The sequence below is a fragment of the Acomys russatus genome, chromosome 16, assembly GCF_903995435.1.
Source record: "Acomys russatus chromosome 16, mAcoRus1.1, whole genome shotgun sequence".
NCBI classification, from domain to species: Eukaryota; Metazoa; Chordata; class Mammalia; order Rodentia; family Muridae; genus Acomys; species Acomys russatus.
The window spans coordinates 27,429,130-27,563,460 of record NC_067152.1 but is presented as its reverse complement, the minus strand read 5'-3'; the positions used below and the strand labels follow the sequence as shown (position 1 = coordinate 27,563,460).

General features: G+C 50.8%; 11 protein-coding genes across 23 annotated transcripts in view; 4 read left to right on the top strand and 7 right to left on the bottom strand.

Annotated features, from left to right (window-relative positions):
* Cntnap1 (contactin associated protein 1) overlaps positions 1-11,073 on the bottom strand; it is a 14,555-nt gene extending 3,482 nt beyond the window's left edge. Inside the window, exons 1-20 of one of the 3 annotated variants that reach the window (XM_051158670.1) lie at positions 10,893-11,073; positions 9,881-9,982; positions 9,599-9,792; positions 9,039-9,186; positions 8,747-8,950; positions 8,395-8,579; positions 7,781-7,924; positions 6,860-7,121; positions 5,908-6,057; positions 5,472-5,643; positions 5,064-5,170; positions 4,815-4,934; positions 4,242-4,445; positions 3,894-4,050; positions 3,665-3,792; positions 3,203-3,388; positions 2,570-2,791; positions 1,880-2,119; positions 165-518; positions 1-31 (exon numbers count right to left, since the gene is read on the bottom strand). The exon at positions 1-31 is cut by the window's left edge and continues 97 nt beyond it. In XM_051158670.1, coding sequence (XP_051014627.1) covers positions 1-31; positions 165-518; positions 1,880-2,119; positions 2,570-2,791; positions 3,203-3,388; positions 3,665-3,792; positions 3,894-4,050; positions 4,242-4,445; positions 4,815-4,934; positions 5,064-5,170; positions 5,472-5,643; positions 5,908-6,057; positions 6,860-7,121; positions 7,781-7,924; positions 8,395-8,579; positions 8,747-8,950; positions 9,039-9,186; positions 9,599-9,792; positions 9,881-9,982; positions 10,893-10,962 — 3,380 coding nt within the window. In that variant the 5' untranslated portion in view covers positions 10,963-11,073. Of the gene's footprint in view, positions 32-164; positions 519-1,879; positions 2,120-2,569; positions 2,792-3,202; positions 3,389-3,664; positions 3,793-3,893; positions 4,051-4,241; positions 4,446-4,814; positions 4,935-5,063; positions 5,171-5,471; positions 5,644-5,907; positions 6,058-6,859; positions 7,122-7,780; positions 7,925-8,394; positions 8,580-8,746; positions 8,951-9,038; positions 9,187-9,598; positions 9,793-9,880; positions 9,983-10,835; positions 10,855-10,892 lie in introns of those variants that run through there. The other 2 variants (XM_051158672.1, XM_051158671.1) reach the window with 2 other exon arrangements.
* Positions 11,074-11,272: 199 nt separating this feature from the next.
* Positions 11,273-13,966, top strand: Ccr10 (C-C motif chemokine receptor 10). 2 transcript variants are annotated; one of them, XM_051158669.1, is made up of 2 exons: positions 11,273-11,467; positions 12,500-13,966. In XM_051158669.1, the coding sequence occupies exon 2, from the start codon at positions 12,623-12,625 to the stop codon at positions 13,565-13,567; it is 945 nt and encodes a 314-aa protein (XP_051014626.1). In that variant the 5' UTR covers positions 11,273-11,467; positions 12,500-12,622; the 3' UTR covers positions 13,568-13,966. The 2 variants fall into 2 exon arrangements, with proteins under 2 accessions (XP_051014626.1, XP_051014625.1); XM_051158668.1 differs by lacking the exon at positions 11,273-11,467 and adding an exon at positions 11,653-11,825.
* Positions 13,967-15,634: 1,668 nt separating this feature from the next.
* Plekhh3 (pleckstrin homology, MyTH4 and FERM domain containing H3) lies at positions 15,635-25,344 on the top strand. Of its 6 annotated transcripts, none has more exons than XM_051158666.1 (13): positions 15,635-16,251; positions 18,256-18,311; positions 18,676-18,755; positions 18,855-19,046; positions 19,160-19,317; positions 19,429-19,549; positions 20,479-20,785; positions 21,324-21,531; positions 21,846-21,982; positions 22,224-22,356; positions 22,534-22,983; positions 23,296-23,487; positions 24,602-25,344. In XM_051158666.1, exons 1-13 carry the CDS (start codon positions 16,090-16,092, stop codon positions 24,788-24,790), a joined length of 2,385 nt encoding a protein of 794 aa, XP_051014623.1. In that variant the 5' UTR covers positions 15,635-16,089; the 3' UTR covers positions 24,791-25,344. The 6 variants fall into 6 exon arrangements, with proteins under 6 accessions (XP_051014623.1, XP_051014624.1, XP_051014621.1 ...); XM_051158667.1 differs by having other exon boundaries at positions 21,846-21,973; positions 24,602-25,343; XM_051158664.1 differs by lacking the exon at positions 24,602-25,344 and having other exon boundaries at positions 21,846-21,973; positions 23,296-23,701.
* Positions 25,345-26,195: 851 nt separating this feature from the next.
* LOC127200423 (tubulin gamma-2 chain) lies at positions 26,196-31,908 on the bottom strand. The gene is made up of 11 exons (XM_051158661.1): positions 31,665-31,908; positions 31,259-31,371; positions 30,935-31,104; positions 30,520-30,625; positions 30,014-30,093; positions 28,834-28,960; positions 27,576-27,662; positions 27,337-27,486; positions 26,866-27,018; positions 26,622-26,783; positions 26,196-26,432 (listed from the first exon to the last, which is right to left on the bottom strand). The coding sequence occupies exons 1-11, from the start codon at positions 31,711-31,713 to the stop codon at positions 26,235-26,237; spliced, it is 1,395 nt and encodes a 464-aa protein (XP_051014618.1). The 5' UTR covers positions 31,714-31,908; the 3' UTR covers positions 26,196-26,234.
* A 28,401-nt stretch (positions 31,909-60,309) lies between these two features.
* Tubg1 (tubulin gamma 1) lies at positions 60,310-67,500 on the bottom strand. The gene is made up of 11 exons (XM_051158660.1): positions 67,339-67,500; positions 66,916-67,028; positions 66,570-66,737; positions 64,189-64,257; positions 62,856-62,935; positions 62,302-62,428; positions 62,038-62,124; positions 61,799-61,948; positions 61,327-61,479; positions 61,083-61,244; positions 60,310-60,703 (listed from the first exon to the last, which is right to left on the bottom strand). Exons 1-11 carry the CDS (start codon positions 67,385-67,387, stop codon positions 60,506-60,508), a joined length of 1,356 nt encoding a protein of 451 aa, XP_051014617.1. The 5' UTR covers positions 67,388-67,500; the 3' UTR covers positions 60,310-60,505.
* A 207-nt stretch (positions 67,501-67,707) lies between these two features.
* Retreg3 (reticulophagy regulator family member 3) lies at positions 67,708-89,509 on the top strand. The gene is made up of 9 exons (XM_051158658.1): positions 67,708-68,064; positions 81,365-81,471; positions 83,171-83,201; positions 84,091-84,217; positions 85,109-85,193; positions 86,555-86,692; positions 87,786-87,868; positions 88,312-88,444; positions 88,827-89,509. Exons 1-9 carry the CDS (start codon positions 67,826-67,828, stop codon positions 89,282-89,284), a joined length of 1,401 nt encoding a protein of 466 aa, XP_051014615.1. The 5' UTR covers positions 67,708-67,825; the 3' UTR covers positions 89,285-89,509.
* Positions 89,510-91,903: 2,394 nt separating this feature from the next.
* Psmc3ip (PSMC3 interacting protein) lies at positions 91,904-95,965 on the top strand. The gene is made up of 8 exons (XM_051157855.1): positions 91,904-92,111; positions 92,195-92,295; positions 92,430-92,519; positions 94,405-94,516; positions 95,329-95,474; positions 95,554-95,607; positions 95,749-95,808; positions 95,895-95,965. The coding sequence occupies exons 4-8, from the start codon at positions 94,507-94,509 to the stop codon at positions 95,949-95,951; spliced, it is 327 nt and encodes a 108-aa protein (XP_051013812.1). The 5' UTR covers positions 91,904-92,111; positions 92,195-92,295; positions 92,430-92,519; positions 94,405-94,506; the 3' UTR covers positions 95,952-95,965.
* An 899-nt stretch (positions 95,966-96,864) lies between these two features.
* Positions 96,865-101,082, bottom strand: Mlx (MAX dimerization protein MLX). Of its 2 annotated transcripts, none has more exons than XM_051158657.1 (8): positions 100,978-101,082; positions 100,543-100,579; positions 100,004-100,093; positions 99,633-99,739; positions 99,338-99,437; positions 99,108-99,207; positions 98,592-98,793; positions 96,865-97,394 (listed from the first exon to the last, which is right to left on the bottom strand). In XM_051158657.1, the coding sequence occupies exons 1-8, from the start codon at positions 101,017-101,019 to the stop codon at positions 97,338-97,340; spliced, it is 735 nt and encodes a 244-aa protein (XP_051014614.1). In that variant the 5' UTR covers positions 101,020-101,082; the 3' UTR covers positions 96,865-97,337. The 2 variants fall into 2 exon arrangements, with proteins under 2 accessions (XP_051014614.1, XP_051014613.1); XM_051158656.1 differs by having other exon boundaries at positions 100,816-101,034.
* A 683-nt stretch (positions 101,083-101,765) lies between these two features.
* On the bottom strand, positions 101,766-106,285 carry Coasy (Coenzyme A synthase). Of its 4 annotated transcripts, none has more exons than XM_051158652.1 (10): positions 106,172-106,285; positions 105,154-105,861; positions 104,400-104,614; positions 104,020-104,151; positions 103,715-103,904; positions 103,566-103,630; positions 103,064-103,148; positions 102,488-102,585; positions 102,231-102,377; positions 101,766-102,131 (listed from the first exon to the last, which is right to left on the bottom strand). In XM_051158652.1, exons 2-10 carry the CDS (start codon positions 105,848-105,850, stop codon positions 102,069-102,071), a joined length of 1,692 nt encoding a protein of 563 aa, XP_051014609.1. In that variant the 5' UTR covers positions 105,851-105,861; positions 106,172-106,285; the 3' UTR covers positions 101,766-102,068. The 4 variants fall into 4 exon arrangements, with proteins under 4 accessions (XP_051014609.1, XP_051014610.1, XP_051014611.1 ...); XM_051158653.1 differs by having other exon boundaries at positions 103,715-103,901; XM_051158654.1 differs by having other exon boundaries at positions 104,077-104,151.
* A 3,262-nt stretch (positions 106,286-109,547) lies between these two features.
* Positions 109,548-112,273, bottom strand: Hsd17b1 (hydroxysteroid 17-beta dehydrogenase 1). The gene is made up of 6 exons (XM_051158651.1): positions 111,694-112,273; positions 111,437-111,604; positions 111,120-111,299; positions 110,942-111,035; positions 110,025-110,199; positions 109,548-109,906 (listed from the first exon to the last, which is right to left on the bottom strand). The coding sequence occupies exons 1-6, from the start codon at positions 111,791-111,793 to the stop codon at positions 109,586-109,588; spliced, it is 1,038 nt and encodes a 345-aa protein (XP_051014608.1). The 5' UTR covers positions 111,794-112,273; the 3' UTR covers positions 109,548-109,585.
* A 442-nt stretch (positions 112,274-112,715) lies between these two features.
* On the bottom strand, positions 112,716-121,839 carry Naglu (N-acetyl-alpha-glucosaminidase). The gene is made up of 7 exons (XM_051158650.1): positions 121,420-121,839; positions 120,491-120,638; positions 119,323-119,469; positions 119,049-119,134; positions 115,783-116,039; positions 112,991-114,227; positions 112,716-112,924 (listed from the first exon to the last, which is right to left on the bottom strand). The coding sequence occupies exons 1-6, from the start codon at positions 121,794-121,796 to the stop codon at positions 113,023-113,025; spliced, it is 2,220 nt and encodes a 739-aa protein (XP_051014607.1). The 5' UTR covers positions 121,797-121,839; the 3' UTR covers positions 112,716-112,924; positions 112,991-113,022.
* Positions 121,840-134,331: the final 12,492 nt, after the last annotated feature.

Below are 134,331 nucleotides of genomic sequence, written 5' to 3'. Positions count from 1 at the left end.
GTGCCCAACTGATACCGGAGCTGTAGGGTCCCTGTGGAGCGGGAAGAGGAACATGGGTTCTTCTCTCAGCTCCATGGCCCTATCTTTCAAAGGATTGTATCGTTGCATTAGTCACTATCTGTGGGAGTTCCGGTGGCTGGAGGAAGGAGCCATGGAAGACTTACCGTCTTCCTTGATGAGCACAGCCATGTAGTCACGTACGAAGGAGCTGACATAGAGCAGGACTGCAGGAGCAGAGCTGGTGCTGAAGCTAAAGGACACCTCCTCTCCGGTCACATTGTACACAGGCCCTCGGTATCCGGGCACCGGCCGGCCAGGCCGCGGGTAGTCGGGCAGGCGGTACCCAGGGCCATGGTAGCCAGGCACATAACCAGGGGTGTCGTAGCCTGGAATATAGCCAGGCTCATAGCCCGGCACGGGCCGGCTCAGCATGTGGGAGAACTCCTGGGCTGCAGACCGTAGTGCTGACTGGAGGTTATAGCGCATCCATGTGCCAGTCTCAAAGAATCCGCCAATATCTGAAGCAGAGATACCAAGCGGAGGCCGCAGACTTCTCAGGCGCATGTTCAGAGGGTTTTTATACACACACACTCAGTATCTGCTACTATGTTGGCTTTTTTGTTTTGTTTTGTTTTGTTTCCTTCAATTTTGGAGACATTGTCTCATTTTGTAGCCCAAATTTACAACCCTTCTGCCTCAGCCTTTCAAGTGCTGGGATTACAGGCCTGCACCTCCCCATCTATCACTAAATAGAATAATAATGTGAGAACCCTGGAAGATCATCTGGTCTGTCTTCTGCAATTTACAGACGAGGAAACCTAAGCCTAAAGGATAGGTAATGACTTCCCCAAGAACACACAGTTTATGTGAAAGGCCAAGATTAGAATTAAGACACCCTAACTCCAGCTGGGCGTGGTTGCACACGCCTTTAATCTTAGCACTAGAGAGGCAGAAGCAGGTGGATCGCTGTGAGTTCGAGGCCAGCCTGGTCTACAAAGCGAGTCCAGGACATCCAGGGCTACACAGAAACCCTGTCTTGAAAAAAACCAAAAAACAAACAAAACATCCTAATTCCATCCAATTATGTGTTGTTATTATTTATACTTCCCTGTATTCCCCCAGGCTCCACCCACAATAACCCACCTGCCCCATGATTACCTTGGGCCGACCTTAGGAAAATGTAGTCTGAACATGGTGAATCTCAAGGCTCACCTCAACCAAGAGCCTTGGTTGACATGTTTTGGGAATGTAGAGCTAGGTCAGGAAATGGCAGGAGAAAACATGGATTGTGAAGCTAAGGACACTATCAGAGCTAGGAAGCTTGTTCGGTTGGTGAATGCTTGCCCAAGCATGAGGACGTGAATTCAGTCCCTAGCGCCCACGTGAAAAGCTAGATGCAATGGCACACACTTGTAATCCCATTGCTTAGGAGGCAGAGGCAAAAGTATTCCCGGGACTCTGTCCACTGAGCCCAGCTGGTTGCTGAGTGAGAGACCCTGTCTGAAAACACAATGTAGGTGTAGCTAAGAAACACCCCCATACATGTGCCAGTGCCACCACCACACACATGCACACACATCTGCAGTGGGAGCAACCTGCATGACTTTGACGATAGTGGGAAGATGGGGAAGTTAGTGTGCTTAATGTTGGGACCCCTGCAGTAGCGGCTAGTTGTACCGGCACTCTCTTTTCCTGTATGACTGTGGAGCTTCCCAGCATATTCAAATGCCTAGTTGCCCCATTTAAGAGCTCAGAAGTCTAACAACCCTAGTGTCCCACAATTGCTGACTTGTATTCCCTTCCCTTCCCTCTGACCTCCCCTCATGCACCAAGGCTCTGTGCGCCCCCCCCCCCCAGTCCCTGAACCAGCAGCACTGACCATGATTGCAATAAGGTCCATCAAAGGCCGTGAGGTCACAGTCACACGTGTAGTAGCTGTATCGCTCCACACAACGTCCTCCATGGTTACAGGGGAACCGGGGGTGGGTGCAGTGGCCCGTGCAGTTGGGGAAGGTGCCCTCAGAGGCATTGGCACGACCCTCCAGATTCAAAGTCACTCCATTCAGACGCATGGCCCTCAAGCAGCCCACAAAAGGGCGCCTTTTGAGCTCTGCAGATCCTGGTTGGGAGTTAAGTGGAGAGTCAGGGGCTGTAGATTTCAAGAGCTCCCCTAAAATGACTGTAGAGCCAGAGACAGGAATAAATACTGTGAGTGAGAAAGGGGGCAAGAGGGCTAGGAGGATGGACTAGAATATAAGGGAGTGGCCAGGCATGGTGGCGCACGCCTTTAATCCCAGCACTCGGGAGGCAGAGGCAGGTAGATCACTGTGAGTTCGAGGCCAACCTGGTCTACAAAGCGAGTCCAGAACAGCCAAGGCTAACACAGAGAAAGCCTGTCTCAAAAAATCCAAAAAACAATATAAGGGAGTGGAGGAGACAAATGGCTCCCTGGCTCACTCAAGGGGCAGAGAGGATTGGAACATGGGCTTCCTGGCAACATGGAGCGTGACCCATGAGAGTGTAGGAACATGAATGGAGGCTTTCTCCCTGCTCCTGGGTTGCTGCTTACCAACATAGAGGGGCTGGTCATACTCCAGCCAGATGTAGGTCTGCAGAGGCATAGGCCTTAGCACCCAGGGCCGATGGTCCACTCGCAGCCGGGCCTGCTTCACATTGATTTCAGCCCGGACCAAATGCCACTCATCGTCATTGAACTCGAAGTCATCCGAGTGCACTGTCAGGTTCTCGTCCCCATTGCCAATATCAAAGGCGAAGACCACATCCCGGGACGCTGGACAGCATGGCAATAGAGAAAGGGGGTTCTGACCCCCCCCCAAGACCCCTCATAGTGTTCTTGCCCAATATAATCCCTCTCCTCACCTAATGGGAGCTCCCTATATAGTCCCCCCACTTAGTTCACAGCATAAAACAAAACCTACAAATGGCTTAAAACCACACAATCTGTTGTCCAAATTTGCCGATTCCTGGAATCAGTTTCCCAACTCCTATGCCCGGACTAGCTCCTCTTTTCATAAGTAAAGGGGCCAAGGAGCTGCGGTCACATAGGCAGACACTAAGACAGTAAGCTTAGGACCTTTCCCTGCCACCTCTCAAGAGGGTGACTGCCCTGTTCCCTAATCCAGCCTCCGCAGGGTGATGTCCCACTACGAGCCACATTCTTCCTAGTCTGCCTACTACTCACTGTTGAGTTCCACTCTCACATAAGGTCGGCGCCACTGGCAGAAAGGGCCCCCCATGTTCTCTAGGAAGACTCCGGAGGGAGCCGAGGTCCTGAAGTAGAAAGAGACGTCAAGGCTGTGGTTGGCACGGATTGGGGGGAAGCGCAGTGCGGCTCCAGTGTGGAAGGAGACGGTGTTCCAGGAATTGCCTGCAAAAACAGGGCGAGGAAGGCCTCATCAGGGAAGTTGGAGGGTAGGGCGAGTAGGGGAGCCTCAGTGGGCGGGAGGCAGGGAAGAGCAGAGCAGGCAGAGTTGGGGAGACTCGGAAATGGGGTGAATGAGGCGCAGAACAAGGAAGGTGAGGGTCAGATCACAGCAGGAGCGTCTGGCCATGTGACCTAGAGATCCCCAGTGGGTGGTCAGGCGATGTAGGTTTTGGCAACAGTCAGTGCTGGAAAGGCACACCAAAGGAGTCTGCCACTCACGGTCGCCATAACAACGCAGAGGCCGCAGGAAGAACTGAGCTTCGGAACTGGAGCGGTTTGTATCCCCCACCACTATCTGAGTGACAGGCAGGTGGTCCACGAAGGTCAGCAGTCCCTTGTCCGTTCTCCTGTGGGAGCGGGATGCAATGACTCAACCCTGCCTCTCAGCTGCCCCGGGGGGGATCCCGAAAAAAAAAAAAAAAAAAAAACCTGCCTCCCATCCCCTCACCACTGCGGCTGGTCTGCATCACAGTTGCAGTGCAGGGCAGGGTCCACACAGCTCCGGTCCAGCCCACAGGCACAGCGCTGGATCCCAGGCTGAGAGCCTCCCCAGTAGAAATGTTGCTCCTCATTTCGGCCAATCCAAAAGCTGTAGGGGTAGCCTCCTGGGGGAAGACACCAGGCAGCTTCCAGGCCCCGCCCCTCCACTAGCGTCTGGGTCCCTCATACCCAGGTACAAGCAGCCCCGACCCACCCACCCTTGCCCCCACCCCAGGCTGTCCTCCAGCTGTGCTGCCTTGCCCTCCCTGCTGCCGCCAGCCTCAGCCACCTTGCCCTCCCTGCCGCCAGCCTCAACCTGCAGTGTTGAGCAGCCGGGAATTGTAGCAGGAGAACTCGATCCACTGCTCACAGTGCAGGGAAGCGTTGGCCAGAGCACTGACTTCTTCCCAGGAGGCGTTCCAGTACTGGATGGCCCCCAAAAAGGGCCGCTCCATGCTGGAACCTGTCACTCGAGTGGTCCACAGCCTGTCATGCCGCACAACTGTCCATGCTCGGTTCTCTGGAAGAGACGGGACAGAGCTTTGGCTGGACGTAAACACGTTCTCTGTCTCCCTCCTTGTCAACCCACCAAACCTGCAGCCACCTAGGAGCCAGTAAATGTGGCCAGCCACTTCACTGTAGCCCAGCTTTGGACCCTCCATATTGGAGGATAGAGATGCGGCTGCTGGAATGGCCAGAAGCTGGAATTTATCTGTAAAACTACAAATTTCTAGGTGTCTCCCTTCTACACTGTCCTTTCACCGCCCCCCACACAAACACACACTACAGTTTCATCTTGCCCCCCCCCCCCCGCCTACAGCTTCCCTGGCCCCCACATCTCCTACATTGCCTAGTCAACCCTCCATCCCCACCCATCAAAGCCACTCACCTCGGATATCACAATACACAACAAATGGCTTCAGAGGTCCACTGCCATCAGGATCAATGGTGAAGTTTCCAGAAGTTTTCCCACTGAGGCGATAAGCTTCACAGGACTCCTTATACAAAGCTGGTGGGGGCAACAAGGCAATTGTGGAGCTAGACAGCTAGAAGAATGGTCACCCCTACTATCCCCAACAGCTTCCTGATTCCCAATAACCTTCCTCCGATCTCCGACCCCCTGTACCATCGAGCTTACGTTCATGGCAGGTAATGCCCTTGTAGCCAGTGAGTTCACAGTAGCAGATGAAGTCATCCCAAGACTGGTAGCAGCGTCCGTCATGCTCACACATGTTTGGGCTGCATCTGGGGAAGGGGTCAACACCAAAGGGAAGAGGCTTGAAAGGCGATCATTCCCAGTTTTCCAAAGTACCAGGGCACAGGGACACTAGATAGTCTACAAAGATCAAGTGCTTTCCTCCCTTCTTCCAAAAGAAGGCAAAGTACATAGCCCCTGCCAAATAAAACCTTAGGACTGAATAGAAACTTTCTTTGAATCCTGGGCACCTGTAACTTTGCAGGAAGAACATTAAAAAGAAAAGGCCACTCGGACTATAGGAGCCGGCTTCAGAGGGATCACTTGATAGGGAGAGAACCTTCTGGATACCTGTCGGTGATGCCACATGTGTCAAAGAGGACCTCAGCAAAGTAGCCAAGCCTCCGGAACTCCACCAGAGTCAGGTTGACCAGTTGACCATCCACCTTGAGCAGCTCCATGCAGCCGTGGAATGCTGTCTGGTTGGAGTGGCAGCCCCATCGACTGGCTGGTTTGGGACAACCTGGAGCAACCACACCTTGTAAGGCCCTTTCCGTGGAAAGAACCCAGAGACCCTCCCCTGGTGAAATGCCAAGAAGGAACCCTACATACATGAGTGGAAAAAGGATGCTAGAATCAAAGTGCAAGTGATGGCAATGACCTATATATACCCCATGGTCTCAGAGGTGAGAGGGGGCTTGGTCCTTCCAATAGTCTCCATGTGGCCCCATCAGAACTGAGTTGGACCTTCCCACCAAGAGAAAGGGCAAAGTTGCCCCACACTTACCACCAAAGAAATATGAAGTCCCCGTGCGGATCAGCAGTGGGTATGAGACCCTGACCTCTGCCCCCTCCACATCATCAATACTGATGACTGCATGGTTTTCCTGTGCCACAAAGTTCACCTCGTGCCAGAAGCCATCGTTCAGGCGGTACCCTGGACAGGAAAGGAGGATGGTGTGAGTGGGTGGAAGCACAATAAGAAAAGATTGTGTTTTGGGGGGGCGGGGTGCCTTTTTTTTTCTTTTTTGTTTGTTTGTTTGTTTGTTTTTTTGAGACAGGGTTTCTCTGTAGCCTTGGCTGTCCTAGACTCGCTTTGTAGACCAAGCTAGCCTCGAACTCACAGCAATCCACCTACCTCTGCCTCCTGAGTGCTAGAATTAAAGGCGTGGCAGCAGGGTGTCTTTTTGTTTTGTTTTTAAAGAAAAAGATTGTGGTCTTTGTGTGCATGAGTGGGAAGGCAGAAGGAGGAGTTGGATGCCCTGCAGTGGGAATTACAGGGTGGCTGGAGAGCTGTTCAACACCCAAGCTGGGTTCCCAGCCCCTTTGCTGCGGTTTTGAATCTCTCTGTATCCCAGGCTGGCCAGGAACTTACTATATAGTCGTGATGGCCTCAAACTTACGGTTTTTCCTGCCTTGGCCTCCCAGATGCTGGGATTATGGGCATACACAAGCCACCATGCCCAGTGGGAAGATGGCCTTGAGTGGGGAAGCAGCAGTTCCTCTCTGGATCCCAACAGTAGTCTGAGAGCACCCCATTGTTAGACTTCTCTCCTTGGGCAGTGGCACCTCTGCCGGCTCCCTTCACTGTCCATAACCTTAGTCATTGATTGACACGGTGTGCAAGTTGGAAATAACTGACAGACATCTCCAGGAATCCTCCAGAACCAGAGAGTACCTGTTTTGTTCTAGATCCCACCCTTTTCTAGCCAGCTTGTGCCTCCCAGAGAGCCTCTCACCAGCAGCAAACTGAAGCTTCTTGCGGCCTGTCTGCGCAATGGACACGTTGACTTGCCCTTCGCTAAGCATCAGTTCCACGTGACCCAGCCCATCTCCCAAGCGGGAGAAAAGAAGAAGCCCGGTGAGGTCCCAGGTGCGGAAGCGGAAGGAGACTGCCAAGCGGCCGCGGCGGGGGAAACCAGGCACTTGGACGAAGTTGTGAGGGCCTCCGAAGTTGATGGGGTGTGGGACGGGATCCAAGCAACGGAAAGCCACGTTACCCTAGAAGGGAATGTGTGGATGTATCAGGACAGGGAAGCCTGGTACTCTCCACAATGCTCTTTATAGGTTAAGACCCAGGTGTGAGTTGGTGGTAAGACCTCCAAACTTAACCCTTCCATCCTCCGCAAGTATGTCTACATGTTTGTAGAAGGGGTCCAAACAAGCCTGCCCTCTGCTCCTTTGTTTGCTTTTTATCATGAATCCCACTGTCTCCAAAGCAAAACCTCATTTTCCTCCTCTTCTGACGCCTGGACCGGCTCACTACTAAAGGGTGAATGTCATGTTGATCTGTGAAGTCTTTTTTTGTTTTGTTGTTGGTGGTGGTGGTATTTTGTTGTTGTTGTTTTGTTTTGGAGACAGGGTTTCTCAGTGTAATTTTGGCTGTCCTAGACTCACTTTTTAGACCAGGCTGGCCTCAAACTCACAGAGATCTGCTTGCCTCTGCCTCCCTGAGTGCTGGGATTAAAGGCGTGTACCACACCCGGCCAGATCCGTGAATTCTTGGTACTCCCCCAACACCTGAGAATCTGACTGTTGAGAGTGGATCTGATCCTGAGCAAGATCTCTTTCCTCGCCACCTCTTAGCTTTCCAAGTGGCTTTAGTGTCCCTGTCCTCCCACATGCGCGGCCCCCCCCCCCCCCCCCCGCCGCCCACTGGCCTCGAAGGTGATCCGCGAATGGCGCCGCACTGCCATGTCCGCAATGTCGATCCGGTTGTAAATCACATTTTCTATGCAACCACGGAAGTTATGCCGGTAGGCCAGGTTCTTACGTGCTGCACCTACCAGACCCCCGATGAATATCTGTAGGAAAAGGTGAAAAGAAGTTTCCCTGGGTTTAGCGCCTACCTTTCCTGTGCACGTGCACCGTAAGTACCCTTTCTACAGTACTGGGCCCAGTTTTGAGAAAGAACTTGGACCACATTTCCCCAGTTTGAGTGCCAAAGCTTGTTCAGGTTTGAGCCTTAACGCCGCCATTAGTTGGCTGCAGGCCTTCAGCAGGTCAAATTGTTTGTCTTGGATACTTTGGAGACACCGGGTCTTTATCAATCGCACAGAATTGTAAAAGGAGACTCGGGGACAATTTCTACTTTTCCTGGTACCCTGAATCTGGATTTCTAGACCCATTTTAGTAGATCTGTGGTAAGGACTAGAACAGTAGATATAACACTCTCTGGCATGTGTTTACACACACACACACACACACACACACACACACACACACACAGCAATCCATTGTCACACTCCCAAAATGGTGTCCCACCCATGGTCACCTCATTGTCCAGGTTCAGCCTCTCAAAGTCACCGTTGAGCACAAAGCGATGGACGTAACCATCCAGGGTGAGATTTGCGTCTCGGCCATATCGGTCTACCCTCACATAGTGCCAGCTTAGGTCGTTGAGGACGCCGCCAGCACTCACTGTGGTGTGCCCAGGTCTTGGCTGGATGGGGCTGCTGCCTGAGGGCCAGGCAGAACACAGTGAGGACGCCAGCAGGCCCTAGCCCTCAAACCAGCAGCATTCCTCAACACAGAGCACCAAGCGCTACAGAAGGGCATTTTGGCTCAGCCGGTAACAGGAAGGACCAGGCTGAGGCAGGGCAGCCCTCTGTGGTTCCGAAGCTCACCCAGGCTCATGTGCAGCAGCAGGTGTGCCCCCTGCAGTTCAAGGGTCACATAATCCCCCTGGGAGCCCTCGGTGTGCAGCAGTAGCCCGTCCTTCTCCTCCGTCTTGAAACTAAAAGCGAACACGTCCCAAAGACTTTGGCTGACCCCTCGCGGGAAGCGGTACGAGATGGCATCGTCGCCGTCAAAATACAGTATGTTGGATTCTGTGCAAAGGATTGTGGGTGGGCAGGGGAGCTGGGAGACTGTCCCTTCTCAAGATCCTCGTCCCTCCCCCGGCCTCCACACCCTTACTGTAAGGACAGCCATAGATGCCCAGCCGCAAGCCGATCTTGCCGCGTGGGTTCCAGGCCAGTGGCACGATGCGGATGTAGCGAGCGGTGAAATGGTAGTGTAGGTCATGGCGTACCACTGCCGACTCGTTGACGTTACCGAAGAAGGTCTGTGGGGGTTGGGAACAGTAATAACCGTGTTGTCCCCATCCTCAACTTCCCTGGGCAGCAATGACTTTAAACCTCCCCACTCTTGACGGGAGCGGGATAGGAATTCACCCCCACCTTCCCTGCCTCCAAGATTGTATACAGACTAGTTTCCCGGGTCTAGGGTGCCCCTATTATTTCTTCAAAGCACAAATCTAATATCATTGCCTTCAGGGAGTTCTCCTAGGTTTTACGCTAAAGTGTGTTAAACCTTATGATTGGCAGGAAACAATCAGAACTGAACTAAATGCCAAGAGGAGAGTCCTCACCTGTGCCTCATGCTGTCCCCTCCCCTTCCCTTCAAGCTAGTGCCCAGCCCAGGACCCAGAGCTGGGGAAGGCTCCCCAAGTCTATGCGCCTGGGTGCCAAGAGTACCGCGTTGTGCCCTTGCTGGTAGAATGGTGTCCAGCTGTCCACACGGTCCCCGTAGAGCAGCATGTAACGTGTGACCCAATCCCAAGAATTAAAGGCTCCCTGTGTGGCCACAGCCCGGATCCGATGCTTCTTCATTAAGTCTATCTGGAGCCAGGGATTCGGGTCCCCAATCCGGGGTGACCATCCACTGATGCCTACAGAAGGGGCAAGGGCTTTTACCACCCACTATCTTCTCTCAGCTCTCTGGAGTCCTCCTCCCCTTCCTGGTTTGGGCAAGCTCACCGTGCAGCCGGGCAAAACGGGCTGTGGTAAAGAGCCCATAGTAGGAGGAGGCGCCCAGGGACCGTGCATACAGAGGCCCCACCAGCTCCTCATTGCAGCCATCTGGGGAGGGGGGTTGGGGTGGGGTGGGAGTAAGGAAATGAGCTTGTTAGTATGACCCCTCTTCCAAAGGCTGGGCCCACTTAGCGGTTGAACCGCCTCTTCACTGCCCCCTTGTGGCTGACTCAGCCCTCCTTGGAAGCCGTGCTCTCAACCTGGGTTTCAGCAACAGCTGCTCCCTCAGCCGAGCTTGTCTTCTTCTTGGGGGTCAGCCTTTGCCTCCATCTCTAGACCCAAAGCCCATTTATAGACCTTGCTAGCCCAGAGTCTGCCCTGGCTCAGTACTCCCCTAAATACAACACCAAAACTTCAGCGTACTTAAGAACCTAAGTGGGCTTCAGAACACAAAATTAACCCCAGCCTCACCATCAATTCCGTTCTTCAACCCTCCCCCACCAAAACATGCACCAATCCCCAAACCCAGCCCCCTCCCAATCCCATTCTTAGCATCATCCTTGCCCTTAGTCAGGGTCACCAACTCTTATTTGGATTCTAGCCATAAAACCCAGCCCTAACCACAAATCCCACCTAGTCCCTGAGCCAGCTCCAAATTCTAGTCCTAGTCCCTTGGGGGGTAAAAACCTCAACTCTAGCCTAGGTCACCAATACCGCATTTATAGCCAACCCTAACCTCAAACCCAGGCAGTGGCTCCTGCTTGGATTAACAGCTCTAAATCTCGGAATGACTGGGAGCTCAGAGCCCAGCCCTAGCCCTGTGGCGCGCACGCAGCACCCTCCAAGCTGCATTGCGGAGCGGAGCGCTGGGGAGAGGCAAGAAAAGATGGGAGCGTGCAGGCGTGCATGGATGCAGGGAAGGACCGGCGACCACCTAGCCGCAATGCGGTGCGGGACTCACCCTGCAAACTCTAGACTCCTGCACCCAATCCCACCTGCCTCTGAGACCAGCACTCACAGTAGCCCCATCCCCGAGCTCCAGAGACCACAGCGGTGAGCAGGATGCTGAAGAGCCGGAGGAGACACATCTTGCGGAGCTGGCCAACCCTGAGTGTCTGCCTTCTTGTGCCCTGCTCTCGCTAGGGCTCCCGTTCTGGCTCAGGTGCCCCAGCTTTTCTCCTGGGCTTCCTGGCTGACCGCTGTTTTTCCCCCCGTCCTTACCGACCCTTTCCACTCCCCTAACCCCCTCTCCTCCCCCCCCTCCTCCCTCTCTCTCCCTCCCTCCCTCTCCTCTCTCTCTCCGCCCTCTTCCCAGCCTGTCTCTCCTGGCACGCTCGCGTTTTCCTGGACACCACCACCCCCCCCCCCGCCCCGCGCGCGCAAGCGCGTGCATCAGTCCCATTGCGAAGGGGCGGGATAAACAACCTGCTACTGGGAAATACCCCCAAGTAACCCAAGGCTGGTGCTGCAGAGTGGCAAAAGAGAAGTGGGGAGAGGTGAGATGGAGCCTGACATTTTCAAGGAAAGGGAGGAGCTTCAAAGATGGATGCTTAGAGATGGAATGAAGGGCAAATACGAAAATATTTTCTGAAGGTAAATAGTGTTCCTGGCTCAGTACTGGACACCTTCATAATGTGTGAATTCGGCATTTCCATCTACTCCACTTTACACATGGAAAGCCCGAGGCTCAGAGAGAGAGAGAGAGAGAGAGAGAGAGAGAGAGAGAGAGAGTCTCATTCAAGATCATACAACCATTGGCAGGGACCAGATAGAGTCAGTCAAGGTGGGATGGAAAAGTGAACAGGCAGACCCTAATCTCCACCCTCCCTCTTGGCCCCTTTTCCCCACCCCTTCCTTCCTGCCACAACTAGTTAGTTATTTAACGTTAGCCCCTGTGGCTGTACCTCAGAAACCTTTGTACCCAGAGATGGGGACCCAGCCCACAGAGCAGGTGGGAGTCGGGGCAGGGAGGGGGAGAAGCCTGCAGAGAGGGTGGGCAAGGGTGGAAGAAATGGGATTCTCCATCTGACAGCAGGCCTCTGTCCTCTGTGATCTGTGCGGGAGCCTATAAATCCTGCTTAAGACCCCCTTGGGCATGAGGGCTTTCAGTTGCCTGTGCTCTGCCTGGTGGTAGGCTGGAGAGGGGTGGGGGCGTGGGGGGCGAAAAGTCAGAAAGCCTTCAGCCTAAGCTTGAAGTCTGCATCTGACCTTCCAGGAGAGGGCACTGCAAAGGGAACAGAAACACGACTGTTTATTAATGATACAGATGCTCAGACTAAGGCGAGCTGGATGTTTCCGTTGTCTATTATTTTCCATCTTTTCAATGGTCCTCGCTGCAGACTTTGCAGGCTGGGTCGAATAGGACTTTTAGACTAGGTGTAACGCAGTCAGTAACCGGGGTCCAGGAAGAACATATGGCTGCTCAGGGTCACCCAAGAAGCTGGAAACGGAGCTAGACTGAAAGAGATGCAACTGTTCATTCAGGGTGTTCGGGCTTCGAACGAGGAACTCCTGCGTGAGAGAGAGAGAGAGAGAGAGAGAGAGAGAGAGAGAGAGAGAGAGAGAGAGAGAGATATGTAAGAATGTGTCTTACATGAGCCCTCTCTCTCTTTTTGATGCCACCAGGTCCCCTGGCAACCCTACTCTGACTATGATGAGGAGGCTTACTCGGCTGGGCCGTTGCCGGAGCTCTGTTACAAGGCGGATGTCCAGGCTTTTAGTCGGGCCTTCCAACCCAGTGTCTCCCTGATGGTGGCTGTGCTGGGTCTGGCGGGCAATGGTCTCATTTTGGCCACCCATCTGGCAGCGCGACGAACTACCCGATCTCCCACCTCTGTGCACCTGCTCCAGTTGGCCCTGGCTGACCTCCTATTGGCCCTGACCTTGCCTTTTGCTGCAGCAGGGGCTCTTCAGGGCTGGAATCTAGGAAGCGCCATCTGCCGAACCGTCTCAGGCCTCCACTCGGCCTCCTTCCACGCGGGATTCCTCTTCCTAGCCTGTATCAGCGCCGACCGCTACGTGGCCATCAAGCGAGCTCTCCCAGCCGGCCAGCGGCTATCCACACCTGGCCGCGCGCACTTAGTCTCAGTCTTCGTGTGGCTGCTGTCGCTTCTCCTGGCTCTACCTGCACTCCTTTTCAGCCGAGACGGGCCACGGGAAGGCCAACGGCGCTGTCGGCTCATCTTCCCCGAAGGTCTCACTCAGACCGTGAAGGGGGCGAGCGCTGTAGCGCAGGTGGTCCTCGGCTTCGCGCTGCCTCTCGGCGTCATGGCAGCCTGTTATGCGCTCCTGGGCCGCACGCTTCTGGCCGCCAGGGGGCCAGAGAGGCGGCGCGCGCTGCGGGTTGTGGTGGCCTTGGTGGCTGCCTTCGTTGTGCTGCAGCTGCCCTACAGCCTCGCCCTGCTGCTAGATACAGCCGATCTACTGGCAGCCCGTGAACGGAGCTGCTCCTCCAGCAAACGCAAGGATCTAGCTCTGCTGGTCACCAGCGGCTTGGCACTGGTCCGCTGCAGCCTCAATCCAGTGCTTTATGCCTTTTTGGGCCTGCGTTTCCGCCAGGACCTGCGGAGGCTGCTACAGGGTGGGGGTTGCAGCCCAAAGCCCAGCCCTCAAGGCCGTTGTCCCCGCCGCCGACTCCGCCTTTCTTCCTGCTCAGCTCCCACTGAGACCCATAGTCTCTCTTGGGACAACTAGGGCTATGATAGCTTCTGCGCTTAATTAAATGGATACAATGCAAATAAGATGCCACCCAACTACTGTTACTATTTTTTTTTGAATTACCAACTTTGGAAATGAGTTGCAGCAGGGCCAAGGCAGTAGGTTACACCCCCACGCCCCTGCTTGAGCCTGAGTGGGAGGTAGGGGGGAGGGGATTGCTGAGTCGGCTAAAGCTTTGAGTACTGACACTCCCACTGACTTTAGTCAGTCTCTGCCAACCGAGGTGAGGTGGGAAAGCTGCCAGGTGAGGAGGGGCGGAGCTCCTCCAGAGTCAGTGTAAGAAAGGGCTTTCTAACAACCCAGTAATGGCTGCCTTAGCAAGTACCCAGGTCCCAAGAACGTGGAATGTGCGGGGTGATGCTGTCCCAAACTCTGTGTGCGTGGGTCTGGCTTAGAGGTAGGGGTACGAGGCAAGAGATTCTAGTTTGGGGCGGGATTTTGGATCTCTTCTAAAGTCCTGCAATGCAAAGAAAAACACTGAAAAGTTGAGTCTGATGGTGTGTGACCAGGCTGCCCCAAGCCCCAACCACTCCAGAGGTGGAAGCAGGAGGATCGGGAGACATATCCGACTAAGAAGAAAAGAAATAGAAAAATGTTGAGTTGGAGTTTTTCACCTAGGATTTAAAAAAAGGGGGGGGGGCTGTGCAATTTGCAAATTTCCCAAGAGGAGCTGTTGGGTATGGGTTGAGACTGTGGTGCGTTTGTTCATTTCCCCTGGAGACCAAATCTAAAGGAAATGCACTGAGCTTGCCAAGAATTAGAGAGGTTAGGTATGAGAAAGAACTCTCCTGCAGGCAAGTGTCTAGGATCTTGAAAAGGAAGGAAAGTTATGGTTGTGGCATCACTAGCCCTCCGAAACATCAACACACACCACTTCAGTGTGAAAGTACAGTCAGGTCCCTGGTCTTTGCTTTGCACAGTCACAACTGCCAGGATTGTGCTCAAATGAGACAATTTTCTCAGTTTAGTATCCGGTCAGCAAAACCAGACCCGGAGTCTAGGGGCCAAAAGGGCGTGGCATACAGGTCTCCTGGGAGGCAATAGCCTGAAGTCCCGCCCAGCCCAGCCCAGCTAGGCTTGTCCTGCATCCTATAGCCTCAGGCGGTAGAGACGTAAAACTTTGGCCTCTTGAATCCAGAAGCAGGGAAAGGCCGAAAAACTGCGCAGTCCTCCAAGGGGTGCACAATACCCTCCGGACCCGACCGCCAGGGACCGCGGGAATCGCCGCTGAGTCAGCAAGGGGCCAGGGCGCGTGCCCGCAGTCTTTGGCTTTAGCGCGGGCCCCGCCCTGGACTCCCAGCACCCTTGTTAACACATTCTTGCTCAGAAACTGCATATTCGCCTTGAGAGGCCTCCCACCTCTGTTCTGAAAGCACGCCAAGTCACTTGCCCATTCCGGTTCAATGCGTTGTAAATTCGCTTTTGTTTCAGGTTTTTGTCTGAGGCTTCCCGGAGTTCCTTCCTGATCTTTTCACCTCAAAGGTAGGGTGACTAAGATCTAAAGCTGGACCCTTTTAACTGCAAGTATGGAGGGCTGCCTCTGCAGCCAGCTCTCGTGCGCAGGTGTGGGATGCATCGCAGTTGTTAAGGGTCTCTACTTTGGCTGGGATTCCAAGATGTGACAAGCTATCACAGGGGCAGTAGCCCGGCTTCTTTCCAGCTTCATGCCCTTCCTTCTCCAGACCTTCTAAGAGGGTTTTTAATTTGCTGCTTGGTGAGCCAGGAGTTAAAACAAGAGCTCGAAGGCGGGCCTACGTGACGACACAGGCACCCCGCGTCCGACCTCAGAAGCTGGGGCGTGGTCAACATCGCACCGCCCACTCCCTCCCCAATTTCCCCCGCCCCTCCCCACTGTCACTCAGCCAAAGGCACATGATGCAACCCGCCGCAGTTTCAAGCGTGGGATTGGTGGCCCTGGCCGGCGCCAGACACAGGGATTGGGTAGAGGCAGCAGTGATGAAACGTAGACCCTACCCTGTAAAGAAGGGAGGAGAGACGGAGGGAAGGTGGAGGGAAGGAGGGGGGGGAGAGGGAGGCGGGGTCCAGGAGCTCTGCTCGCGCCCCCAGCGTGCCAGTCCCGGGGCTGCAGGGAGCGCAGCGCGCGCCGCCCGGGCCCCGGCCACCGGACGCCCTACCGGACACCACCCTCCCTGGAGCTTGGACAACCGCCCACCAACGGACACTACACCGGACACTGCCTCTCACAGGGCTGGACACTACAACGGACACTGCTTCCCAGCTTCGGACATTGCTCCGTGCTCCATTCCCCCGGCCCTGGACGCTCCCCCCTCCCCCGGGCCCAGACACCAAGCCCCCAGCAGGCTCTGACGATCCTCCTCTTGCACCTCAGCGCTGGACACTGCCTTCTCCCCGCTCCCTTCTCTCTTCTCCTTGCACCTCATCTCTACCCGGTTCTGTCCGAGCACCTCCAGTTTCTCCAATCCCCTGCTGTTCCGGCAACGCTGCCCGCGCCCCCCTTTCCCAGGCTGCTCGCCCGGATGCCTCTCCCCGGGGGATTGTGGTGGCTTCTCTGCTGCCGTCGAGGCTTCACTCTCCTGCACCGGGACTACGGCGACGGCGAGTTTAGCGGGGACGGGGACGAAGACGATGATGACGAGACCTTTGAGCTACGGACCCCGAGTCCAGCGGGCGGCGGGAGGGTAAGTCTGGAAGAATTTAGAACCCTGTTCAATCCTTCTCACTACTCCCTGTCTTCACGCCTGATCCTGCTCCATACTTGGGCCAAATGCCGTCCTCTTGGCCAACTGGAAATGTAGGGGAAATTCTTGTCTAGAGGCCAGAACCCCGGGAGCTCCAGGAGCAAGCAGCCTTACTTGGGATGTGCCTGTGGCCTCGCACTACACACAGGGCGCTGTCCACCTGCTGGGGGCCCTGAGGCATAGGAGGCGTCACGCGTGGCCCGACCTGGCCCTGCCTCTCCCTTCCCTGCCGGGCCCGCGTCCCATCCCGTCTCCTTCCGCCTCCGCCAGAGCCAAGGAATGTGGCGAGGCCGGCTGGGCGGCTCGAACGCCTGGGTTCGCTCTGCTCACAGTTCATGGGCACTGGGGCTAGATGCGGGAGCTCTCACCGCGGGAACCTGGGCGAGGGGAAAAAGACATCCTAGAATTGGGGTCTGCATCGGGGACCCCACAAAGAAAAAGCTGGGGACGACGCTGGCCCTTTGAGGACTTCTCATTATTCTGCCGTTTAAGACAGAACTCTCTGTCTTCCCTGGTGAGGCTCCTTGGGAAACCCGAGGGAATGGGGAGGGTCACTTGGCTGCTGGATTTTTACAATCAAATTTCCCCTGGGTGACACTGAAGTACAATTGGTGTCTAAGCCCCCTATCCTTCGAGAAGCCCTCCCTCATGCCCGTACTCGCCAGAAGCAACCAGCCTTCTTGTGTGCTGTGGCCTGAGGTCAGGCTCCCATCCCCCCCAATCCCCTACCCCCGCTCAGGGGTCCCCAGCAAGCCCGGTGGCTCCATTCCTGGGTGGGGCGGGCTGCACCGCAGCCAGCGCCGGCGCCAGCACCTGGCGAGGCAGAGGACAGTTAAATATAGAGGGGAGGAGGAGGGAGGCAGGGGACTGCGATTAGGGGAGTTGGTCTTGGGGGGGGGGGTCAGTACCTGCCCTCTGGTGGTGTGATGGATAGCCTCTAACCCCCTCAGAGCCTCCAGAATAGAAATGGGTGAGCTCTCGGGGAAGTAGTGAGACCTAGGAGTTGCAGCCTGGGCAGGATCTCTTGTCAAATAGGCCATGGCCTCCCTCATGCCCCACCTCCACCCCCTCCTCGGGAGCTCGGGGGACAGGTGTCCCTTGTCCTTTCCCCACCCCCACCCCCCCCCACCCCCTTTTGGCTTTAGCAGTCTGGGTGCAATGGAACCATGGCATAGTTCCTGTCTAGCTAGCTTGGCTCTGGGTTGGTTTTGAGGCAGGCCTCCCTCAGACCCCAGGTTACAATTGAAGTTCCTAGGCAGGGTTTGGGAATGGATTGTGTCAGAGAAGGGCAGGATTCCAAACTACCCCTGGCCTGAAGAGGGTGTATGTGCTTAGCTGCCTCCTTCCCTCCTGTGCCCTAGCAAAAATGGCAGTGTGTCACTTTCCTCAGGGTTGCCTGCAAAATAACACACAAAGCTCTTGGGAAAGGCCTTGTAACAAAAAGGGTCCCTCTTCCCCTCAACCAACTCTGCGCCCAGTCTTGGGTCTTGCACCCTCCCGGCAAGCCCATCTTCTTCCCTGGAGGTTCTGAAAAAAGCAAGAAGGAAGTAAAAAGGTGAGGAGGCTTCCACAGGTAGAAGGGATCACATCTCTAGTTCCAAAGATGGAGCAACCGAGCCCCAGAGATGGGAGGGAACTTGCTCAAGGTATGGCAGTTGCTTAGTGGTACACTGGTATCGGAACCCAGGTCTCCTGACTCCCAGCCCTTGTGCCCTTTCTCTCATGATTGTATTTTCAAAAGGCGATGGAGATAAACCTAGAGTTCTGAGCTCCTGGGCATTTTCTAGTGCTCCACAGAGACCTGTACAGAGAAGGGAAGATCCCAGAGTGACGCTGGGTCTTCCTGTCCAGTTAAACCGGGACTTCAGCCATTCCTTCCTCAGTCCCCTAATGAGAGCTGTCCTGGGCTCATATGTGAAACCATTGGTGTGTATATCTCCTCAGGGTTCCCTGGACGTTACACTGACACAGCCAACAAGGATTGGGCCGGTCTCAGACAGGTGAGCTTCTACGCTGAATCCCCTCAGTTCAGAAACCGGCAGCTGGTTCTCAGGACCCCCTTTCCTTTCCATCTTGCCTTCTTGGGTTGTGTAATAAGGCAGAGGCCTTGTGCCGCCGCCGGACGCTGTGGCTTGGCTGGGGTCCCGGGGGGGCGGTCCAGCGGGGGCGCGGGGAGGAATGGGGGGGGGTCCTAGTTATTTCTGGTGCAAGGTCAGAACGGCCCCGCGGTTCCCACAGCCTGGAGGATGGGTGCCCAGCTTGGCAGCATGCACCCCTTGCAGTTTGGGGAACCCCTAATAAGGAGCCCCCTGGAGGCGGAGTAGAGGCCCCTCAGCCTCTCCCAACTTTTCATCTCTGGCTCAGGCTGCAGAGCTGGGAAGAGACCTGGAGCCTCATCCCAGATAAGGGTCTTCCAGAGGACGACCCCGACGTCGTTGTGAAAGGTGAGAACCCCTTGGCTCAAACTAAAGGCCCTCAAACACAGCCCTCCTAGGAATAATGTCTTCTCTGGTCGTAACCTCTTCTTCCCTGTCTCCTCCCAGGTTGGCTGTACCGGGAGCCCCGCGGAGGAGGGGCGCGGCCATGGCTTCTCCCACGCAGAGCCTGGTTTGTGCTCACCCGAGATTCCCTGGACCAGTTCAGCAGCAGCGGGAAGGGGGCAAGGCGCCTTGGAAGCCTGGTCCTCAACAGCCTGTGCTCAGTGACTGGGCCGGAGCGTAGACCCAAAGAGACAGGTGAGACCTCTTGAGACTCTCCCTTCCTTCCGTGCAGCCCCCGCCCACCCCCACCTCACCTCCCCACCCCACCCCAATCCTTGATTGCCCTCTGTGGCCCCTCTTTCCACCAGGTCTGTGGTCAGTCACTGTGTCTGGCCGGAAACACAGCATCCGCCTCTGCTCCCCGCGCCAGGCAGAGGCAGAGCGCTGGGGGGTGGCACTGCGCGAAGTGATTGCCTCTAAGGCCCCACTGGAGACCCCTACGCAACTACTGCTCAGGGACATACAGGTGAGAGAGGTCTCCGGTAAGAACCAGGAGAGTGGTGGGCCTAAATGCTTTCTGGGCTCATAAAGAACTCCCTTCCCGCCCTAGTCAAATGACTTTCTTGCTGACCTCTAGGAAAGTTGTGGGGACCCAGATGCAGTGGCCCTCATCTACCGGAGGAACCCTATTCTGAGGCACACCAGTAGTGCCTTATATGCCCCACTCCTGCCCCTGCCCTATGAAGTCAGCGCTCCAGGTGAGTGAGTGGACCCTAGGTCAAGCCTCCTTCATGGGATGGGGCAAACAGTAGGATAGCTGGCAGGATCTTAAGCGTCTTCAGGGTTCTATGCATCTCCTGACTTCTCCAAGTGTATATGGGCGAGCCTAGAAGCAGTCTAGGTTGGAAGGAAGCAGAACCAGAACAGGGCTTAAAACTCTGCCTCTGGCTGGGCATGGTGGCACATGCCTTTAATCCCAGCACTCGGAAGGCAGAGGCCGGTAGATCACTGTGAGTTCGAAGCCAGCCTGGTCTACAAAGTGAGTCCAGGACAGCCAAGATAACATAAACCATCTCGAAAAACCAACCAACCAACCAACCAAACAACACCTCTGCCTTGAGCATCCACCCCTAAAGGTCTCATTCAGAAGCATTTACATTTTCCTATATTTTTCATGTTGCTTTTAAGCTAGGACATATCACCCTAACAGGTAGTGGGAAAACCATCACTTGGGGAAATTGTGCTGGCTTCATCCAGAAATACTTCTTCCTACAAAGGGAATATTGACTGGCCCAAGTCTTAAAGCTAGAGGCTTATGGAGTACCAGCAGAGGAACCCTGGTTTTTGGTGCGCAGAGCACTCGCCCCTCTGCTCCCTCCCGCGCCACCCCCTCCCCCCATGATGGCTCTGAGTACCCAGTTAAAGAATGTGGGGGATGGGTTAAATCTATATCTTTCTTCCTTACTAGGAAAGGCTAAGCAGGCTAGAGAGAGGCAAAGGTTGAGAGTTTGGCTCTGTGGACCATTGCTTTTTCCTTCACTCTTCCTGTCACTCGTAACCTCCTTTCCATGCCATTCTGTGCCCTTATACTCCCTCTGACCCTCCTCTGGATCGTGCCTTCCTCCCAGGACCAGGCTCTGTGTCCCCTCTCCAAACCATCCCTCCGCCCCCACCCTCCTTCCTGCAGGTCCAGGCTATGCACCCTTGCGAGAGGAGGCTGTGCGGCTGTTCCTAGCGCTGCAGGCGCTGGAGGGGGCACGGCGCCCGGGGCCCTTGATGCAGGGTGTGCTCCAGACCTGCCGGGACCTGCCTGCACTCCAGGACGAACTTTTCCTGCAGCTGGCTAAGCAGACCTCAGGTCCTGCCGGTCCCCCTGGGCTCCCTGCGACGCAAGATCCTGCAACCCTGCGGTACTGGCAGCTTCTCACTTGCATGAGCTGTACCTTCCGGCCTGGGGGCGCTGTCCGAGGGCACCTCCTGGGGCATTTGGAGAGGTGAGAGGAGACGCCCTCAGCCAGAGAGAGCTACAGGGCTAGTAGAGAGTAGGAGACTGGGTTAACAGTTTGAGAGAGATCCAAAGAAGGGAAGAGACGTGCCCAAGAGCTGGCCTGGTGCCAAAAAATATATTTAGTACCTTTGTGGGAATTACAAGAAATAAAAAAGGAGGATTTAAGAAAGAATAGTAGTGTGGTTGGATTTCAGATTTTAATCATGGGCCGATCACGGAGCTGGAGGAAGTGGGCGGGGCAATTGTAGGAGAGCAGGCTCGGAGACTTCAAAAATAATACAGTTCCATGTAAAACACTCGGGACACATTTAGGTTGTACACGAGCTATAGGGGAGGAAACTGACCAGATGTAATGACATTTTTTTTTCATGCTGGGGAATCGTGCCTAGACCCTCAAGTATGCTAAGCAGCCACTGAACTATATATTTCCACCCTTGGCCATGTAAAATAAATTACAATAAAAGAAAGGAAAGAAAGGAAAAGAAGCCCTCGGAACACTAGTCCTTGGATTCCTTCCAATCCAGGACGGAGCAGGCACTCCCGGACTCAGAGCTGGCAGAATATGCACGCTTCATCCGGAAAGCTCTGAGCCGAACTCGGGGCCGCGAGCTGGTGCCTTCGCTAGCCGAGATATCCGCGCTGAGCAGACGACAGGACCTGTTGTGCACCGTGCACTGTCCCGGAGCTGGAGCCTGTCCGGTGGCCATCGACTCCCACACCACAGCGGGAGAGGTGAGGCCAGAGGAAGACTCTCTCCTGCTTCCGCAACCCCGCCTTCCAGCTAACTTTATCCAGTTACTGACGGCTGAACCCAGGGTGTCTGTCCAGCACTCTAAGCACCCTTTCCAGCGTCTCGTGTACGGCTTTGGCATTAAGTTTGTCCCTAGTCTCAGATTTGTTGTTGGAAGGCCAGGGAATGGTGGTGACAAAGTTAAGAGACCCTCTCAAGTAAGATCAGCTCTTAGCAGAAATCTGGACCAAAAAAAAAAAAAAAAAAAAAAAGACTCCCAAGTAATCTGACTTTCCTCTTCCTCCCTTCTTTCCAGGTGGCTCGAGAGTTGGTGGGGAGGCTGGGTTTGGCCCGGAGCCGGAACTCGTTCGCCCTGTATGAGCAGCGAGGGGCCCAGGAGCGAGCCCTGGCTGGGGGAACCCTTGTGGCCGACGTGCTCACCAGGTTTGAGAAGTAAATGTCCAGCCCCAGCCCTACGCTGTATTTGCCAACCCATTTAGTTTTTTGTCTATCACTACACACAGTTTGTCTAGGTGTGCCAGTAGCTCGCTGATCTGCAGACAGGTCCCTACCCGCCAGTGGTGGTGCAGTCTGACTTAAAAAGGCTCACCAGGGCCCCGCCTCTTTCCCCAGTAATCTGCATCCAGGGGGCCCTGCTTCCCAGTCTCAATTTTTTTTTTTTTCCTTTCTGCAGTTTGACCTCAGAGGAAACTGGACTAGAGGACTCCCCCGACTCCGGGTGGAGACTGTGTCTTCGTCTTCATGGACCTCTGCACCCAGAAGGGCTCTCCCCAGATGGTCACGAACTGCCTTTCCTCTTTGAGCAGGTGGGACCAATGGTTTTCACGCCTCTAAACCGAGCAAAGCCTGAACAACTCTTAATCCCGGCCACTTCGTTTAATTATTGTGGCGACCCCACCACGGACAACCAGAGCTCCCCAGATTTCATGCCGGGAGGTGTCTTTACTGCAGCCAGCTACTGACGCCGCATGCCTCCCTTGCAGGCTCACGCTCTGCTCCTGCGCGGCCGGCCGCCCCCACCCGACGACACGCTGCGCGCCCTGGCGGCGTTGCGCCTGCAAAGTTTGCACCGGGACTTCTCCCCTCGGGGTCCCCTGCCACGTCTGGACCGCCTGCTGCCGCCCCCGACTCCGCCGCGGGAACAACCGCCACGCCCCACCCCTAGGCCACCGCCCTCCGCCGCCCTGCTGGCCGGGGCGCTCTGGAGCCCGAGCCTAGCCAAAAGGCGGGCGGAGCGTGCCCGACGCTGCGGGACTGGCGGAAGCACGGCCCAGGTGGGAGGCGGCGGCACCAGCACGACGGCCGCGGTGCTGGGCGGCTGGAAGAGGCTGCGGGGCATGGGCCAAGCTGAAGCCATGGCTGCCTACCTGGCTCTGGCAGCGCAGTGTCCGGGGTTCGGCGCTGCTCGGTATGACGTTCTGGAGCTGAGCACGGTGAGGGGGAGAAGGGAGAAGGGGACTCTGGTGGTCCAAGCCCCAACACCTTTATCCCAAAGCCGCAGGCCACCCCTTACCCCCGCTGAGGGTCATTTCATTCCCAATTATCTACAACAGCTAGTTGCCCACCTCAAACCCCTGGACTCTGCAGCCTTTGGGCTTGCACCTCTAGGTGCTTGTGGCCACTCCACACCTGCGCTGTGAATCAAGGGTCAAAGGAAGCTTCCGGGAACACAGCCATCTCCCCTTACTAGAACTGAAGATGCAGCAGCCCCGCCTTCGACCCTGACCCCGCCCATCTCTTTACAGGAGCCTGGTGGAGGCGCTCCACAGAAGCTATGCCTGGGTCTGGGAGCAAAGGCCATGTCGCTCTCCAGGCCTGGTGAGACCGAACCCATTCATAGTGTCAGCTATGGTCATGTGGCCGCCTGCCAGCTAATAGGCCCTCACACCTTAGCGCTGAGGGTGGGAGACAGCCAGCTCCTCCTACAGAGTCCCCAGGTGAGAGCAGGGCTTGTGGAAGAGAAAACATTGGCATCTATAAACTGGGCACACTTGGGAAGGCTTCTAATCGTAGCCCTCGGGGAGGCAGAGGTGAGGCAGAGGCAGGTGGATCTCTGTGAGTTCGAGGCTTGGCCAGTCTGGTCTACAAAGGGAGTCCAAGCCAGCCAAGACTACACAGAGAAACCTTGTCTCAAAAAAAAATTTTTTTAAAGATGTATTTATTTATTATTATGTATACAGTGCTCTGCTTGCATGTACTCCTGCAAGCAAGAAGAGGGTGCCCTATCACATTACAGATGGTTGTGAGCCACCATGTGGTTGCTGGGAATTGAACTCAGGACCTTTGGAAGAGCAGGCGGTGCTCTTAACCACTGAGCCATCTCTCCAGCCCCTCAAAAAAAATTTTTTTTTAAAAAGATTTCTTTATTTTTTTTATTTCTTTATTTATTATGTATATAATATCCTGCCTGCAAACCAGAAGAGGACGCCAGATCTCATTGTAGATGGTTGTGAGCCACCATGTGGATGCTCGGAATTGAACTCAGGACCTTTGGGAGAGCAGTCAGTGCTCTTAACCTCTGAGCCATCTCTCCAGCCCCCCCCCCCCAATTTTTTTTTTAAATTGGCATATATACAGTTGTAGATACTAGGGCTCCAGCTGTGGTCAAAAATCTAGCTTTAAGGAGCTTACGTTTGATTTGGGGTAAGTGAAGTGATAAAGAAGGACTCAAAAGCTAAGATAAATACTACAGAGTAACCGGGCCGGAGTTGACTGAGAATCCTGAAGCACTAAGTAAGGTGCGGGAGGGATTCTTACAAGGTTAGCCTTAGGAAGATGCAGGCGAAAGGGATGGAGGTGTATGCAAGTGCAAGGGCCGAGAGGAGCACTTAGAGTGTTGGGGGAGGATCAGAAAGGAGGAGGACTGACACACTGAGTGTAAAAGGGGGGGGGGGTGTGCAAAGGAAGAGAAGGTCGCCAGGACTGGAGCTTGCAGGATCCTACCTAGAGGAACCCTGAGCCCTAGCGCTTAGGGAGAGGAAGGGAAGACAACCAGAGAGCCCGCTGGGCCCCCCACCCCCCTGTTGCACACTGACCTCTGCCCTCTCTTAGGTAGACGAGATCATGGAGCTGGTGACTGCCTACTTGGCCAACCCTTCCCCGGAGAGGCCCGGCAGCGGCTCTGGTCCTCCAAGCCAAGACCTGCCAGATACCTCCCCCCGCAGCCAGCACCAAGTTCTGGAAGAGCCCCAGGGACAGTCTGGCTGCTTGGGACAGCAGCAGCAGCCCCAGCAGCACTAAAGCCTGCCAAGAGGTCATGACTTTTCTCTTGCCTCCAGCCTGAGCCGGGAGTGCTCTGAGATTGGAGGAAACCATGGACCCTTTTTGGCCCTGCAGGGACAGGGTACACCCACACCCACACACCCCTCGAGGGCTGTAGTGGGTGTGGACAGTTTTCTAGTTTGTTTCTTAATTTATTTGTAGAAGAAGAAAAAAAAAATCCTTATTTACACAAAGCCTTCCTGTGGGAGTGTTGTCGGTGGGACAAGTTGGGAGTTCCATGGCTCAGAACGCATGCGTACCCGCACGCGCATGCGCACCTTCCAGGACGCCCACACTTTGGGCTTTTACCAGGCACTGAGGGGAGTCTGGGTACCACAGAGCTCCACCCTCCTTGGCCTTCTACATTTAACCTCCTCCTGGCCAGCATGTCATCATAGGATGGTGGGTGGGGCAGGCAGGGAGGCAGGCAGTACTGGAAGCTGGCAATTACTCACCCTCTGCCCTCCACTGAGTGCTGTATGGGTTGTCTCCTGTCATCCCTGGGCTGGAAGGACAATGAGTCATCAAGACCAGCACTACCCAGGTCCTACCTTTGTGTTCCGCTCCCCAGCCCTACTCAGATCCATGGTTGGTTGCCCCAGGCTTTCAGAATGAAATGGAGAGATGCCTGGGGCAGCATGCTAAGGTAAAAACATCTCTGGCAGGCCGGGCATGGGCCCACTCTTGAGTTCTTCTGTCAGGTTGGGTTAAGTAGTATTAAGTTCTGGGAGACAACCAGTAATCCTAGGTCTTCGGACTTGCTCACAAAACACAGTGGCCTTTTGTCCCTAGACCCTGTATCTCTTCCTTGAGTGTAAGAGGTTGAGGCAACACTGTGCAACTGGGAACAGCCCCTCAGGCACCGAGGACACAACAAATCAGGAACTTTCAGTAAGCCTGAGGGAGGCACTGACCTCTAGTCAAACAGGGCTGTTAAGGGGGCCCAGTGGAAACACACACTTAGGACTGGGGTAGGGAATAATTTAGAGGTGAAGACCAGGCTACAGTCATGTTCCTGGATTGAGAAGGTGCGCTCCGCCAGGCTAGGGGTGGGGGCTAGTGGGAGGAAGCCAGGTCGTGCCTTTAATTGGAGTACTTGGGAGCCAGCGGCAGGTGGATCTCTGAGTTCAAGGCCAGACTAGTCTCCAGAGTGAGTTCCAGCAAAGAGAAAAAAAAGTGTGCTTACCCAGGCTCCCCTCCCATAGTCACAGATCACGCTCTGCAATATTCATCAATGCGGTGTAGTTTATTTTATTTTTTTAGAATTAAACAAGCATATCAAGAGCCAGGAAGGAAAAGGAAGCAATAGGAACACAGCTTCTAGACAGGACATGAAACTAGAAATGTGAGATGAAGTTGGGTCAGAGGGTTTAGGCATGGTGGGGGCTGTGCTTCTGGTCCAGGGGGCAGCAGAGCCTAGGACTCACTGCTCCTGGGTGCCCCAGGAGATGTAGTCTGGCCGTGTGGCCGCATGGTACTCGTCAATCAGCTCCTGCACCACCTCCCTGGATCTGTCCATCTCCTCAAAGTTGTCCTTGAAGATGTCCTCCTTGCGGAACTGCTCAAGGAAGGCCCCCCGCTTCCACAGTTTGTCATATTGCTGGCAGGAACTTTCAAAAAGCTGGGGAAAAGAAGCAGTTCAGGATGGTATTCAATGCAGGACACAGAACTGGGGACACTAATGGTGGCACAGAGTGGCCCAAGAGCAGGAGCTAGGGGGGTGTGGCTCAGAGGTGGGAGAGCTACCTACCATTCCTGGAGCCCTGGGTTTGACTCCCAGCAACACAAAGACAAACAGAAGACTGCTCACCGAGGAGATACTGGTGTGGTTGGCCATCATGAGCCCGCTGACCCGGTGGGCAGACGGCAGGTAGGGAGACTTCCTCGACAGGGCCACCTGGATGCTGGCTGGGCCCCAGGGGATGAAGTTGGCCAACTTCCTTTCCCGGATCCTCTGCAGGCTCTTGTGGACCTGGGGTGGGCAGAGAGAGGGGGGGTGGTTGCTTCTCCTCCACCCTGCGGGCCTGGGGACAGGGTGATGGGGCCTCCCTTACCTGGGTGGGGTCCACCTCCCCCTGGATGATGTTGAGGATGGCGATGTAGCAGTGGTTGGTCTGCCGGTCCCGACCTGTGGACACCATCACGTTCTTGGGCTGGAGCAGTCGCCTCATGACATCTAGGACTGTTGTCTTCCTCACACTGGCCACCTGAGGGCAAGCGGGGGTCCACAGGGACCAGGTCAGCAGTCAGGGAGCAACCCAGAGATGCACAGGCAGAGGATCCTGGCTCTCAGCTCAGCAAACCCCTGCCCTTGCGCATGAGCAGAAGCAGATCCCAATCAGCACCGCCCCTGCAGGAGCCAAAGGCACTAGGAAGTGGAGACAGGGCAGCAAGCTAGTGGCACAGTGTCAGCCCCCGAGTACGGCTTCTGAGAGGATGGGGTGGTGAAGGGCTGCAGAGGGGGCTCCTGGAACAGCAGGGAGAAGAGAGAGGCCACAGTGCTGGTTCACTGCGGGAGCGCTTACAGACTGGTCCGTGGTGAGGGGCGTGTAGCCGGTCATAAGGAAGTGGAGCCGAGGGGTGGGGATGAGCGAGGCGATGAGGCCGATGAGGTCATTGTTCATGTATCCAGGGTAGCGCAGGGTGGTGGTGCTGGCTGACATGATGGTGGACACCTGGGAACAGGAGAGCCCATAGATTATGGGGCTCGATGCAGGTGGAACACCCCTCCTCTGACGACCCTCTGGCAGGCGGTGGGACTCACCAGCTGGTTGATCTGGGAGAAGGACGGGTTCTGGATGTGCAGGCGGTCCGTGGCGATGCGGTTCAGGGCCGTGTTGTCCAGAACCACCTGGCAGGATAGAAAGGGTCTGTAACGACTTTGGAGGCAAAGGGAGACCCTGAAATAAGATACAGCTTAGTTTCTGCAAACTTCCAAAGCAGGAAGTGGGTTTTCTACCTTTGAAGAAATATACTATTTCTGGGGCCATCATGATATAATAATGACATGACACAGGACAGTAAACAAATATGTAAACATCCCTCAGGTGCCTTGGCTCTGAAGAGAATACAGAGGACAATGGATATGGGCTTTGCCACCACTGGGCCTTTAGTCCAGTGAAAAAGCAAGTATTAGAACAAGGTTGGAGGCATAGCTTGGATTTTAGTCTCTTTTACCTATAAATACAGCAGGCACAGCAGCACACACTTATAATTCCAGTTACTCAGGAAGCTGAGGACCACAAGGTTGAGGCCAGCTAGAGTTATTTATTAAGATTTGGCTTCGTTTAGTTTCTTTAAGTCTTGAGACTTGGTCTCACTCTGTAGCTCAGACCGGCTTGGAACTTAACTTGTAGCCCAGGCTATCCTTGAACTCATAGTGATTCTCCTGCCTCCGCCTTCTGAGAAATGGAATTATAGGCACAAGCCACCACACCCATCTAAGACCCTGTCTCTAAATAAATAAACACAAGTTTAGTTAACAGGATACACAAAGGACCTGGCCTTGCCTGAATAGTGGGGGGTGGGGGGGCAAGGCTTTGCTCCTAAAACAACTCTTAAGTTCAAGCATAAGCAGACACTGAATAGGTAATGTAGGGTACGTATCAGGATGGGGGAAATGCTCTTTGTTGAGTTTTACTGCTCCAAACCCTGGAAACAACTTGAAAATTGGGTTGGTTTTTTGTTTTTGTTGTTGTTTTTTGTTGTGTGTGTGTGTGTGTGTGTGTGTGTGTGTGTGTGTGTTTGGTTTTTCAAGACAGGGTCTCTCTGTGTAGCCTCAGCTATCCTGGACTCACTTTGTAGACCAGGCTATCCTTGAACTCATAGCAATCCACCTGCCTCTGCCTCCCAAGTGCTGGGATTAAAGGAATGCACCACCACACCAGGCTGGAAGTTGAGCTCTTTCTTCATAATTTGGCTCCCATTTCATGGCATTGTTAGGTGTTTTGTGTAAGCCAGGGCTAGAAAAGGGCAGTCCTTCAGAAGGGAGCTAAATCCTGGCTCGGTCTTCCTCAGCTCACCACACAGTCTGCATTCTGGGTCAGCCTCTTCAGCGTGAGGAGGGAGTTGTAGGGCTGGACCACCACGTCACTCATCTCGTCCTGGTTGGGAAACACCGAGTATGTCTGCACCAACTTCTTGGGGTACCTAAGGGCAGAGAAGAGGGAAAAGAGAGGGTGGCACTGTGAACTGAAAGGAGCTCCCCAATCGCCGATCTCCTTCCCAAGTGCCATATGTCTTGGTCTCAGCACCCAAAGGATAAGCCACAACCCTGTAAGGTTCCGAGGTAACTTCCCATATCCCTGGCCCAGTTACTGCTTCCAAGGCGTTACCCTGGATGGTTCTGTCCCTGTGACTCAAAGGAGTAGGAAAAAAAACAAAACAAAACAAAACTTCCAGCTCAAGGGGGAAAAAGTAACAGCATGGGAAGATATTATCTAGGAATTCTGCTTCAGTTCCTGTTCTGGTGACAAATGCCTCAGCAAAAGGCAACCTGAGAAAGAAAGGATTTACTTGGCATTCAGTTCCAGGTTATAACCCATTATCTCAGGTGAGTCAAGGCAGGACGTCCATAGTCAAGAGCAGAGGAAATAAATGCATGGATCCTTGCTGGCTGGCTGGCAGCTGCCTCTTTAACAGGGGATGGTGCCACCTACAATGGGCTAGGTCTTCCTCTATCAATCCACAACCAAGATAGTTCCTTCCAGACATGCTAACAGGCCAATTGATCTAGATAAATTGTCATCAAAACTCTCTTCCTCGGGGCTGGAGAGATGGCTCAGTGGCTAAGGGTGCCGTCTGCTCTTCCAAAGGTCCTGAGTTCAATTCCCAGCAACGGCATGGTGACTCACAACCATCTGTAGTGTGATCTGATGCCCTCTTCTGACCTACAGGTGTACATGCAGGCAGAGCACTGTATACATAATAAATAAATAAATTTTAAAAATAAAACTCTCTTCTTCTTGGCTGGTAAGGTGACTCAGTGGGTAGGGTAAAGGTGCCTGCCACCCCTCTTAATGACTTGAGTTCAGTTCCTGTGACCCACATTGTGAAAGGAGAGGGCCAACTCCCACACACTGGCCTCTGACCTGCCCATATATATGGCTAGAGGTATGCCTTCCCCCAAATTAAAATAATTAAAATATTAACTAGGACACCAGAGAATCGGGGCTAATGACCTCTCCTTTAACACAGGCTCACCTGTCATTCAGTCGTTCTAAGAGGTAGGAACCCAGACCAGAGCCTGTCCCCCCAGCAATGGAGTGACACAGCACAAATCCCTAAATGGGCAGAGAGAAAGAGGCAGTGTCCAGGACAGCCAGGGAGGGTGGCGCTCTCCTGTAATCCCCAGCCCTTGGGGAGGCAGAGGCAGGTGGATGGCTGTGAGTTTGAGGCCAGCCTGGTCTACAAAGTGAGTCCTGGACAGCCAAGGTTACAGAGAGAAACCCTGTCTCCAAAATCAAACAAGCAAACAAAAAGGCAGTGTCCAGGAATCTCAAAAAGAGAATTCAGTCTTGCCTCTGAGACTCACTGGAAAGGCTCAGAGACCAATAGCATTGAGGTTCTGATTTCCCGGTGAACAAAGTGTTTTAAGCACCTGAGCGCTCTCTATATTGATGTCCCCAAATGGGCATCACCTGTTGATACCATGCCTGCTCTTACCCCACCCCTACCCCCCAGCATGCTTTACTATGGAAGAGCCTCACCTCTAGACTGTCACTTCCGTCTGCTTCTCTGTCTATGATGTCAAAGATGTCCTCATGAATCTTCTCGCCCTGCATACAGACGCGGGAAGGGAACGTCAGGCCAGGCCTAAGGCTCTCTTCTCAGCACCCCAGAACTCCACCCTCTGTCTCTGTTGCTATCCTGAAGCCAGAGCTTCCCAATCAGAATCTTTCTCAAATGCTACTCTGCGGGTCATTTACATAAAATTTGCATACACCCCCCCACTCTGCGGGTCATTTACATAAAATTTGCATGCCCCTCCCAGCAGTCCCTTTTCTCAGCTGATCCATTTGTTTCCTATGTCTTGTCAGTCTAGTCTGGACAAATCCCCCAGATTTGCTAGAGCCTTGCCTTGTCCCGGGCAGGCTAGGATTACCAAGGAACTCTGGGACTGACACCTGTGAGAAGCCCCTGCCCCAGTTGTTGCCAGCTCCTCCTCCGTGCTCAGACAGGTAGATGTTCTCCGGGTTGTAGAGCTTGGCATAGGAGGAGTTGAGGATGGAATGGATCACCCGGGGCTCCAGGTCCAGCAGCACAGCCCGGGGGATGTAATGCTCATCATCTGCCTGTCCAAGGGAAGCCGAGAAGGGTCAAAGCCTGTGAATCCTCCCAACTCGGCCTCCTGCAGGCCCTCCCTCCTCAACACAGCCACTCTGTTCCCATCTGCCCAGTGACTTTCCCAGCCGCGGGTCCCTTCAAGTCACTTAGGGGTGGGAGCACCTGGTAGAAAAAGACGTCCTTGCGGTCAGTGCCCTCGGTAGCGAACTCCTCCACGATGCCCTCGGGGCTGATGCCATGCTCAGCGCACAGCTGTTTCCAGAACTCGAACCCAACTGGAGGAAGGGGAAGAGGCCCAAGTCGGCTAGAGCCTTAAGGCCCAAGGAGCCCAGACTCAGAGGCTATTGCATTCAAGAAGGTGACCCAAGACGCCTGGGCCTGGAAGTTGTCACAGCCCAGAGCTGAGGAGACAGCTCTAGCCTGGATCATCATGCGCAATAGGGTAAGAAAGGTGGATCATGGGAAGCAGAAAAGGGATTGGTGGGGGTACCAGGTACCAGGCACTTGAGTGTGGCCCAAGGGATAGGACTAGAGATTGGAGGGCCCCGGCGGTCGCATGCTTGCTCACTCTGGTTGCCGCACTGGCCCAGCTGCAAGGTGATGATCTCCCGGGGCATCGCCGGTCAGACGTGAGCTCGTCCGCCCCGCCCCGGCTGAGAGGAACGCCTGACCGCGGGGCGCACAGGACATGGGGAACGCGCTGTCTGCCGGTGTTTTGACGCGGGCGCTTGCTCTGCGCGTGTGCAATGCGGGCCCCTCCGCAGCCGCCCGGCGGCAGAGCCCATCCTGGGCATCATTTTCTCTTGTAGCTTTCGCAGCTGGAATTCAGCACAGGCGCAGAGTGAGGCCACGCCCCCTCTGTCACTGAGTGCGCGTGCGCAGGGAGACACTTGTCAGCCAGCCAAGGATCCCCAGTGGGTGTGGGGGAAAGAAGGGAGAAGGGGGCAGGTGGATACACCAAGTGTGGGAATCACCTACCTACACCTGCCCGATCTGCTAGATTGAGGAGCTAGATTTAAGCCAACTTTTTCTTAAGTGTTGGGGAATTGAACCCATATCCCTGAGCATGCAACACCCCCAGCCAAAGGCAAATTTCATTTCTTTTTTTCAATTTCTATTTTACACTCACATTTTTTTTCTTTCCTAGCCCTGGCTGTCCTGAACTCACTCTGTAGACCAGACTGGCCTCCAACTCAGAGATCCTCTTGCCTCTGCCTCCTGAGTGCTGTGGTTAAAGCCCTTTGGCTATTTTCAAATTCTTTTTTTTTTTTTTTTTTTTTTTTTTTGTTTTTTCGAGACAGGGTTTCTCTGTGTAGCCTTGGCCATCCTGGACTCACTTTGTAGACTAGGCTGGCCTCGAACTCACAGCGATCCGCTTGCCTCTGCCTCCCGAGTGCTGGGATTAAAGGCATACGCCACCACGCCCGGCTTATTTTCATATTCTTACACTAGGAAAAATGTATAATTTGCCATCTGGGGCCAAGCATGGTGGCATATGCCTTTAATCCCAGCACATGGGAGGCAAGGGCAGGTGGATCTCTGTGAGTCTGAGGGCAGCCTGTCTACTTAGTTAACTTCAGGCCAGCTGGGGCTACGTAGCACGACCCTGTCTAATAAAATAAATTACCGTATCAGGCTGCCAGGTGTTACATAGGCCTTTGCTGCCATGTCTGATACCATCTGTATTCAATTCCAGGATCCCCATGGTGGAAAAAGAGAATCAAGGCTCTTGGATTGTCCATATGCCTGCTCTAACCTGCACTAAACAAACAAGCACAACAAATAAATAAATGTAATTAGAAAGTAAGTCCAGGGGCCAGGCATAGTGACATACACCTGTAATCCCAGCACTTGGGAGGCAGAGGGAGGTGGATCGCTGTGAGTTCGAGGCCAGCCTGGTCTACAAAGCGAGTCCAAGACAACCAGGATAACACAGAGGAATCCTGTCTCAAAAAAATTAAAAAAAAAAAAGATAGAAAATAAATCCAAGCCCGGCAGGTGGCACATGCCTTTAATCCCAGCTCTTACAAGGCAGAGGCAGGAGGATCTCTGTGAGTTCAGCCTGGTCTACAAAGCAGCCCAGGACAGGCAGGGCTGCAAGAGAAACCCTCTCTTGAAAAACCAAAAAAAATAAAAAAAAATAAAAAAATAAGAAAGAAAGAAAGAAAGAAAGAAAGAAAGAAAAGAAAGTCCAGGTAGTGGCACATGCCTTTCATCCCAGCACTCAGGAGATAGACACAAGCCAGTCTAGTCTACATATTGAATTCTAGAACAGCTTGGGCTACACTAAATGAATAAATAATCTGCTTATTGTGGCACACACATGTAATCCCAGCCCAAACTATTTTTATTTTATTACTACTGTTGTGTGTTTGTGTATATCATGTATGTACAGGTAGGCAGGCAAGCACACCTCGTGGCATCCCTGTGGAGGCCAGGGTACAACTTGAGGAGTTGGCTCTCACCTTCTACTACGTGGCCTCCAGGGATAAAAAAAAAGATTTTCGATACAAGGTTTCTCTGTGTAGCCTTAGCTGTCCTGGACTCACTTTGTAGACCAGGCTAGCCTCGAACTCACAGCGATCAGCCAGCCTCCCCCTCCCCACCCTCCTACCCCCACCCCCGTGCTGGGATTAAAGACGTGCGCACCACACCTAGCTGCTCACCATGCCATCGTAAAGGCCCTGCTTGTTTGTTTTTTGTGGTGCTGGTTGTGTAATCCCGAGCCTCACATATGCTTAGTAAATACTCTACCACTGAACTGCATCTTTGGTCCTGTTTCTTTTCTTTTCTTTTTCTTCAACTGCTTTGTTGTATTCCAATGGAGGAATGAAGCGAGTTTATCCTTCTTCCATAGGCACTCTAGCTCTGAGTGCTTACTCAGGGACAGGCCTAGTTAATCTGGTCAGTTTCAGGGTCTTCCTGAAGTTACTTTAGTTGTTTACTTTCCTACTTAAGGCGCTTCCTGCAGGAAGGAATGTTTTAATCTTGGAGGAAACAGTTACATATGTCTCTGTCTCTCCTGTCTGCCTGCCTCTCTCTCTCTTTCTCTTGATTGTTGTACCATTTTATTTTTGGTTTTTGGGGTTTGTTTGTTTGTTTTTTGAGACAAGATTTCTCTGTGTAGCCCTGCCTGTCCTGGACTCACTTTGTAGACCAGCCTGGCCTCGAACTCACAGCAATTCGCCTGCCTCTGCTTCCCGAGTGCCGGGATTAAAGGTGTGCGCCACCATGCCTGGCTTGTTGTACCATTTTAAACTGTTCTCTTTGTCCTAACCCTGAATCTACACCTGGGTATCAGATGACAATATTTGTCAGTTCCGTGGGTACTGGATGAAATTTTATGTTTCTAGTTATTAAAGTAAACTCTATTGAGCTTTCCTGCCTGCCTTCAATCCCCCTCTTTCTTTTGGAGGTGTTTTTGTTTTTTGTTTTGTTGTTTGGAGTACACTGCAAGGGCAGGAAGCCTGGCAGTAACAAGATGACTACTGCCTGCCAAGTCCACTTTTCTTACTGTTTGGGCATCTTGCTCTCTAGGCTGTCTTTGAGACATGTAAAGATATTCTCCAGCCAGGCGTGGCCCGCACACTTGTAACCACCACAGCACTCGGTTAGCTGAAGCCAGAAGATTGGAGCAGGCTGGCTTGGAATGCAAATCAAGACATTGTCTTTTTAAAAATCTGAAACACGGCTGAGCAGTGGTGGCACACGCCTTTGATCCCAGCAGTCGGGAGGCAGAGGCAGGCACTTCACTGTGAGTTCAAGGCCAGCCTGGTCTACATAGCAAGTCCAAGACAACCAGGGCTACACAAAGAAACCCTGTCTTAAAAAACAAATTAAAAAAAAAAAACTAGAACACACAGACATTTATTCTTGTCTTGGGATATGTCTTAGTTTTTACACCTAGAAAAGATTTCAATGGGTTGGTGAGGTTGCTCAGTAGGAAAAGTGCTTGCTTTACAAGCCCCGTGACCAAGAGTTCAATTTCCAGAACCAACTTCAAAGTAGGTGGGAAACCACTCCACACAGTTGTTCTCTGATCCTCATATGCACACAGTGGCAGAGTCTATATGCACAATAATAGTAGAAGAAGAAGAGGAGGAGGAGGAAGAAGAAGACGCCAGATGATGGTGGTACACGCCTTTAATCCCAGCACTTGGCAGGCAGAGGCAAGGAGATCTCTGATTTCAAAGCCAGCATGGTCTACAGCATGATTCCAGAAAAGCTAAGGCTATAGAGGGGGAGAGAGAGAGAGAGAGGGAGAGAAAGAGAGAAAATCAGTCTTATTCACTCGTCCCAGCACCAGATCCCAGCAGGCCATTTTACTCTTCCTGGAGATAGCTGCCCGTTTATTTTGAACATTAACATTATTATTGTTAATTTTTTGTTTGTTTTTTTATTTTTGGTTTTTCGAGACAGGGTTTCTCTGTGTAGCCTTGGCTGTCCTAGACTCACTTTGTAGACCCGGCTGGCCTCGAACTCACAGCGATCTGCCTGCCTCTGCCTCCCGAGTGCTGGGGTGAAAGGTGTGCCCCACCTCACCCAGCTCTGTCTTCCCTTTATGTGTTGTGGTGTGCTTTGTTTGTCCCAGAGCCCCACATCTACCCTTCGCTTTCTTCCAGCTCCGCCAGGATAGTTCAGCTTGCTCCCTGTAAGTCTTTAGTTCCTGTGGAGGCCTGCTTGTGATAGAGGTCTATTTTATTCTTTCCATATGGATGTCCAGTTGTCTCTGAACCAGTTATTGAGGGGTCGGAGCAGCCTTTTCCTCCTTCTGCCCCTGGAACGTTGTTTCAAACCCAGCTTGCTTGTTTTTGCTTGCTTGCTTGCAGCCCCCTGAAAGCGGGCTGGGCTATTGGCCACCAGACACAGGCTTCTGGCCTCCTTTGGGTCTGACTCCCTTCCTCCAGGAGGGAGACACTGAAAATTGTTTGGCCAAGTACCTCTACCACGTCATGATCAGACAAGGGTTTTTCTTTCCTTTCCTTTCTCTTTTCTAAAAGAGAACTCAGCTGCCTTCCAGCCCCTCTGCCTAGAACCTTCTGACTTCTGTAGAAGGTCTCTAAAGCATTCCACAGCCCTTCCGGGCCTCAGCTGTCTGCCTCCCTTCACCCGCGCCAGTACTCCTTTCTCTTACAGGTTAGTTAGCAAGCGGCCCCACGAGGATGTGCCAGGGAGAGGCCTGGTTGCTGCCTTTGAAGTTTAAGAGTGGGTGGGAGAGCCCAGGTTTGTGCCTGCAGGGCGGGTGGGCGATCTTCAGAGGCCAGGCCTTTCTAGATCCACCCAGAAGCCTGGCCAAGGGGAGTGAACTCACCCCCACACTGTGTGAGCCTGGTGGGCCTCGGATTTCCTGGCTTTCTAAGCTATAAGCAGTTTACAAACGCTTGGAGACTAGGAGAGTTGAAGTTCACCCTCTCTTAGATTAACAACAGTGCCTTCCGTATTCCACCTTCGGCTCTGCCAGAAGTGAGGAGACTGGCTTCAAATCCCCGCTTACAGGCAAGCATGTTAGAATGTGTAGACTGTCCTCTGACATGCCTGACAATGCAGAGGTGCCTCTTTTCCTAGTCGTGTGCAGATGGATGCAGAAACTGAGAAACCTGTGTGTTGGCAGAGCTGAGGGGAAACCCATCTGTTTCTCCTGAGAACTGATTACCAGTAGTGCTTAAGTGAGATGGAGAACGGGCATTTAATACACACCTGATGCCTAGCAAGCCCTCACTGGGCATTAGCTGCTGTAATCCTCCCTGGACGTAATGAGAGATGAAGCCTAGCTTGGGAGTCACTGCAAACGAACAATGTTTTTTTCGAGACAGGGTTTCTCTGTGTAGCCTTGGCTGTCCTGGACCCACTTTGTAGACCAGGCTGGCCTCGCACTCACAGCGATCCACCTGCCTCTGCCTCTTGAGTGCTGGGATTATAGGCGTGCGCCACCACACCCAGCTCAGACGAACAATCTTATTCAGGGAACAAAGAAAAGGAACACTTAAGTAACTAAATTCGGGGTGGAGTGATGGTTCAGAGGTTAAGAGCATTGACTGTTCTTCCAGAGGTCCTGGGTTCAATTCCCAGCAACCACATGGTGGCTCACAACTATCTACAATGAGATCTGATGCCCTCTTCTGGCCTGCAGGTGTACATGCAGACAGAATACTGTATATATGCTTAGGTAGATGGTTGGTTTCACATCCATCCAAGATCTCCAGGCTGCTTCGTTGGTCCTTTGTTGGTGTTGAGTTCCTTGGCTCAAGAGTTTCGGATCCAGGTTATGATAATTAGTGAGATTTAGTGCCTTTGTCTGAGACCTCACCTGCCTTTCAATACCTGCAGCAGTTGTAAAGTAACAAGTGTGTCAAACATCCAGGCCCTTTATTGGGGATGTCTCAGTCCTGAGGAAACATGGATTCAGGTGCACCTTTGTTCCCTTCCTTCCTTCCTTCCTTTCTTTTTTCTTTTCTCTTTTTGAGATCAGGTTCTCACTGTGCAGCCCCAACGGGCCCGGAATTCACTCTGTAGACCAGCCGGGTCTCAAACCCACAGAGGCCCACCAGCCTCCACCTCTGCCTGGTCTCCATCTCTGCCTGAGTTACTGCACTAGTAACTCAGGTGTTTTGTGGACGTAAAGAGCGGTGAGGCTATGAGGTGGAGACAGACTGTTTGGGGCGGGGCCTGGAAGGAAGAGCAGTGTGGACATCCCATCCAGCAGCCCCATGAAGCTGCTCCTAGTCCTGAGACCAGGAATCCATCTGCGATCTCAGGGAACTCAGCTTTCAAACTCAATGTACACAGGTTCTGCAAGTGGGTAAAGGGCTCTTGCCCCCCAACCTGAGGACCCAGGTCCCATCCTCTGGACGCACATGATGGCTGGAGAATCAACTCCTTCCCTCAAGCTGTCCTCTGACCTCCCCAAACATCCCAGTCCCATGTACACACGGACGCGCGCGCGCACACATACACACACACACACACACACACACACACACACACACACGTTAATTAAAGCTGGGCATGGCCACATGGAGGCCTATGCAACCCCAGCATTGAGGAGTTGATCAAGACAGGAAGGTCGAGCCGGGCGTGGTGGCACACGCCTTTAATCCCAGCACTGGGGAGGCGGAGGCAGGCGGATCACTGTGAGTTCAAGGCCAGCCTGGTCTACAAAGAGAGTTCCGTGGTGATTCCACTTATACTAATTTATGCAGTCAAAGAATACGCAGTAGAGCCGGGCGTGGTGGTGCATGCCTTTAATCCCAGCACTTGGGAGGTAGAGGCAGGGGGATTTCTGTGAGTTCTGAGGCCAGCCTGGTCTACAAAACTAGCCCAAGACAGCCAAGGCTACAAAGTGGAACCTTGTCTTGGGGAGAAAAAGTTAAGCAGCTGGGCATGTTGATGCACAGCTTTAAAACAAATACTCTGGAAGCAGAGGCAGGTGACCCTCTGTGAGTTCGAGGCCAGCCCAGTCTACATAGTGGGTTCCAGGACAACCATGATTCTATCAAGAGACACTGTCTCAAAAAACTATAAATAATAAGTGAATAAATATAAATAAATAAGATAAAGTAATAAAAAATACGTACTATCAAACATTTAAAAATAAGCATTCTAAAGGAAAGACAAGAAAGAAGGACATGTCCTGATGAAACCGGAATGTGGTATCTGGGGGAGCTCAGCTTTTTAGAAAGCAGGAGGATGTAAAACACTGAAGGCACAGGGGTTTGGAGCTCCAAGGTCCTTGAGGAGGTGGGAGCTACGGGTTGCAGGCTCAGGTGGGGGGATTAATTGCAGGAAGGAGAAAAAGACGAGGGCAGTTAAAAATAAGTCAGGAGGGTGTTGGTGGGGGAGGGGGGACAGGAAGTTGAGAGGGCTTTGGACGCTTAGTGAAGTTCTCCGTGGGAGAATGAGACTGGAGCTGAGGAGGACAGCCCAGGACGCCCAGCCCAAGGGGTGGAGAAGGATGGCCAGGTTGGAGACTGAGTTGCCATGGCAACTGTGTCCAGTTGGAGGATTGAAAGAGCAGGCAGGCTGGGGGAGCTGAAGATGAAGGGAGTAAAAGAAAATTAGATTGTGTCATCCGGACTCCAGGGAGAAGGATGCAAACCCACAAAGCCACAGATGGCTTAGGAGAGTGAAAGCAACCCTGCAAAGACAGTGAGACAGAGAAAGAGGAAACAGAGGAGCAGGAAATGCAGTAGTCACAGGAATAAACTGGCAAGTTTAAGGTTAAGAGCAGGGGAGTGCCAGGCAGTGGCTGCGGCTGCTTATGGCTTTAATCCCAGCCCTTGGGAGGTAGAGGCAGGCGGATCGCTGTGAGTTCGAGGCCAGCCTGGTCTACAAAATGAATCCAGGACAGCCAAGGCTACACAGAGAAACCCTGCCTCGAAAAACAAACAAACAAACCAAAAGTTGTCTTACGACCTCCATGCATGTGCAGTGGCACCCATGTGCCTGCTGTCGTATGCATGTCAAACGCACACACATACAAGCAACAGTAGAAGAGGAGAAGGAGGAGAGGAGGAAGATGATGATGATGGTGATGACGACGATGACGGTGATGAGGATGGTGATGAGGATGATGGTAAGGGCGGGAGAGATGGCTCAGAGGTTAAGAGGATTTGCTGCTTTTGCAAAGGACCTCAGTTTGGTTCCCAGCACCCATGCTGGGCAGCTCATGGTCCTCTATAACTTTATTCTGGGGGATCTGACACCCTCTTCTGGCCTGCAAGTGGTGCACACTCATACATATAGGCGAAATGGTCATACACATAAAATAAGACTCTAAAAAAAAAATAAATAAATAAAGTAAAATTTAAAGGTTTAAAGTTATAGAGTAGCATAAGGGCCAGTCCAGGGATCTGGCCACAGTGTGGGAGAGATGAAAGGCTTAGGTGGTGAGGTCAAGAAACACTTTTAAGCCGGGGGTGGGGGGGGGGGTGGCTCTCACCTTGTCCCAGTACTCCTGAGGCAGACTGATCTCTTTGAGTTCAAGGCCAGCCTTGTCTACAAAGTGAGTCCAGAACAGCCAAGGCTACACAGAGAAAACCTGTCTGGAAAAACAAAACAAAGCACTCAGGAGACAGAGGCAGTCAGATTTCTGTGAGTTTGAGGCCAGCAGTAAGTTTTACGACAGTCAGGACTGTTAAACAGAAAAACTCTGTTTTGAAAAGACAAAAAAGAAAAAGCCATTTTCCTTTTCTTTCTTCTTTTTTGTTTTGTTTTTCAAGACAGGGTTTCTCTGTGTAGCCTTGGCTATCCTGGACTCACTTTGTAGACCAGGCTGGCCTCAAACTCACAGCGATCCATCTGCCTCTGCCTCTCAAGTACTGGGATTAAAGGCGTGTGCCACCACACCCAGCTTTTTAATTTTTCTTTTTTACACAGGGATTCTCAGTGTAGCCTTGGCTGTCCTGGACTTGCTTTGTAGACGAGGCTCTTCGGTGAACCTGCCTGGGAGCAGCATCTAATAATCCTGCATTTATCTATTTCATCCGCGGAAAATCTATTAGGTGAGAGCAGTTGGGTGCCTCAGCCTCCTTTGCTCTGCTCCTTTCTTTCGCTGGGAACTTGGTTCGTTAGCCATCTTGCTCCTGTGAGCACTTTAGCAGTACTTCAGTGATGGCGGGGCCTTGCTGCCAAGTTCCCTCGTATATTGAAACATTCCATCCTACAGGGAAGCGCCTTAGCCGGAAGATAAACAACTAACGAAACTTCAGGAAGTCTCTGAAATTGACCAGATTTGCTAGGCCACGCTCTACTAGAGTAAGCAGTGAAAAGTCATGGCCGCTCTACCATCCCCCTGCAGAAAAGCAGGCAAGCTGCAAAGAAAACTCACAGACCAGACCAGCCCCCTGAAAGAAGCAAAACCCAGCTGAGCTTCCTAGAAGAGGTTTGGAGCAACCGAGGGACCTGGAATAGGCTACTTTTGTTTTGTTTTTCGAGACAAGGTTTCTCTGTGTAGCCTTGGTTGTCCTGGACTTGCTTTGTAGACCAGGCTGGCCTTGAACTCACAGCAATCTACCTGCCCCTGCCTCCGGAGGGCTGGGATTAAAGGTGTGCGTCACCATGCCCGGCTTGGAATAGACACTTCCTAACTTGTTGCTCTGCCTGCAGGCTGTGCGGTGTATTCTAGGTTTCCGGTTTTGTGAGCTGTCACCTGCTGGGGTGGGTTTTAGTGATACAGTGTCCTTGAGTAACCCCTCATGCACCTTCCTGTAAGTCAGTGGTTCTCAACCTTCCTAATGCTGTGACCCTTTAATACAGTTCCTCATGTTGTGGGGACCCCCTCCAACCATAAAATTATTTTCACTGCCACCAAGAATCACAATGTACATATGTATTTTCTGATAGTCTTAGGCGACTCCTGTGAAAAGGCCAGTCAACTCCTAATGGGGTCGCGACCCACAGATTGAGAACCACTGCACAACCCCCCACCCCCACCCCTGGTAAAATTCATTGTTCACCAGCCTGGACTTTTGGTTTATCCGTGTCCTGTAGTATGTTGTGGGCTCCCTGTCTGGGGTGAGTAGATGTGGGTGTTGCATCTCCCCAGGAAGAGTGTTGTCATGCAACAGGCAGAAAGGCAAGAGGACCATGTGTTGGTCACTTTCTGCCCTGACAAAATGACTGAGAGGTTCAACCTTTACAAAGAAAAGGCTTATTTGGACCTGTGATGAGTCAGGATCTCATGTTGGTGGGACAGACCCATTTACCTCATGGCAAAAGAGGAAGGCCCAGACTCCGTCTACAATTCCATCTAAGGATGCACCGCCATAACATGAGGGGCCCTTGCAGGGTGCACGGCTTTAATCCCAGCACTCAGAAGGCAGGCGGATCGCTGTGAGTTCTGGTCTACAAAGTGAGTCCAGGACAGCCAAGGTTACACAGAGAGACCCTGTCTGGAAAAAACCAAACCAAACAAAAAACCAAAAACAAAAAAACCATGAGGGACGCTCACCAGTCCTTGACGCTTAGTTTTAACATCTGGGTCTCCTGTAGCCTGGTCTGGGCTGGTGCTATGCAGTCAAGGATAACATTACGTTTCTGATCTCTGTTACCTCAGTGCTGGGGTGACAAGCGGTCACCACCACACCCAGTTTTTATTCGGTGCTAGGGATCAAATCCAGGGTTTTGTGCATTCTAGGCCATTCTACTAAAGAAAGAGCTCATCTGTGCCCTTTTATTTTGGGAGGGGGAGGAGTATCAGGGTTTCACATAGTGCAGGCTGTCTTTAAACTTGCTGTGTAGCTGAGGATAGCTTTGAACTATCCCTGTGCCTTCACCTCCTGACTGCAGGCTATACCACCAAGCCTGGCTCAATCCCTACCTCTGTTTATTTTATTTAAATAGTTATTATTATTATTTATTATTATTATTATTAGTGTGTGTGTGTGTGTGAGTGTGTGAGAGTCTGCGTGAGAGAGAGAGAGACAGACAGACAGATTGAAGGTGTGCTTGTGCCCTGAAGGATGTCAGAGGGCAATGTGGCTGAGCCCGTTCTTTCCTTCCCCTGTGAACTCCAGGGATTGGACTCAGATGGTCAAGCTTTTGTAGTAAGTTACTCTAACCACTGAACCATCTCCCAGGCTTGCTGGCCCTAGTCTTAATGGCTTTTCCATTTCCCAACAGAGCCACCCTGGGGACCAAGCTTTTTTTAATATATGGGCCTTTGGGGGGATATTCAAGATCAGAATGTTCTTGCTGTCTTGCTAAGAGAGGCCCCAGCCCTGGTGTGCCTATCTCAGGATTTAACAAGTAAGAAAAACAACCCGCAGTGTGCTGTTTGCTTAAGCTGCTGTTAATTGGGCATTCTGTTGACTGCAGCTGAATGCATTCCTGCCAGATGGAGTCATCCGGCCAGCTAGTAACAGAGGCGAAGCTAAACCCAGGTTTGCACCCTCACGGTCTGGACTCTTGCCTGGGCAGCAGTGGTTCTAAGTGTGGTCCCAGGCAGGCAGCATCAACAACACCTGGGAAGCTGCCAGAGTCTCAGTGTTTTGTGCCCTACCTGAGTCAGGTGGCACCTGGGGGTTGGCACCCAGCGATCTGGTCTAAGGAGGCCTGTGGGTGATTGTAACACCTGTGAATGGAGAGGCACAGACCTCCACTGCAGTCTGCACTGTGGGCTTCCACACCAACTACCACCACAGCATCTAGGAGGGCACCCTAAAACTACCTCATGGCAGGGCCACTGCAGACCTCCTGGATCTGAATCCTTGGGTCATATGCAGACTCACTCTACTAAAGTATGTGATGTTGTTGGTTTGGTTTTTTGAGACAGAATTTCTCTCTGTAGCCTTGGCTATCTTGAAACTCACTCTGGCCAGGCTGTGATGGCGCATGCCTTTCATCCCAGCACTCGGGAGGCAGAGGCAGGCGGATTGCTGTGAGTTCCAGGCCAACCTGGTCTACACAGCGAGTCCAGGACAGCCAGGGCTACATAGAGAGACCCTGTGTCAAAAAACAAACAAACAAACAAAAGACACTCATTCTGTAGATCAGGCTGATCTCAAATTCACAGAGATCTGCCTGCCTCTGCCTCCTAGTGCTGGATTAAAGGCGTATGCCATCACTGCCTGGCTAAAAAAGGTTTTTATTTAAAAAAATATTTTGGCTGGGCGTGGTGGCACACACGTTTAATTCCAGCAATTGGGAGGCAGAGGCAGGCGAATCACTGTGATTTCGAGGCCAGCCTGGTCTACAAAGTGAGTCCAGGACAGTCAAGACTACACAGAGAAACCCTGTCTTGAAAAACTAAAAAAAAGAAAAGAAAAGCTGGGCAGTGGTGGCACACACCTTTAATCCCAGCACTCCGGAGGCAGAGGCAGATGGATAGATCCCTGTGAGTTCCAGACCAGCTTGGTCTACAAAGGGATTCCAGGACAGCAGGGATACACACAGAGAAACACTATCTCTAGGGGGGAAAAAAAAGGAAAGAAAAAAAATTGGGGGGTTCTGGGGAGATGGCTCAGCAGTTAAGAGCACTGGCTGTTCTTCAGAGGTCCTGAGTTCAATTCCCAGCAACTGCATGGTGGCTCAAACCATCCGTAATGAGATCTGGTACCCTCTTCTGCCATGCAGGTGTACATTCAGGCAAAATTCTGTAAACATAATAAATTAAATAAATAAATATTAAAAAGAAAGAAAGAAACAGGGACTGTCCCTGGGAGGTGGTGGGGCATATCTTTAATCCCAGAACTTGGTAGGCAGAGGCAGGTAGATTTCTGTGAGTTTGAAGCCAGCATAGTCTACAAAGCAAGGTGAGTTCCAGGACAGTCAGGGCTACACAGAGAAGACTCAGTCTTAAAAACAACAACAACCAGAGCTTCTCAGTGACACGGCAGCTTGCCTTTTCTGACAGACTGGCTAGCCAGCAAATTCCCAGGATCCATTTGTTTCTGTACCCCAGTGCCGGTGTTATAGGGACACAGCTATGCCCAGCTTTCTACCTGGGTACTGGGGATTTGAACTCAGATCCTCCTGCTTCCAAAGCAAGCTTTCTTACCAACTGAGCCATCTCCTTAATCCACTGTGTCTATTTTGTACTATGTATTGGAATTTCATGATACAATTTTCATGATTCTGTGACAGTTTTTAAAAAAAAATTATTTATTACATATATACCTGCACATCAGAAGAGGGCTCCAGATCTCGTTATACACGGTTGTGAGCCACCATGTGGTTGCTGGGAATTGAATTCAGGATGCTTGGAAGAACAGACAGTGCTCTTAACCTCTGAGCCGTCTCTCCGGTCGGATTCTGTGACAGTTTTTTTTTTTTTTTTTTTTTAAGATTTATTATTTATTTATTATCATGTATACAGTGCTCTGCCTGCATGTACACCTTCAGGCCAGAAGAGGGCATCAGATCACATTATAGATGGTTGTGAGCCACCATGTGGTTGCTGGGAATTGAACTCAGGATGTCTGGAAGAGCAGTCAGTGCCCTTAACCTCTGAGCCATCTCTCCAGCCCCCTCTGTGACAGTTTTTATTCAGATCCATATTGTCCCTTTTTCAACTCTCACCTCCCAAGGGAACCTCCCCTAATAAATAAGACCCCACAGCCTTCATTTAAGTCCACTGTGGAAAACACTTTTTTGCCCATGGATATGGTGGTACACACCTTTTTGTTTATTTGTTTATTTGATTTTATTTTTTGAGACAGGGTTTCTCTGTATAGCCCTTGCGGTCCTGGAACTTGTTCTATAGACCAGGCTGGACTTGAACTCAGAGATCTGAATACCTGTGCTTCTCCAAGTGCTGAGTGCTGACGGGCATGTGCCACCATGCCTGGCTGGTGGTGCACACATTTGGTTTCAGCACTTAGGAGGCAGAGGAAGGTGGATTTCTGAGTCCAAGACTGCCAAGACTACTACATAAAGAAACCCTGTTTTATTATTATTATTATTATTATTATTTTTTTTTTTTTTTTTTTTTTTTTTTTGGTTTTTCGAGACAAGGTTTCTCTGTGTAGCCTCGGCCATCTTGGACTCACTTTGTAGACCAGGCTGGCCTTGAACTCACAGCGATCCACCTACCTCTGCCTCCCGAGTGCTGGGATTAAAGGCGTGCGCCACCACGCCCGGCCTGAAACCCTGTTTTAAAACAAAAGAAAAACAAACAAACAAACAAAACCCAAAATCAAACCAGATCCAAAAAAAAAAAAAAAAAAGATGGAAAGAAAAGGAAACCTTTTTTTTTTTTTTTCCTTCCTCCGGTTGTATTTAATTCTCACCCTCTTGATATTCTTCACTTGTACCTAATGAAAAGTAGCTTTCCAGGGTTGCTGCTGTTTCTGTCCTTCTCTTCCGGGCCTTTGTGTGGAATGAAGAAGGATTCTGCGTGCTCCAGTGCAGCCAGTGTGCATCCTACTATTGATTCCTTGGAGGGTCATGACAGCAAGCTACGGCTGGATTCATTGGACATCACTTATTAATTAGGCCTTCCCAGCCCTACCCCCAGTGTTCACACAGGAAATGATGTCATACAAAACCCCAAGGAAATCAGGGAGGTGGAAGCAGCCCTGGAGAGGCTGCTAGAGGCAACAGCCACACTGGTGGGGGGGTCCCAATGTCCCTCACAAGCCCGAGTCACCTTTTCATTTCATGAATGAGGAAAACCTCCCCTGAACCCCCAGACAGTGTCTCAAGTAGCCTAGGCTGGTTTTTGTTTTGTTTTTTGGTTTTTTTTCTCTTGAGACAGGGTTTCTCTGTTTAACCTTGGCTGTCCTGGACTCCCTTTGTAGACCAGGCTGGCCTTGAACTCACAGGGATCCACCTACCTCTGCCTCCCGAGTGCTGGGATTAAAGGTGTGCGCCACCACTGCCCAGCTGCCCAGGATGGTTTTTAAACTCTGGGTTCTCTTGCCTCCTCCTCCCAAGTGCTGGGATTACAATCTGGTGCCCCACTCCACCCAGCTCCCTTGAAGGGTAGTAGCTGCAGTTAGCTTGCCCAGTGCCTTCCCTACTTCCCTACTCTGAGTAAGACTTTGGCTGTTGACTTTGGAGCTCAGCAGGTCTGCCTTGTAGAGCCTGTGGCTCCTCAGTGACGCTGAAGAGTCCCCAGTGAGAGCTACTACAATCTGCACATTAGTGACAAAGCAAGTGAACCAGGAAGTTCTCGGGATGGACCAATACCAAACAGGATGGGACCGATGGATGGTGGAATCACCTTGTGCTCTAGTAAGGAGCCAAGAAACCCTGGAAACCGAGCCATGTGCAGGATCCTGCCGTCTTCTGATGTACAGCGTCATGGCACAGGGGACACACTAGTGGCTTGAAGTGGTTTTTGCTGTTGAAACCAAGTGTTCTCACATATAGGAACCAAAGTGATTTTATCTTGTGTCCCCTCGTCTGGCGGGCTTCCTCCCCCAGAACCTATCTAGAAGTGACTGGGGAAACAAACAAACAAACAAAAATCTTATAATCCCTGTTGGCTTTTACTTGCTAATGTAGAGATGTCTTGTTTTATTTATTTATTTATTTTGAGTTTTTCAAGACAGAGTTTCTCTGTGTAGCCCTTGCTGTCCTGGAACTTACTCTATAGACCAGGCTGGCCACCATTGCACAATATAAAATAATTTTTAAAAATTTTGAAGAAAGCCGGGAATGGTGGTACACGCCTTTAATCCTAGAACTCCTGGAGGTAGAGGCAGGCAGATCTCTATGAGTTCGAGGCCAGCCAGGCCTACAAAGTTGAGTCCAGGACAGCCAGGACTCTGTAACACAGAGAAACCCTGTCTCGAAAAACCAACAAAAAAGAAACGAAAATATAGAAAAGCCAGGAAGTAAAATGACAATGTGGGAGGATCCCTAGTGGTTTTTAGGAATGTATAACTATTCTCTTCAGTAGGTATGGGTTTACATGGCATTAGCTGGTGTTTACCTTAGTTGTGACTCACAGATAGAAAGCGCTAGTTCAGAGTACACAGGGTGAATACTGAGTTTCTGAGGGGGAAAAAACCGTTTCTTTGTAGCTATGTTTTATGGGTTTTTGTTTGTTTGTTTATTTTTTGAGACAGGGTTTCTCTGTGTAGCCTTGGCTGTCCTGGACTCACTTTGTAGACCAGGCTGGCCTCGAACTCACAGGGATCCACCTACCTCTGCCTCCCGAGTGCTGGGATTAAAGGCATGTGCCACCACACCCAGCTACCTTCCCCTCCCCCCCCCCCCACCTCCCCGAGACAGGGTCCTTGGCTGGGCTGGACTCAACTTTGTAGACCAGGCTGGCCTCGAACTCACAATGATTCTCCTGCCTCTGCCTCCCGAGTGCTGGGATTAGAGGCGTGCGCCACCATGCCCGGCACTACCTATGTTTTAAAGACAAGTTTTGTTGTTGTCATTTTTGTCTTGTTTTGTTGAGACAGAGTCCCTTGTGGTACAGTCTGGCCTTCACCTCCATTTTTAACCGGAGCTGGCCTTCAGCTCTTCATCCTCCCGCCTCTACCTGTCAAGTGCTGGGATTCAAGGCATCGGCCACCACACTTGGCTTGCATTATGATGGGTTCATTCCACGTAAGTCTAGATTTGGTATTCATTTCTTCCGTCCTATAAGTGCACGTATAGCTCAAATGTGTAAATGTGCTTCTGACATTGAATCGGCCTGCACAGTCTTGGGCCAGGAATAGTTCAAAACTCCTGATGTGCACTAGTTTAGAGCTGGTGATGCTCACAGTCCCCTGGATCTGAGCATCTCAACAGCGTCTGTGCTTTTGGGAGGCATCTCAACCTTAGATTAGCAGACCCATTTAGACACACAACTCTTTATTTTACAGACCCCTGCACTCCTGGTCTGTAAGTGTCTGCCTCTGTTTCCTCTGGTGTCTTGTCCAACCTCCTCACTGGGGACCTCATGACACTGAGATGTGATGACTTATTTCCACTGATAGGAGAGAGATGGGCAGAGGGAATCTACAGTTGTGGCATCTTGCCCATCTTTGTTGCCTTCGCTTAACAGGTGTGTACAAATTAGTAGGCTCTCAATGAACATCTGTGGAATGAATGAATGAGGAAACCAAGAGACAGGGACAGGAAGTGGCCTGCCCACGATCACAATTCCAGTTAGTAACAACTTTCTGAGAGCAAGATTACCAAGTTACCAAGACATTTTTTAAATTAATTAATTAATTTATTTATTTTTGGGTTTTTGAGACAGGGTTTCTCTGTGTAGTCTCGACTATCCTGGACTCACTTTGTAGACCAGGTTAGCCTCGAACTCACAGTGATCTCCCTGCCTCTGCCTCCCAAACCCTGGGATTAAAGGCATGCACCACCACTATCTGGCGCACCAAGATATTTTAATGGAACTGCACTGCTCGAAACTGAGTTGTAAGGCTAGTGGGTGTGGTGGGTACTGATTTGTCATCCAGAACCGCAGGGCATAGAGGAGAAGGTTCTAATTTTTAGGCCATCCTGGGGTACACACTGGGACCCTGTTTCAAGGAAGGACTTGTCATAGTAGGAGGCCAGGCTGACCTCACACTCACAGCGATCCACCTGCCTTTGCCTCCCCAGTGCTGGGATTAAAGGCACGCGCCACCATGCCCGGCTCAGATTCCTTTATTCTTACCCCTGAGGTCATCAGAAATGTGGTACGCAGACATGCGTTTAGGCAAAATGCTCATAAAATAAAACAAATATTTATTTAAAAAAAATATACTGTTAGTGGGGCACTCTGAAGATGAGGGTAAGAGAATCAAGCATTCAAGGCTGTGGTTCTAGAAGGAGCTTAAGGCCAGACTGGGTGCAGGAGACTCTCTCTCAAAAAGAAAAAAAAAAGTTAAAAAAAAAAAACCGCTTAAAATATGTTATGTAATAGTTTAGACCATCCAAGATGGCCTCTGGGGCCTGCCTCTACCTGTAGGACTAAGTCTGTATTTGTGGAAGGGAAGAGGCTACCTGGCTTCTCACCATTGACAAAGACTAGACCGGAAGAGTTACTCCCAGGGGATCGTTACTTCTGAAAGTTTCACCTATCCTTTTTTTTTTTTTCCACCTATTTTTTTTGACCACTGGTTTCCTTGGTTTTGGCAACAGGGCCCCACAGTAGCGCATGTTGGTCTTGGAACTCCTGGTCCCTCCTGCCTCCACCTCCTGGAATGCCAGATTACACGTGTACATCGCCACGCTTAGCTCAGAGGTATCTTAGGTAACTGAAGTGGAAAGCAGCCAAATCCTGAATAAAGGGAGCCCGGCCGCTGTCCTTTAGGACACAGGTCAGGGGAGGCTAGAATGACCCTCTCTGTACAGATGAGCACTCAGGCTGGGGCCAGAACGCAGGCAGACAGAGTTGGAATAAGATGTCAGTGCGGGAGTGTGGTGGCGCACACCTTTAATCCCAGCACTGGAGAGGCAGAAGCAGGCGGATCCCTATGAGTTCGAGGCCAGTCTGGTCTACAAAGTGAGTGCAGGACAGCTAAAATAGCAGAGAGAAACCCTGTCTCTAAAAACTGGAAAAAAAAAAAAAAAAAAAAAGAAAAGAAAAAGAAAAGGAAAGATGTCAGCGTGGGAGGATCATGATAGCTGTGGCCTTTGAAGAGGTCAAAGTGACCCAGAAAATGTAATCTGGCCAGTGGCCAAGTGGCAGATCTCACTGGGCTAAGCGGACACTTCTCAGAATATAGATTCCAGAAAATTTGCCTCAAGGATGTCCAGGTGCCGGTGCTTACTGGTTTATCTACAGCAGCTGGAGGGCATGAGAGACAGAGGCGGAGAAGAGGGGACACATGGACCGATGTGACTGGCCAGCTGGAAGTCCTTCTCACTCAGCATTACCAGGTGACAAATTGAGCGCCAGACCATCCTGGCTGGCCAGGCTGTCTGGAGGGGAGAGTGATGGAGCCATCGGTGGGAGGGTACAGGCGACAGCAGGGAGGACCAGCCTGTGTCAGTCTCAGAGAAAAGACGTTGTCTCATTAGGTCACCGTGTACCTACCTGTGTGGCCTGAGCTCAGAGGACAAGGGACAAACAACAGGACCTCATGGATTTCATAACTCTTTTTTTTTCTTTTCTGAAATGGCCCAGGTTGGCTTTAAGCTCACCACTCAGCCTCAGATAACCTTGAACTTTGCATCTTCCTCATAGGTGTTAGGGTTGCGGTCCAGTATCACAGAGTGCAGTCCAATTTTATGAGTCCCAGGGGTGAAACCAGGGCTTTGTGCCTGTCAGGCAAACATGCTGTCTACTGAGCTTCATTCCCAGTCAACACACAAACCGGGCGTGGTGGCGCACGCCTTTAATCCCAGCACTCGGGAGGCAGAGGCAGGCGGATCGCTGTGAGTTCGAGGCCAGCCTGGTCTACAAAGTGAGTCCAGGATGGCCAAGGCTAAACAGAGAAACCCTGTCTTGAAAAACCAAAAAAAAAAACAACACACACACACACACACACACACACCCTCACGACTCCTCACCTCACACCCTCCACATCTCCCACACCCCCATTCCTCCTCCACTCCCCTATACCTTCCCCTCCCCCTCCCCCCTCTATGCCTCCCCAACCCCCACACTCCTATACCCCTACACCACCCTCTCCCCCCTCTGCAGAACCACAGACTTAAACTCCTGTCTCTGCTTGCACTATAGGCATACGCCACACCTGAATTGATTGGTTAACTTTTTATTCTCAAATCTTCTGTAGGGTTTTATGTCTATGGGGAACAGTTAAAGTTTCCAATTAGTCTTTTGTCCCAGGGAGATGGCTCAGCAGGGGTAAAGGTGTTTGCTGACTGACAGCCTGAATTCAATCCCTGGGACCTACGTGGTAGACTCCTCACAGTTATCCTCTGACCTCCCATAAGGTACCCATATCCTCACACACAATAAACAAATAGGTACATGGAATAAAAACTTAAAACAAAACAACCCTGGGCTTTCGTTCTTCTCCTTGTTTGTCTGTTAAGAAGTGCCCTTAGCCGGGCGGTGGTGGCACATGCCTTTAATCCCAGTGCTTGGGAGGCAGAGGCAGGCAGGTCGCTGTGAGTTTGAGGCCAGCCTGGTCTACAAAGTGAGTCCAGGACAGCCAAGGCTACACAGAGAAACCCTGTCTCGAAAAACCAAAAAAAAAGAAAAAAGAAAAAAAGCCGGGCGGTGGTGGCGCACGCCTTTAATCCCAGCACTCGGGAGGCAGAGGCAGGTGGATCACTGTGAGTTCGAGGCCAGCCTGGTCTACAAAGTGAGACCAGGACAGCCAAGGCTATACAGAGAAACCCTGTCTTGAAAAACCAAAACAAACAAGCAAACAAAAAAAAAACAAAAACAAAACAAAAAAAGTGCCTTTAATTTTTTGCCACCAGGAATTGTTAGTATTGATTTGAGAACCCACAAGGAAGAGTCTTTTAAAAATGTTTTTATTAGCCGGGCGTGGTGGCACACGCCTTTAATCCCAGCACTCGGGAGGCAGAGGCAGGCAGATTGCTGTGAGTTCAAGGCCAGCCTGGTCTACAAAGTGAGTCCAGGATGGCCAAGGCTACACAGAGAAACCCTGTCTCAAAAAAACCAAAAAAAAAAAAAAGAAAAAAAAAGTTTTTATTTGTGTGTGTCTGGCCTCCATGGACACCAGACATGCATACGGTTCACAGCCATGCTACACATTGCTACAATCTGAGGACCGCACGTACAAAAGATGAGCCTGTAGGGACCATTCCAGACTCAAATCACAGCTCTCTCCAAGGCAGCTCCAGATGAGTGCAAATTCCCCATCCCTCCTCCCAGCTCAAGAACCTCCAATGTCATTGGAGACTGTAGCATGCTGGTTCAGCGGGACCGGTGGACTGGTGTACTGATTTAGAGCCAGAGGTCCTGGGGTCCAGAGTGTTTTACTTACCAGTGTGTGAACTCAAGGAAGTTCCTTATCTTCCTGTGCCCATTTCCTTCTGATGATAAATGACAAATATCCTTCCTCAAAGGGCCGGATAACTAGTGCGTGTGTGTGAGTGCATCATGCAGGGTAAAGGGCTTCCCAACACATGGCAGCAGTCTTACGCCCCTCTCCCAGGAACACTGGAACCCCTTAGGTGGGGCCCTTATGAAGCTTAACCATACAACAAGGCTTCACTTTTTATTATCTTTATTTTTTAAAATTATTTATTTATTATGATACAGTATTCTTCCAGGGTGTACGCTTGCACAACAGCCGATGGCACAGTACCAGATCTCATTATAGATGGTTGTGAGCCACCATGTGGTTTCTGGAAATTGAACTCAGGACCTTTGGGAGAGTGGCTAGTCCTCTTAACCTCTGAGCCATTTCTCCAGCTCCACTTTTTATCATCTTTAAACTTGCTATTTGCTATTTAGAGATTTTGAGAGATGCCTCAGCCCTTGAGAGCACTGTTGGTTTTTTTGTTGTTGTTTGTTTTTTCAAGACAAGGTTTCTCTTGTAGTCCTGGCTGTCTTTGTAGACTAGGCTGTCCTTGAACTGACAGCAATCTGCCTGCCTCTGCCTCCCGAGTGCTGGGATTAAAAATGTGCCACCACCACGCCCAGCAGCACTTTTTTTTTTTTTTTAAGAGCTGAGGACACTGAACCCAGGGCCTTGCACTTGCTAGGCAAGTGCTCTACTACAGAGCTAAATCCCAAACCCCGGCACTGATGTTCTTACACAGAGCTGAGGTTTGCTTCTCAGCACTGACATGGCAGCTCATAACCAGCGATAACTCCAGTTCCAGGAAGCCAACACCGTCTGACCTCATATGGTACATATACATGCAGGCAGACAAAACACTCTCACACACAAAATAAGCCTTAAATATTCTTATTTGTTTATTTTTTCAAGACAGGGTTTCTCTGTGGGTGTCCTGGACTTGCTTTGTAGGCCAGGCTGGCCTCAAACTCACTGAGATCCGCCAGCCTCTGCCTCTCAAGTGCTGTGATTAAAGGTGTGCACCACCATGACCAGCTAAAGATTTTTTTGCTTTGTTTATTTGGTTTTGGTTTTTCTTTTTCTTTTTTTAATTAAAAAAAATTTTTTTTTTCAAGACAGGATTTCTCTGTGTAACCTTGGCTGTCCTGGAACGCACTCTGTAGACCAGGCAGGCCTGGAACTCACAGTGATCTGCCTGACTCTGCCTCCGAGTGCTGGGATTACAGGTGTGCGCCACTATGTCTGCCTGGCTCTTAAAGGTGTTTTAAATTCTTTCTTATTTATTTATTTGTTTGTTTGTTTGTTTTTTCAAGACAGGGTTTCTCTGTGTAGCCTTGGCCATCCCGGACTCACTTTGTAGACCAGGCTGGCCTCGAACTCACAGCGATCCGCCTGCCTCTGCCTCCCGAGTGCTGGGATTAAAGGCGTGCGCCACCACGCCCTGGTCGTGTCTTTCTTTTTATATTAAGAGAAGGCAGAAAGGGGCTGGGGAGATGGCTCAGCTGTTAAGAGGCTGGAAGGCTTGAGGACCTTGAGTTCAGTTCCCAGCACCTGTCTGCTTCCAAGTACCTTTAACTCCAACTCCAAGGGATCTGGCACCCTCTTCTGGACTCAGTGAGTACCTGCATTCACATAAGTACGCACCATTATGTAGACACACATATATGTATGTAATTTAAAAAATAATAAAGATGGCTGGGCGGTGGTGGCGCACGCCTTTAACCCCAGCACTCGGGAGGCAGAGGCAGGCGGATCGCTGCGAGTTCGAGGCCAGCCTGGTCTACAAAGTGAGTCCAGGACAGCCAAGGCTACACAGGGAAACCCTGTCTCAAAAAACCAAAAACCAAAACCACACATACACAAAAGGAAAACAAAAACAAACCAACAGACAGACCATCAAGAGTCTTAGTTGAGCAGGTGGTGGTGGTGCACGCCTTAATCCCACCACTCAGGAGACAGAGTGAGTTCCAGAACAGCTAGGGCTACAGAAAGAAACCCTATCTGGAAAATCAAAATCAAAACAGAACAAACAAACAAAAAGAGTATTAGGCAAGGCGTGGTGGCGCACGCCTTTAACCCCAGCACTCGGGAGGCAGAGTCAGGCAGATCGCTGTGAGTTCGAGGCCAGCCTGGTCTACAAAGTGAGTCCAGGACAGCCAAGGCTACACAGAGAAACCCTGTCTAGAAAAACCAAAAAGCAAAACAAACAAACAAAAAAGCCTATTAGTTGCACACCTTGCTGGCACACTGTGGACCCTTCAGTGAAAGCAGAGGTTCTCCAGAAGAGCCTCCAGAATTTTATACTGTCTCCTGCTCTTTTTTTTTAGAACTTCTTACTTAGAGGAGGATGAGGCACAGAGGCAAAGGGAGGGCAGGAGGCAAGACTGCAGGGAGACACACAGGAAGGGCCAGAAAGCCATCACTCCGCATAGGAGCCTTTATCTGCCAAGCCATCTGGCCAGCCCTTTAGTTTCCATTTTTAGGAAAGTGCTGGTGTCAGCTGGGTGGGGAGGAATGTGCCTGTAATCCTAGTATTGGGAAGCTGAGGCAGGGGGATTATGAGTTCAAGCCAGGAAGGCTACAAAATGAGACCCTGTCACAAAAAGAAAAGAGGTGACCCAACAAGTGTTAAGTGATAGAATAGAAAAATGGAATGCCAATTTTATTGTATTATTATTTTTCTTCTTTTTATAAGACTTATTTTATGTGTATGTGTCTTTTGTCTGAATGCATGTATAAATGCACCACATTCATGCTTGGTGCCTGAGGTCAGAGGGCATCATCGCCCCTGGGCGTGGAGTTGCTGATGGTTGTGAACCGTTGAGTGGGTGCTGGGAACTGAACCCTGGTTCTCTGTGAGAAACAGCGCTTTTAGCCACTGAGCCATCTCTCCAGCTCCCTGAACATCAAACTCAAATGCTTTTGTTATTTTTCCAGAGTGGGTCCTTCCTTGTTTGGGGGGGTATGTAGGGAGGATATGTAGGGGAGGAGTACTGGAGGTGGCCGATAGCAGAGCATGTATTGTCTTCCAGTTTTTTCTTTTGCGTTTTGAGACAGGGTCTCTCTGTGTTAGCATTGGCTGTCCTGGAGTCGCTTTGTAGACCAGGCTGGCTTCGAACTCACAGCTATCCACCTGCCTCTGCCTCCTGAGTGCTGGGATTAAAGACGTGTGCCACCACGCCCGGCTTGTCTTCCAGGTTTTAACTGACTCTCCACGGAGGGCTGCTGCTTTTGTAAGGAGATCTAGAAAGTTTTTGGCTGGTGGAGACCCTGGATGAGCCCCAATGGACTAACGCATCTGGCGACACCTTGTTTAGTGGCTATGTTCCATCTTACCGCCATTTCTGCTTGGCACCTCCTGACCTACCCTCAATCCATTCTTCAAAGTAACTGTCCCTATGTTTTAGATTCATGTACACAAGTCTATTTTGGGATGCGTGCTTCCTGCTCCAGTGCTCTGTCTCACCCACGTTCCAGGGGCCCTGGAGTGACATCACCTCACATGGAGTAGTCTGAGAACAGCACCTTCAAATGGCTAACTTTCTCTTGTCGTTTGGTTAAAGACATCCCTGCTCCTGGCTTGGGCATCAGGCTTCCTCTCCAGCTTTTTCACAGCAACCCCACCCCCACACGTTCAGTCAGGACACTTATAGCAGTGCCTTGCAATATCTCTGACCACAAGGGCTTTTCACTACCGGCACCACCTGCTGCCCCCGATTCCCAGAGGCCTCTTTCCACCTGGCCTCTGCACTGCCCTCTGCTTGACACAGTTTGGGGTTTGCTGCCGGCCAAGAACTGGGAGGGGCCTGCCCCTGTCTGGGGTGTTGGGTGATCTGGAAATAGCCTTGGGGGAGGGGCCTGGCTGACGCTGGCATTGAAGAGCTGGTCCATGTTCCTAACACCTGGCTCACACCAATCAGTGAAGAGGCAGCTTTGCAGTCACTCCTCCCTGCTAGGGAATTTACTCCCTCCTCCTTTTTTTTATAATTGTTTTTGGTTTTTTGTTTTGTTTTTTGAGACAGGGTTCTCTGTGTTAGCCTTGGTTGTCCTGGACTCATTTTGTAGACCAGGCAGGCCTCGAACTCACATTGATCTGCCTGACTCTGTCTCCTAAGTGCTGGGATTAAAGGCGTGTACCACCATGCCTGGCTTACTCACTCTGTTGGGCTGGTGGACATACTGCTATTCAAAGCTAGCATTCTGCCCACCCTCACTCCCCATTTTTTAATTTTTTTTTTTTTTTTTTTGAGACGGGGTTTCTCTGTGTAGCCCTGGCTATCCTGGAACTCAGTTTTTTTTTTTTTTTTTTGTAGACCAGGATGGCTTTGAACTCAGAGACTCGCCTACCTCTGCCTTCTGAGTGCTAGAATTAAACCCATGTCACCACAAGCCCATTCTTGGCTATCCTGGACTCACTTTATAGACCAGGCTGGCCTCGAACTCACAGTGATCTTCCTGCCCCTGTTTCCTGAGTGCTGGGATTACAGGCGTGCGCCACCACACCTGGCTAACACCAGCCACTTATATAGATGCCCCAAAGGACCAAAGTTTGGCCATCAGGAATAAGGTCATCAAATGGGGAGGAGGGATGCAGCAGAGCATCCAACAGTGTAGAAGTGGGAGATGAGCACAGCAGGCACCGGGTGCACTCTCGCTTTCACAGAAGCCACCTTTCTCCCTGAGAGGGAACAGGCAGCAGGTTAATCATGACCATGCTGTCTGCCAGAGTCAGCCTCCTGCAGGTTTTAGCAAATGACAGGGTGGGACTGGTCGTTTTGACTATGGTGGGAAAAGCTTGTAGACTCTTCATTGCCAAGACAGCCTGAAACTTGGCTCTGCCTGCCTGTTTCCTGCCTTAGTTCAGCACGGGTTTCATCTTAGCATGGGGGCTGGCCTGTATATGCTCCATCTGTGGACTCAGCCTCCTAGCCCAGTGAGAAGTGAAGTATTTGCCTAAAGCAACCTGAGGGCAGGCACGCTACCAGCTACCTTGCACTGAGTGATGGGTATGTGGCAGTTGAACCTGAAGTCAGTTAATGGTGATATTACTGGGGATTGAACGTGCTTTCTTTACATAAGCACTCGAGGTCCCCGTATCTTTGCAAGCCATGGGCTTATCTTGTGGCTCCAAAAGCTCCCAGAAATGAACAGATTCAATACTGGCCTGGAGCCGGGAGTGGTGGCGCACACCTTTAATCCCAGCACTCGGGAGGGAGAGGCAGGCGGGTCGCTGTGAGTTCGAGGCCAGCCTGGTCTACAAAGTGAGTCCAGGACAGCCAAGACTTCACAGAGAAACCCTGTTTCGAAAAACCAAAACCAAAACCAAACAAAAAACCTGGCCTGGAAGTTACGAAAGGAAACACAGTGCCAGTGGTTAGACAGACACCAGTGCTAGGAGTGTAGCTCCATGGAACAGTGCTTGCCTAACTCACACAGCCTTACATTTGTTCCCTGGCACCACACAAAAGTGGTGTGTGTGTGTGTGCCTGCAATGGCGGCACATAATACAGTCCTAGCACTACAGAGGCAGAGGCAGGAGGAGCATGGCAAGTCCAAGGTTAGCCTGGGCTCCATAGTGGGACATAATCTCAGAGGAAAGATAGTGGCTAGATACTTGCTCTTGCAGAGGACCTGGGTTTAGTTCCCAGCCCCCGCACAGTGGCTGGTTACCATCTGGAGCTCAATTCCATGGGAACCAATGCCTTCTTTTGATCTCTGTGGGCAACCAGGCTTACACACATACACACATGTGGAGATAAAATAAATACAGCCGGAAAAATGGTATGTTGAAGCCCGGCTTGGTGGTGCACATCTGTAATCCTAGCACTCAGGGAGGCAGAGGCAGGTGGATCTCTGTGAGTTCGAGGCCAGCCTGGTCTATAAAGTGAGTCTAGGACAGCCAAGGCTACACAGAGAAACCGTGTCTCAACGCCCCCACCGCCAAGAATGGGCTTGTTTGCCTATTACTTAAAAACAGACACAACAGGCTGGGTGGTGGCGGCGGCGGTGCACGCCTTTAATCCCGAGCACTCCGGAAGCAGAAGCAGGCAGATCGATGTGAATTCGAGGCCAGCCTGGTCTACAAAGCCAGTCCAAGACAATCGAAGCTGCTCAGAGAAACCCTGTCTCAAAAACAAAACAAAACCCCAAAACCAAACCCCACTAACTAAAAACAAACAACCCCCCCCCAAAAAAATAACCCTAGGCAAACACAGATGCTGGTCATTGACAGCAGAGCTTGTTTCAATTCTGCTATGTAGTGGAGTGTTTTGGCAATCTACTTTGTTGTTTCCTCATTCATAAAATGAGATCGGTAATGATACCCAGCCCTTCATAGGTTTGTAATTAGGATTACACAAGGCAGTGTACTTGATGCATGGTGTTCAGCAGTCATTATGGTTTTGTTTTTTTTTCCCCAGACAAGGTTTCTCTGTGTAGCCTTACTGTCCTGCTTTGTAGACCTGTCTGCCTCCCAGAGTCCTGGGACTAGAGGTGTGAGCCACCATGCCCAATTTGACATTACAGTGCCTACCTGTGGGGTATATAAGCATTCAGTGGGTCCCTTGACAGTCTTCCACAATCTAGGGAGAACCTGCTTTACCCTGTGGGCCCCAAGGACTTTTCTGAGACAGGCTTTCTCTGTGTAGCTCTGGTTGTCCTGGAACTCACTCTATAGACTAGGCTACCTCGAACTCAGAGATCCACCTGCCTCTGCCTCCTGATTTTCCCACCACTGGCCTTTTGTTTTTCCTTTTGAGACAGGGTTTCTTTGTGTAGTCTTGGCTGTCCTGGACTCACTTTGTAGACCAGGCCTTGAACTGCCTGTGCCTCCCAAGTGCCGGGATTAAAGGTATGCGCCACCCCCTCATCCCACTCCCATCCCCGGCTCAAAAATAACTTTTAAAAAGAAAAAAATTAAAAAGGTGGTGAGATGGCTTAGCAGGCAAAGCTGCTTGCCCCTGAGGCCAACGACCTAAGTTCTGTTCCCTGGGACCCACTTGGTAGGAAAGAGACTAGCCCCCAGCTATTCTGACTTCCACTCTTACCCTAAAGCTCACAACACTCCTAATCACACACCAATGGATAAAATTTAGTAACAGCCTTGCATAAGTGAAGACCAGTCGAGGACAGAATTAGGAAATGTCAGCTACAGAGCCACTTTGCATCCTGCCTGGTCTAAGTGTCAGACACATCTCCTATGGAGCCACTTTGCCCCGTGCCTGGTCTAAGTGTCAGGCACAGTCTCCTGCTGTTCCTCAGGCTCCAGTCTGGGCTCTCTTGCTCTCCAGCACTTCCAGAAGCCGAAATGCACTTAGGCTGACTTCCCTGGTTAGAACCTAGAGGAAGGTAGTGTGGTGGCCCCAGGCATGCTGTCACAGCCAGCATCACACTCCAGTGAGGAAAGGTGTGAGCAACGGAATGTTCGCCTGATACAGTTGGGGAGGAACTGGGGCCAGAGGAGGTTGGACAGAGAAAAAGATGCTATCATTTACTCTGAAAAGGAATGCCGGCAGGGGAAAGAGCCGTCTGTGTCCTCCACAATTAGGCCAAAGGCAGAGCTAGAGGCGAAGATAAGCATCTAAGAGATGAAAGTGCAGGAGGAGGGCTGGAGAGATGGCTCAGCAGTTAAGAGCACTGACTGCTCTTCCAAAGGACCTGGGTTCAGTTCCCAGCACCCACATGGCAGCTCACAACTGTCTGTAACTCTAAGATCTGACATCCTCACACAGACACACATGCAAGCAAAACACCAATCCACATTCAATTAAAAAATATTGCAGGAGGAAACCTCGAGTGAAGAAACAGGCGCCTTGGTCGGTCCCCAGCTCAGAAGCCCGAGTTCAAAGAGACCAGCGCCTTGACTTACATCCAGTGCTTTTATTAAAGATAAATACTCTGGGAGAAGAAGTTACCCACCCCCCAAGCCAACAGACAGTGTGCGGATGTGCGGATGCGAGTGATTTGTGAGGTCCCTGATCTGTGCTCTGAGGGGGACAGTCAGCTAGGCAGGGCCTGGGCCAACCAGTAAGGCAGATGAGGGTCCCTGCCCCCAGGGGACTCACTGCTCCTGGGTGCCCCAGGAGATGTAGTCCGGCCGTGTGGCCGCATGGTACTCGTCGATCAGCTGCTGCACAATCTCCCTCGATGTGTCCATCTCGTCAAAGTTGTCCTTGAAGATGTCCTCCTTGCGGAACTGCTCCATGAAGGCCTCCCGTTTCCGCAGCTTGTCAAACTGGCGACAGGTCCGTTCGAAGAGCTTGGGGCATGGAGACAGGACGGGGGTGGGGGTGGGGGTGTCACAAAGAAATTTGAGAAACAGTACAGAGAGACCGGGAACCCAAGGCCGGGTTATTCTCCACAGTCGGATGCCAGGAGCAGGGGTGGCAGGACTGCAGATGGGCAAAGCAGGTGCAGCTTACACAGCTGGAGAGGAGGAGTGCTTCAGGATGGCACCCAGTGCAGGACACAGAACTACGGATGGACTCTGGGATGCTGATGGTGGCAGGCGGTGGGACAGAGTGGCCCAAGAGCAGGAGCTAGGGGGGGTGTGGCTCAGAGGTGGGAGAGCTACCTACCATTCCTGGAGCCCTGGGTTTGACTCCCAGCAACACAAAGACAAACAGAAGACTGCTCACCGAGGAGATACTGGTGTGGTTGGCCATCATGAGCCCGCTGACCCGGTGGGCGGACGGCAGGTAGGGAGACTTCCTCGACAGGGCCACCTGGATGCTGGCTGGGCCCCAGGGGATGAAGTTGGCCAACTTCCTTTCCCGGATCCTCTGCAGGCTCTTGTGGACCTGGGGTGGGCAGAGAGGGGGGGGGTGGTTGCTTCTCCTCCACCCTGCGGACCTGGGGACAGGGTGATGGGGCCTCCCTTACCTGGGTGGGGTCCACCTCCCCCTGGATGATGTTGAGGATGGCGATGTAGCAGTGGTTGGTCTGCCGGTCCCGACCTGTGGACACCATCACGTTCTTGGGCTGGAGCAGTCGCCTCATGACATCTAGGACTGTTGTCTTCCTCACACTGGCCACCTGAGGGAAAAGCGGGGGTCCACAGGGACCAGGTCAGCAGTCAGGGAGCAACCCAGAGATGCACAGGCAGAGGATCCTGGCTCTCAGCTCAGCAAACCCCTGCCCTTGCGCATGAGCAGAAGCAGATCCCAATCAGCACCGCCCCTGCAGGAGCCAAAGGCACTAGGAAGTGGAGACAGGGCAGCAAGCTAGTGGCACAGTGTCAGTCCCCGAGTACGGCTTCTGAGAGGATGGGGTGGTGAAGGGCTGCAGAGGGGGCTCCTGGAACAGCAGGGAGAAGAGAGAGGCCACAGTGCTGGTTCACTGCGGGAGCGCTTACGGACTGGTCCGTGGTGAGGGGCGTGTAGCCGGTCATAAGGAAGTGGAGCCGAGGGGTGGGGATGAGCGAGGCGATGAGGCCGATGAGGTCATTGTTCATGTATCCGGGGTAGCGCAGGGTGGTGGTGCTGGCTGACATGATGGTGGATACCTGGGAACAGGAGAGCCCATAGGTTATGGGGCTCGATGCAGGTGGAACACCCCTCCTCTGACGACCCTCTGGCAGGTGGTAGGACTCACCAGCTGGTTGATCTGGGAGAAGGACGGGTTCTGGATGTGCAGGCGGTCCGTGGCGATGAGGTTCAGGGCCGTGTTGTCCAGAACCACCTAGACGGAATAGCAGAGGGCTGAGGATTTATGGAGACAAGAACATCAGGAGCTCAGCCTGAGTCTAGCGTTGAACCTCATGGCCTGCAACACTCATTTAAAAAGGACCCTCTCAATCTCGGGGCACAAGAGGGCTCGAGGGGATGAGAGCAGGAACCAGGAGAACCCTGGGCTCACCACACAGTCTGCATTCTGGGTCAGCCTCTTTAGTGTGAGGAGGGAGTTGTAGGGCTGGACCACCACGTCACTCATCTCGTCCTGGTTGGGAAACACCGAGTATGTCTGTACTAGTTTCTTGGGGTACCTGGTGAGGTTGGGAGAAGAGGGCAATAGGTTAAAGATCTGGTGAACCCCAACTTGCTCAATGTGTCTAGGAGCATCTGTCTGTCTGTGAACAGGAAAACTAGGGTCGGGCCAAAAACAGTAGAAAAGGGAGGACTTCATTTTTGAAAGGATAAAAGCCCGAAAGAACAAAGGAAGAAAAGAGACACTGTACGATCCTGGGTCCCAAACCCGGACACATTCCTGGATATTCAAGGCAGGGCCTACATTCTGGGCTCCGAACTCTAGAAGCATTATTGGTTTTCTCCATTGTGCCTTCATTTTCCTCACAGTAGGAGGGAGTGGAAAGGGGTCCAGCGAACAGGGAGACATATCTGCTGGGCCCCTAGTGCCTTAGGAAACAAAGGTAAAGGACCTGTCTTCAACTAGTTCCCCAAACACAGGCTCACCTGTCATTCAGTCGTTCCAAGAGGTAGGAGCCCAAGCCAGAGCCTGTCCCCCCAGCAATGGAGTGACACAGCACAAAGCCCTGTGTAGGAAAAGGGGCTATTATAAGTGTCCAGGTGTCTAACGACAGGATTTAATTTTGTTTGTTTTGTTTTATAAGATAGGGTTTCTCTGTGTAGCCTTGGCTATCCTAGACTCACTTTGTAGACCAGCCTGGCCTTGAACTCACAGAGAGCTGCCTGCCTTTGCCTGCTTCCCCGCATGCTGAGATTAAAGGTGTGTGCCATTGTGCCTCCTTGACATGATTTCCTTTTCCTTTTCCTTTTTTTTTTTTTCCCTTTTCCGAGACAGGGTTTCTCTGTGTAGCTTTGGCTATTCTCGAACTTACAGTGATCAGCCTGCCTCTGCCTCCCAGGTGGCGTGGCGGCTCATGCCTACAGAGTGAGCCTACAAAGTAAGTCCAGGATAGCCAAGGTTACACAGAGAAAAACCAAAAAAAAAAAAAAAAAAAAAAAAAAAAGAGAAAAGATTTACTTATATATACAGTGTTTTGCCTACATGTACACCTGCACGCCAAAGAGGGCACCAGATCTCATTATAGATGGTTGGGAGCCACCATGTGGTTGCTGGGAATTGAACTCAGGACCTTTGGAAGAGCAACCAATGCTTTTAACTTCTGAGCCATCTCTCCAGCCCGAAAAATTAACAAACAAACAAACAAACAAACAAAAAAACATATTTATGTGCCTGCCCCCATGTACATATGTATGTGCACAAATGTGTGTGCCTGGTTCTGTGGAGGTCAGAAGAGGGCATCAGTTCCTCAAGAACTGAAACTACAGATGACTGTGAACCACCACGTGGGTGCTAGGAACCGAACCTGGGTCCTTCTACAAGAGCAGCAAGTGCCCTTAAGCACTGAGCCATTTCTCTAGGCCCAATTTCAAACTAGACACATCCCACAATGTCTTGGGCTCTTGTCTCCCAATGTCCCCTTCCCGCCTAGGAGAGACTCCGCCCTGCCTTCAGTGAGGCCCAGTGGCCTCTGAGCAATGCAAAGGATGAGCGAGTGGCTCTTGTACCTAACAGGCAGCTTAAAAAAAAAAAAAAAAGTATAATTATTGTGTGTGTGCGCGCCACTATATACATGTAGGGGTTAGAGGACTACTTTTTTGAAGTTAGTTCTATCCTATTATGAGTTTTGGGGATCAAATTCAGGTTCTCAAACTTGGACACGGCACCATTACCCTCTCAATGGCTCCTAACAGGTGATTTCTGAAGGGCGTTGGCAAAGCCTCCACATGTCCAGCCCTGGTGACACCCCGGAACACTCACCTCCAGACTGTCACTGCCATCTGCTTCCCGATCTATGATGTCAAAAATGTCCTCATGGATTTTTTCTCCCTGGACAGACAGACAGACAGAAGGGTGAGGTGGAACAGAGCCAGGAACAAAAACGGACCTCAGAGTAGCCACCCTTGACTCTCATACACACCACAGCTGCCTTGCTGTGCACTGAAAGCCCCTACAACAGTGGGAATAAGCAAGCGATTCACACCTTACCCCAGATTTTCTGTTCATATACAGTTCTGAATTACTGGAGCTCAGGACCTTGCTTGTGCTAAGGAAGGACTCTATAATCCAACCCCCCGCCCCGGCCCGAGATAGGGTTTCTCTGTGTAGCCTTGGCTGTCCTGGACTCCCTTTGTAGACCAGGCTGGCTTCCAACTCACAGGGATCTACCAGCCTCTGCCTCCCAAGTGCTGGGATTAAAGATGTGCATCGCCACACCCACTTTTTTTTTTCTTTCCAGTCAGGGTTTCAAGTAGCCTAGGCTGGCATCAAATTCTCCATCGAGCTGATAGCCTTGACATCCTGATCCTCCTGACTCCACCTCCAACATGCACCACTCTGCCCAGCTTTTTTGTTGTTGTTGTTGTTGTTTTTTGAGACAGGGCTTGGCTGTGTTATCTTGGCTGTCCTGCACTCTCTTTGTAGGCCAGGCTGGCCTCAAACTCACAGCGATCCGCCTGCCTCTGCCTCCTGAGTGCTGGGATTATAGGTGTGTGCCACTGTGCTTGGCCCTCTCTGCCCAGTTGTTATGCAATGCTAAAGACTGAAGCCAGGGTGTTGGAGAGGTTAAAAGCAGTGTCTGTTCTTCCAAAGGTCCTGAGTTCAATTCCCAGCAACCACATGGTGGCTCACAACCATCTATAATGAGATCTGGTGCCCTCTTATGGCATTCAGGCACACGTGTGGGCAGAATATGGTGTACATAATAATTCTTTAAAAAAAAAAAAAAAAAAGACCCAGGGCTTTATTCTGCCAACTGAACTACATGCCCAGTCCCCATCTATTATTGTAGCTCATTTCAACCTAGTTTTGTGACTTCAGGAAGATTTAACTATCTCAGTTTTTCCTCAATTATAGAATGAAGGTAAAAGACAGGCCCACAGTTCATTATTTAATATTCACAGAGCCAGATATTTTGAGAAATAAAAATATTTCAGGTTTTGAAAGGTAATTTTGTGTATACATATAAGATGTTTATTAGCTGGGTGGTGGTGCACACCTTTAATCCCAGCGCTTGGGAGACAGAAACAGGCACATCTCTGTGAGTTCGAGGCCAGCCTAGTCTACAGAGCAAGTTTCAGGACAGCCAAGGTTACACAGAGAAACCCTGTCTTGGGAGAAAAAAAAAAAAAAAAAAAAAAAAGAAAGAAACAGCTAAAATCCATACTTAGCAAAAAGACCATGTTCTGGGAGGTGTTGGTGCACGCCTTTAATCCCAGAACTCGGGAGGCAGAGGCAGTCGGATCGCTCACTTTGAGTTCGAGGGCAGCCTGGGGTACAAAGCGAGTCCAGGACAGTCAACGCTACACAGAGAAACCCTGTCTCAATAAACAAATAAAACAAAAAGACCATATCACGGCTGGGGGTGTATGTCCATATAGCTCAGTGGTGTGAGTTTGTCCAGTATTTATGTTTAAGGCATTGGGTTTGTTCCTAGAACCTCCAAATAAACAATAGAAATACAATCATGAAGGTGTCTGAGGTGCATTATCAAACATGCCTATACACTCACACAGACACACACACACACACACACACACACACAGACACACACACACACAGACACACACACACACAGACACACACACACACACGTTTTTTTTCCCGAGACAGGGTTTCTCTGTATAGCCTTGGCTGTCCTGGACTCACTTTGTAGACCAGGCTGGCCTCGAACTCACAGCGATCCACCTGCCTCTGCCTCCCGAGTGCTGGGATTAAAGGCGTGCGCCACCACTGCCCCAGCATGTCAACATTTCTGCTGTGAAAGGTATGAGTAGACTGACTAGAAATATCCACAAAGCCTTTCTCCTTTGAGCGTTGGTTTTGCTAAGCAGAGTTTGAAAGCTCTTTGGTGTCAGAGTTTTTTGAGGCTGAGCAAGTAGATAAAAGACGTACGACCTATATAGCACCTACTTCTGGGGTTATTCGGAGATTTACTAAGCTAACATAGAAAGTGCTTAAATGGCTCGCAACACGGTACTAGCCAGAATGGGTTCCAAGCGTTTGAGTTAGCTCCTGTAGCCACGTCTACCTTGCTCCAGCACTCAGAGTATACATCTCTGACCCAGTTTCACCTGCAGAAAGTCACAGGGCCTGTGCCCACCCAAGGAGTCGAGAGCCCTTGCAGGGGAACAGCAAATGACCTGCGAGAACCCACTGGCCCAGTTGTTGCCAGCTCCTCCTCCGTGCTCAGACAGGTAGATGTTCTCCGGGTTGTAGAGCTTGGCATAGGAGGAGTTGAGGATGGAATGGATCACCCGGGGCTCCAGGTCCAGCAGCACAGCCCGGGGGATGTAATGCTCATCATCTGCCTGTCCAAGGCAAGCCGAGAAGGGTCAAAGCCTGTGAATCCTCCCAACTCGGCCTCCTGCAGGCCCTTCCTCCTCAACACAGCCACTCTGTTCCCATCTGCCCAGTGACTTTCCCAGCCGCGGGTCCCTTCAGGCCCCCAGGGTCCTGGTCAGTCAAGTCACTTAGGGGTGGGAGCACCTGGTAGAAAAAGACGTCCTTGCGGTCAGTGCCCTCGGTGGCGAACTCCTCCACGATGCCCTCGGGGCTGATGCCATGCTCAGCGCATAGCTGTTTCCAGAACTCGAACCCAACTTAGAGGGAGGAGGTTAGGGGGGAAAAAAAAAGGATATGTGGGTGTGGGTAGGTTCCAAGTAGCCACTGCGGGGACTCAACGCCTGTGTCTTAGGGTTAGATATTTAGCCTTAGGACTCCCTAGTGTCTAGGCCAGCGACTGGACAGGGGAGGGTCCTTTGGCTTTGGGCAGCTGGGCACAGGGTGGGGGGTCGCCTTTCGGAGGGCAACTACGGTTCTGGGACGGACACACTGAATCTAGGATCTCATTGCGAGGGCCCCATTGGATCTAAGGAACCTAGCTGGTGGAGGTTCTGGAAGTTCGCTCACTCTGATTGCCGCACTGGCCCAACTGTAAGGTGATGATCTCTCTCGGCATCGCTCCTCAAACATCGGCGTTGCAGCCTCTCCCGCCAGCAACGCCGCCGACCGCTAGCGCGCTCGCCGCAAGACGCAGGCGCCAAACCATCCGCTCCACCTCCTGAACTTTCTCCGCTCCAATGAGAGCTAAGCTCCGGATATGGAATTTCGTCATTCATTGGGCTTCAGCCGTGCAGATTGCGCGTGCGCAACTCTGAATCGCGCTCAGATCCCGGAACATATTTTGACCCAGCGTTCTCTTCCCTAGGGTGAATGCGCAACGAAACCTGTACGCATGCGCGCGTGGATAGAGCCCTCCTTCCCTCCGCCCACCCGCACCCCCGCGCACGGCCCCGGTCCCTCCCCGCCCAGCCGCAGCCAAATCGCGCTCCTGCGCAGTTGGTGTTATTGTGACTGCCGGGCCGTGGCCCCGGATGTTGTGGCTGCTGGAGGGGAGATGGAGGAAGCCGAAGGGGTGGCCGCGGCCCCCGGCCCAGCTTCGGGGGTGGCTTTCAAGGGCCGCCGAGCTATGCCCGGCTCTTGGGAGCGCGACCAGCAGGTTGAGGCTGCGCAGCGGGCCCTGGTGGAGGTGCTGGGGCCCTACGAGCCTCTGCTGAGCCGGGTGCAGGCTGCCCTGGTGTGGGAGCGGCCCGCCAGGAGCGCCCTGTGGTGCCTGGGGCTGAACGCGGCGTTCTGGTGAGAGACCCGGACCCTCGCTAACCCTACAAGGCGCGAATTTGTCAGGTTGCGCTAGGGGTCTACCTCTCGCCGGCCTTGCCCTCTTTTCTTTCGCCGCCTTGGCTGCTTCTCGTAGTCACCTAATGATGACTTTTCCCCTCCATCCCACCCGCTTCCAAGGCTTTGGTATCCCGGGTGCTCGCGGGGCTTCGCGGTCTTCCCTGCTCTCCTCGCGCCGGCACTCATGTCCCCGCACAGTGTCCAAGAGCTTAGTCGTTCGCGGTGAGCCAGGTTGCTTCTTGTTAGCTAGGGAAAGCTATATCTCTTTGAGACTGTTTCCCTCGTTTCTCTTGCCTGTCCCGGTGTGGTTTCTAGAGATTTTAAACTTAGGGTGGGAGGAGAGGCAGAAGTTGAAAATAAGTATCACATGGGTGTGAGGAGAAAAACAAGCTTGAGCCGGTTATCAGGAATTAGCATGTTAGCTACTTACTGTCTCACCCAGTCCAGCTGGTGACGTCGGTTTGGAGCCTTCAGCATCAAAGAGAAGTAGGAAGTCGTAAGGAAGAAAATGATGAAACAATGATGAGATTTCATCCGTTTTTTAGAGCCACCTAGCATGGCACGCTCCTCTCTTCGAAGGAATTAGAAAGGCATCTTTAGTCGTGGTTTAGAGTCAAGGGGTTTGAGGATGTCCGAGAGCCGTTGAGTTCCATCTAGCCGGACAAGTGGCATTTTGTTCAAGGATCTGTTTCATTCTCTGGGAACATGAAGGAGGCCTTGGGGCTTCTTTGAGTCTACCAAGCATAGTTTGGGTTTATTAATAACCAGAGGACTGGTCAAATTCCAAGGGAACTGACACATTACTAAGGCCTCTAAGGCCAAATGAAATGAGACTATCCTGCTTAAGCCTGAGACAACAAAGTTGGGGGTATGTGTCGTGTGTGTGTGTGTGTGTGTGTTCGTTTGTGCTGGAGCTCAACCCCAGGCCCTTGTGCATGCGGGGCAAGTGCTGTAGCAGTGAAGCTTACACTTTAGGCCCCTGCCATCTATTTTTGGTGATGCTTCTTCCTTGACCTCAGATACCAGCTTCCTTTCCATTGTTAGTGTTTGTCCAGGCAGAACCTCCAGGAAAAAGACATTGATGTTCTTTAGACCAGAAATGTGGGGTTGAGGTGTACAGCTGGGGCAGTTCTGACTGGAACTCTTTTTTTTTTTTTTTTTTTTTTTTAATGAGTCAGGGTCTCATATAGCCCTGTCTAGCCTGAAACTAACTATATGTAGACCAGCCTGACCTCAGACCCAAGAGATCTGTCTGCCTCTGCCTCCCAAGTGTTGGTTCGTATTGAAGGAGTACACTACTCATGAAACATGTTGTTTTGAGACAAGGTTTCTCTGTGTAGCCTTGCCTGTCCTGGACTCGCTTTGTAGACCAGGCTGGCCTCGAACTCAAAGAGATTGACCTGCCCCTGCCTCCTGAGTGCTGCGGTTAAAGGTATACACCACCATGCCAGGCATGATATATGTTTTTTTTTTTGTTTGTTTGTTTTTGTTTTGTTTTTCGAGACAGGGTCTCTCTGTGTAGCCTTGGCCATCCTGAACTCACTTTGTAGACCAGGCTGGCCTCGAACTCACAGCGATCCGCCTGCCTCTGCCTCCTGAGTGCTGGGATTAAAGGCGTGCGCCACCACGCCCGGCTATGATATATGTTTTTAAAGGCTTGTTTTTACTGTTTTGTGTGTGTGTGTGTGTGTGTGTGTGTGTGTGTGTGTGTGTGTGTGTGTGTCAGTGACTACAGGTGCCTGTGGAGGCTAGAGACATTAGAATCCCCCTGGAGTTGGAGTTGTAGGTGACTGTGAGCGACTCAGTGTGGGTGCTGGGAACCAAACTCTGGAAGAGAGCAGTATTTCCCACCGAGCCACCTATCTCTCCAGCACTGGAACACATTTTAAAGCTGCAGCAGTATTTGCTGCCTCTTAGCAGTGTATTCTCTGTTGGTCCCACATACCCTAGGCTGTCCTGGAGCACGCCTGGTGGCAAGCTTTGAATCCCTGATCTTCCTGGTCCCACCTCCCGGAGCTGGGACTGTGGACATTGGCGACCACGCTGTGCCAGGAGTGTTTACTTAAGCAAAGTCTATGTTTAAGCATCTTCCTCAGAACCCCTCTTGTGCTTTGGATCTCTTAAAACATTGTGACTGGTCGTTATCTCTGGCACTTCCTGGTAGCTGGCCTGCTGTGCAGCCACAGTACAGTTAAGTCTTGCTGCATTCTCATCTCTTAAGCCAGGGAGGAGACACTAAAATGAGGGTGGTTTAGGACTTACCAGTTGAGGGTGTTATTTATAAGAGGGGACTCAGTGATACCTATTGAAGGGTTACAAACAGTATTAAGGTAGTCGTGGACATTGGCATTTATAGAATTGTTTTGGGAGAAATGAACTTCCTTTGAAGTTTGAGGTTTAAACCGATTTTACTCATCAGTAGTGTCTTTGTGTTGACAGTTCACTTAGGACGGTAAAGATTGACTATTTAGATCTTAGACATTTTGAAGAAGGGTCATTAGCTCAGGTCAGAAAAAACAAATCTAAACTATTTTTCTTTCACTATTTGTTAGGAATAATAATGCATCAAAAGCTGAGGGTTTGTTTTGTTTTGTTTTTTTTTAAATGTGTCAGAAGATTAGATAGTACAAAAGAAGTCACCCGTGGGCAGGAGAGATGGCTCAGGGCCTAATGACCTGACCCAAGTTCTGCAAGTTGTCCTCTGACTTAAACACACAGATACGTACTCTTTGAAAGAATATTTGTTGTTGGTTTTTGAAGGCAGGGCTTTTCTATGTAGCCCTGGCCGTCTTAGAATTCACTCTGTAGACCAGGCTGGCTTCTAACTCAGAGATCCGCCTGTCCCTGCCTCTTGAGTGCTGGGATTACAGGTGTGCGCCACCACTGCATAATTTTTTTTTTCTTGTTGTTGTTGTTTTCCAAGTCATCCAAATTCAAGGAACATAGCCCTTTCAGCGTTTTGTATTCTCAGTAGTGGCTTTTCTGTAGCTAGGAATATGTCACCTCCTAAACATAATAGGTTCATAAAAGAAGTCCATATTGTGTGCCACTGTAGTATTTCCGGGCTACCCACCCCCTTCCCCAGGTTCCAGTGGGATCATGGTGGCCCTATCAAAAAATGGAGTAACCCACGTCACTTTTGGTCCTTGGCTCTGTACTGTCTTTAGGATAATAGTGGCCTTCTCTCTAGAAGCTTGTATTTTCATTACTCTCAGCCTGTCTACAGATGAGTGATTTGCAGGGAGCCCATGGGAGTCAGCAGGAGTGTATCATGACAGGATCAGAAAAGAACAGGTTGTTTCAACTTTGCTCTGACTCATAGGAGGTAAGAGGGAACGTGAGGGTAAAGGAGCCCTGGGGATGCGTGGGCGCTGCGGGCTCCTTCATCCTTTGCGAGGGGCTCACGGCTGTGGAGCTGCTTTCCAGCTTTGTCCCTGTGACTCTGTGGTCCTTTGTGACGTGAACATAACCCACTGCTGACTGACTGCCTGTTGAACTCTCTCTTGGGAACTGTTTTTACAGTCACCAACCTTGCCAATGTTAGCCATTCTTTACTGGGGCTGTGGTGGAGTATGTGATTAGAGACGATATTGTTTGCATGAGTTTAAAAAAGGAAAAGGGGGAAAAAAGTTTTCACCTGGCTGGGTGGCGCACACCTGTGATCCCAGCACTCCTGGAGGCAGAGGCAGGCAGATCTCTGTGAGTTCCAGGCCAGTCAGGTCCACAGAGTAAGTCCAGGACAGCCAGGCAGAGAAACTGTTTCAAAAAACCAACCCCTCCCCACCCCCAAAGTTTTTCCTTCCCTAAAAATCAAAAGTCATCTGAGAAGTGGTTAGGGGTATACAACAGTTCCGATTACAAAATTAGAATCCAACCGAAAAACAATACGAAAAGGAATGGAGGGTGTCATTTACTGCCCCCCCTTCCTTTTTTTTCCCCCAAGACAGGGTTTCTGTGTAGCTCTGGCTGTCCTGGGACTCTATAGACCAGACTGGCCTTGAACTCAGAGAAATGACTGCCTCTGCCTTCCTGGTGCTGAGGTTAAAGCCCTGTTCCTCCACTGCCTGGCTTTTTTTTTTTTTTTTTTTTTTTTTAATGAGTTTTGGAGGTATTTAGAAATGTAAATATTACTGATTTTAAGATCTTAGTTTTTCTTTAAAAGAAAGCCCATTTCAATAGAGACATCTTTCAAGCTGCTAGCCTCAGCACATGCAGGTAGACCTGAGATCAAGACTAGCTTGTTCTGTATAGTGAGTTCCTGGCTGGGACTAAGTAGACTGTCTCAAAACAAAGCCAAACAAACAAACAAACAAACAAAAAACACCAAACTTTAGATGAAACCAAATTGACAAATGTTTCTGGTGATGGGTTCTCTTTCTTTTCTCTTTTTGCTTTTGGGTCCATGCAGCCAAAGCTGGCTTCTGCTCTTGGGAGCCTGTTGCCCTGGTAAGGCTCTTTGGCTACCAATTATGCCGTCCTCAGCTTTGCCTCTCTTTGCCTTAGAGGTGAATTAGTCATTTGTTTGTTTGTTTTAGGGCTGTGATTAAAGCTATGGCTTCATGAGGCTGGAGGGATGGCTCAGCGGTTAAGAGCACTGTCTTGTTCTTCCAAAGGTCCTGAGTTCAATTCCCAGCAACCACATGGTGGCTCTCAGCCATCTACAATGAAATCGGGTGCCCTCTTCTGGTGAGCAGGCACACATGTGAGCAGAATATGCATAATAAATAAATAAATAAACAAGCAAATATTTTTTAAAATCTATGGCTTAATGAATGCTAGGCAAGCTCTCTGTCTCAGCTCTGACACCAGCCTGGCCTTCAGTTTTTGTGTGTAACTGTAAGGTTGATACTTTCTCTGTTTAGGGTCGGGTGGGTCATTAGCAGCTAGCTGGTTTCACTTCGGTTTTCTGTGCAATCAGCAGCTGTCATCATGTGATATAGGTTGGGTTAATTTTTTTCCTTTTCACTTACCAGTGACTGGCTCATTAACCAGGCAGTCACAAGTGCTGCACAGTAATGGGCACTCTGTCCCTATAGAATGAGATGCTTTGTTCTGAAGTGCCACAGAGATGCGTGCTCTGTAACAACAAAGGAACCTAGAAATAGCATTTTTGATTGACAATAGATGTGTTGTCATTGTCTATGATTGTGTGTGTTGCTGTGGATCGAACCCAGGGCCTCTTGTATCCTGGGCAAACTATTATTATTTATAACAAAGTCTAATTTCCATTACTATAGATCCACACTCTAGTTAACTCCCAGAAAGTTGTGTGTTTCTAGAATTTCTCATGGTCTTTTTGGACACCAGATTTCTATACCAAGGAACACATTTTATCTGGGCTGGCAGTTTAGTTGGATTTTAGCCCTCACAAATAAAAGGACAATTTTAAAAAATATGAGGTTTATTAAATGAGCATGGGGAGAGAAGGAAAGGGGGGAGAGGTACCCCAGAGAGAGAAAGAGACAGAGGAAGAGAGGAAGAAAGAGAAGAGAGATAAAAGGGCAATTTACAAAATGAAAATCTATGTGTGGTGGTGCAGGCTCATAATCCAAGTGTGTGCATGCGCGCGTGTGTGAGTGTGTGTTGAGACTAGAGAATCCAGAGTTAAGTGCCCTCCTCAGTTACCTAGTGAGTTCTCTAGGCCAGCCTGGGCTACACGAGACTTGTCTCAACACATTTCCAAAAAAGGAAAAACAGTAGATAGAAAAAACTTTACTGTATTAACTGGCATTTTAAAAATTCAAGGTTAGGAGCTGGAGAGACGGCTCAGCGGTTAAGAGCACTTGTTACTTTTGCAAAGGACCTGGGTTTGATTTGCAGCGTCCACATCATGGCTCGCAGCATGTGTATGCTTGCAGGTGAAACATTCATACTTATAGAATAAATTAATTTTAAAAATAAATAGAAATCGAATTGTGTTATCAATTTCTGCTTATTAAATTTTATTTTCTTTTGGGACAGGGTCTCAGTATTTAGCCCTGGCTGTTCTGAAATTCATTACATAGACCAGGCTGGCCTTGAACTCAGAGGTCTGCCTGCTTCTGCTTCCTCAGTGCCAAGATCAAAGTTGTACACCAATATGACTGGCTGCTCATTAAATTTTAAGAACTGATAATGTTCAATTTTGGGGACTACGTGGGAAAAGAGACATATGACTGATAGAAGCCTTCACTAGATGGCTTTTCTAAGTAGTTTGGCAGCCTTTGCTAAGCTGATTGGTTAGCACCTTTTCTGGGAACAGAGGAGTTAGGGAGTGACTGACACTGCGTGTGTGTTTATTGAGGTTGATGAAGACTTTCTAAAGTTAGATAATGGTGGCAGTTGCAGAACTCTGAATATATTCCAAGCCATTGAAGTAGTTTTCCTGAGACAGGGTTTCTCTGTGTAGCCTTGGCTGTCCTGGACTCACTTTGTAGACCAGGCTGGCCTTGAACTCACAGCAATCTGCCTGCCTCTGCCTCCCGAGTGCTGGGATTAAAGGTGTGCGCTACCACTCCGGGCCTGAAGTAGGTAATTTAAAAGGAAGAATTTTCTTATGTTTTTATAAAAAAACTAATTAATGCTTCTTGACCTAATGTTCTACTTAGCTAATAATAGGTAAGGTCAGAGGTTTGTGTTTAGTGTTGGACAGCTCCTCTTTCTTATTTTCTTTTTATCTTATCGTGTGTGTGTGTGTGTGTGTGTGTGTGTGTGTGTGTGTGTGTGTGTGTGTGTGTGAGAGAGAGAGAGAGAGAGAGAGAGAGAGAGAGAGAGAGAGAGAGAGAATGAGAATATGAGAAGGCAGGCAGTCACCTGCCCTGGTGTGTATGTGCAGGCCAGAGGACCACTTTGAGGAGTTGATTCACTCTTTTTACTGTTGATTCCAGGGGTCAAAGTTACATTGTTGACCTTGCTTGGCATCTGCTTTTATCCTCTGAGCCCACCCCCACCCCTTTTCTGTCCCAGGTGGTTTTGCTTTTACTTTTGTGTTTTTGCCTTGCTGTTGTGAGGCGGGATCTCAGGTTGCACAGGCTGCTCTATGCAGCTAACAAGCACCCTGAACTCCCGGTCCTTCTGTCTGCTTCTCCCCAGTGCTGGAATTACTGCGTGTCCACCACCATACCCCATCTACATAGTGCTTGGCCCAAACCCAGGACCTTTGCCCCTTAAAATAGATGTTTAAGACAGCACTAACTTTATCATATGGAAAAAATTACTTTGCGCTGTGTTGAAATGTCTCCTTTTTTTAATCCCCCTCAAAAATGATACTTTGGCATTAAACAAAACAAAAACTCAGTTTACTTGTAAGGTTAGTAGCTGAAATGAAGTGTGTATGCCGTGAGTGTTTGCTCTGAACAGACAGGCCCTTTGTCCCGAGCGCCGTGAGACCTTGCTGCCTGTGGCCCTGCGGCTCAGTGGATCCTCCAGTCTCCTGTGCCCTGTAATCAGTGGTTGACTTCAGAAGCCTCAGGAGATTCGGAATCACAGTTCTTCCTCTTTTTCTTTCTTTTCCCTTTTTCTCCCCTCTTTCTTTTCTTTCTCTCCCTCTCCTCCACACCCTCCTTCCTCTGTCTCCATCTCGCCCTTAATTTCTGTCTCACTAGGAAGCCCAGGCTTCCTCTTGCCTCTTGCCTCTGCTTTCCAAGTGTTGGACTTACAGGTGTGAGCCACTATGCTTGGCTTGTGTGTGTGTGTGTGTGTGGTGTGGTTCCGGAGGCAAAATAATAAGGTGGAGGTGTAAATCAGGTTATTTCATAGTGATATATTCATTTTTAGTTTACTATTTCTTTTTGTTTGTTTTTCAAAACAGGGTTTTTCTAGTGCAGTCCTTGGCTGGCTGTCCTGGAGCTCACTGTAGACCAGGCTGGCCTCAAACTCATGTAGATCTGCCTGCCTCTGCCTCTCTAGCGCTGGGATTAAAGGATTGTGTCACCATGCCTGGCGTTTTATTATTTCCTATTTTCTAAACCTACAACAAATATGCTTGGCCTTAGAAATAAGGAAAGTCATTCAGAAAAAAAAAACAGGTGAGCCTGCAGTGATCAGAAAGACTAACAGGCAAATGCAGTCCCGAGCTGGGTAATTCACGTGTGCACAGTCAAGTTGGCTCCATTTGCACTTTTTTTTTTTGCTTAGTTGGGAAGTCTTTATGCTGATTGTAGTTGCTGAAAGTGTTTTGTCTGCTATTTTTAATAAACTGGATTTGGGGTTTGTGTGTATTTTCTGGAAAGATTTCCTTCTGTAGTTCAGACTAGCTTCAAACTGTTGGTCCTCCTGCCTCAGTTTCTGATTACTAGGATTGTAAGTGTGTACCCCTGCTCCTAGCTTAGACATCTTTTCTTCTTATTACCTCTTGTCTGGATTCCTTACCATTTGTTTTCTTCTTTCCTTTCTTTTTCTTTGTTTTTTTTAATTTTTAATTTTTAAAAGATTATTTATTATGTATATAGTGCTCTGCCTGCATGTACACCTATAGGCCAAAAGAGGGCACCAGATCTCGTTATAGATGGTCGTGAGCCACCATGTGGTTGCTGGGAATTGAACTCAGGACCTCTGGAAGAGCACTCAGTGCTCTTAACCTCTGAGCCATCTCTCCAGCCCTTTCTGTTTTCTTACCATTTGTCTTTCAAACCCACTTTATATGACCTCCCTTGTTGTTACTTAGTCATATATTGTAAACACATGCAACTAACTATATGTGAGTAAGGCACATGTCTTATTACTCTATTATTTTCACTTATTTTGAGACAGGGTCTCTCAGTGTATGCCCAGCTCCTTACAGAGATCTATGTGGATCCTCTTCTCTTTTTTGCCTCCCAAGTCCTGGGATTAAAGGTGGCCACCACTACACCCTGCCTTCATTACTCTGCGCCTGGGCTGCTGATCTAATGCTAGCAGGCCCTTAGATTTGTTTTTTGAGTTGAAATATAGGTGTTGAGAATGGGGAAGTAGGGGTTGTGACAGGCTACTATAAGATAGTCTAGTTTGTGGAGAAATCATTTTTTTTGTTTTGAGATAAGGTCTCAAAGACTTTGGCATCAAACTCTGTGTAGCTGGGGGTGATCTTGAACTTACTGCTTTCCCTCCCAAGTGCCGGGTTCACAGGCATGTGCTACCATGCCTGGCTGGAAAATATTTTTATTGCCAACATCACTGGAAAGCCACCCTATAAAGGAGAGCTAAGCATCCCCACCCTGCCTGAGTTTCTGCTTGTCGGCAGTCGGTGCTCTTGGAAGGGCTGATTTTGGAGGGCCTTGCCCCTCCGAGCACTTTGGGTACCTGGAGGGGAGTAGCTTTAGCGCACAGGGAGCGGTGACCAGAGCCTTTATGATCAGCACCCTGCTGAATTTGCTTATTTGCTGGACCCGGGGCAGTTCCAGCTTATGTCTGCTAAGCTGCTTTCCTTCTTTAATCTCAGGTGTAATTGTGCCCTGTAAGTGCTGGGTAGGAAAATTGGAATAGACTGTCACTGGTGCCTGGATTTCTGATTCTCATTCCCTTTCATTCTTTAATATATTTTATTTTTAAAAGGTGCTCAAGTAGCATGCACTCATGTTTATTGTACAGAATGTCCTGTGAATGCATTTGTCTTCATGTAGATGTTCAGAAAGGCTTCCTTATTTTTGATGCTGGGATTGATCTGAGTGTCCTGCACAAGTTTTTAATTTCTTAAAATTTATTTTAATTTAAAATTTTGATTTGTTGAGGCATGGTCTGGCTCTCTGTCCTGGAATGCACTATGTATACCACGCTGGACTTGGCCTCTGTCTTCCAGGTGCTGGGATAAAATGCACGCACCACCATATCTACCTTATTTTTTGGAGGCTGTCTCATGGGCCTAGCATGGTATTACACTCTGAAGCCTTTTGGGTCCTTTGCTTCTCCCTCCTGAGTGCTAAGGATCAGAGCCAGGCCTTCGTGCATGCAGAGAACCCTACTGCCTGAGCTCCTACCCTGGCTTTTTTGTCTTTTATGGTATAAGAATTCTATCCTTAGGGTTTGTTCTGTGGTTGTATAATGTCATTGGTCACGTATTGAGCTGAGGGTATTCCAGAGTGACCAGCTTCTGAGGTGCTGTGTTAATTCCTAGTGCCACTGTGATGTGGAGAGGCGGGTGCGGTGCTGGTGCCTTGCATGTTGTTCTTGGTCAGCGTCAAATGTGATGTTTTGTAGGTGATTAAGCCTGTTGTTTTTCTGAGGAGGGGGGAAGGGGGAGACAGAGGAAAAAAAGAAAAGGTCTTGAATCACCCAGCTTATCTTCAGATTCACTCTGTAGCTAAGGATGACCTTGAACTTCTGGTCTTTGTGCCTCTACCTCCACCTCCCAAGTGCTGGGATTGTACATGAGCTACCACACTGGTTTTATTCCATATTGAGGATCAAGCTAGGACTTCAGGCATGGGAGGCAAGCGCTTTACCAACTGAGCCACATCCCAGCTCAGGACTGCCAGCACCCCATTATGCATGAAGAGATGAACTTATTAAAGTTCACATATGCTTCTATTTAGGGATCAACCTCAGAATCATCTGACTTCATTTTTTATTTAAATTAATTTTTTTTCATTTGTTTAATCTTTAATTTTTTTGGTTTTTGGAGACAGGGTTTCTCTGTGTAGCCTTGGCTGTACTGGACTCACTTTGTAGACCAGGCTGGCCTTGAACTCACAGAGATCTGCCCCCCTCTGCCTCCCAAGTGCTGGGATTACAGGCATGCACCCAGCCTTAAATTTAATTTTGTATAGCTGTTATTATTGTTAATATTATTGAGACAGGTTTTTCACTATGCAACCACAACCCCAGTTGGCCAGGGATTTGCTGTATAGACCAGGCTGACCTTAAACTCAGATTCACTGTCTACTTCTGAAGTGCTGGGATTAAAGGTGTGTGTACCATGTCTGGCCTAATTTTTGTTTTCTTTATCATTAGTATATATATATATAAGTTATGATCTTTGTGTCTTTCAGTGTGGGTGTGTGCATGCAGAAGTCAGAAGACAACCTTCCGAAGTCATTTTTTTAGGGATCCAGCGCAGGTTGTGAGGCTTGTGCTACAAGTAATTTTATGCACTAAATCATCTCTCTGTCGCTCATCTGACCTTAAAAGCTCTCTTGCTCAGTGCAGTGGTACCTGATTGTAGTCTCAGAATCTGATGGCGGAAATGAGAGATTGCTGCAGGTTAACAGTATGGAGACCAGGCAGGGTAACCTAACAAGATCTCAGCCCCTAAAGACAGGGGCACGCTTGGAAGATGGCACCAGGCATGCACTACCATGCCTGGTTTATGCAGTTCTGGGCGTTGGACCCAGGGTCTTCATGCATGCTAGAGGAGCACTGTACGGACTGAGCTATATTCCCAGGCCCCTCGTTTATTCATGTGATGATGCACTACATTTATTGATCTCTGTTGAACTGCCACTCCTGCTGTGGTAAGACAAAGCCACTTGGGGACAAGTGGATGGAGAGCTGAATATGTAAATTCCTGGCATGGGTCCATCATTCATGTAAAAGCCTAGTGTGGCCACACATCTGCAGCTATAGTGCTGAGGGTCAGGGCCAGGCAAATCCCTGGCACTTACTGGTCAGAAGTCTTTCCAGGCGATGAGCTCTGGATTCATGAGAAACTCTGTTTCAGACGGTAAAGTGGGGTGCCATGTATGGTGGCACACACCTTTCATCCTGGGACTCAAGAAGCTGAGGTAGGCAGGTCTCTGTGAGTTTAAGGCCATCCTGAACTATGCAGTGAGCTCCAGCATAGCCAGGGCTGTATTGGAAGATCTGTCTGGAGTTACAGAGGCTCCTGGCCTACACACTTCCCTACTTGATGCAGATGGGGATAATCATACTAAACAACCCAGGCTCAGGAAGACAAATACCATATGCTTTCTCTCGTTTGTGCTTCTTAGATAGTGCATAGCTACATTGAATCATGTATGTATGTATGACATGACAGTTGGTGTGCCGTTGTCTGGAGGAACAGAGAGAACTAATGATACGGGGGAAGAGTGAGAAATGCACGGATAGATGGGCATAGAGATGGAATAGGCTCCATGCATAATATCCACTTGTATGAAAATGTCTCTGTGGGGCTGGAGCGGTGGCTCAGCGGTTAAGAGCACTGACTGCTCTTCCAGAGGTCCTGAGTTCAATTCCCAGCAACCACATGGTGGCTCACAACCATCTGTAATGTGATCTAATGCCCTCTTCTGGTGTGCAGATGTACGTGCAATAACTGTACATAATAAATTAAAAAAATAAAGAAAATGTCTCTGTATAACATAATACCATGTACTATGAATATATACAATGAGAATTTTACAAAAAAAAATCTCACTTGGTTAATGCTGTATAATTCTCTTTTTTAAAAAAATTATTTATTTTTATTTTATGTGCATTGTATGGCTGTGGGTGTCAGATTTTGGAGTTATAGAGAGTTGTGAGCTGCCCTCTGGGTGCTGGGAATTGAACCAGGGTCCTCTGGAAGAACAATCAATGCTCCCGACCGCTGAGCCATCTCTCCAGCCCCTAATTCTCTTCATATGCCATTTTGTTGAAGACTTTGCATCTGTAATAATGAGAGAAATGCTCTGTGGTTCTCTTGGACCTAGCTTCAGTAACAGGGTAGTGCTGGCTGCTCCGAGCACTGTTTACTTTAACCCTCAGCCCCAGGTGGAGTGGAGGTGGGGTCTCAAGTAGCCTAGGCTGGCCCCAGACTCACTCTTTACATGAAGATGACCTCAAGCTCTTGATCATGCATGGAGCAGCACACCTGGCTCTCCCTACCTGTCCCTTTGATTAGAAGAGTTTGAGGCGTATTGGAGCTAATCCTGAAGTGCCTTTTAGACATATCTTTAGTGTTCGCTTCCTGTGTGACCTTAGGTCAGTCATTTTGCTTTGAGGGCTTAGTTCCTTCATCTGTAATGGTGCATACTTAATTGAGTTAAATGCTTCATTGTGTGCTGTGTCAGGTACTGGTTTATACTAGGGCTTAACTTTAGTAAATAAATAGTTGCTTTCATCCTAACTTGTCACTGAACAGACTGGAAGGTTGGAGGGGTCCCCAGGAGGTTACTTGATTTAGTCCCTCATCTTTACAGAAGCAAATTACTATCTCCACAGGAAAATAGCTGGGGTCTAGAAAGTTGGGGGGCATAACTGGTTAGTTAACATCTGAACCACCAGAGCCTAGAACTAGAACTATTGACCCAGCCCAGAGTGCACGCCATCTTTTCTAAACTGCCCTCATTGCTTAGTGACCCTCTTCCGTTTTCTTCCTCTGTAGGTTTTTTGCACTGACATCCCTTCGTTTTGTGTTTTTACTTGCGTTCAGCTTGATGATCATTGTCTGTATTGACCAATGGAAGAATAAAATTTGGCCCGAAATAAAAGGTAAGATTTGTAGCATATTTTATTTGAATGGGTGTTTTGCCTGCTCGTATGCACCACTTGTCTGCCTGATGTACACAGTGGCCGAAAAAGGGCATTGGATCCCCTGGCATTGTTAGCTGCCTTATAGGTACTGCGAATTAAACCCAAGCCTTCTAGAAGAGTAGTCAGTGATCCTAACTGCTGTGCCATCTCTCCTGCTCCTATACTTAAAGAAAAATTAATGACAACCCAAGGGGTAATATCAGAGATGTAGTGCAGTGTGTAATTGATATATTTATGCACTTTATCCCCAGTTCAGTCATTGAATGAAGCAAGATATGTGGAAGGTGAAGCGAGACAACCCTTTCTAGGCAGGCCAGCAGCTGAAAGAATCACAGCCGAGTGAGGCGCAGTGCCATTCTTTTGTAATGCCGGCACTTAGGGCCTCAGTGAGCCTCAGGTGAGCAGTGAGTTGGAGGCTAGCTGGACGTGAGATCCTTTCCACAGACAAACAGAAGAGCTACAACTTGCTAAGTGTCTCCTGGGAACACAGAACTGAGCGTTTCGGTAGGAATGAGGAGTCTGTTTTCAGGAGAGAACTTAGATTTATAATTCCATGAAAACTAGTTAGGGTTAGACATTCAGGTAGTGAATGATCATGAAGAGTTTTTGTTTGGTTGGTTGGTTTGTTTTGTTTTTTGAGACAGGGTTTCTCTATGTTATCCTGGACTTGATTTGTAGACCAGGCTGGCCTTGAACTCACAGGGATCCACCTGCCTCTGCCTCCCGAGTGCTTAGATTAAAGGCGTGCGCCACCATTGCCCGATGAAGAGGTTTTTAAATTCGAGCTGCGTACTGAGTTGAGAGTAAAGATGAATTCTGTAGCATTTTAGAGGGTGAGATGGAATGAGTCAAGGGAGAAGACAGCAGCTCTGTCAGGAAACTGCAGTTGCACCCTGTGGGAAGAAGTCATGATGTCACTGAGACTCGTGGGTGTTGTGGAGAGTTGAGGAAGGAGATAGGTCAGTATTGCTGCGCGGCAGATGGGTTCAAATAGTAAAGTAAGAGTGGAGAATGCCGTGCACTTACCAGACATGCAGAGGCCATGGAGAGCGGCGGCTGTGAGTCTGAAAGAAAACTGCTGTGGATTCTGGACCTGTTAGGTTCAAGTGTCGGCAGGATGTTCAGTCTACGGTGTGTAGCTTTTAAGTACATTGCTCTTTATTTTATAGAGTTGAAGAAACCGGCCTGTCTTATGCCTGTGAGTGTTGAAAGGCCCCATTGTTCAGAGTAGATAATAGGCGTCTCTAAAGGAAACAGGCAGATCTCTAGTGTTGGAGTAGTTGGAACACGCCTTGGAAGCTTGGCACACAGGATGTATGTGAGCAGTCCGACACGCTGAGGGGACAGGTGGACCCTGTTCTTGTGCACCTCGGCTGTAGCTGAGATAGTTAGGTATAGCTCTCGTGGGCCATTTGTGCCTTCTCTTTCCCCATGGAAAAGTCTTTATTTTCTTAAGACACATAAACCATTATTCCATTGTCTGCAGCTCCCTAGCTCTGGTAATATAACATGGGATCTTCTTTTTTCTTTTTATTGGCTATTAATGTCTCCTTTTTTCCTAAACATATTAAAACTTGTCAGACCAACAGACAGCCTGCTATTTCCATGTTTAATTTTGTCTACCAACTAATACTAGTGTTTGTTTTTAATATTGTAGTGCCACGACCTGACGCGTTAGACAATGAGAGGTACGGAACACCAATTCTTCCCTTCTTGTTGTTTTAATGGATTCTGTTGTATTATTCTAGTTCCATGTTCTTAATCCCATGTCCTGGACACCACAGTATATGCCTAATCTGTTTCAAATAACAACAAGTTCTAAAACCAGAGTTGAGAATACTTGTTGTCTTCTCATCTCTGTAGGATGAGAACATTCTGGAAAAGGAGCATTAGTGACTGACAGCCTGACATGCCAGGGAAATAGCTGTATTAGTAAGCCACAGTGTGAAAACTTAGAGGCAACTAATTTGTCTCTTGGTTTTTATATTGCATCATTTGGTGTTTCTGTGACCTGTGGCTGTTGTTAAGTTCTGGGTCAGAAAACATTGGTTCCTGGCAGCAGCACGCCAGTGCTAAGGATCCTTTGTGTGTCTAAGAGCCTCTGCTTTCCTTCCTTAGTCCGTCCACCCCATATGTTTGGTAGGAATTTCCTCTGTTGTGATTTACTTTGGGTTTGTTTTCTATCCTCCCATTGCCTCCCTCTTGGCTACAGTGGAGTCAGTCGGGCTGTGCTTTACTTGTGTCCCTGGATTGCAATTGTATGGAACTGCAATGGTCTTAGTCTGGTGAAGATGATGTTTTTGAGCACAAAGGGCCTTGGGGCTGGTGGCAGGTTTATACGTGTAGATTAAGCCACTTGCTCATAGGGTGGAGTTGTCAGAACAAGTTTGTCTTCCTAGTCCCCAAATTCAAGTTTCAACCTGGTAAGCCATAAAGAAAGACATGTTTCACCTCCAAAAAACCTGGGGCTCCCAGCCCCTATTTAAACCTGGAAGCACTGGCTGCCAGCACAGCAAGATCAGGTGGGTGGATGGGGGTACTCAGCTCCTTTCACAGCTCCCCTTCTCTCTCCCGTAGCTGGGGCTTTGTGCACCCTCGGTTGCTCAGCGTGCCCGAGCTCTGTCACCATGTAGCTGAAGTCTGGGTTAGTGGGACCATTTTCATAAGGAACCTTTTGCTTTTCAAAAAGCAAAACCCAGGCAAGGTAAGACCCCCTGTTCACTTTGGGCTCTGGCCTTCAGTTCAGTTCATGTTAATTGAAACACTATTTCACCACGTATCCCCAATCACGAAGGAAAAGACATGAGGTTTGTAGACAAAGGGAAGCTACAGGAAGGGTTTCTGACTGGCCGTTACAGTTAGCAAGAGCATGACCCCATGGTCCGTGTGCTTGTCACTTGGAGTAGCCATTTTCTTTCTTTCTTTTTTTTTTCTTCTTAAATTTCTTTCTGTGCTAGGGATTGAGTCCAGGGCTTCTTGCATGGTGGCCAAGCTCTACAGCTCAGCTGCATCTTCAGCCCCAGAAAGCAGGTCATTTTCTTGTCTCAAAAGGACAAGGAAAGCTTGCTTGTGTGCATTTGTGTCATATTAAACATGTGATAAGTTGTTGGGTTTTCTATTTTTGGGTTGTTTTGTTTTGGCACGGGGCATTGAGACAGGGTTTCTCTGTGTAGCCTTGGCTGTCCAGAACTTGCTTTGTAGACCAGGCTGGCCTTGAACTCACAGAGACCCACCTGCCTCTGTCTCCCCGAGTGCTGGGATTACAGGCGTGTGCCACCACACCCAGCTTTGTTTTCTTACTTTTACTTAAAAACCCACCACTGATACATGTTTTCAGAGAGATGTTTTGCCTAAACCTTACCCAAACTGATTTCCTGGCATGAGAGGTTCAGGTGTCTGGGCTGAGCCATGTAAGATAAGCTAGAGTAGAAGGGAGAGCACCGCTGTACTCAGAAGGGGCTGAGCTGTCTCTGACATGTCCGTGCTGGACTCGGATCACAAACAGTCTCCAGTCACATCTCCATTAATCCCCCATTCTCACCCAGTCCCTTTCGCCATGTGGCAGAAACTTAACACTGCTTCTTGCTTCTCCCAGTTCTGCTTGCTGAGCTGTGGGATCCTGACCTTTTTGGCCATGTTGGGCCGCTACGTCCCTGGGCTCCTGCTGTCCTACGTGATGCGTAAGTGTGCGCATGCTCCCCCTGCAGGCTGCAGGTGGGCTATAGCTTTTCCTGTCAGTCAGCTGTGGGTTTAGGGCGGTGGTTCTCAACCTTCCTAATGCTGAAACTGTGGTAACTCCTAACCATAAATTAATTAATTATTGGTTTTTTGAGACAGGGTTTCTCTGTGTAGCCTTGGCTGTCCTGGACTCGCTTTGTAGACCAGGCTGGCCTCGAACTCACAGCGATCCGCCTGCCTGTGCCTCCTGGAGTGCTGGGGTTAAGGTGTGTGTGCCACCACACCTAGCTCATAAAATTGTTTTTGTTGCTACTTCATAACTGTAATTCTGCTACTGTTACGAATCATACTGTAAACATCTGGTCCGTGACTCCTATGAAAGGGTCATTCAGCCCCCAAAGGGGTCATGACCCACAGGTTGAGAACCACTGTCTTGGAAGAGTCCCTTTGTATTTTAGTTCTCCAAATGACTTTTTCATATATTCAGGACATGAATAGTGTTGTTAGATGTCTTTTCACATGGAACTGGTATGCCACAAAAAACCGGCATAGCTCCATTACTTTGAGGGAGCTTGCAGTACTGGGGAATCCAACCCAGGGTGTCATGCATATTCGGCGAGTGTTTTGCAACTCATGCTTATTTTAGTATATTCCTAGACCCCCCCCCCTTTTTTTCTTTCCTTGAAACAGGGTTTCTCTGTAGACCAGGCTAGCCTTGAACTCAGATATCTGCCTCCCAAGTGCTGGGATTAAAAGTATGCGCCACCACACCTGGCCTATTCCTAGCCCATTTTACTGAGGCCTCGAACTCACAAGAGATCTGAGTCTGCCTCCTGAGTGCTGGGATTAAAGGCGTGCACCATCACGCCTAGCGTAGATTGGAGTTTTTGGTTTTTTGAGACAGGTTTTCTCTGTGTAGCCCTGACTGTCCTGTAACGAACTCACTATGTTGACCAGGTTGGCCTCGAACTCACAAGAGAGCTACCTGACTCTGCCTCCTGAGTGCTGGAATTAAAGGCGTGCACCATCACTCCAGGCATCCAGGAGTAGTATTTTATATACATAATTTTATCTCAGCATCACATGACTGGTTGTCACTATTTTGCTTTATATGTCCACATTGCCTGTTCTGTCCCTGGGCTGCCTATAGCATAGTCTGTTGTGTATAGCCATGACCTTGACCCTTTGGATGGTTATAGAAGTCCCTGCTCTCAAAAACTGTCTGTGACAGGTGTCACTAGTGGAGGTGACCAGCAAAACTAAGTTGAATTGTTCTCACTGAGTTCTAAGGGGACAATAGGAGAGGGGCAGGTAGGACTGCTTTGTGCAGTCTCCATTTTCATACTAGTTCCACTCTTCTCAGTTGTCACTGTTATGATGTGGCCTCTTGCTGTGTATCACCGACTGTGGGATCGAGCCTATGTGTGGCTGAAGCCGGCTCTGCAGCGGCTGGACTTCAGTGTCCGTGGCTACATGATGTCAAAGCAGAGAGAAAGACAATGTAAGTGTCACGGGATGGCTTTCTTCTGTCTCACAGTTTAGGAAAGAGGAGGACCTGGGTCTGACATACCCTTATAATGGAAGGAGAAAACTATCACATGCATGCACACATGCCAGCTGCACTCTGACTTCCACAGGTACACCATTTCATATGTACACAGAAACAATAAATATATAAAAGTAATTTTAAAACTTCAAGTACGGCGGGGGTGGCTGGTAGGAGTGCAGAGGTGGTAAGGAAAGACAGTGCCCTATTTCTGAGAAACCTAGGCAGACTTGGTACTCTCCAACAGGCTTTAAAATCTCCACCATCTCCCCTTTTTGCTGGGGGGTGGTGTGTTTTTTGGTTTTTTTTTTTTTTTTTTTTTTTCAGACAGGGTGTCTCAAAACCTTGTAGCTTTGGCTGTCCTAGACTTGCTTTGTAAACTAGGCCTTGAACTCACAGCGATCCACCTCCCTCTGCCTCTGGAGTGCTAGGATTAAAGGTGCGCTGCCGCCGCCGCCACCACACCTGACCTGGTTTTTTGCAATTCTAAGCTAGCATCTTCCCCTTAGCTGTCTTTCAAAGGGGATTGAAAACAGCCACCTTAGATGCCGGGAGTATGACTAGCCTGAGCTCTACCTGATACCTTCTCTTTGGTCTTCTCAGTTTGGGTGTTTCATTAAGCCTTCAAAGAATCCCGTAAGTGATCAATTACCAGGCCCAGCCTCATCTGGGCCAACTAGTTGAAAAATACCAGTCCTTAAAAGCCTCGCCGAGCAAAGGTGAGCCCCTCCCTCCTCCTTCCCACGCCTCTGCTGGCTTACGACTGTGCTTGTATTTACCCCTTGGAGATCCTCAGAGTTGCTGGGTAGTTTGATAGTTCATCATCTAGCCAGAATCTCTGGAGATACACAGGGCTGGAAGAAGGAGGGAAATGGGAGGAGAGATGTAGTCCCATGAGTTACCTCTTAGGCTCAGCATCCTTACCCTCAGACAGCATCACTATGTCGACTCAGGGCCATATTTAGAGGCCTTTTTGATACATGCTTTTGGACTCCAGAGGGAGATTTTTTCCCCTCAAAGGCATCTGGGCCTTCTGCTCTCTCCATAGTGCGCCGCAGAGCTCTACACCCTGAACGTGCCGTGGACAACCACAGTGACAGTGAGGAGGAGCTTGCTGCCTTCTGTCCTCAGGTATCTTGTGTGTGGAGGCTGCTCCACTGGCTCTTTTAATCCCTCTGGCAGCTCACATTGAGGTGGTAACCAGGTTTCAAGCCCATCATGGACTCTCAGAGACCCCGGATTCCCCTAACTCTCAGTACAGAGTTGGTGGTGTGTGGGGCCCTAGGGCTCAGTTTGAGCCTTGTGAACCGGGAGCTGACAAAAATCTTTTTAGCAGCCAGCCCACCTAGAGGTTTGGTTAGTAAGTATATTTTTCTGTCTACCCAAGACTGCCTGAGCCCACAAGGTTGATGAGAAAGAGTTCCCTTTAGGGGAGCAGCCTAACAGGAGTCGAGGTTGTGAATGCTGTCCCATCTCTCCTTGGTTTCATTGGTGGGCTTGGGTATCTTCTAGGGCTTGTGTTAGTAAAGCTGATTGCAGATGGCATCTTCTCAGACTTGCTTTCTTTTTCTAAGCTGGACGATTCTACTGTCGCCAGGGAATTGGCTATCACAGATTCGGAGCACTCTGATGCTGAGGTCTCCTGTACAGACAATGGCACGTTTAACCTGTCAAGAGGCCAAACACCTCTTACAGAAGGTTCTGAAGGTGAGAACCTTTGACCTGAGCTGGTGGTATAACTCCACCGTTTGCACTGTCGCTTCCTTGGACAGGGGGCTTACTGTTGGCCCCTCCTCTCCAGAGTCAGTCGAGAGTGTGGTGTGGCACAGCTGGTATTGCTGCTTCTCTGGGAGCCCTTATTAGTCTTTGCCTCTGGCCTCATGGACACAGCAGAGGAAGACAGGCATTTCTCTGGCCATTAGCAGTCATGGCCATCTGAGTAATGACAAAAAGCTAACCAGTCCCACAGATTGGGCTTCATCCCAAGAAGTACAGGGTGGGGAAACCTGGTTGTGTTGGGTTGACTGCTTGTGGGTCTGGGGCACAGAGGCCAGGGAGCTACCATGTTTCACAGCCTGTGTTCTCTCAGACCTAGATGGTCACAGCGATCCAGAGGAATCATTTGCCAGAGACCTTCCAGACTTTCCTTCTATTAACGTGGATCCTGCCGGCCTGGATGATGACGATGACACCAGCATTGGGATGCCAAGCTTGATGTACCGCACCCCACCGGGGCCTGGAGAGACCCATGTCCTGCCTGCCAGTCGGGACGAGGCCGCACTGCCTGAGCTCCTGCTTGGTTCCCTTCCTGGAGGTTCTAACCTTACCAGCAACCTTGCCAGCTTGGTCTCCCAGGGTATGATCCAGCTGGCCTTGTCAGGGGCCTCCCAGACAGACCTTTCTGGCCCACCTCCCCGAAGAGCAGCAAGAGGCGTCCTCCGGGCCCCTAGTTCAGACCTGGACACTGATGCTGAGGGAGATGATTTTGAACTTCTGGACCAATCAGAGCTGAATCAGCTAGACCCTGCCAGTTCCAGAAGCCACTGAGAAGAGACTCCTTTAAGGGGGGTCACTGTGATTTTTTTTTTCTCCCCACCCCACTTACTGTGATGGGGCAAGGGAAGAACCCAGTCTTGTCCCCTGAGTTTTATCTGTGTTCTGGGTGGCCTGGCTGATGCAGAGGCCTGCTGAGAGAACATATTCATTACCGTGCTGCCAGCTAGACACCATTTCTGTGCTTAGTCACTGAAGTGGAACGCGCTCCCTGCAGGGAGGGGTCTCTCCATCAGGGTGGCACTACAGGCAACAAGCTAGGGATCTTGGTTCCCTTTTGAGGAGGTAGTGCTGTCTGCTTTTAGGTCTGGGTGCTCAGGGGCCTCACTGATACAAGAGCCCATCTCTTCTCACCTCACTGGAGCCACAGAAGTCAGGCAGCAGCTACAATAGTTGTCATCTTTGTCTTTTACCATGATTTGTGTTCTCAAAACAAGTTCGTCCTTTGGTTCTGCAGAGCAGGCCCACTTCCTGTCCCTGAGCCCATCTTCATTTCTTGATGGCTGACACTGAATGCTCCAAAGTGCTTGCGGAATTTAAGAAATGTGAATCTGATGTGGGGCTGAGCCTCTTCTAGATCACCTCGAGCTATAGAGCAGCTGGCTGGTAGGGTTGGCAACTGCCTATCTTGAGGCCTCATGGAATCTTCTGGAGCTGTGTGGTTGTCTTTGGTGCTGTTAACCCCTGGCTCCATTTGGCTATCAGTCTGTGCAGTGAGCAGAGCAATATCATATCCATCTTTATGTTCCTGTCCCTTCCCCTGCTCCTCCCCTGGAGAAGCAATAGTCCATGTGGGGTGGCAGAGTAGCACTTTAAAATGGCTGTGGCGTTCATCCGGAGCCACCAGCTCTTCTTGCACCAGCTGTTCTTTCATGCTGCTTCCTAACTCCTTTCAGGATGAGCCCAGTTGGTAAGGATGTGTTGGTAATCAGCAGAGGCCCTTCTGAAGGGCACATGTTCTGCAGTCCCTAGTCAAATCATGTGAAACAAAACCCCCTAAGTGATCATTGGTTCTAACCCTGTGCCAGCCTACTGCCTCTCTGTCTCCCAAATCAGAGCTCAAGCCAAATTCTTCTATCCTCTTTCCTTCTTGCATTAACCCTTTGCTGATCCTCAGGGACCACTCCCCCAGCACCCCTATATTTGGGTGAGGGACGTTGGACAGAGCCCATTTTCATGTGCTGCAGGTTGGGGGTTGTGCTAAAACGTTTGCTCTTGGTTGATGGACAAGGTACAGAGGCCAGGGAGTGAAAATACTTCACAGTGAGAGAGGCACGGCTGGGTGCCTGTTTCATAGTCACTGAGTGTGAACATTAGGGGTAATGGCATCTCCCCACATTAGAGTTCAGACACTTTGGGCATCTCTTCCTTAGAGCCAGATGTCTTACAGATGAGCTCTGATGTGGAGAAACAGTTGGAGGGGAGGGAAAGGAGTGGGATTGTGCGTGTTTGCATGAGTGTGTAGCTTCATGCTTTGGGAGTTGGCAAGAGGAAGAGGGAAGGAAGGAGAGCAAAATCCAAAAGGTCTGTCTTATACCCGTGGGATCCTGCTCTGAATCTCCCAAATCCTCCACTGTGAATTGGGGTTGGGGTGGGGGTGAGTGCTGGGGAATAAATCTTGTATGAGAACAATCTTTAAGAGACTGCGGTTGCACGGTGTGTTACTCCCTTGGTAGGCCTTCTCTCCTCAAGCCAGCAGTAGCTAATTCGGGGTGGTGACAACCTCAGAAGAGGAAGCCAGGTAGGTGTCAGGGGCTCACCTGCCCCTTCCTGTTTCCCTGGAGGGGCCACTTCCCCTCCTATAACCAAGACATAAATACAGCTAACACCCTTGCTGGCATTTTATTTATGCATTTATTTATCTATATGGGTACTCTGTCTGCATGTACACTTGCACATCAGTAGATAGCATCAAACAGTTGTGAGCTGCCACGTGGGTGCTGGGAGTTGAACTCAGGGCCTTCAGAAGCGCAGTGAGCCAGCTCACCAGCCCCAATTTAAAATTTCTTAACATTGCCCCTTAAACAAGTGGAGTAATTTTAAGTAGCAGAAGACTTGAAAAATTGATACTGTGCCCTTCCACGAGACTCTGAGCTGCAAGGACAGCTGCTCTTTGGCCGTCAGCAGACCTCAGAAACTAGAAACATTTATTTCAGGCTCCACGGGACTGGCCACTGTGGTCAGGAATGGAAAGCACCTGCCAGGTGTTGCTGTCTGAGCTAACTGCAGACCTTAATTAAGCTTTGTGGCTTGAGTAGCCCCCGCTCCCAACCGTCTTTCGTCTTTCTTGGGCATTTAGGCCACTGCTAGTGTCGCGCGCCCCCTACGTGCGACACACGGAAATGGTAGTGTGTTCGCTTTCACAGCCACCCCTCTGGCAAAAGTACCAACAGGCCCTACTTTCCACGTGGGAAAACAAGTCACACCCCGTGGGTGACTGTCCCTGTGCAATCTTGAGCGGCGCGGGAGTTGAACCCTGTTCCCACACCAACCGGTCCTAGCTCAAGGTCCCGACTGCTCAACACGGCTGAACCGGGTCTCGCGGCTAAGAGGAAGGAGATCGCTACAGCCAGCGCAACGGGCCCAGGCGGCGGCAGCTAACCTTTTAACAAGTTCCGGGACTGCGACTTACAGACCCCCGGCTACTGCAATTACAGGGTCCCGGAAGCTCTTCCGGAAGGTTTCTCCTGTAGCCAATCAACGTTGAGGCCTTCCCCGGAAGGAGGCGTCTCCCGGAGCAACCAACCCGTCCGTCCGCCCGTCTTGAGTTTGGTGGCGGGAAAAGCCATGAGTAAAAACCGGGCCGAGGCTGCGGCTGGAGGTAACGGCGGCGACTGCAGGACCCGGGAGGGGAGCGGGAGAGGAAGTCGGAGGTGACTCTATTTCCCACCTCGTTTCCTGCAGCCCCAGGGATCATCCTGAGGTACCTGCAGGAACAGAACCGGCCCTACAGTGCCCAGGACGTGTTCGGGAACCTGCAGAAGGACCATGGACTGGGCAAGGCGGTGAGAACCCCCCCTGTGAGGGATCCCCCCCGCTGCTCCTTGTTGTCAGGCTTGGGCCCCGCTTTCCCCGTCGCCAGCAGAAATCTCCCGTGCCCGGGGGCTAACTTTAATGGCTCCACCCTCCCCTCTGCCAGGCGGTGGTGTAGGCACTGGATCAGCTGGCCCAGCAAGGCAAGATCAAAGAAAAGACGTACGGCAAGCAGAAGATTTATTTTGCAGACCAGGTGAGAACTCGCACAGATTAACGCCCACCTGAGAGCGTGGCTCAGTGAGTTAACTAGTGTTGAGGAACCTCACGAAATTAACCTACCCAGGTGTACTGCCCGTGATCCCACTCCTTTCGTGTTCAGTTGAGGTGTGAATGACGGAAGACCCAGCCTCATCTCTTCTATCTTTTCATCTATCCCCACCCCTTGCCAAATTATTTTTCTTCTTCGCCCACTACCCCAAACACATCAGATTTGTATTCTCCCACCCAGATTTTTCTCTAGATGCCTCCCGAATAGTAAGTATCAGTATTAATATGGACAAAGTAGAACGCTTACTCTCTGCTCCGCAACCGGCTCTCCGGCATTCCTGTCAGGGAACCACTCTTTCTCAAACCAGAGACTAGACTTGGTTTCTTTTTTAATTTTTTGTTGTTGTTAACCTGTCATTACAGCTCCGTATCGGCCCCTCTTGTCTACTTAGTGTACTAACAGATCTCACCTAGGATGCTGTGGGCAGAATGATGTAGCTAAGTGCAAAGCAGGGGCTGGTGAGATAGCTCGGGGCCTCGCTGTATCTTTAGACTCTTCTGCCCTGCCACGGCAGAACACAACAGCCGCAGACGATGACATGAATGGACATGGCTGCGAATTTTATCTTATTGACAGGATTTAGCTAGTAGCTCCCATTCTTTTTCTTTTTTCTTTTCTTTTTTTTTTTTTTTTTTTGTTTGGTTTTTTGTTTTTGTTTTGTTTTGTTTTGTTTTTCAAGACAGGGTTTCCCTGTGTAGCCTTGGCTGTCCTGGACTCACTTTGTAGACCAGGCTGGCCTCGAACTCACATCGATCCTCCTGCCTCTGCCTCCCGAGTGCTGGGATTAAAGCGTGTACCACCACGCCGGGTATGTAGCTCCCATTCTTTTTTTTTTTTTTTTAAGATTTATTTTTTTAAAAAATTTGCTTATTATGTATACAGTGTTGTGCCTGCAGGCTAGAAGAGGGCACCATATCTCATTATAGATGGTTGTGAGCCACCATGTGGTTGCTGGGAATTGAACTCAGGACCTTTGGAAGAACAGCCGGTGCTCTTAACCTCTGAGCCATCTGGCCAGCCCCCATAGCTCCCATTCTTAAGACTCACCTTGTGTAAGTGTACAGGCCAAACTACTTGGTATGGCATTCCCATCCTTTTTTTTTTTTTTTTATTCCCATCCTTAAGGTATGCCCCACCATCAGCGGACGAGGCTCTTAACCATCCCTCGGCCCTCACTTTCCTAGCAGTACCTCTCAGGGAAGGAGCCCCTCACCTGGAAGGAGTTTCTCCACTTCCTGTTACTTCATTCCTTTAGACAATGAGTGGTTTTATCACTAAATGGCAGTCTATTCCTCATGTCTTTTTTGAGACTTGGTCTTTCTACATAGGTTGTCCCAGAACTTATTCTGTAGTCTAGGCTGGCCTCCAACTCAGGGAGGTCCACATAGCTGTGTCTCCCAAGTGCTGGGATTAAAGACATCTGGCCGGCTGTCTTCACCAAACTGGAAACTCCTGAGGACAGGCCTTGCATTTCAACTTTTATCTATTTTTATGGAGTATCTTGGAGGCAGGGTTAGGGGATTGAACCCTGTGCCTCCCACATATCAGATGTGTGCTCTGCCACTGAGCTTTACCCAAGCTGGTTATTAACGTATAGACGTTTGTTTCCTGAACTTGCCTTTGCAACACTCCTGCCTCAGCCTTTTAAGTTGCTAGGATTACAGGCCTGCACCACTAGTCACAGCATTGTTTCTCACTATAGGGTTTTGGGATGTACTTGGTTCGTCCATATTTGAATGTCACCTCCCAGATGTGTTTCTGTCTTTGTGCCTCACATGAATTCACTTGCATTCTTCCTCTTGGCCGGCAGGACCAGTTTGACACAGTGAGTGATGCTGACCTCCACAGCCTGGATGCTAACATTGTGGCCCTCACTGCTAAGGTGCAGAGCTTACAGCAAAGCTGCCGCCACATGGAAGCTGGTAAGATTGGGCAGCCTTTCCAAGGTGCCGTGGTTAGGAGGTGACAACTGTTAACAGAATGGTTCCTTGACTGCAGTCTGTTACTGCACTAAGACCCCTCTGCCAGGTGCCTACGAAGCTGTATTGAAAGAAGTACAGAATTAGCTGTGGCTTTTGTGTACAAAAGGGCAAGGCAAGCAAGCCACTTGCTCTCCCTGCCATTCTATGTATATGAGCACACTGCTTTTTTTTTTTTTTTTTTTTTTTTTTCAGACAGGGTTTCTCTGTGTAGCCTTGGCTGTCCTGGACTCAGTTTGTAGACCATGCTGGCCTCAAACTCAGCAATCCACCTGCCTCTGCCTCCCGAGTGCTGGGATTAAAGGCATGTGCTACCACCGCCTGACCCCCCCCCCTTTTTTTTTAATGATTTTATTTTATGTACATTGGTGTTCTGCCTACTTGCCTCTGTGTGTGTGTTGTGTGTGTGTGTGTGTGATGCTATCAGATACCCTGGAGTTACATACAGTTGTGAGTTGCCACATGATGCTAGGATTTGAACCTGGGTCCTTTGAAGAACAGCCAGTGCTCTTAACCACTAAGCCAACTCTACAGCCTTATTAACGCTTCTTTAATTACCTATATATCAGTCTTCTCAATGCTATATGCCATTGTTGTTTTAGATGGAGAAGGAAAGAAAAGTAAAAAAAAAAAACAGATTATATCTTGTAAGCCTTTTTTTCTTGAGTTTTCCCAGAATGTGGGGCCCTATTCTGGAGAGATCCCACCTCTGGGAACCACCTCCTGGGCAAGTAACTGGGGGCATGTGGTTCCAGAGCTGAAGGAGTTAACGAGTGCGCTGACCACTCCTGAGATGCAGAAAGAGATCCAGGAGTTGAAAAAGGAGTGTGCTTGCTACACAGAGCGACTGAAGAACATCAAAGCAGCTACCAACCATGTCACTCCAGAAGACAAAGAGGAGGTGAGCGGGGGCTGCAGGCTGCCTGTGCAGGTCTGGGGTGAAGGAACCCAAGGAGCTCAGTCACGTTGTTTCCTTCCAGGTGTACAGAGAGAGGCAGAAGTATTGTAAAGAGTGGAGGAAGCGGAAGAGAATGGTGAGTGGGAATTCCCGGGGCAGCCCCGGAAGTGCTGTGTGAAGTTACAGACATCAGGGAGGTTTCTGTGCGAAGTGATCCAGCAGGCAGCGCCTTTTACTGCTTACCATCTGCCTGAAAGGGGGCTGTGTTTCTTGTCAGACCACAGAGCTGTGCGATGCAATCCTGGAAGGATACCCCAAGAGCAAGAAGCAGTTCTTTGTAAGTGACTCTCTCTCTCACTCTCTCTCTCGTTCCCCTGGGATCTTTGCTCAGAGCACTCTGTCACTCCTTTCCTTGCCCCACAGGAGGAAGTTGGGATAGAGACAGATGAAGATCATAATGTTATGCTCCCAGACCCCTGAAGGGCGGGCCCTAGGTGGATGGAGATTGGGAAGAGAGCAGACGTCCTGGGCTGGCTGCCTGGCTTAGGCGTCCTTCTTATTGTTTTTGCTGTTCTCCACTTTTGAGCAGTGGGGAGAGAAGCACATAAGCATAATATTGGGTAGAGGGATTCGGGGCTGGTAGTCACAAAGGGGTGATCACATCCACTTTGTTATCCACATTGCAGAGGCCTTGGCAAGAATTTATTTGTTTTTTTGGTTTTTCGAGACAGGGTTTCTCTGTGTAGCCTTGGCTGTCCTGAACTCATTCTGTAGACCAGGCTAGCCTCAAACTCACAGGGATCCACCTGCCTCCCGAGTGCTGGGATTAAAGGCGTGCACCACCACGCCTGGCTTCAACAAGGACTTAGAACAATCTTAAAGGAACATATTTGGAATATTTATTGTAATGTAATTTGATATAAAAATACTTAATTTCCTCTGGATGTTCAAACTTCCCAGATATCAAACCTGGGGAAGGCAGTAGGGAATACGGGAGAGAAAAGTACAGAAAGGTTGTCACACGCCAACATTTGAGAGTCCCAAGGCATTGCCATGGCCTACCCCCAGAAGACCTGAGTATTGTCCCTGCCATTTATTCCCAGGTCCTAGAAGTATAGGCAACACTGGTGGTGGCAGATACACAGACACACTACCCAGAAGAGGCTGGGGGTGCTCTGGAGGGCCACTTAGAATTTTGGAAAACTCTATGTAACAAAAATGCACTGTTGATATTTAAAAATAAAATCTAGATATGCCATGCTGGGAGACACCTGCCTTTCTTTGCCTTTGGGAAGAGGCAGAGCACGAGTCAATGGGCCATTGCTTCCTCAAGCTGAGGAAGGAGGTGGTAGAACGTAAGGGCAGCAGGAACCTGGGAGCCCTCCCAAGCTGGCGAGAGCTCCCTGGCCTTATTGACCACATAGTGCTAGCCTAGCCATGGGGTGGCCTTTCACCCTTCATGGCCATAGGACTGTCTCTCCAACTCAAGAACTGCCAAAATACCCAAACTTGAGCCAAGTGTTGCCCAAGAGATCAAGCAGAGGCCAGCAGTTTCCAAAGTATGTATATAGATTGTGAGCAGAAACCTGACAGAGAAGGGGCCAAGGGCCAGGGGCTCCTATGAGGCTCCCTGGACAGGCTTATCCAGGAGTCTTTTCCTGGGGAGGAGAATGCTGGGTAGGTTCAACATTGTGGGGAGAATAATAAATTAATCAGAAGCTTTCACAAAACACTCAACCCCACTGAAGCAGGGTTGGGAAAACCAAACACCAAGTAGAAACCAGCTGACCGGTGTGAGGCTTGCAGTCCAGTCTCCTAGGCCCAGCAGTCCAGTGGCCTATCATACTCAAAGGCCTCCAGGAGCCCTCAGTAGAGCTGGTTTTTCAATTGATGCAGGACACCAATCACGATCTCTCGGAGAGTCTAGGAAAGACAATGTTTGGGTGAATGCACAGGCCTCTAATGTACCTGCCTAGACTGGGCATGCTCCTTTGAAGAGGGCATGTAAAATAGTCATAGACGCACAGCTTGGCGAAGTCCTTACTTTCCTAGCACTCAAAGGGGAAAAAAGGGCTGGTGAGACGGCTCAGCCAGGAAAGCCTCTTGCACGCAAGCCTGGTGGCCGGAGCTTGATCTCCGTGAAATCCACAAAAGGTGGGAGAAAAGAACTAAGCTTTCCTCTGACCTCACACACTAAATAAGGTATTGGGGGGGGGGGGTGTCTCAGTGGTTAAGAGCACTTGGGGCTCTTAAAGAGGACCTAGGTCCTGTTCCCAGCACCCTATATCAGGTGACGCACAACCACCTGCAACTCCAGTTTCAGAGGATCCAATGCCCTCTTGTGGCCTATGACATCAGGCACACACATGTACATAAAATTTTTTTTTTTTTTTTTTTAAGGGGGAGGGAGGGCTGGAGAGATGGCTCAGAGGTTAAGAGCACTGACTGCTCTTTCAGAGGTCCTAAGTTCAATTCCCAGCAACCACATGGTGGCTTATAACTATCTATAGTGTGATCTAATGCCTCTTATGGCGGGCAGGCAGAACACTGTACCTAATAAATAAAAAATAAATAAAAGCCCCTGAGAGCCTACTTTTAATTTTCAAATATCCCTGAAACAAGATGGAGACAAAGAGGAGACTGTCATTGGGATGACTGGAGTGGCGGATATGGGTGTTCACTGTAACGGTCCTTGAGTGTTGTGGTATTTAAAGTGCTTCACAACAGAAATGTAGAGAAACAAAAGAAAGGGGGAAATTTGGCAAAAAATAGCCATGCCTCAAGAGCAGGAGATAGCACAATAAAAAGCCCTGGGATTAAAGGGGGGGAGCGTGTGGGGGTGTCCTATAATCTCCAAGATCGCTGTTTCTAGAAACTGCAAGCTGTTGGTTTCCACACGGGACAGCCAAGGAATAGAGTAGCTTTGAGTCACCAGTGTCGCGGGCCAAAGCTAGACCTGGCACTGAGTGCTCAATCCTGTTTGCCAGGGGAGACCTTCACTGGGCTAGGCAGCAAAGTGAAACCAAACACTAAACTTTGTAGATAACCCTGAAGAAATGCAGAGGCTGCTGGACCACTTTGCTTGGAGGCAGTAAGAGAACCTTAGAGCCCGCAACATACCTGTGGCTCACAGTGCTCCTCAACCCAGGTGAAGACACAAGCTGACAGCTCCTGGAAGCTGGCCACAGAGATAGAGGCATTGAAAGACTGGAACAGGGAGTCCATGATGCCTTGAAAGACATTGAACTTGACCTGGTCAGAGACCTGATCCTCTCCCTCGTGAGGGTTGTCCTGATGAGCCTTCACGATTTGCTCATAGTTCCTGAAAGCATGCAAGCAAAGCGGGGCTGAGGCAGGATAACCTGGCAGGCCGCACCACAAGAGGATTCCTAGGGACCCTTGGGGATGAGTTCAACATCAGCTAGACATTAAGTCGGACACAGTGACTCCCTGCACCCTGCTCTGTCGTCCTCCAGGTGTCTGTCATATGTGCAAGACTGGTGGGGCCAGACAGACCTGCCTTATAGCGGATGGCTTTGGAGTCAGTATTACCTCCGTGCATTCTCCAGGGCAGCCTGTGAACAAGAGTGCACTGTGGCGGAGCGCAGCACCCCCTCAGTTCAGCACCCCTCTTACACTTTCATTATCTTCAGGGCTGTGACATCCTTGCGCAGTGTGGATACCTCTTCCTCCTGCTTTTTCTTCTCTTTGTGTAAAAACTGAATGTAGTCGATGGCTGGAGTAGGGGCCAAGAGGGAGGGGTTGGGTAACCAGGAAGTCAGAACCAGGAAAACTGTCAACTTTCCCACCACACCTGGGTCACTTCCCAGCCACTACCACGTCCCGTGCCCTCGCCCTGGTCATACTCTTCTGTAGAACGATGGCTTTGCTGAGTTTTTGGGAGCCAATGGAGAAATCCTGCTGCTGGCAAGTAGGGACGATGGTCTGAAGATCATCATAGCCTCTCTGTGGAGACAGCAGGGAACATGATGGGCTAGCACACACTTCTAATTCCAGCTCCACGCTCAGAGACAGAGGGCAAAGCACAGAGGGCTGGGAGGAAGAGGTCCAGGCACGGAACTAGCCCAGCTCCCTCCCTCTGCAGACACCTGGGGCTGCAGGGTCAGGGCAGGGTGACTGAGAAGCTCGCGGAGCAGTCACCTTGATCGCGTCCCTCCTCTTCTGTTCAGCCTGAGTGTGTGCGCGCCGCCTCCGGTCTTTGTAGGACTCCTTGTAGGACTCCTGCTGGTAATCACTGTCCTCGTCATCTAAAGTCGGGATGGAGGCAGGAAGAGGTCACTTTAAGGTCCACAGTCGGCCCACCTTTCCCTAGATGGAAGAGCCTGGTGCCCAGAGATGGCAAACTTCTGGGCACCTATTATCTTGGATGAGGTGAGAGAGAGTGTACCTCTGGCTTGGCACAGCTCCAGCCACCCCCACGTGGATAATGGAGCTCCTTAGCTAAGAAAGCTACTAAGATAGCGCCAGAGCTAAATTTCCCCAGGTGTGTGAGGGGGTATGGTGCTGCCTACCTGTGTTGGGGACGGAAGAGGCACTGGTGGAACCGATGCTATTAGCTCTGGACACTACACTCCCCTTGTGGGTGCCTTCTACAAAAAGCCCTGAAAAAGAAGAGGCCTCAATCACTAAGGAGTGGAGGGACATTGCCAGGGTCTCAGTCACCTATGGGCACAGTGGCATTAAATGCCGACCTCTCCCCATCAACGCCAAAGCCAGCCAGCACGGCCATCCGCTTCATGCTGCAATGCTCCTGTCCCTAGAGTCTACACTGCCCACAGGACTGTCATTTCTGGCTCACAAGGGGGCACCTGGCGGCAATGAACATTCGCAGCTGTTGCTGCTTCCACCATTTCCCGTTCTGGAGTAGAGGAACCAGGTGTGACGCATGGTTGCTTCCTGCCTATTCTCCAGCTCCTCCCTCGCTTCTCAAGCTAAGACCTTGGCGCAGTGACAGTGGACTGTGCTCAGGTGTGGCTGGCAAGACCACAAGAATAGAACCGAAACAGGCAGGGTTCATTCCTGAGGCGAAGACGGTGGGGTAGGCACTCACCAGGATCCAGGCTGTTGTCACTGTAGGCGTACTCGACCTGCGGCACCAAGCAAGGAAGAAACCTGTCAGACCTTTGCCTCTAGGAAGGCGCGCGCAATCCGCAAATGCACATACCGCGGGTGCAGGGACCGCTGAATGGTTCTCCCAAAGGCAAGCCTGGCTAGGCCGCAGGGGCGCCGCCCCCTCTCTGTAGGCTCCCTACCGTCGCCTCCCCCCCACCTCCCAGGCACGACCCCCCTCTTTCCCGTGCACACGCCTCGTTTATCTCCCCACCTTGGCACACGCCTGGTGAGAGCTGTCTTCTCTGCAGCCCCGGGGCCCGGACAGCAAGGGAGAATCTGGGGATAGCTGGGGAGCCCCGCGTCTTCCGGACCCCTTACGTGCACGAGCCCGACCCGCCCTCCCCTCGCCGGCGTGCGCGTCCGTGGAGCTTGCCTTGACCCAAGGGTCCTCCGGAGAGGCGCCCGGCTCCGTCATCGTGGACCTACCGAACCGGAAACAAGCCAGCGGACTGGCCCCCTAGCCTCCAGGAAGAGGCGATGCTCAGTCATGTGATCCAACCCACCAATCCGCGATCACGGGCATGGGCGGGGCGAAAGCGCTGCGCTTGCGCGACTTAAGTTAGTAAACGCCTGCTGGCAGTGGCTACACCTGGCCATATCGCATTAACGTACTAAGTGTCAACCCTCGCGGGTCCCTGCTTGCCTCCGAATAAGAATCTAGCATGGCAGCGACTTTCTGTTCAATGGCGCACCCTCCAAAAAAATTGTCAGAAGGGCTAGAAGTGTGGTAGAACCCATGCGAGAGCCCTAGTATCAGAAAAAAAAAAAACCAAAAAACAAAAAAAAAGGAACAGCGTGACACCGAGTACGCACGCGCACAGCTGATGGGGGGGCGGGGCAGCAACCTCATCAGGGTCAAGAACTTCCCCAATGTCACCTGATCTGATCCAATGGGGTACAAAGCTTCCTCCAGCATTGATCTCCCAACACCCGGCTGGTCTCTGACAAGGTGTTTTGTGGAATTAAGCATTGTAAAAAGCCTTTTAAGTTAGGCTTACAGTAAAGTATGTAACATACTCAAAAGCACATAGCTCGTCCCTGATAGGCTGACTTCGGCCTGGCTAGCTTTAAAGGCTACACTTAACCATAGCACTCCCCGGCCCTGAATTAGAAGCCCAAAGATGCAAATAGAGGCACTGGAGCAGCAAGCAGGAACCACACAGGCAGCACTAGGAAAACATCTTTAATTCGGTTCCTGGGTCCGGTCTTTACCACAACCCATCAACACGGGGTAGACATCACATCCACCACCACAAAGCGGACAGCACCCTAGAGGGGACTGGTCCATTAGCTGTGTCCTCGGTGCTGGCTAGATTCCAGCATGTTAGGCAGACTTCCGGGCTTCTGTGTCCTGCACAGCTTTGCTTGAAGCCCTTGAGGCCCGGTGAACATCGAGGGCCTCCGTTCTTCACCACCAGATGAGTTAGCTCCACGGGCCAGTTTGGCGCCACAGAAAATCCATTCTCAGTTCTTGGTCTGCTGAGCCTTTGGGAGACGTTTCTGTAGGAGATTCCAGGCTTTTTCCACCTTTGGCCAGTCCAGAATGGTTAGAAGAAAAGGCAGGGTCAGGAAGAAAACCACGGAACCTTCCCTTCCAACAACCTGGTCTTTTCCCTTTGCACCAACCTGGCGCTGTGTGACTCGTGGTTCCCACAAGGTGCTCAGAACCACGTGGCTCTGCTCTACCAGCTGCTGCCCGCTCATCTGGCTCTGCAGCCGGCTATGAGCAGCTGCCTCACTCAATCCATCCCGCTCAACGATGCGCCGTACAGCCTGGGCACGGATAACACACGGATCAAGAAGTATCCAAGCTCAGCGGACCGGATCAGAGCAGGACACTGTGTGCCATGGGCTCAGACGGGGTGGAGTGGGGGTCCAGATACCTCAGTCTCGGGGATAACAATGGTCCACACCTCGTGCACCATGTTCTGCCAGCCGGCTTCAAGCAGCATAGCAGCATCAATGACACACAGGGTCTTTCCTGTGGGGAAATCCTAGTCATTGCCAGCAGCACCTTGACACCTGCTACCTGTCAGCGCAGACACCCAGTCCTGGGCAGTGAACGGTCTGCCTGGGGCCAAGGAAGGTCCCACAGGGCATTAAAGCTTACCTGTCCCATTCGACTGTTCCCCTCACCCCTCCCACTCCTCACCCCCTCCCACCCACACACCCCTCCCACCCACTCACTCACCCCTCCCACCCACACACCCTCCCACCCACTCACTCACCCCTCCCACCCACACACCCTCCCACCCACTCACTCACCCCTCCCACCCACACACCCTCCCACCCACTCACTCACCCCTCCCACCCACACACCCTCCCACCCACTCACCCCTCGCACCCACAGACCCCTCCCACTCCTCACCCCTCCCACTCACCCACTCACCCCTCCTACTTCTCACCCCTCCCACCCACTCACTCACCCCTCCTACTCCTCACCCCTCCCACCCACTCACCCTTAACCACAGCTGAATCCATCTCCTCTCGGGCCAGCTTTGCAATAACTGGCCACATGACATCTGTGAGGATCTTCAGCTGCTTCTGGGGAGGGGACCAGAGGGAGTAGGCAGAGGTTAGCTTCCCTGAGAATTACAGCCAGCCTAGCAGACAGAGACTGACTTCCTGTGCCACACTAGGGCGTGCACTAGACCCCGCCCATGGATCTGGTGTAGCTGATGACCAATTCTTTTTCTTTTTCTTTCTTTTTTTGAAAATGGTAAACAAACTTATTATAAAACATCTTCTTTTCTTTTCTTTCTTTCTTTCTTTCTTTTTTTAAGTTTTTCAAGACAGGACTTCTCTGTGTAACAGCCCTGACTATCCTAGAGTCGCTTTGTAAGACCAGGCTGGCCTCGAACTCACAGAGATCCGCCTGCCTGTGCCTTCCAAGTGCTGGGATCAAAGTCGTGGGCCACCAGGCGTGGCCGCTGACCAATTCCTAACTAGGTGTGTGCTCACCTTGTTTCCGAACACCCGACTGCCCAGGACCTTCCTATTGATGGTCCCATCTTTATGGAGAATATCTGGGTGACAGAGAAAGAGGGCTAAGCAAAGCGATCAGGCCATCTTCCCACCTTAGGCCACCTCCACCCGTCTCCAGGTAGAACCTGTCCCAAAGGCCTCCACCACAGGCTGGTAGGCGGGGCCCCCGGGAGCATAGGCCCGATGGCCCAGCAGGTCACTGTCGATGATGTACGCTCCCAGGCTCTTCAGGCGCTGAGCTACTGAGCTTTTCCCGGAGCCGCTGATGCCAGTCAGCCCAAGCACGTACAGGCCTGACGGCAGCTCTGGCCTCTGCTGGAGAAAGGTAAGCGGGGAACCCCAGTTACCGGGGAGTTCAAGCTCAGGTGTCCAGGGGAGAGCCTGTCCACCCTTCAGCATGCCCAGTCAGGGAGGAGGAGGGGAGGCTCACGTTGGGAGGCTTCAGCAGGCTTCCCAGGATGCGCTGACGAAAGCTGGAGGAGCTGACCTTGTCCTCTTCGGTCTCGCTGTGGCTTTGGTCCTTCAGCAGCTGTATCTGGTATAAGGCGAGTTCCTCCTTGCCCTGAGGTAAAGGAGGAGGGAGAGAAAGGGAGTCAGGGGAAAGTGACGTCACCAGGAGCCCCAGTCGGCCCTTTCCTTTACCCACCCCTCTCCTCCTCCAACGCCACAGGCCAAGTCCCTTTTGCTTTCTTTCAGCCTGAACCCCTGCCCCCCCCCCCGCCCTCCCTTCCCTACTCAGAGGCCACAGTATTTCTGACAGGCTCCCCCCCCCTCCTTCCATTCCCTCTGCCAGTCTCCTTCAGGGGTTACATTCTCAAGGCGGAAGCGGTTGACGGCCATCCCCCCACGGTAGGTCTCTTCGCTGACCACCAGGAAGTCCAAGGTGGGGTCAGTCCCAGCAGGCCCATAGGGGTCCAGGAGAGGGACGATATCAAAAGTCAGAGAGGGCTTCACGTCCACCAGGAACTCACTCAGATGTTCCACACGCACCGTGTAAGGCTGGAGCAGCTCGGGGAGCAACTTGCCTAAGGAAGGAGCCAAGAGCAACGGTGAGATCTTCCCCTCTGGGGTAGACCTCCCCCAAACATTGGAGTGGCAGCAAGACATTTGGGGGCAGCAGGGGTGGGGGAGTGGGGTGGGGCGCAAAAGGGAGGAATCAAATAAGCAGCCTGGTCACTGCAAGGGCTGACAGGTACCCAGAGAACAGGCCACTAAGGAATGGCTACAGGGAAGCAGGTGTCGGCTAGCCCGGGAATCCCAAGCACCACTCCACCTGCTCCCGTCATCGTGCTCATCACTTGGAGAACCATGAGGTGCAGATCCCTTAGTTCCCCATTTGGGGAGCTCTGACTCCATTAAAGTGACCGGACCACACACACACTGAGGATACCACGCGCATTCATTTGCTAGTCCCTTAGCACTAACAGGGTGACAGGCACTGAGCCCTTCTGGAAAGGTGCCGGGTGGCCCTACCCTTCCTTGATCTTGGCAACTCGGGGAGGCAAGGAAACGTGTGATGAGTGTCCTCCACTGCCCTCCTCCAGGGTCCCCCTCCCTCACTCACTCTTCAACAGATCTTTGTCCGCTACTCCCACCACAAGCTGCTCCTGGGCCAGGACACAGGCAATACTGAGCAACACTTTGTGGGCATTGTGCAAGCGGTCAAAAGTACCACCCACGGCCCCGCGGTGATAGCCGCGCACAGGCTGCTTCGGAGACCTGGCAACCGGGGAAGCTGGCCTTATGGTGGAGGGTAAGGGGGCATTCAGAGGCTCCACAGGCAGCTCTCCAGTCCCATAATCCGGATACAGCAACACAGAAGACAGCTGTGGGCAACAGCTGTAACAGCTGGTGGCATAACGCTCTAGCTGTTGTTTAACGGGGTTATACTGGCTCCCATCCAGGGTCTGGAAGTCCGTCAGTACAACTTCTGGAGGGTGGGCCAGATTCTGGACTGAGGGCAGGACAGGGAGAAAGGTGCTCTTGGTTTGGATGTTGGTCAGTAGGATTCTGACATCCAGGTGCCTGTGCACGTTGGCACCGGTGTAGAGGTGCGTGATGAAATCCAGAACCTCAAATGTGGCCTGCACAGGGCTGGCCTGGGGCTGAGCGGGTCCCCCCAGGTTCATGCCTGGCTGCAGGTGTACATAGAGGGTGTGGTTCACCAGGCGGGCAGCCGAGGTCAGGATGGGAGGCAGGCGTGGGGCCAGGGTGGCCAGCGGCGTCGTCAGCACCAGGAGGCCGGAGCGGAATACTGCCATGCTATCCAGGCCTGCAGACAGTCAGGGAGACGAAGCGAGTGACTAGATGGGCTGAGGCCTGAGGCCTGCAAGGCAACAAGGATGCAGGAGGAGGGACCAGGAGCACGGTAGGGGGGCCCCTCGGTGATGGTAACCAGGGTCCTGGCAGGAGGAACCAGCCAGGAACCCCTGAGTCATGGGGTTGGAGCGTTAGGAATCCTAGCCTCTCCTGTTAAGTTGAGCCGGCATCTGCGAAGACTCGAAGGCTGGGGACCAGAGGGGACGCTGTGGCTCGGGCTGCTTTCCTACTCACTGAACTCTTGAGATTCTGCTTCTACTTACAGCGCCGTGGAGGCGTCCTAGGCTGCGGCCCGGAAGCACTGCCCTCTAGCCTCCCAGCAGCGAGCTACGGGAACTCAGAGCAGTCAAACAGTGCAACTCCCAGTTATGGAAGAATTCGGCTGAGACTTCTGGGGCGGGGCGCGTCGGGGCGGGGCTGAGCACAGAAGCTTGCAGGCTGCGCGAAACCCTGGCACTGGATCCGCTTAGACTGGCCGGAAGCGGCCTGGAGGGCTGCAAAGCCTATTTCGCGATCTCGTGATGGCCTTTGCTTTCTCCAGTTAGCCAGAAGGCGGTTGGCAAAGCCAGACCTATCTGGGCGTTGCTTCCCAGTGCCAGAGATGGGGACAGTGGGACCACACTGCTGTGCTTGTTCCGGGCCAGCGTTCCCAGCAAAGCTACTAGACAGCTCTACCCATATACCCATTCCGCACACAGCTGAGTGTTTTGGAATACCTAGGGGTCGGGTCTCGCAGCGTCTGTAAGACTCTGGGCGCCATGCAGCTCTGCACTCTGGTTTGCAAGCACAGTAGCTCACTGTGCTAGCTCAGTAGCTCCGGGAAAGAGAGACCTAGAGGTACGAATTCCCGGCGAAGTTAAAGAAGACCGGAAAGTCCAGTTGGTAGTCGCTGGTGTCGAGGGAACCCAGATAACCATCAGAAAACATCTCAGGCAAACCATCCACGGAGATCACAGAAAAGAAAACAACCAAGCCTCAGGCTTCCTGTAAAGAACTAGCGGTGATCTACGGCCCCAGCTTTTGTCCCAGAAGGATCGCTGCAAATAGGAAATCAGCCTGAGTTACATAGAAATGCCCTGGATTGGGGGGGGGGGGGCTGGGGTCCAGAAATCTGGCCTTATAAAGTAACTAATTTGTTAAGGAACCCAGCGTTGTCGTCGTCGTCGTCCTCCTCCTCCTCTTCTTCTTGTTTTTTCGGGACAAGGTTTCTTTGTGTATCCTTGGCTGTCCTGGACTAGCGATGTAAACCAGGCTGGCTTGAACTCACCGAGAAGCGCCTGCCTCTGTTTACCTCCAGAGTGCTGGGATTGCAGGCTTGCACCACCACTGCCTGACAGAATCCAGCACCTTGCAGGAGAGAGTTCAAAACTGAATATTAGAGAGTTTAAGGAAGTCAAAGCAAATGTTAGCTTTACCTTTGGCACAGTTATAGTTTTTTGTTTGCTTGTTTGTTTTGAGACAGAATCTCGCCTAGTTTCCACAGCGTTGCTGTTGTTCAGTACTTGTCTGTTTAGTGCACTGTTTTAGGTAGAAAGGCTAGGGCTGGAGAGATGGCTCAGAGATTAAGAGCACTGACTGCTCTTCCAGAGGTCCTGAGTTCAATTCCCAGCAATCACATGGTTCCAGAGGTCCTGAGTTCAATTCCCAGCAATCACATGGTGGCTCATAGCCAACTATAATATGCTCTGATGCCCTCTTCTGGCCTGCAGGTGTACTTGCAGGTACAACACTGTATACATAATAAATCTTTACAAAAAAGAAAAGGCTAGAACAGAGCAAAGTTCACTGGGCACATTTATGAATACGCTGGGATGGGATGAAGAAATAATAAACCCAGAATACATCCAGTGGTGATCAGACAATAAAGAAGATTAAGGGGGCTGGAGAGATGATGGCTCAGAGGTTAAGAGCACTAACTGCTCTTCCAGAGGTCATGAATTCAATTCCCAGCAACCACATGCTGGCTCACAGCCATCTATACTGTGATCTGGTGCCCTCTTCTAGCCTGCATGTGTACTTGCAGACAGAGCACTGTATACATAATAAATATAAAAATATGTGAGGGGCCTTGACTGGGGACCCTTTCCCCCAGTTCCTCCATTAAAAAAAAAAAAAAAAAAAGATTAAAACAGGAGGTGGGGGCAGGGGTGGGCTGGAGAGATGGCTCAGAGGTTAAGAGCACTGGCTGCACTTCCAAAGGTCCTGAGTTCAATTCCCAGCAACCACATGGTGGCTCACAAGCATTTACAATAAAATCTAACGCCCTCTTCTTCGTCAGTGGGCACGGTGGAGCACACCTGTAATCCCAGCACTCGGGAGGCAGAGGTAGGCAGATGGCTGTGATTCCAAGGCCAGCCAGATCTACAAAGTGAATCCAGGACAGCAAAGGCTACACAGAGAAACCCTGTCTCAAAAACCAAAACAAATATATTTATTATGTATACCATGTTCTGCCTTCATGTATGCTTGCCCACCAGAAGAGGGCACCAGATCTTTTTATAGATGGTTCTAAACCACTATGTGGTGGCTGGGAATTGAACTTTGGACCTCTGGCAAGAGCAGATAGTGTTTTTTTTTTTGTTTTGTTTTGTTTGTTATTATACAGGGTTTCTCTGTGTACTAGCCCTGGCTGTCCTGAAACTCTCTTTGTAGGGCAGGCTAGCCTTGAACTCAGTGCTCTTAACCTCTGAGCCACCGTTCCAACCTGAGACTCAGAAATTCCAGCCATCTTCCACTACATAGCAGGTTCACAGCCATCCAGGGCTACATAAGACAGTTTCAACAAAAACCGGGCTGCTCCTAACCAGGGCTGGTTGTTACACTTCAAGCCCGAAGACCTGAGTTCAATCCCCGAGCACCAGGGTGGAGGAGAGAACAAAGTTGTCCTCTGATCTCTATACTCTGTGCAAAGGCGGAACACATCTCCCTCCACACTGCACAACAACAATAATAAATACATTTATTGGAAGAAAAAAATCATAACATGTCACTTAGGATGATACATATTAACCCTCACCTTGACCCATGAGGAAGTTTGCACTATTTAAAATGATTCTGAGAAGGGTGCTGTTGAGTATGTCTTAGAATCCAACGCTCAGGAGCCAGAGGCAGAGGCAGTGGATCTCTAGGAGTTAAGCGTTTAGCCAGGGCTTATGTAGTAAAGACCTGTGCTATGAAATAAAAGGATGTGGGGCGCCATGGTGGGCCCACGCCAAAGCATGCCCCTGAGGGATCACGGCACACAACAGATCTGGTATAAGGAGGTTTATTGGCAGAAGGGAGAGGAGGGCCTGATGAGAGAAAGGGGGGTGGGGGTGGCTGCTGCCCCGTGGGGGGGGGTGTCCTTTCATCTGGCAGCCACTTGGTGCACCTGGCCATCACAGATGATGACAGAAATATTTCCTAGGTCCCCGAGGGCAGGCCAGCAGAATCACCTGCATGCCAATACCCTGCCTCAAAAACAAAACAAATTCCAAAATAAGAAAAAGGAAATGGCAGGCGGGTTGGTGCACGCCTGTAATCCCAGCACTCGGAAGGCAGAGGCAGGTGGATCTCTGTGAGTTCTACAAAGCGAGTCCAGGATAGCCACATCTAAACCCTGTCTCGAAACAAAAGAAAAACCAAAACATTTTTAAAAAAAGAAAGAAAGAAAAGAAAAAGAGAAAGGAGACTCTGGCTTAGTTCTTTTGCTGGTAACATGATTTGTCCTGACCAGATTTATCCGTTGCAGGGCAGCACAATTCAGATGCCACCGTAGGGGTCACACACCCAGGAAGGCCAATAGGGGCGCTGGAGGCCATGTCTGGGTTCCCCTGGACTCCGGCCCCAGGCTTGGTGCCCTCTGGCCCCTGTAGGTCACTGAAGGCCTCCTGGCGCATGACAGCAATGTAGCTGCTGCCACTGGGATCATCTGTGCGCATTTGGACCAGCGGCAGGAAGCGGCGTGTGGAGAAATAGCGCAGCGCTGGCTGTGGGGCTCGCATTGCGGTCAGGAAGAGCTGCAGCAAGATCAGCGTGTGTTTGTGAGGCAGCCCTGTGGGTGCATCACCGCGTCGTCGTCCCCCCCTCCCCCCGCGCCCCAGACTACCCCTCCCTCCCCAGGCCGTCTGCACCTACCTCAACCACCTCTTCTGGGTCCTGCGCCTCTCTCAGGACTTGCTCATAATGACCCTGGTAGTGCGCAAAGAGGTGGCGGGTCTGGGGATCTGCTCGCTCCAGAGCCCCGCCCAGGCCGCCCTCCAGCTTCTTGTGGAAGGCTGTGTGAACTGCCCCGCATTCGATGAGGCTCAAGCTGTAGGGATGACAGCGATGACCTGTTAGTGGTGGTGACCACAAGCCTCGCCCTAGACCCACAGAGGACACTGAAAGGGGCTGAGTCCTCACAGCAGATGCTGACAGAACCACAGCGCTTGCAGAGCTAGGTGCAGCTACATAGAGAAGAGGTCCCATGCTCATTTTGGTCCAGTCACCTACTCTGTTTACTCACTCCAACATGCCTTAAGAGGCAGTCGGGTGTGATGGCGCACGCCTTTAATCCCAGCGCTCGGGAGGCAGAGGCAGGCGGATCACTTTGAGTTCGAGGCCAGCCTGGTCTACAAAGTGAGTCTAGGACAGCCAAAGCTAAACAGAGAAACCCTGTCTTCAAAAAACCGAAAAAAAAAAATTTTTTTTTTTTTTTTTTGCCTTTTTTTTGAGACAGGGTCTCTCTGTGTTAGCCTTGGCTGTCCTGGACTCACTTTGTAGACCAGGCTCGCCTCGAACTCACAGAGATCCGCCTGCCTCTGCCTCTGAGCGCTAGGATTAAAGGCGTGCGCCACCACCGCCTGGCTGAAAAAAAAAACGGGGAAAAACCCCAAAAACAGAGTGGCTTGTGATCTGAGATAACCTGTCCCAAGAGCCTTCCCTGCTTAAGTGTCTAGCACACAAAGCGAGCTGGAGCGGGAGGGCCCGAGAGGCCCTGCTGTAGAGCGCCTCCAAGATCTGAAGCTGGGCTTCCCCACGCTTTAGGGGGCTCTGTAGGGTTGCTGACTCACTGGACTCCAAAGAGCGGCAGCAGGATCGCCAGACTCTCGCACAGACCTTCGATTGCAAACTTGCTGGCGCAGTAAACTTCATGGAACGGCAGCCCTGAGGAGGGAGACAAGGTTGCAGAGGCCCTGCCGCTCGCTCCTTGCCCTAATTCCCACCCCTCACTCCGTCCCTTTCGCTCACCCATCAAGCCCCCCACACTCGCAGTCACCAGCACGCGCCCGGAGTGACGCCTCTTCATGTCTGGCAGAAAGGCCTGCAGCATCCTAATGGTCCCAGCCACGTTCACGTCTAGCACAGTGCCCACTGCGTCCAGCTCATGAGCCTCCAGGGGCCCGAATAGGCCTCGGCCCGCATTACACACTGAAGGGGGAGAAAACAGGCCCCATTCATGCACCACCGCTCTTCCTCCCCGCCCCCACAACACCCCACGTTGTCCTACCCTCCCATGTCCCCTGAACTCAGGACTTCCTGGTTTGGACAGTTTCAGGGAGGCTCACCCAGCACATCCACACGACCCTCGGTCACGCATGCCTGGGCAGCGGCCACTGATTCTGAGTCTCTGACATCCAATTCCAGTGTCTCCAGGGAGCCAGGAGGGCATCCTCGAGCCCGGGCTGCCTCCAACAGTGGTCCTTGGGCCTTCAGGTCCCTCACTGTGGCATACACTAAAATGTGGGAAAGGATAACGCCTCATTAGCATCCTGCTCACCTCTGGGGGCTCTTCCCTGGCCTCCGTGCCTGTCCCCTCCTATACCTTTGAAGCTCTGTGAAGGGTCGGAAGCCAGCCGAACAGCCAAGTGTAGGCCGATTCCGGAGGAGCAGCCGGTGATGAGCACCACAGTGCGGCGGTCCATATGGAAGAGGACTTAAGTTCAGAGCGCCAAGGGGCCTAGTGGCAGGCTGCAGCTGGGTATCTGCTTGGCTCTGCTCCTGCCTGCAGTGCCCCCACCCCGTGTTGTGTCTGCTAGCAATCTCAAGGTTGAGTCAGGTCCCTGGCAGGCTTTCCCCACACTGTGGGTGGGTCAAACCAAGAGAAAAGGACCTTGCTTCTAACACCAAACCACCTTAGCTAGTCAGGGGAAGGAGTGCGCTCCAAGTACCAAGCTCTACGGGTAGCAGCTGGGTTCTCAGGTGCAAACTGAACAGTGTTAGGCAGATCTGGCCACAGGGGAAAAGCTCAAGGGACTTGTGTTTGAGATAGGGTTTCTCTGTGTTATAGTCCTGGCTGGCCTTGAACTCAGGGAGATCCATCTTCCTCTGCCTCAGTGGCTGCCAGGATTAAAGGCGTGTGCAACCCCACCACGCTGGGACTTCTTGTCTATGAGAGGTTAAACTAGACCAGACTGACCTTGAACTGAGAGAAATCCACTTGTCTTTTCCTCAGGAGTGCCTGGATTAAAGGCTTGCACCACCACGCCTGGCTGGGTTTTCAAGACAACCAAATAGACTAGGCTGGCCTTGAACTAAGAGAGCTCCATCTGCCTCTGCCTCAGGAATGCCTGGATTAAAGGCTTGGCCCAGGCTGTTCACCTTCACTTTCAGTTTTTTGAGACAGGGCTGTCTTGTACCCTAGGCTGCCTTCGGTCTCATGTAGCCTTGACCTTCTGATCTTCCTGTCAGAGTTGCTACTCCTCCAGGTGCCCAACACACTCTTAGGGACAATTACAATTAGCGGCTTTCTGCTGAACCCCCTGTCCTAAGGTTGGGGACCAGTATCGAAAGGGGAAAGCTAAAATAAATAAATAAACAAATAAAATAAAAAATAAAAAAAGGGGATGCTGCAGCGAGGGCTGGGAAGAGTGCCTCCACACCAGGGTGCACAAGTACACCCAGGCCCTCCAGGCATACCAGCAGTGTATGGTACTTTACATGTATAGACCCAGGCTGATTCAGTGGTTTATTGTCAACAGAAAACAGTACCTTAACTCCCAAACCTGGGGTGGAAGAAAACACCTCACTTGCCTCTAAGCCACCCACGTCACTCACTGTCAAGACCATGGCTCCTTCTCCCAGGCATGGAGAACATCCTGCGCTTGTGCAGGTTTGAGGACCTGTTCCGGCGGGTCCCTGGATGGCTGGTCTGTCACAGAGAGCCAGCCTGTGGGTGATATCGGAGGAAGATCTTCTTGGCTAGGTCCACAGTGTCACCTTGGGGCTGACTGGGGTATCTCTTCTTGTTGGTAACGAAGGCCTGTTCTAGTGGGAAAACCCGCTTCTCAAACTCTTGCTGTCGGAAGGGGACACCGCTGGCTACGCTGTGAGCCAGAGCCTCCAGGAAGAGGCCCCAGCGTGGCTGGTAGTAATCGGCCACCAGTCCTGCCAGCTGCTTATTGGCATAGTCCAAAATGTTACCCTCCGGCCCCCACAGCGTGATCTGGTTGCGGCTGTTCTGTTCATACAACTGGGCCTCAGCCTCACTCACAGCCGCTGCCCTGGCCTGATCCAACCAGCTGCCCAGCAAGAAGCGGCTGTCACTAGCCAGCAGCTCATCCAGTGCTGGTAGGAGCTGATTAGCCAGGAGGCCTCCAGCCCTAAGCAGGACTTCAAGTTCTTGGTTCAGGTAGGCGGTCCTTGCTTCCTCATACAACAAGCTGACCAGCTCCTGCACTGCCTGGCGGGTAACATCCAGCAGGTCATAGCGGAAGGCTGGGCTAGTGCTCAGGTTTGGAGCAGCTGTTAACAACAGTCGCCAAGCTTCAAAGACGTCTGATCGGTTGTACCAGACAGTGGTAGTGAGATGTAGGGATGGCCTCTTAACCAGAGGGCTTCGATTGTGTCCACTGCAGGCTTCCCTAGAGCAGTTGTAGATGCTCCCGAGGAGCAGCCTCCAGGCTGCCCTTGCATCTGGCTGGGAGATCCCATATCGGCGGCTGGCAAAGCTGCTCACCCACGCTGCCAAATCTGGCACAGGATCCTTACGCCAAGCCAGCTCAGCCATGAGGGCATAGACCACTTCATTCTGGCCAATACCCTCGGGGGCTATGCCAGTGCCAACCATGGTGGAGTTGGGGAAGAGGCGGGCTGCCTGTGGGCCTTGGTTCACTGCCTCGAGGGAGCCAAACAGGCCATGGTTGCCCCCAAAGTTGTGGAGCATGCACCAGATGAAAGGCTGGCCGTGGAAGGAGGCAGTGCGGAGGTAAACAGGCTGGCTCTCTGCAAACAGGTCCAGAACCAGGAGACGACCACGGGGCACAGCCTCCAGCACGGCCTTGACCTGAGCAGGGCCCCAGAACTGCGGCTGGTGCTGGAAGAGCCAGCCTTGGAGAAGCCAGAGAGCATCGGGGTCCACTGCAGTGTGGGGAAGACAAGAAGAGAGGTGATGAGAGGAGAGGGGGTGATATCGATCCTGTTCTGCCCCTGAGGGAATAAGCTGATTATCACAGGTCACACCATCCCTCACGGCAATCCCTTGCCATTCTGCCATCACCAGAGCCCTTCTCCCCACCCTGCTCCCTGAAACCCCAGGACACTATTTATCCAGTTTCTTGGACATCAGAGCTACCCAGAGACCTTAAGACACACAGCCTGGAGCTGGGCAGGGTGGCGCAGGCCTGTAACCCCAGCACTCCGGAGGCAGAGGCAGGTGGATCTCTGTGAGTTTGAGGTCAGCCTGGTCTACAGAGCGAGTCTAGGATAGCCAAGGCTACACAGAGAAACCCTGTTTCAGAAAAAAAAAAGAAAGAAAAACCAAAACATTTAAAAAAAAAAAAAAAAGGCTTTAGAAGCAGTGGTTCTCACCTTGTGGGTCATCATCCCTTTGAGGGTCACAATCAGATATTCTGTATATCAGATATTTATATTATGATTCATAACAATAGCAAAATTAGTTACACAGTAGCAATGAAAATAATGGGTCACCACAACATGGAACTGTACTAAAGGGCTGCAGCATTTGGAAAGGTGAGAACCATAGCTCTAAAATAAGGCTCAGACCTCTGGTTCCAGATCAGGCTTTGAGGAGACCCTCCCCTAGACTCCCCAAACACCCCAGTTTGCTCGACTAGTTCAACTCCATGACAGGATTCAGGTTTTCACTCTATCTAGGCCAAGTTTCTAACAATTCCTGGAAAACCCACAACTTATGGACAACTGACAAGACAGGTCATGGGCAGCTAATCAGCTTAGGGGACAAAGTGACCAGATACCATGTTTTTATTTCTTCATGGCCTTGGTAAAGAGCACAGATGGCCCTATCCAATCAAATTAAAGGCCACCTCCTGAGTAAGAGCCAGAACCTCAATGATTCAAAAAGTCTCCAGTAACCAAACAAGCCGCCAACCCTAAATCCCCTCATATACACTGACTCTCTTCTGACCAAAGTTTATCACGAATCCCTTTGAGTCAGAGTGCTCATTTCGGGGTTGCCCTCTAGGGGAGAGAAGCGATCCCTGCATGCTGGAATAAAACCACTCTTTGCTTTTGCATACTGCCTTGGGGCCTTTCTTCAGCAGATCACCCAGACCCTAACAGCTTGTGTGCTGTTAAACTCCTCATCCGCCTGCCTCTACCACTCAAGCACTGAGGTTACAGGCATAGGACAGCATGCCTGGCTTAAAATCTCTTCAATAAATAGTACTCAGTGATTACACCCCCTTCCCCGCCCCCCAGGCATCCTGCTCCAAGAAGCACAGATGAAGCAACAAACTCTGGGAGGGAAAGAAGATGCCTTAGGTCATAGGTCACTAGAGCCAGAGCTCAGCACCAGTGTTGGTTAAGTGAGATGGCATATTTGTACAAAGGCCTGTTGAGCTGGAAGGTGTGGTATCACTGGGTCCCCCGCCCCCAACCCCACCCTCCCCCTCCGTGATGTTCCCGGTTCTGTTTTGTATCCCAAGCACCATACCAGCGGTCATGGCCTCATAGACAGCCGCGGTGGCTGCGGTGAGGTAGGAGGGCTCCGACGAGGGAGGCTGCATCTCATTGAAGGTGTCAGCTCCATAGACATGATCTGTGCCAAACTCTTTGGTCAGTTCCCGCAGGAAGAGGCTCCCGATGAGAGGGAACATGGGGTCCCCTGGAGCCAGAAGGAAGGAGCAGGAGTAGGAGCAATTGAAATGTCCCCAGTTCCCCAACTGGGTGACATTGACCTGTGGGAACACCCTGTGGCAGGGGACAAAAGGTTGAGGGTTGATGGAGGCTGAAGCAGTCCTGGACTTGGCCTTACTCTCCTCACCAGTCTCACATCTGCGGCTTCCTGGGATGTGTCTGAGTTCCTCACACATCCATGCTTACTCAGGCTATTCATCCTCCCCCCCCCCCCCCCCCGCCACCTCCCTATACCATGCCCTCCACCCCAAAGGCTTATCCACCTGGTTTCCCCTCACTGTCTCTCAGAGCCACCTGTATAAAAAGGCTCTGCTATCTCCCTCTGCCAATGATCTCTCGTTAGGGACAGAGCCATGGGCACATTTGTCACTGCATCCCTAGGATCCTTCACAGGACTGGGTCTGACATCTGTCGACACCTGAGCTAATGTTTGCTGAACAGAAAGAATGAGGTTCCCGCAGCGTGGTGAGTAAGGTGGAGGGGTAGCCTGCCGCCTGCACTGTGACACTGGCGGGAGCCAGGGGGATCCCAGGCATGACAAGGGTCCCTGGAGGTGCTGGCAAGGATTCACAAAGGAGTAGGAGCCTCATCCGGACCTCAAAGGTCTGCCCAGCCACAGAAGACAAGACAGAGCACAAAAACAAGGACAGAGGGCTGGAGAGATGGCTCAGACGTTAAGAGCACTGTCTGCTCTTCCAGAGGGCCTAAATTCAATTCCCAGCATGCACATGGTGGCTCACAACCATCTATAATGTGATCTGATGCCCTCTTCTGGCCTGCAGGTATACATGCAGGCAGAGCACTGTATACATAATAAATATTTAAAAACAAAACAAAAGCCGGGCATGGTGGCTCATGCCTATAATCCCAGCACTCGGGAGGCAGAGGCAGGTGGATCGCTGTGAGTTCGAGGCCAGCCTGGTCTACAAAGCGGGTCCAGGACAGCCAAGGCTACACAGAGAGACCCTGTCTCAAAAAACCAAAAAATAAAACAAAACAAAACAAAAAAACAAAGACAGAGACCAACACACTCCCTAAGCCACCAGCAAGAGCAGCTACTTGCTAAAGTTCTGTGCCTGGCAGTGTGCATATCCAAAGCTTGAGGTCAGCAGGAGAGCGCGCTACCTTCTTACTTAGTAAGTTTTCAGTCTTCTTTCTTACATAGGTTGTAATTCAGGCAGGTGGTGGTGGCCCACACCTTTAATATCAGCAGTGGTGGCGCACGCCTTTAATCCCAGCACTCAGGAGGCAGAGGCAGGCGGATCGCTGTGAGTTCGAGGCCAGCCTGGGCTACAAAGCAAGTCCAGGACAGCCAAGGCTACACAGAGAAACCTTGTCTCAAAAAACAAAACAAAAAGTCTGTAATTAAATAATTACAGGTATAATTATTTTATATTTAATACACACATTACACATTTAATATATTTATAAATACAAACAAATTTAATATACCTATTAAAGTTAGGAACCGAAGCCAGTTAGTTGGTGGTGGCACACGCCTTTAATCCTAGCACTCGGGAGGCAGAGGCAGGTGGATCCCTGTGACTTTGAAGCCAGCCTGCTCTACAAAGAGAATCCAGGACAAGCAAGGCTACACAGAGAAACCCTGTCTTGAAAAAAAAAAAAAAAAGATTTATTATGTGTACAGTTTTCTGCCTGCACATGTGCCTGCACACCAAGAGGGCACCTGATCTCATTATAGATTGTGGTGAGCTATCATGTGGTTTCTGGGAATTGAACTCAAGAGTTTTGGAAGAGCAGCCAGTGCTCATAACCTCTGAGTCATCTCTCTAGCCCCCAACAACTTGGGAATTCTTTAAGATTTATTTTTATTTAATGCATATGAGTGTTTGTTTGCATTTATGTACGCGCACATGTACACGCAGTGCCTGAAAGGGCATCAGCGCCCCTGAAATTGGAGTTAGAGATGGCGATGAAAGAGCCGGACATGGTGGCCCACGCCTTTAATCCCAGCACTTGGGAGGCAGAGGCAGGCGGATCTCTGTGAGTTCGAGGCCAGCCTGGTCTACAAAGCTAGTCCAGGACAGCCAAGGCTACACAGAGAAACCCTGTCTCCAAAAACCATAAAAAAAAAAAAAAAAAAAAGGACAGAGATGGCGATGAACTGCCATGTGGGTGCTGGCAACTGAACCATGGTCCTCTGCAAGAGCAGCGAGTGCTCTTAACTGAGGCGTCTCTCCAGCGGGGCCTCACCCCGTGTGTATAAACATATATCTATCTACCTCTATATCTTTATCTATTATCTATATAGACTGGGTCTCTCTATGTACCCCAGGCTGGCCTGGAACTGGGGGGTGTTTCTACCCCAATCTCCTAAGTACCTCTGGTGGTTTAAATAGGTGTGCCCCGCCTGCAGAGTCCTGTGTTTGAATGCTTGGCCCATAGGGAGTGGGGTACTATTAGGAGTTGTGGCCTTGTTGGAGGAAGTGTGTCTTTGTGGATGCGGGCTTTGTGGGTATATAAGCTAAAGCTAAGTCCTGCCACACAGTCTCTTTCTGCTGCCTGACAGACAAGCCTAGCTGTGGTGGCGCACGCCTTTAACCCCAGCACTCAGGAGGCAGAGGCAGGCGGATCACTGTGAGTTCAAGGCCAGCCTGGTCTACAGAGTGAGTTCCAGGGCACACAGAGAAATCCTGTCTCGAAAAAAAAAAAAAAAAAAAGATGCAGAACTCTTGGCCCCTTCCAGCAGCATGTCTGCCTGCACAGCACCTTACGTCCACAATGATAATGGACTAAACCTCTGAAACTGTTAGCTGGCCCTGATTAAATGCTTTCCTTTGTTTTGTTTTGTTTTTCAAGACAGGGTTTCTCTGTGTAGCTTCGGTTGTCCTGGACTTGCCTTGTAGATCAGGCTGGCCTCCAACTCACTTTTAAAGAGTTGGTCCTGGATTCCATTTTACAAGCAAGCACACCGACTCGCAGAGACGGCTGGTAGCAGAACCAGGAGTCAAGTGACACCAACACCCAGAGTCCCAGTGTCTACACCATGGTTTCCAGGGCATACCTTTTCCCTCGGAGCTGAGTTGGGAGGGAGGACCTCACCTGGTAATGGCCTTGGGGACATGACCTGCGAAGGCAGGCAGCACCGGGATCATGCCGAAGGAGCGCATCCGGTCCAGGATCCGATGCTGAGAGGGATAGAGGTCAATGTGACAGGACCGACCTCTGTTGGGGGAGGCCGAGGGGGCGGCCATTGCTCCTCCAGGGAGAGAAGTTTCCTATAGACCAGTTAAGAGCCTGGAGGCTACCTAAGCAGCCCAGCCCTAGGTCTGTGAACACCCAGCACCCATTCTACCTTTGCTTATCCACTCTTTACCTGAAGGTAGAGTTGCTTGAGATGCCAGGAACGGGACAGGGGGCCACCCCAGGTGTGCAGGTTACCCATGCGTCCCCAGGCCAGGAAGGCAGGACCGGTGAAGTGCTCATCGATCTCTGACTGGGTCAGACCCAAGGCCAAGTACACCTATAGAGGAAGAAGAGCCCCCACACCTATAAACACACGAATCCCCATTCAAGTCACTTCTCTGCGCTCGGTGCTATGGCTAAGGTAGAGGTGGACTTAAGCCAACCGGGACCTCCCCATCCAGGAGAGACAGACCTGGGAGTGGACAAGTGCACCAACGCGTCAACTCTGTGGGATGGATGAAGACAGGGGACACAAAAGGGCTTTTTCAAACTAGGGAGATTCTTTCTGCTGGCGTTTGTTTTTGTTGTTGTTGTTTGTTTTGTTTTGTTTTGTTTTTTTGGTCAACTTATACTGAAGCTGGGGTCATCTGGGAACAGGAAATCTCAGCTGAGAAAATATCCCCATCAGACTGGCCTGTAGGCAATCCTGTGAGACATTCTCCTGGTTGATGAATGCTATGGAGGGGTCTAGTCTATTGTGGGCCGCGCCACTCCTGGGCAGGTGATCGTGGGGATATAAGCAACTGAGCGAGTCAGGAGGAGCAAGCCAATGTGAGCAGTGTTCCTCCATGCTCTCTACATCAGTTCTTTTTTTTTTTTTTAAAGATTTATTTATTTACTTGTTGTATATAAGTGCTTTGTCTGCAGAAGAGGGCACCAGATGACATGATAGATGGTTCTGAGCCACCGTGTGGTTGATGGGATTGAACTCAGGACCTCTGGAGGAACAGTCAGTGAGTGCCCTTAACCCCTGAGCCATCTCTCCAGCCCCTCTGTGTCAGTTCTTGCCTTTAGATTCCTGCCCTGGCTTCCCAAGTTGCTTTTGCTCACTGCATTTTATTACAGCCAACAGAGAGAGCAAACTAAGATGGTCTTAGCTTCGTAGAGCAAGGTTGGCCGAAGGGAAGGGAACAGTCCAAGTCTAAGAAAATAGAAGAGCCTTGATTATTTCCCCTGCTCTCCTGGGTCTCTTAGGCTGGCTTCAAACCCACTATGGAGCTGAGGATGACCTTGATTCCTCCTACTTCTACCTCAGTCCCCAGGGGCAGGAGAGCGTAAGGGGCCAGGTTGGCACAAACCCGTTGCCAGATGGCCTCCTGGCCACTCCAAGCCAGTGCCAGGTTGATGCCATTCAGCGCCATCCAGTCAATCTCTTGCTCCCAACGGGCCCAGTCCCACCACACGAAGGAGTAGCTGTGCGTGCACACATTCTGGTAATAGCGGTACCTGCAGGTAGGGGCACATTATTGGGGGATGTTGAGGGTGCCTCGCTTACCACTCTGGAACACCACAGGGGCAGCCTGGCTCTGGCATACTACTTTCCCCCCACCCCAACCCCAACACAATACATACACAGGACAGTGGGTGAGTTCCAAAGTGGCCCCTCTACTAATTGGTCCAGAGCCACACCAGGTGAAGCCGGAAGTCTTAGAACTTCCCTCGGGGGCTCCCTAGCCTAGTAGCTATCGTGGATACATAACTCTATTTTCATCCAACACATCCAGAGCTCATCGTTTGGTGACCTGGGGTGTCAGTGCCAGAAGGCAAAAATTGGTCTGCCCTGAAGAAGGCTCCCAGTTCCTACTGGGATGATGGGGGGGGGGGGGGGGACAGATGTGCAAAACACAACATACTGCTGACACATGTGACAAGTGCTAGAATAAAGGCCCGGGGCTTCGGGAAGGGTCACTCCGCAGCGTCTTCAGAAAGATGGTCAACGGGGGGGGCGGGGGGGGGCGGCCGGGCATGGAATACATGGATCAGGAAAACGCCTTTGAAATTCTACCAACACGTGCAGGTTTGCGATCAACAGAGGGCGCACTCATTATTCTCAGCGGGGGCTCTGAGAAGGTAAGGGGCGCCAAGACCCCAGAGCCGGCACTTCCTTGTCAATCTTCCAGGTCTGTAGATGCAGCCGGAACACCCCGGGGGCCCTGTCTCACCAACGATGGATGCCCGCAGGCTGCAGGCAACTGCCCCAGCCCGTTAGGACCTGCAGCAGCAATACCTGTTGGGCGTGGCTTCGGTCAGCTCTTCCGCCACAGCAGGCAGAGGCCGCGGCAGGTGCAGCTGAGAGCCGGACCAGGCCACCTGGCAGCCGCAGAAGTCGCGCAGGTAGCGGTGCAGCCCCGCGGCGGCCGCCACGCCCGTGGAGCCGCGCACGCGCACCGGCGCCCCGCCGCCGCCGCTCAGCCTGTATGTGTCCAGGCCCGATTCGGCTGCCAGGGAGCGCTCCACGGACACCAAGAAGTCGGCCGCCGGCCCGGCTCCCAGCAGCCGGGCCACCAGCTCCCGTACGGCCTCTGCCTCCCGGGCCTCGTCGCCCACCGAGCCCCTGGTCAGGAGTAGGAACCCCAGCACCGCGGCCAGCACCGCCGCTTCCATGTTGTCAACCTCGGGGCGGACCGCTCACAACAAGTACCTAGCGCGGGGGGCGGGGCTGCCTGCGGCCAATCGGCTGCGGTCCTCGGGTCACGTGGCCTCAAGGTTGCGCCCCTGCAGGAACCAGGCCCTCCTGGGTCGGCGGACCGTGGGTGTGGCTGGAGAATGCGTGCTCACATTAATAAACATGAGCGTCCAGAACCCGGCGCAGTTGCGCACGCCTGTAATTCCAGCCCTCCGGAGGCAGAGGCAGGTGGAACTCTGTGAGTTCGAGGCCTGCCTGGTCTACGAGGCGAGTCCAGGACAGCCAAGATAACGCAAAGAAACCCAGTATCGAAAAAATTCCGTGTCGCTGCACATGCCCAAGCCCTTTCGGGTGCGATCCACTTCTGTAAATCAGTTCCCTTCCAAACATCCAGCCATTATTTTCTTTTATTTTTGGCTTTTCAAAACAGGGTTTCTCTGTGTAGCCTTGGCTGTCCTGGACCTGCTTTTGTAGGCCAGGCTGGCTTCGAACTCACAGAGCTCCGCCTGCCTCTTCCCCACCTCTGCCCACCTATGCGTGTGCCACCATGTCCGGCCCTGCTATTATTTTAAGTGATGAAAACTGAAGCCAGCCAAGGGCTCTCCATTAAGCTGTATCCCCAGCCCCTCCGTCTGATAAATATGTATTTGGGTTTTATTTTGTATCAGACACTGTCATTGCTACTGTTATATTGGTGAAGGATGGTCCCGGCTCTCATTTCTGGCCAGAGACATGGAAACCAAATAAGGGTTTTCCTGGGTGAGGAGATAGCTCAGAGGGGAAAGCGCTTGCCGGTGAAGATGTGCGTTTGAATCCGCAGCACCCATATAAAGGTGTCTCAGCAGTGGGAGCCCTCGATCCCAGTGCTCGGGCAAGATGAGGGGTGAGGACAATTGACCTGGTGTATAAAGTGACAAACAGGGAAGAGACTTTGTCTCAAGGTGGAAGGGTAACACAACTCACTTCAAAAGGACGGAAATGGTTTAATCTGGAGCCAAATAAGAATGCCCACGGCCTGGGGACAGTTTTAGGTCATCCCTGGATTTCACGTTCTAACGTGGAAATAATTTGACGGAGTTCCTATAGTAACAGAGCAAGAAGTCATAAATCAAGACACTTTTCAAATACGTTATGGAGACATCAGACGTGGGTCATAGTTACTCTGGAAATCTGTTGCAGGCTTCAGATAACAGTCCTAGCTTCCGGGATGATGGCAGCTGGTGGTCGGCTAAATTAACACACGTTCCAAAGGAAAACTACTGTTTGGTGTTAGGGTCTCGAACATGCTGAAGAAAAGATCTCAGGCTCAAATAGTATGCAAACAGTAAAGAGCATTTATTCTGTAGGATCCAACATATTGGGGGGGGGGGTCACCAGACAGGCTGGTGAGCTCGGTGAGCTTCAAGACTCTTTTTACAAGCATTTAAATTAAAAAAGGGGGGCCGGGCTTGGTGGCACACGCCTTTAATCCCAGCACTCGGGAGGCAGAGGCAGGCAGATCACTGTGAGTTCGAGGCCAGCCTGGTCTACAAAGCAAGTCCAGGACAGCCAAGGCTACACAGAGAAGCCCTGTCTCGAAAAATCCAAAAAAAAAAAATTAAAAAGGGGTTAAGTAATCATTTAAACTAGAAAGCCTGGGCAAACTGAGTGAACACACAGGCTACTCTGGCCAGGGCATGAGGCAGAAGATTTCCAGACTGCAGTAAATTATACCAGCAATAAAAATAATTTTTAAATTTATCTTTTTCTGGATGGTCATGGCTGTCTCTGGTTGGCTGCCCACTCTTTGCAGCATTTCCAGTGACTCCTGAATTCACCTCTGAAGACTAGAGGCCCAGGCCTGCTCTCAATGAACAGAAACTGAAGCCTGTTGCTAGACTTATTTAACCAGGCCTCTCACTGGTACATTCCAAAGGACTTACCCAAGTGTCATAAAGCTGTTAGCTTAAGGTGCAGAGGAGGGTGGGTGACAGTGATGACTGAGAAGGCTGAAAACTGCCCAGGACAGTTTGGTTCTGGCCCTGTAACAATCCCAATTCTTCATAGCCTTCAAAGGCGGTGTTGTTTTGTTTTGAGACATGGTTTCTCTGTGTAACAGCCTTGGCTGTCCTGGACTTGCTTTGTAGATCAGGCTGGCCTCAAACTCACAGAAATCCACCTGCCTCTGAGTGTCAGGATTAAAGGCGTGAACATGCCAAGTGAGCCTTGAAATTCTGACCAGCCACTCAGCACTGCAGAAAGTTCAGGCGAAACTGCTTTCCCAGAGTTCAAACTTCTGACCATCAGTAATGTGCTAGACACCTACACTCTCACACATATATACAGACAGACAGACAGACAGACAGACACACACACACACACACAGACACCCCAAATACACACAGAGGAACGCATTTCTCCAGGGCTGTGAGGCTATGATGAATTGTAAGGTCTCCAAAGAGGAAGTGACATTTTTATCTGAAACCCAAGGAAGATGAGAACTTAGAGAGGATGGAAGGGAAGAGCCTCCTAGGCAGAGAGGTGCATGGATGAGAGTGGGGTGGGGTGGGGTGGGGGTGGGGAATTAACTTGGAAGACTTGAGGAACTAAAGTGTGACCACATGAGCCCAGCTCGGCAAGCAGTAGGGTCAAAAAGGGCTTTCCAGTGCATCCTCAAAGGGCTGTGGGAGCAGAACAGGAATTTGTCACTTTACCCGACTGGCCTGGGAAGTGAGGAAATGACTTGGGTAAGACCCAGCTACAACAGGAGAGCGGCTGGGAGAGAGTGGAAACCCTTAGTTCTCAAAACTTGGAGAAGAACAAAAACTCTTAGTTCCCAGAGATCAGTATGGGCCAAAAAGATGCGCCAAACCTTGCAAATGCCAGGGCTGTCTGTCTCTGAGACCTGGAGAGGGTGCCCGAGGCTGGGTGGGGGCGGAGAGCAATGGCCTTCAGGAAAGACTTCACTTTCTTTTTTTTTTTTTTTTTTGAGACAGGGTTTCTCTGTGTAGCCTTGGCCATCCTGGACTTACATTGTAGACCAGGCTGGCCTCGAACTCACAGCGATCCGCCTGCCTCTGCCTCCCGAGTGCTGGGATTAAAGGCGTGCGCCACCACGCCCAGCTCAACTTCACTTTCTAAGAGGACTCTGGAGCCAGGTGTGGTGGCACACGCCTGTGACCCCATTTGGGAGGCTGAGGAAGGAGGAGCTAGGGTTCAAGAGCTGGGTGGGTTTCTGACCAGCCCCTGCTGGGGTGGGGTGGGGCTTAGAGAAACACTCTTCCTGCTTCTCCCAGTACTTCCTGTAGAAGCAGAGGCCCCTGCCCCGTCTCAGTTCCCTTTATCCGGACCGTCTCATCTTTTCTGAGGAAGCAGCCCCATCCAAAACCGGAATGGAAAGATTTGCCCCTGTGGCCCACCCCCACCCTCACATAGCAGCAGAGGTGCTATGCCCAGCCATGTAGGGGCCAGAGCGCGTGTCTTCATGTCACCCTGCACCTTGGTATTTGAGACAGGGTCTCTCCTTGAATCTGGGGCTTTCCGGTTCAGCCTGGCTCGGTGGCAAGAGAATCCCCAAGTATCTGCCTTTCCACCTGCCTCCCTTCCCAAGTGCTGGTGTTACGGATGAGAACCCCCTTTTATGTGGGTTTTCTTATCCAGACCACACAAAAGACATTGTGGTGGTTAATTTTGTTTTTGTTCTTGTCATCTGTGTTTTGAGGCAGGGTTTCTCTGTGTACTCCTGGCTGTCCTGGACTCGCTCTGTGGACCAAGGTGACTTTGAACTCACAGAGACCTGCCTGACTCTGCCTCCGGAGTGCTGGGATTAAAGGCTTGTGCCACCACTGCCAGGCTCCCCATGTGCTTTTTGGTTGATGTTTGGCTGTGAGTTCGAGGCCACCCTGGTCTGCAAAACAAGTCCAGGACAGCCAAGATTGTACACAGAGAAACCCTGCCTCGAAAAACTTTTAAAAACTTTGGTTTTTTGAGACAGTTTCTCTGTGTAGCCCTGGCTGTCCACCACGCCTGACAACTTAAAGGTTACTTTATGTGACTTAATATGATGCCTAAACTTGCCACCAGGAAGTATAAGAGCTAGGCTTCAAGGCCAGGCGTGGTGGCACACGCCTTTAATCCCAGCACTTGGGAGGCCGAGGCAGGTGGATCGCTGTGAGTTCGAGGGCAGCCTGGTCTACAAAGTGAGTCCAGGACAGCCAAGGCTACACAGAGAAACCCTGTCTTGAAAAAACAAAACAAAACAAAACAAAAGAGCTGGGCTTCAAAAGCGAGCTCCAGGTAGGCCACCAGGGACGGCTTGATATGCTGACGATAGTGTTGATGTGCTGGTGAACCAGCCCAAAGCTGTGTGTTGGCTCTGTTTTTTAACAATTAATCTTTATTATACAACCCAACTAGCTTACACAAAAGGAAAAAAGAGTGAACCTTCCGGTGTGTCCGTTCCATGGTAGGGGTCCCTAAGTGTCTCTGGCCTGCGCGATGGTCTGGCCTGTTTGCTGATCCTCTTCCCGATATCCACGGTCCATGTGCGATCAAGCCCGGTCTGACCCTGCTGCTCCTCTCTCTGTCCCCTCTGCTTGCCTGTCTGTCAAGTGCAAGGGGAGGTCTCACTGTCCCATTGAGGGTCGATTAGAAACAATAGTCCAGGTGGAGTCCCCAGGTTCGCTTCCTGAATTCCAGGCCCAGGATGGCTCCACCCATCCTATCTCAAGGTTAATCTCAGGGAGTAACCGTGGTGTGTCCAAGGGCAAAGCCCGCCAAGACGGCCTTCACCTGTGAGAAAGCTTACAATTCTTCCCACAGCTTGGAGCCCTGAAAATGCAAAGTACTGCTCAATGGAATGATACAACTGGAATTTGGGGCATGGTCTCCAGGATGGCACTGCTATGCTCCAGAGACTCTAGCCTCTGTGTTAATATTCATTTGCAAGCGTGATTCCTTGTCGGGTGGCACATCAGGACACCGTGCAGGGCGCTGGTTGACCATTGACTTCCTGCTAGTCACAATATCTCCTTTTTCATTGCCCTGCACTGCAGCACTGTTGAAGGGCAGAGACAGGACATCACTGGGGCTCGCTGGCTGTCCAGTGAGAGGTCTTGAGGAAAGATGGCAGAGTGACAGAGAACAGAGGTGCCTTCTGGCTTCTTCATACAGATTGGGTATATACATGCATGTGAATGCACTGCACACACATTCACACACATGCATGGATAATATAAAGCAGTGCTTCTCAACCTTCCTAAGGCTGTGACTCTTTAATACAGCGCCTCATGTACTGGCCCCAACCATAAAATTATTATTATTTTTTTTAAGATTTATTTATTTATTATTATGTATACAATGCTCTGCCTGCATGTACACCTGCAGGCCAGAAGAGGGCATCAGATCTCATTATAGATGGTTGTGAGCCACCATGTGGTTGCTGGGAATTGAACTCAGGACCTCTGGAAGAGCAGTCAGTGCTCTTAACCGCTGAGCCATCTCTCCAGCCCCAAAATTCTTTTGTTGCTACTTCATAACCGTAATTTTGCTACTGTTATGAATCACAGTGTAACTATCTGATATGGAACTACTATATCCTTCCTTTTTTGTTGTTTTTGAGGCAGGGTTTCTCTGTGTAGCCTTGGCTAGAACTCACTTTGTAGACCAGGCTGGCCTTGAACTCAAGAGATTTGCCTGCCACTGCCTCCCTGGTGTCACCGCAACTGGCCTGGGCCCCTCTGTCCCTCTTTTTGCCCGTTAGGCTTCTTAGACAACGCAGACTAAGGAACTTGAGCTTTCCTAAGAGTCTCCTGCTGGGAGCTGGCAAAGGCTAAGGCCCTCTGGGCAGACAGGAAATTTTACAAATTTGTTAGAAGTCACTGCAGGACAGACTGACCTTGAGGCCAGGGGCTGTTCCAGCAATGCTGGCTAGGCCTTGGTTGAAATCTCTCCCAGTCTGATCAGACTACACAAATTTATTTTCCTTCACTAATTTATTTCTAATTTTTTCCTTCTTGTTTTGAGACAAAGTCTCATTTTATTTATTTATTGGTTTTTTGAGACAGGGTTTTTCTGTGTAGCCTTGACTGTCCTGGACTCACTTTGTAGGCCAGGCTGGCCTTGAACTTACAACAATCTGCCTGCTGGGATTAAAGGCATGTGCCACCACATCTGGCTTTTAAAGTCTCATTTTATTTTATTATTATTATTATTATTATTATTATTATTTTTTTTTTTTTTTGGCTTTTCGAGACAGGGTTTCTCTGTGTAGCCTTGGCCATCCTGGACTCACTTTGTAGACCAAGCTGGCTTTGAACTCACAGCGATCCACCTGCCTCTGCCTCCTGAGTGCTGGGATCAAAGGCGTGCGCCACCACGCCTGCCTATAAAGTCTCATTTTATAAGCCAGGTTGGCCTTGAAGTCAGTCAGGACCATCCTTCTGTCTCAGAATGCCAAGTTCTATGATTATAAAAGCATGCCTAATTAAAAAAAATTAAAAAGCACAGGTAAATTGTGGTAGATTTATGGACCCATGTATTGAGAACAGTTTGAGCCCAGGATTTTAAGACCAACCTGAAAAAGACCAAAACCTCAAGGAGAAGAGAGAGAGATACACACACACAGAGAAAGAGAGAGAGAGAGAGAGAGAGAGAGAGAGAGAGAGAGAGAGAGAGAGACACACACACAGAAAGAGACACACAGAGAGACAGACAGACAGACAGACAGACAGAGAGAGAGAGGAGACACAGTAAGATGGCTCAGCAGACAAAGGCACTTGTCACAAAGCCTGATGACCTGATTTAAATTCCTGGGACCCACACAGTGGAAGAGGAAGAAGAAAACTGATTCTTGAAAGTTGTTCTCTGACCTCCACACACCGGCCATGGTGTGTGCACAGTTGCACCAAAGTGGGTTGCTTGGGATAGAAGGCTTACTTTTAATTAATTAAATGTCTGTTTTGCCGGGCGTGGTGGCGCACGCCTTTAATCCCAGCACTCGGGAGGCAGAGGCAGGCAGATCGCTGTGAGTTGGAGGCCAGCCTGGTCTACAAAGTAAGTCCAGGATGGCCAAGGCTACACAGAGAAACCCTGTCTCGGAAAAAAAAAAAAAAAAGTCTGTTTTGCCTGCAAATATGTCCACACAGCCAGAAAAGGCCTACAGATGTTAGTTCACAAGCACATCCACAAGGCTGTCTCTAGGTTGCCTAGCAACCTGACTTCATTATTGAGGCCACCAGGTATGTGCCAGATGCTTCAGCTTTGCAGCAGATATAAGAGGAACCTGCCAGTGTGTGTGTGTGTGTGTGTGTGTGTGTGTTGCACTCTTTCGGCCTGTCCCTCTGAGTCTCTGCCTCCCTCCCTCCCTCCCACTTTGTCTCTTTCATGGCTCACTCAGACTATGCCTCCTCTCTCTCTCCCTTGCCCTTCTTACAGTAATAAACTTCAAGTCATACTTGTTACACTACATGTAATTGATATAGGATAACAATGGATCCCCTGGGACTTGAATTACAGACAGCTGTGAGCCACCAGTCCTCTGGAAAGAGCAACCAGTGCTCTTAACCACTGAACCATCTCTTCTTCAGGCCTTTCCTTTTTCTTCCTCCTCTTCCTCTTCCTCCTCCTCCTCCTCCAGACAGGGTCTCACTGTGACTCCATGTAACTCTGGATGGCCTGAACTGTGTACAGGCTGGCTTTGATCCCACTGGGATTAAAAGTGTGCGCTTTTAGCAGGGCATGGTGGCGCACGCCTTTAATCCCAGCGCTCAGGAGGCAGAGGCAGGCAGACTGCTGTAAGTTTGAGGCCAGCCTGGTCTACAAAGCAAGTCCAGGACAGCCAAGGCTACACAGGAAACGTCTCAGGAAAAAAAAAAAAAGTGTGTGCTTTTAATCCATACTTTGCCTCTTTTTTTTTTTTTTTTTTGACATTTTCACTAAATAGCCCTTGTTTGCCTGGAACTTTCTATGTAGAGGTGGTGGGCCTCAAATTTGCTGTAGTTCTCCTGCCACTGTTTCCTGCGTGCTGCTGACATGTAGGTTGCCACCAGCACTGGCACAGAACTCACTTTTACAAGAGGGCTTGAGAACGTTTTGACTCTTTGTGTGTGACAAGCTAAGGTGTGACGCAAGCTGGCTAGGGTCTCAGCTTGCTCTCCATCTCTTTGTTGTTTTGTCTCTGACCATCCTGTCCCTCTACCTATGCACTTCAAAACAACCCCAGAATTCTTTCTGCCCAGCCTATCCACCCATTTGGTGTAAAGAATGAAGACTTTCCTTATGTGACCACCAGGGGGCAGCCTACACCCAGCAATGACCCCGGCAGATGGGTCATTGCTTGAATACAACAACTCACAGGGGATGGGAAAGAGCTGGTACCATCAGTGATGAAATTGTTCCGGTTCCTACAAAGCTTGGGCCTCCCAGCTGACCTGTGGATGCCTTCTGAAGCTGGTTCTAGGACCTCAAGATGAGGGTATTTCCCGCCCCCCCCCCAATCCTCCGCTCCCCGCCAGAGTTTCTCTATGTTATCTTGGCTGTCCTGGACTCGCTTTGTAGACCAGGCTGGCCTCGAACTCATATCGATCCGCCTGCCGCTGCCTCCCAAGTGCCAGGCTCGATGAAGGTATTCTTTGGCCAGGAGTTTAGACTCACTCATCAGATGCTTTGGCGTTTGGAAATTGTAACAGGAAAAAGACATGAGCCTTAGAAGCAGGCACGATGGAGCCGGTTCCTCGCTCCTTACTTCACACACAGTGCCTGGTCAGCGCATCCTCAGCGGGCTGGAGGAAACCCGAGGCTTCTGGATTCTGAGAACTCAGCCTAGCTAAGGTCTCTGCTTTTTCCTGGCTCCCATCTGCCAGGCCATTTCTTTCTGAAGCAGCGTTAGGCGGGTCTCGCCTTTCTCCTACTTTATTCAGATTAAGTTGTGATGGGACATTGAATGAGAAATGTCCCCCCACAGGCTCCCATACTTCAACACCTGGTTAGTGGTTAGCGTCATTGTTTGGAGGAGGCTATAGAACCTTTAGGACAGCGTTTCTCAACCTGTGGGTGGTGGTGACCCCTTCAGGTGTGTGTGTGTCAAATGACCCTTTCACCTAAGACCCCTAGAAAACACAGATACTTACATTACAACTCATAACAGTAGCACAATTAGTTACGAAGTGGCAGCAAAGATAATTTTATGTTGGGAGTCATCACAGCATGAGAAACTGTATTAAAGGGTCGCAGCTCTAGGGAAGTTGAGGACCACCACTTTAGGAGGTGGATGAGAGTTTATATCCTCATCACCCCCACCCCGTCTTTGCTCTCTGGTCAAAGGTGTGATCTCTCAACTTCCTGCTCTGGTCATCTGTTGCCATGCATCCCAACACTATGAATTCTCCCTTGGGAATGAAGCCAAAGCAAACGTGTCCGTACGTTGACTTTAGCTACGGTGGGTGTCACAGCAGCAGAGAAGTAACTAAGACACACAACAAATTTACCAGGTGTATGCTTTAGCTAGGCATGGTGGGGCATGCCTGTAACCTCAGCAGAGGCAGAGGGCATTGCAAGGTCGGAGCCAGGATGATTATGTAGTGAGTTCAGAGCCAATCACGGGGTAAAATGCCAACAAGGGAGGTTAAAATTAGGTGGAGAACTGTAGGCTTCAACCTTTCCCAAACCTACTTTAAGGGTCTTTAACGCTTACCCACCTACCCTCCTATCCAACCCACCTACCCTAGATAGGAGAAAAGAGGTTAACGGGAACAGGAGAAGTAGAGCTTTTTGGACTCAGTTCCTGGGAGCGATTCCCTTGGCGGAGTCAGCAGGATTTCAGCAGACCAGCAAAGTTGCTGCTGGAACTTGGAGCAACAGCCGGAACCCAGAGCCCTGAAGCACATTCACTGGCGTGGTTCTCTCTAGGAGCGTCTCAAAGTGCAGCGATGAACAGCCAAACAACACCAAGACCCGAAAAGCCCCCGCCTCCTGTTTTGGGCTCATATATATATCTCCTCTCAGCGTCTGTACTAAGATGTGTTTCAGCTGGCAAAAGCCAAGCCCCCGCACGAGGTGGTTCGTCTTCTAGTGGATAAACATCACCTGTTCTCTCACAAGGCTGTTCCCCATCCCACACTTGGGATCAAAACAAAAACACGTGTGCATCCACTACAGAGAACAACAGAGGAAGAGACCCAGTATTGACCTTTAGCCTTGGTGTGTACCCATGCTCTTAGGTGGCGGCGGCGGTGGCAATTAAAGGTGCGTGCCAACCACACATGGCTGTTTTCTTTTCTTTCTCTCCTTTTTAGGTTTTTCAAGACAGGGTTTCTCTGGGTAGCTTTGGATGTCCTGGACTTGCTTTGTAGACCAGGCTGGCCTCGAACTCACAGCGATCCACCTGCCTCTGCCTCCTGAGTGCTGGGATTAAAGGTGTACGCCACCACATCCGACTCCCTTTTTTCTATTTTAAAGGGAAGAAAAGCAAGCTTCCATCTTTACACAAAACCTATCTTCTGTGGGGGGAAGGGATGTGTGGGCTGACGAAGCAGTGAACAGGGCCAGTCAGCCCAGACACACACACTCTCTGATCCTTTGCCGGCTCCACAGTCTCAGAGCCTTCCACCCTTCTCTTCCTTTGAATGGCACAGCTCAGACTGCCTGGGGATCTGTCTCCAGGCGCTTTAATTCTGACCTTAGATACACAAAAGCTTACCAATGGTTCAAAGGCTGACATCTGCATGTTTACCCTGTTACTCTTACGAGAGGCTCAGTGCCCAGCTTGAAGGCCACTTGAATTTTACAATGTAAACTCTTCCATTTGGGCCTATGGTTCCCTTTTAGTAGTTCTTTTTTTTTTTTTTTAGTTTTCAAGACAGGGTTTCTCTGTGTAGCCTTGGCTGTCCTGGACTCACTTTATAGACCAGGCTGGCCTTGAACTCACAGCAATCCGCCTGCCTCTGCCTCCCGAGTGCTGGGATTAAAGGCGTGCGCCACCACGCCCGGCTCTTTTAGTAGTTCTTCTTCTTCTTCTTCTTCTTCTTCTTCTTCTTCTTCTTCTTCTTCTTCTTCTTCTTCTTCTTCTTCTTCTTCTTCTTCTTCTTCTTCTTCTTCATTGATAAGATATGACCTAGGTATACAACATGTACTGGCTTCACACTCAACACCCTTCTCTCCCAGGCCCAGGCCCAGGCCCCGGCCCAGGGTTTGAGTGCTTTCTTGTGGTGGCTTGGGAGCAATCCAAATGTGTTCCTCTGCAAGTGGGAGCTGTTGTATTAGGACTGCTTTAAACGAAAATAAACAAAAACAAAGAGGTTTTCTGTGTTGTTTTTGGAAACTGGGACTCACTGTAGTTCAGGCTGGCTTTGAACTCCCAATCCTGCATCCTCCCTCAAGTGCTGGGACTATAGGTATATAGTGCCACGCTCAGCTCTCTCCTCAGAGAGTTATCTTGGCCTCTTTGTCTAAAGTTCACTGACCGTAGATTACGCTTTCATCCTAGACGCTCACCTCTGCTACTCTAGCCAGGCCCCCCCTTCTGAGTAGATAAAAAGAGCTTAAGAGTTTGGTCAACAGAGTTCCCTTCAGGGCTTTTACCTGAAGAGCCAGATGGAGTAGGGGCACCACTCCAGGGGCAGGGGCCTTGTTGTTAGAGAGAGGGGGGCTCAGTTAGGATGGGATAAGAAGATGGAATGAGGGCTGGAGAGACGGCTCAGCAGTTAAGAGCACTGTCTGCTCTTCCAGAGGTCCTGAGTTCAATTCCCAGCAACCACATGGTGGCTCACAACCTTCTATAATGAGATCTAGTGCCCTCTTCTGGTGTATAGGTAGTTATACATGTAGGCAGAACACTGTATATGTAATAAATAAATCTAAGAAGAGGAGGAGGAAGAAGAGGAGGGAGGAGGGGAAGGAATGAATGCCATGCAGTGGTGGCGCAAACCTCTAATCTCAGCACTTGGGAGGCAGAGACAGGAGGATCTCTGTGAGCTTGAGGCCAACCTGATCCAGGACAGCCAGAGCTGTTACACAGAGAAACCCTGTCTTGGGGTCGGGGGGAGAAAAAGAAAATGGAATGAACAAGATGTCCCAGCCTCTCCCTGCTCCTCATGAGAAGCAGGTGTTACATTCCTATGCCATCAACAGTGTGTGTGTGTGTGTGTGTGTGTGTGTGTGTGTGTGTGTGTAGGGGCAGGGCAGAGAAAGAATGTGTATGTCTCAGGGAAGCCACCCCCGCCCAGCCACCTCCCTGCAGTCTGCTGGTCCTTTGGCCCACAGCTTGCCTACTTCAGCACCTCACACTCTCCAGCTGCCCTGAAGAGCCTGCCAAGCCTCGACTTACACCAAGGCCAAAGGCATTAGGGCTCAAAATAGCCAGGCCACGGAGCCCTGGAGAGCGCATTTGGAGAGGAGATGGGGGCAGACACCCAGGCCCCATCTCTGGTTGGGATACATAGGGAGAGGAAGGGAGATAAAGACTGCCCAGGCTCTGCAAAGCTAACTTGGCTCATACGAGTGGGAAGGCGCCTGGGAAACTTGAGATAAGGTGTTAAT

Excerpts from the sequence above, each read along its gene's own strand:
- Ccr10 (XM_051158668.1), top strand. The coding sequence starts at position 11,802 with ATGGGGACCCAGCCCACAGAGCAG. Across the intron at positions 11,826-12,499 it reads GGACCCAGCCCACAGAGCAG|GTCCCCTGGCAACCCTACTC; the intron begins GTGGGAGTCGGG and ends TGATGCCACCAG.
- Plekhh3 (XM_051158662.1), top strand. The coding sequence starts at position 16,090 with ATGCCTCTCCCCGGGGGATTGTGGTGGCTTCTCTGCTGCCGTCGAGGC. Across the intron at positions 16,252-18,255 it reads GTCCAGCGGGCGGCGGGAGG|GGTTCCCTGGACGTTACACT; the intron begins GTAAGTCTGGAA and ends ATATCTCCTCAG. Across the intron at positions 22,357-22,533 it reads TGCCTTTCCTCTTTGAGCAG|GCTCACGCTCTGCTCCTGCG; the intron begins GTGGGACCAATG and ends CCTCCCTTGCAG.
- LOC127200423 (XM_051158661.1), bottom strand. The coding sequence starts at position 31,713 with ATGCCCCGGGAGATCATCACCTTGCAGCTGGGCCAGTGCGGCAACCAG. Across the intron at positions 27,487-27,575 it reads TCTCCCAGATCAACCAGCTG|GTGTCCACCATCATGTCAGC; the intron begins GTGAGTCCCACC and ends TCCTGTTCCCAG. Across the intron at positions 26,433-26,621 it reads ACCACACCAGTATCTCCTCG|CTTTTTGAAAGTTCCTGCCA; the intron begins GTGAGCAGTCTT and ends TCTTTTCCCCAG.
- Tubg1 (XM_051158660.1), bottom strand. The coding sequence starts at position 67,387 with ATGCCGAGAGAGATCATCACCTTACAGTTGGGCCAGTGCGGCAATCAG. Across the intron at positions 62,936-64,188 it reads ATGGCAGTGACAGTCTGGAG|GGCTTTGTGCTGTGTCACTC; the intron begins GTGAGTGTTCCG and ends TTTCCTACACAG. Across the intron at positions 61,480-61,798 it reads CCCTCACCACGGACCAGTCC|GTGGCCAGTGTGAGGAAGAC; the intron begins GTAAGCGCTCCC and ends CTTTTCCCTCAG.
- Retreg3 (XM_051158658.1), top strand. The coding sequence starts at position 67,826 with ATGGAGGAAGCCGAAGGGGTGGCCGCGGCCCCCGGCCCAGCTTCGGGG. Across the intron at positions 68,065-81,364 it reads GGGCTGAACGCGGCGTTCTG|GTTTTTTGCACTGACATCCC; the intron begins GTGAGAGACCCG and ends CTTCCTCTGTAG. Across the intron at positions 84,218-85,108 it reads AAAAGCAAAACCCAGGCAAG|TTCTGCTTGCTGAGCTGTGG; the intron begins GTAAGACCCCCT and ends TGCTTCTCCCAG.
- Psmc3ip (XM_051157855.1), top strand. Across the intron at positions 95,608-95,748 it reads GGAGGAAGCGGAAGAGAATG|ACCACAGAGCTGTGCGATGC; the intron begins GTGAGTGGGAAT and ends GTTTCTTGTCAG. Across the intron at positions 95,809-95,894 it reads AGAGCAAGAAGCAGTTCTTT|GAGGAAGTTGGGATAGAGAC; the intron begins GTAAGTGACTCT and ends CTTGCCCCACAG.
- Mlx (XM_051158656.1), bottom strand. The coding sequence starts at position 101,019 with ATGACGGAGCCGGGCGCCTCTCCGGAGGACCCTTGGGTCAAGGCAAGC. Across the intron at positions 99,438-99,632 it reads AGAGGAGGGACGCGATCAAG|AGAGGCTATGATGATCTTCA; the intron begins GTGACTGCTCCG and ends CTGTCTCCACAG. Across the intron at positions 99,208-99,337 it reads AGCCATCGTTCTACAGAAGA|CCATCGACTACATTCAGTTT; the intron begins GTATGACCAGGG and ends CCCCTACTCCAG.
- Coasy (XM_051158652.1), bottom strand. The coding sequence starts at position 105,850 with ATGGCAGTATTCCGCTCCGGCCTCCTGGTGCTGACGACGCCGCTGGCC. Across the intron at positions 103,149-103,565 it reads GTCGGGTGTTCGGAAACAAG|AAGCAGCTGAAGATCCTCAC; the intron begins GTGAGCACACAC and ends TCCCCTCCCCAG. Across the intron at positions 102,586-103,063 it reads GGATTCAGCTGTGGTTAAGG|GAAAGACCCTGTGTGTCATT; the intron begins GTGAGTGGGTGG and ends ATTTCCCCACAG.
- Hsd17b1 (XM_051158651.1), bottom strand. The coding sequence starts at position 111,793 with ATGGACCGCCGCACTGTGGTGCTCATCACCGGCTGCTCCTCCGGAATC. Across the intron at positions 111,036-111,119 it reads GAGTGTGGGGGGCTTGATGG|GGCTGCCGTTCCATGAAGTT; the intron begins GTGAGCGAAAGG and ends CTCCCTCCTCAG. Across the intron at positions 109,907-110,024 it reads ACCCAGAAGAGGTGGTTGAG|CTCTTCCTGACCGCAATGCG; the intron begins GTAGGTGCAGAC and ends ATCTTGCTGCAG.
- Naglu (XM_051158650.1), bottom strand. The coding sequence starts at position 121,796 with ATGGAAGCGGCGGTGCTGGCCGCGGTGCTGGGGTTCCTACTCCTGACC. Across the intron at positions 120,639-121,419 it reads ACCGAAGCCACGCCCAACAG|GTACCGCTATTACCAGAATG; the intron begins GTATTGCTGCTG and ends CCCTACCTGCAG. Across the intron at positions 119,470-120,490 it reads AGGAGGCCATCTGGCAACGG|GTGTACTTGGCCTTGGGTCT; the intron begins GTTTGTGCCAAC and ends CTTCCTCTATAG.